A 115,738-nucleotide genomic window follows, 5' to 3' on the forward strand; every position below is an offset into this window, starting at 1 on the left:
CATCTGTCATAACATCAGAGATACATTCAGGTAGAAGGAAACATAACAACTATTAAACAAGTCTTAGTTACCAGGTGATACTGTCAATGTTTGACTTGAACGAATAGCTCACACAACGCTTCCCAATGGCAGAGATCGACACTTATTTCTTACATTTCTTTGCAGGGGGATGGGGTTACTGACGGTGACATAACTGACCTACTGTCATATATGTGTCCAGTCCACTGTGCATTAGCTAGATAGATAAAGGCTTCTGGGGGAAAGAGCAAAGGGTCATTGAGTGGTATTTACCTAATATTCAATGACATACAATCTGCAAACGGTACAATATCTGCTGGAAGTAATGTGAGTAAGCGAATCTACTGTTGTGGACCTGTGCACTGATCCATAGCGTACATAACCTATATAGCTACTCCGAAGTGGTAGACTAGTCAGCTTTCAAATAGCTAGAAGTATTATTTTCAAGTTAACATGAACTCCCTTATTGACTTGTGATGAAGGCCAACAATGTAGCCTACTTCGCCAATACCGCAAGTGTGAACACATTCGTAACAGGGGGAGTGAAAGTGAAAAGTACAGCATTACTTAAAACGTAAACACGCTTTTGCTGAAGTTAGAGTAGACCTAAAGGCAGCGTTCGAGCCGTGCATCCTAGCAGCACTGGACCGTAACATACCGTAAAAAGCTCGGGTCGTGAACAGCTAGACAAGCGGTTCAAACCATATATCTATGGTTCAAACTACTTGAATATTCCACGACTAGTATTCTACATATAAGGCCGGTTAGCGGTAGCGTACGACTGGATCTAAAGTGCCGTTATATTTCAACGGGCTTCATTGAGATGATTCTAGTGAACTGAACTAGGTTCGATCTTGTCGATAACGTTAGCACTAGCTAGCACTATGGAGTTGCCAGACTAGAACGGGACCTTGCTAGTCAAGTCAGTTTTAATTTTAACATAGTAAAACAAGATTCACAAGCTAGCGAGCTAGTTTCGAGGCTAACTGGCTATCTAGCTAGCGAGTCGGCTTGCATGTGGGCAAAAATGTCCGAGACCCAGACTTAATTGTACAGTTTTAACACGCCGATTGACTAGTAAGCACTAAGCATGTGGAATACGAACTCCTAACTTGATATTATTAGCTAGTACTGTACTAGTAGCTACAGAAGCGCGTAGTTTGGTCATTTAGCTGGCCGGTGTTGTTCCATGTTTCCTGACTGACATGGTCCTGTGTCTGACAATTCTGTCAACGACACCTGATAAGAATGATTGCGAGCGGAATCTCACCCAAGAACATTTCCAGCAGACCACTTTCTAATTGGTCATCTGTGTCTAAGCAAACAATTAAATGTTCAAATAATACGTCTGGTCAACATACCTGGGTGGGAAAATAGGAAACAGAATTTTCGAGGACTGTCAGCAGTCAACTGAAGCTAACTTCTGACGTTGACGAGACTCCTTCCGTCTCTAGCTGCAGGGACCGATCAAGGCCTCTTCTCGTTTTCATGGAATGTTTTGTTTGACGATAAACTGATGTTTAACCTCAAGACTGCGACCGTATCTATGCAACACAAACCGATTGGCTCGCCCACCCACCCCTTGCTACAGGACCGCCCCTAGAAGTGGAGGGGCCATGATCGCTAGCCTGAGCCAGCCTTTCCCACTTTGCCCACTTATAGCTCTAATATTTTTGCGGACGCACATCCCATAAATTCAATTAATTTGCGTTTATCACACATGTTTAACAACACCACGGGAGCCAAACAGTTCGCTTTCACGGCTTGAGCAAAGAAAAAGTCAGCGCCACAGTAAGCACACATTGTACAGAGGTAACCTGCGTAACTACCACGGCCAAATCTAGAACTCACGGTAAAGTTAGAAACGTGACTTTTAGTAACTAGAACAGGTTATGTTAAAGGTCCCATGACATGAAAATGTCACTTTAGAAGGTTATTTAACATTAATATGAGTTCCCCTAGCCTGCCTTTGGTCTAGCCTGGTCTTAACCAGACTCCTACATTTAATTTGTACAGGGTAGTGATGTGTCGTTCGTGAACGATTCGTTCATTTTGAACGAATCCTTATAAGGACTCGGGAGTAACGAGTCCTCTCAACGAGTGATTCGTTCATTTCCCGACTCGGTCTTTCTACGAGTCTTTGGATCATGTTTCACGTGACCTGCATAGGCTCTGTAGCTAGAGGAAACGAACGATTCGTTCCTTTCCCGACTCGGTCTTTCTACGAGTCTTTGGATCATTTTTCACGTGACCTGTATAGGCTGTAGCAAGAGGAAACGAACGATTCGTTCCTTTCCCGACTCGGTCTTTCTACGAGTCTTTGGATCATTTTTCACGTGACCTGCATAGGCTCTGTAGCCAGAGGAAACGAATGATTAGTTCCTTCCCCGACTCGGTCTTTCTACGAGTCTTTGGATCCTTTTTTCACGTGACCCGCATTGTATTTTTTAGTAGAGGAAACAGTTTCCTTATTCCCTTTCGCGTGGCCGCTGTTTTAGTAAGACGTGAATGAATGATATTCGCTCAAGTCATCATACTGACTGGTTTTGTTATTTTCACTTTACATTTACACTTACAGTTTAGTGCAGTGTAATTGTTTGACGTGATAATTAAATGCTAGTGTGATAATACATGACCAAATCATACAAACTCATGATACATTTTAATGCAGGAATTTATTTTGAAATAGTATTTGCTGGTGCACATGTCATGCACTAACCTACAGTGGACGTATAGGGGCTATACGTCCTTTGCAGTGGACGTATAGCCCCCAACCCCCCCCCCCCCCCCCCCCCCCCCCCCCCCTGAAATGAACAAATGACTCGAAAAAAGATTCGTTCATTTTACTGAACGAGATTCAAAGAACCGAATCAGTAAAAAGAACCGAACTTCCCATCACTAGTACAAGGAGTCTGGGCTTGCTTCATTGACAAGCATTGACTCCCTTGTAGGCGGGTACTCTGTTGAAGTTTAAAAGTATTGGATCTGCCTAAAGCTACTCTGATCTGCCATAACCAATCGCTAGCGTTCGCCTTAGCCAATTCCTTCACCACTACTGTAACAGAGCTAGCTGCCATAGCTGGAAAATCAAACTGTTCCCGAACCCCGTGGGGAGGAGGGCCACAACATCATTGCCACCAACAAAACTCAGCAAAACTTGTTCTTGCTCCAGCTTTAGCTTATGGATATTCGGCAGCGTTGCCACAACGGACAACTTTCTCCTCCGCCATCACGGAACTACAACTCAAACTAGCTCATGACATCAACGTCATCGTTCTCAGCCACTCACTCTGTTCGCTGATTGGACAGGTAGAAAGTTAACCTGAGACATCTGACTTACTTCATTCCCAGACAGAGTACAGAAGCAAAATCAAAACTGAGCAGAAGTACGTTGTAGGACAGAGCTAGGCTACCTTGGTCCCCCAGTGGCTAGATATGTTGATAGGTGTAAACCAAGCCCTGGGTATTCTTCTCGGCCTTTGAGAAAATGAAAGCTCAAATGCTCGGTTTGGAAAATCCTCTCCTCAGTTTTCATTGGCCTAAGCGATATTCCCCGGGTATGGAAGCAAATCAGTGACATCATGTTTTAAATTGTAAAAGGCATTTTAAACACCACCAAAATTGTTGGTCTTGAATCCTCAAAATGAACATTTTGGGTGAATAATTTGGAGATGAAAAACTTTGAGGCAAAAAACTTAGAAGTGATAACAAAATAATAATAATCCTGGATGCACATATTTTCAGAGTTTATTATAATCATAACAATAAGGTGGATGCCTCTTTATTTTGACCATCAATTCAACCATAATAGTTATTTTTTAATCACAGGCAATAGTTATAATAGTGCACTTTTTAAATTATGATACAGACATTTCTTTTTCTTTTTTTACACCTTATTCTACTGACCCTTAGGAATGGAGAATAGTTTACAATCTTAGCTAGAGTAAAGTTGATGAAGATGATGGTGGTAGTGTTGAGGATGATGGTGGTGGTGACATTGATGATAATGATGATGATGAAGGTGAACAATCATAAAGTGAATACAGTGAAGCCACAGACGACGGGCCTTTTGCCCTTACAGCAGAGAGGTGGGGGCAGATAGGGGTGTCTCTTGCCCTGACAGCAGAGAGGTGGGGGCAGATAGGGGTGTCTCTTGCCCTGACAGCAGAGAGGTGGGGGCAGATAGGGGTGTCTCTTGCCCTGACCGCAGAGAGGTGGGGGCAGATAGGGGTGTCTCTTGCCCTTATAGCAGAGAGGTGGGGGCAGATAGGGGTGTCTCTTGCCCTTATAGCAGAGAGGTGGGGGCAGATAGGGGTGTCTCTTGCCCTTATAGCAGAGAGGTGGGGGCAGATAGGGGTGTCTCTTGCCCTTATAGCAGAGAGGTGGGGGCAGATAGGGGTGTCTCTTGCCCTGACCGCAGAGAGGTGGGGGCAGATAGGGGTGTCTCTTGCCCTGACCGCAGAGAGGTGGGGGCAGATAGGGGTGTCTCTTGCCCTGACCGCAGAGGTGGGGGCACATAGGGGTGTCTCTTGCCCTTATAGCAGAGAGGTGGGGGCAGATACGGGTGTAGGACTAAGCAATAAACAAGACAGGTAGAATTAGCGAGCGTGTGATGTTAGTGAGACAGTGTGTGCAGGTAAGGGGGATGGTGGGGATGGGGGTTTCAACATATATAGTCTGTTTTGGATCGGTAATGTTGCATGGTCATGTCTTCATTTCCCTCGCCATCCAGCCTGTTGATGCATGACCTTCTTGCTTCGGTCTACAGTGTGTCAACAGTACACAAAAACACTGTTCTAGTGCATGTCATATGTACACACAAACACACACACACACACAAAGTATCTTTCTAGTATGTGAAATATGTACACACAAACATCCGTTGTCTATGTATAATGATGTCCCCGCAGTCATACACCCGAGATCCACTGTGACTCTTTTCCATGTTCAGAAGAAGCACGAGAGAGGAGGTTACTAAGAAACACTGGTAACCACGGCAGCTGTGCCGGGAGGAAAACAGATAGAAGTGTCTCGGAATGTCGTGTTGGAGCCATGAAGGGAAAACAACATGACGATGCTCATGAGAAACAACGAAAAGAGGAAGAATTATCGCTTGTGATAGTTCCTGATATATTTCTCTTGGTGTAAGATACATGCCTGTGAAATAAATAAATACAATAAATTAACACATGTTAAGGATCTAATCACCTCAAACAAATGATGTAATATCCTGCTGGAGACATTCGGCTGATGTAATATCCTGCTGGAGACATTCGGCTGCATCCATTGCATATTGAGCAGTATGGAAGACTGGTTATGATGAGTAACATCTGTATCTTATAATACTACAGTAGGACATGAACATCAGAAAACACTGCGTTGTCTTCCAGCATGGTGATATTTAGTGATGTGGGTGGTAAAGTAATCGGTTACTTGTCTCGTTGCTGAGGACTGGGAAAATACTCTTTCCCTAGCTTCAAAGTCCAGGTTTAACAAGGAATCAGTCAGTGTCTGCTTGTTGAGTCCTGCGTGACGGGGATGACCATTGATCAATGTTCAAGTTCTGAGTCACAGCATGAATCCTGGAGCTCAGAGAGAACCTGGTAGCCTTTTCTCTGTTAGCCGACTCACACACCAGCGGGAGACGGAATTGTTTGCTCGCTCACAATGTAATTTTTTTCTTTTGTTTTAGTTCGTTTTTTTATATATATTTTCATATTTATTTTTCAAATCAAAAAATACTTTGAATTTTCTTCAGAGCAAGCTTGTCCAACGCACAAACCTTGTATTGTCTCTGAGTTTCCCAAAAAATATTAAAAACACGTTGCTTGTTTCTTTGCAGTTCCTTTTCACGAGGCGTGAGCTCGGCTCAACACCAAACACTCTCTTCTTCATCTCAGCTGACAGCCTCAACACCGTTGAAAACGAATAAATAAATAAATAATCTTAAGTAAAACAAAATAAAAAAATATTTTTTTCACATTCACTTAGTTAGCTTAACTGTTGTATTTCTTTACAGCGAGAGGCCGATGTGTAGCTAGGCTACGCTCGACCCTGGAGAGCTGTCGCCTTTCTGAGCAGGATCTTTTGGTGTTTGTCGACTCATTCATTAGTGTCAGCAGGTTCCAACGTCCAGAGCTGATGTGGATGGTGATCGGCAATTCTTTTGTTTGTTTGTTATATTCGTTTTGTTTGTCCTCTTACACTCAATGGCTTAAAGGTAGTCTACTTACAGTGGGCTGGATCATGTTTCCTGTGGGAGGGGCGCTGTGGGGTGGGATTGGGGGGTTAGAAATGGTTTTATTTCTAAAATCTACCCCAGGATTATAAGCCTGTTCTTAGTTTTGGTTTTAGATGCGATATTGCGAATGAAATGTCACCCAAGTCAACCAGAAACAATGTGGCCTGCTGTATCTTCATGACCTGCTAACGAGCTAGCATGCAGCTAAGCGTTCTGGAGCTCCTGACCTGGGACCCAACCCTCTTGCAGTCGCAGAAAAGATTCATATCCATTTTTTTTTTCCAGAGCACGATTCCTACTGGATCTGGTGGGTCAACTTAGTTGTCCGTTTGAACGGATGTGTGAGTTGTGCAAAAGCAATTTTCTATCATAATATTTGTTCCTTAAGGAGGACGAGGCTTTAAAATGGACGTTGTGAGAAAAGCTTCTTCCTGGAAGCAGGACAGATCAGATCGCTGACAGCTGACAAGTTTGTGTTTTGGTTTTTCGTCCCTGGTGATGTTTTCTGCTGATTCCTGTTTTGTGGCCCTGCTTCCTGTTTGCTCCGTGGGCCGGGTCCTAGGGCTGGGACTGGGTCCTAGGGCTTGGTCCTAGGACTGGGTCCTAGGGCTGGGTCCTAGGGCTGGGATTGGGTCCCGTTGGAGGACAGAAGGCGTGTCCTCTCCTTCCCGGAGCCCCGGCGCTGGAGGACACCACCGCTGCCTCCGATCCCCGCTCCGTCCGCTCGCTCACCCCACTCACATCGGTCGCCCCCACCCTCGGAACGGCGGGAGTTCTGGCGGGTGGGGGTCCCGTGGGGACGGCCGTTCTTCTCGTCTGGGAAGGGGTCAGAGGAGAGAGAGAGGGAGCGGGAGGTCAAGTGACTCTGTCGTACATGACGGTGTGTGTGTGTGGTGTGTGTAGGGGTGTGTGTGGGGGGGGAGGGGCTCACCGGAGAGGGCCTGCGCCATTGGCTGATCGTGAGAGCTCAGAAGCTGGGCCTGGATCGTCTCCACCACTCGTTTAAACCTGCGACTAGGACCTGGACACGCACAGACACGCAGTCAAAAGCACCATACCAAATCTGCCCTGCTTCCTCACCGAACAGCATCAATTCAATCCTCTGGGCATAACGTGTGTCTGTTTCCTCAGCACTGCCCTGGAGCCCCACTGACCTGATATGAGGGTGAAGGTCACGCTGTAGATACCCGACTCTCTCTTGCCCTCCCTCTCCCGCTCCCTCTCCCGCTCGCCCTCAGAGAAGGCGATGTCCACCTGGAACTTGACCGGCTTCTGGAAGACCGACGGGCCGCCAGAGGTCTTGTACTCTGCCCGGAAACTGGTCTGGGAGATGACACTGTGACTGAGAGAGGGGATCTGGGGGCGGGAGGTGGGGGGTAGAGAGAGACTCAGTCTCGCCACCTGCACTGGCTTAGTTCTAAGCCTAGGAACGGAGAGAGGACGAGGGGAGAGAAGAAAAGAGAGGGAGGAAGGGAGAGAAGAGAAGGAGGAGAGAGGAGAGGGAGGAAAGAAGAGAGGAGAGAAGGAGGAGCGGGGGGAGGAGAGGAGGAGAGGAGAGAGGGAGGAGAGAGGAGAGGGGAGAGGAGAGAAGGAGGAGAGAAGGAGGAAAGAGGGGAGGAGAGAGGAGAGGAGAGGAGGAGAGAAGGAGGAGAGAAGGAGGAGAGAGGGAGGGAGGAGAAGAGGAGAGGCTCACTCACAGACAGGAAGGCGTGGACGATGTCAGCTTTGACGGAGCTCAGAGGTTTGTCTCTGATCATAACGAAGATCTGCTCCTCCTTCTCCAGGCTGATGAAGTTCCCGAACCACGACTTCTTAGCCAGCCTGAAGGAAGGCACACAGTAACATGGATTTGAAATGAACGAGCATGTATATAAGCAAGGGTGTGTGTGGTGGTGTGTGTGTGGAGGTGTGTGTGTGATCATACTCAGGACTAGACTCCGGGGTCAGACTGGACATGTCTTCAGAAGTAGGAACTGTGGAGCAGAGACACAGACTCAGGCCTCGAGGAGGGTACGGCTGTCTACCTTAAGCCGTGTCCCTGTACTCAACCTGTCTGGAGCCAGGAAGGGCTCAATGAGAGCTCAAAGAGAGCTTTTTATCGAGAACATCGTGGCCGTGACAAACAGCATCAAGTCACCCCCCCCCCCCATGACAGACAACATCAACAATTATCAGTAGTTTAGTTAAAAAGAAAAACACTGAAATTGTCCTTAACCTGTCCTAACCCTTGCTGTGGATGACATCCAGCATGTGTGTTTACACTGTAAGAGTCTAACCTGTTCTCCTTCACATCACAGTCAGCATCATCGCAACACAACTTCAACAGGAAACCCCCTGGAGACCGTTTCGTCATGACCTTTGACCTCTCACCCTGCAGCTTGCGCCGGTGGAACCTCGGCGACCCCAGCAGGTTGTTCTTGAAGGAGTTGAGGCGTGTCCTCCAGTGGGCGGAGCTACTGGCGGCCATGCCGCCGCCCCCTCCTGGGCTGGAGGGCGGGGTGAGGGAGAGAGAGCCCACGCCCCCTCCCTCTGCCCGCGAGGAAGAGGAGGAGGAGGAGGAGGAGGGCGGGGTGGAGGAGGGGTGGTGGGGATGGTGGACGGGGGTGCCCAGGGGCGTGGGCAGGGGGGAACCCTGCGGGGTGACCTGTGACACAGAGTGACCAGAGTTGGAATAGAAGCTCTTAGTGACAGACTTGAGGACGGACGGAGAAGGGAAGAAAAACAGGCGAGGGATGGGGGAGAGGAGGGGCGAGGGGGAGCGGGAGGGGGAGTTGTGGAGGGGGAGGGACTTGATGGGCTGGAGGTGGGGGCGTTCGGAGGGGCCCTTGGTGGGCAGGGTCTGGGTTTTGGGGTTCTGGGGGTGCTTGAGCTTCTCCGTGGCGCGGGCGGGGCGGGGCGCGGTGGAACTCCCTGGTCTGGGCGTGTCCTTGGGGTGGGAGGTGGCGGAGGTGACGTCTGATTGGCTGAAGGTGAAGACAGGGCTCTGATAGGACTGGGGTTGGGGAGGTGGAGTTGAGGGGATGGAAAATGGAGAGAGAAGGATGGAGATGAGCGTCATGGGTGACTGGAGAGTGAAGCAGAGTGATTCCTGAAAGTGATCATGTGACAGGAAGTGATTCCTGAAAGTGATCATGTGACAGGAAGTGATTCCTGAAAGTGATCATGTGACAGGAAGCGACTGCAGTGCATCGTTAACCTTGTCATTCACTACAACTAAATCATGCTCTTTCCTGTACCATAAACTCGTTTAATGGAATGTTGACAGTATTAAGAAACAGCAGAAGGCTTCATGAACGAGCAGGAGCCATGCAGTGGATTGGTTTCTAGTTGCGTTTCAGAATCCTGTTGCTCTTTCATAATTCCTCCCTGAGTGGTATCAAGCTCGGTTCTCTTTTACTTCTGTCTGATCTGGGCTGTTCCACAGTGTTGCAATAGTGAATGCTGGGGAGACCAGTGAAATCTTATGCAATGAGGTGAGAGCTGTCATGGAGTCAGAGAGCCAGGCTGACGAGTGGAGCTGGAGAGAAATGATCGATGCAGTGTACGAAATGTTGTGTCCTACGTTTAAATGATTTGGAAGCCAGGTCCATGACAGAGAGTCGGACACACCCAGCTGACCTGGAGCCTGTGTGAGAGCAGGCTGAGGAGGGAGACGGGGGAGGAGGGGGAGAGGCGCTGGCCTGAAGGCCCTTACCCTGGGGCTGGTGAGCGGGCTGGAGGACAGGCCGGTGGAGGCCCCGCTGACCGACCGAGACCTGGGAGACACACACACACAGACACACACAGACACACACACACACAGACACACACACACAGCAGAGGAAACACAGACGATCAGAATGTGTTCGTTTTGTGTGTGTGCGTGTAGCTGAGTGTGTAGCTGAGTGTGTGTGTGTGAGAGTATGTTTCTGTGTGTGTGTGTGTGTACCTCTGGCTGTGTGCGGTGTCCAGGGCCCTGCGAGGCGGGGTGGGAGACCCCTGCTCCGTGACGCTCAGCACCTCCAGGCTCTTCCTCTCCGGCCGGCAGCGACCATGACGCGTCAGCATGGGGGAGTCCACACGCTTCCGGGGGGGGTCAGCTGTGGGCCGCACACACACACACATCAGCAGGGTGAGGGAGCAGGGAGACGCCACCCCCTTTAAACACAGTACTGTCCCCACTTACTGAGACACGGTCTCACACATGCATACACACACATACCCCCAAGACACACACACACGTACCCCACACACACCCCCAGAAACCCACCTCACACACAGACAGACAGACCCAGACCCAGACAGACCCAGACAGACAGACAGGCAGACAAACAGACCCAGACAGACAGGCAGACAGACAGACAGACAGGTCTGGTCTGGAGAGGAAGAGAGGGGCGGCTCACTCCTGCCCCCTGCTGACTGACCCACGTCATTACGTGGAGGCAGATCCTCGTCCTCGTAGCTGGGGTAACGCTCCTTCCTGTCAAGCAGCAGGTAGTAGATCATCTTCTCTTGGTTGTCCCTGAGGAGAGGGGGGGGGGGGGGAATAGGAAGAGAAGAAGTAAAGAAAACAAGACGATAAGGACATAACTGATGTGACATAAGGAACCTTGACCCCCCGGTAGGTACTCGTCACTCTGCAGGTCTCTGGTCAGCTTGCTGCGGTCCCTGAAGCAGCCCAGGGAGTGCATACTGTCCAGCACGTCAGGGTCCAGCTCAGCCAGGGACAGGACGCGGCCCACACACACGCGCCGGGGAGGGGGCTGCTCCGGACACGGCTCGTTACGGCCCCCCCTGGAGACAAACACACACACGGGACAACACGGACACACACACACACACACAGGTACACACAGACACAGAAAGTATATTCATTAACAACAAAACACACGAGTATCCCTTTCTCTATACTGTCTATGGGAGGTTAAAATCCACCGTCATCTACATCTGAGAGTCAGACCAAACTAATGAATACTCACTGATACCAGGTGTGCTTCTGAATGGCCTCTAGCTGTAAGAGGCAGAAAGATCGATTAGTACTGTCTGCCCAGGGCAGATGGTGCAGCCTGCAGTGTAAACAACCCTCCCAGGGCTGGCTTCCCAGCAGGAGCACACTCACACACATACACACACAGACAGATACACACACATACACACACAGATACACACATACACACACAGACAGATACACACACATACACACACAGATACACACATACACACACAGACAGATACACACACATACACACACAGATACACACATACACACACACACAGATACACACACATACACACACAGATACACACATACACACACACACAGATACACACACATACACACACAGATACACACATACACACACACACAGATCACATGGCAGGGTGCGAGATGGGAAAGTATGTTTACCATTTATGTTGTCTTTCTGTCTTTCTGTTAGTGTATGGTTTCCAATACAGCATTACATGACTAGATACATGTTAAATGTTGGTTTTATTACACGGCTGTTTTTCACGCTGTAGAATGCTCCATTAACTTGAATGTGGCTCCCCTCGTTCTGAGGTGAACAATGTTTTCATATTTGACTGTTGCTATGCATATTTGACCGCTGTCAAGAGAAGTGGCCTTTATCGGGAAAATAAGCCCCTTGAGAGCGAAGCTACTGCTGTTCGCCCTGTCGGGGCTTATCTTCCCGATAATGACAACGGCGTTCTATACATGATCCCTTACGTATACTATATACTTAAACACAACAAGTGATCCAGTATCAAGTGAGTCCATGCATCTGGTCCTGGTTCTGGACTGGTTCTGGTCTGAGTCTGAGTCTGGGTCTGGGTCTGGGTCTGGGTCTGGTCTAGGTCTGGGTCTGGTCTAGGTCTGGGTCTGGGTCTGGGTCTGGGTCTGGGTCTGGGTCTGGTCTAGGTCTGGTCTGGGTCTGGGTCTGGGTCTGGGTCTGGGTCTGGTCTAGGTCTGGGTCTGGGTCTGGGTCTGGGTCTGGGTCTGGGTCTGGGTCTGGGTCTGGGTCTGGGTCTGGTCTAGGTCTGGGTCTGGTTGTGTTCCACCCCTAGTTGTGGTTGTGGTCCGTACCGTGAGTCTCTTGTCCGGGCAGACCTCAATCATGCCCCTGAGCAGCGCTTGGCAGTCGGGGGGGATGAAGTGGGGCATGTGGAACACCCCACTCTTCACCTTCTCCAGCAGCTGGCGCAGGTTGTCATGGTCAAACGGCAGCGCCCCCTACAGGAGGGGAAGAGGGAAGGAGAGAGAGAGAGAGACAGAGAGAGAGAGAGAGAGAGAGATGGAAAGAGAGAGAGACAGAGAGAGAGATGGAAAAAGAGAGAGGAGGGATGTCAAAAGTTGTATTTGATTCTTACTGATACGGAATAGCACCCACACTGTCCTTTATGAGAATGTACTGATGTATGTGTGTGGGGGGGGGGGGGCACGCTCACCACCAGCAGAGCGAAGAGAATGACTCCACAACTCCACACGTCTGCTCTCCGTCCATCGTACTTTTCACCCTGAGAGAGGGAGGGAGGGAGAGAGAGGGAGGGGGAGAGAAAGAGAGAGAGAGAAGGAGGGAGGGGGGAGAGAGGGAGGGGGAGAGAGAGGGAGGGAGAGAGAGAGAGAGGGAGGGGAAGAGGGAGGGAGGGGGGAGAGGGGGGGGAGAGAGGGAGGGAGGGGGAGAGAGAGGGAGGGGTAGAGAGAGGGAGGGGGAGAGAGAGGGAGAGGAAGGGAGGGGAAGAGGGAGGGAGGGGAAGAGAGAGGGATGGGGGGAGAGAGGGAGAGAAAGAAACACTGAATTAATCCTACAATTCTTTTACATGTAAGGTTATTGTAATGACAGCTTCTCAGTGAATGATACTTAGTGAGTCTAAGTGTCCAGCTGTTAGCAGGCGGCGTGAGGACAACCCACCCGGATCACCTCTGGACACGCGTAGTGTGGGGATCTGAAAACAACATGGCATCAGAGACAGACAAGTACCAAAGACCTGACACACACACACACCTGTGTGTCCAGGTGTGTGTAAGCAGGTGTGTGTAAGCAGGTGTGTGTAAGCAGGTGTGTGTGTGTGTGTGTGTGTCTCAGAGAGAGAGGACTCACCCACAGTGTGTGTAAGCAGGTGTGTGTAAGCAGGTGTCTCAGAGAGAGAGGACTCACCCACAGTGTGTGTAAGCAGGTGTGTGTAGCAGGTGTGTGTCTCAGAGAGAGAGGACTCACCCACAGTGTGTGTAGCAGGTGTGTGTCTCAGAGAGAGAGGACTCACCCACAGTGTGTGTAGCAGGTGTGTGTCTCAGAGAGAGAGGACTCACCCACAGTGTGTGTAGCAGGTGTCTGAGAGAGAGAGGACTCACCCACAGTGTGTGTGTGTGCATGTGTGTGTGTGTGCATGTGTGTGTGTGTGTGTGTGTGTGTGTGTGTGTGTGTGTGTGTGTGTGAGAGACTCACCCACAGCTGGTCTCCAGCAGACTGTCTCCCACCTGTAGGGAGGCCATGCCGAAGTCTGCGATCCTGATGTTGCTCTTCTCATCCAGCAGCAGGTTCTCTGGCTTCAGGTCTCTGTGGCTGCGGGCCGGGGGACCGTCAGCAGTAACACTCACTGGTACCAATACACACTAATACTAATACACACTAATACCAATACACACAGGGTCATGTGACAGGTTCATGTGACAGGGTCATGTGACAGGGTCCCTACCAGATGGAGTGACTGTGGCAGAAGTCCAGAGCAGAGATGATCTGTCTGAAAAACTTCCGGGCCTCCTTCGGAGTCAGCCTGCCTTTCTTCACAAGGTAGTCAAACAGCTCTCCTCCAGACACGTGCTCCAGCACCAGGTACCTGGTGGGGAGAGAGAGAGAGAGAGAGAGAGAGAGAGAGAGAGAGAGAGAGAGAGAGGGGAGAGGGAGAGGGACAGAGACAGAGAGACAGAGACAGAGAGAAAGAGAGACAGCAGATGAATCGAGTCCTTGGAGTCATGTACACATCTCAGCGTGGGGTCTGGTGTCTAGGGCAGAGCAGAGTCCTGCTCCTGAATGACTCACAGGTATTTGTTATTCTCATAAACATCATGTAGCTTCAACACATGAGGATGCTCAATCAGTTTAAGAATGGCAATCTCCCTCTCCACCTACACAACAGAGAAAGACAGAGAGAGAGAGAGAGAGAGAGAGAGAGAGAGAGAGAGAGAGAGAGAGAGAGAGACAGAGAGAGAGACAGAGAGAGAGACAGAGAGAGAGACAGAGAGAGAGAGAGAAAGAGACAGAGAGAGAGAGAGAGGGGGGGAAGAAGAAAGAGATGGGGGAATAAAAGGACGAAAGAGACAAGATTGAAATTTGTTTGGAATTTAAATGCAATCACATAACACCTATCTCATCTGGTCTGATGGAATTGAATTGAATGTTGTTGAAATGACCCAGTTTTTTTGGGAGCTGGTACTGCCTGCATGCGTCTACAGAACACGGTAAACAAAAACAGGACAGCAAAAAACAAGCAGAAAATCCTAGTTGCAGTACAGTTACAGTTCTAATCATGCATATGAAAACAGTGGTGATGTTGTCCTTGGTCCTGTCCCTACCTTCATCAGAACAGACTCAGACAGCTTCTCTCGGTTCACTATCTTGATGGCCACCTTCTGGCCTGTGATGCAGTGCACCCCAAGCTTGACCAGACCTGAAGCACAGGAAGGTGGTCTGTCACACACACACACAGCCGGGGACAACACACACATCCACTCTGCACACCACACACACACACTGGCAAGCATACACACACACGCACACACTGTGCATCCCACACACAGACTGACAAGTCTGGCAACTATCCATTAGAGACACACACATGCCTGTACACACACACACACACATGCCTGTACACACATACATCACACATGCCTGTACACACATACAAACGCACGCACACACATACAAACACACGAACACAAACGCACGCACACACAAACACATGCACACACCATAATAATCTTTACAGGTAATAAGGAAGCCTCACCTGTCTGTCCCTTGCCGAGTGTCTTCTCCAGTCGGTATGGCCCAACATATTGAGCTGACTGACTCAATGACAGTTCCTTACTCATACTGCTCTAACTATCCACTAATACACTACTACTACTACTACTACACACTACTACACTAATACTAGTACTAACGTACTGGACGCAACGTATGTGATTACTATGCAATAAATATACAAGATATCATGAAATACGAATACACGCCTCTAAACAACGACTGAAATGACAGCTGAAATGCAGGATTCTCTGAGACAGGTAGGAGTTGTACATACATGTACTCTAGAGGTAAAGGTGAAATTTGTTCCGAAATACAACTTGTGGGTACCGGAACATTGTTAACCAATGGCTAAATTGATGTCAATATAATAGTTTTCTCTACGTTTGGGATCGCTTCTAAGTAAAGCGGACATCTATAACGACATTTAAATTGACGAAGGAGAGGTAGAATATCAGGAGGAGCACAGTCACAAACATAAGAAAAAAATGGTGACACCTATTGAGAATAGAAATACGACAGGACCTATAAAACAGTTCGACCTTCCTGTCAGAATCTACGTGCTGAGTTACTATTGTATTGTAAGTATTGGTCCATAACGTTACGATCATCTAAATAGGATTTAGTGTGATAGACACATTATCACTATTACAATTATACCAATATCAATATAATCTGTTAAATAGATGCAATATCACTAAATTGCTCAATCGATGCATTTAAATGGCATATTAGTCAGGTAGGCGCTGTTCTCGCCCAGAGTAGCTATTACAGATGGTATTTACTGGGTAAGGCCTGCATCACAGGTGGAACTGCATGTATTCAAATAGCTTCGAATGCTCCTGATCCGGGTTAGCCTAGCCCACGTCTATCCAGTCTATCAGCGTCTGTCAAAATCTAATCATTTTAAAGTTTCTTTGTAACACGAAATGATACGTTTCGTCCTGTAGCCACAACGTAGCACATTTCTTAGAGGAAAGATGTGTTCCTTGCAAAACAAGCATCTTTACCGTGGCGCCCTCGCCCCCTCCCTCTCTTCTCTCCCTGCAAGTAGCGTATCACAGCATCTTCTGTGTGTTTGGCGTGTCCTCCCTCGCCGGCACCAATTTCAGTCACCGTTTTACTGGTCAGAAACAGACAGCTGCATGTATGTTCACGCAACACTCTACACACGCTAATTTTCCCTATCGTAAACACAGACTGCGCATATAGAGGCCTCTTCCTTTATAATCCTCTGCTTTTCTTGCCGTAAATCGATATTTTCTCTCTCCTCTTCCTTCGTCTCATTCGCATCAGCATCCGGGTCCCACCCCCCTCCATCCCCTCTTCCCCGCCCTCTCATCTCCCTGAAATGCACGTCTCTGCATTCCCCTCGCAGGGTCGTGCCAGCTGCACTTGGTTACTTCTCACTGATAGTGATCACTTCTTCTATCAACACCACATAAAGCAACCATTAACACAGCTGTTTACGGCCTTTAATTCTGACGATTCTTCAGGTAGGCAGGGGCTGTTCTACATGGGGGCCTACAGGGGCCAGAGCCCCCTGTAAAAATGTCCCTGGCCCCCCTGAGCTGACTGTTTTTTTAATGTAGTTTTTCTTCTTAGTCATCATGAAACGAGGAATGGACATTGCAGCCTTTTTTGCCCCAGTAAATCAAAAAGTTCGAGAAACATATCAAGGTATTGAGAGAGCTGAGGAGCTGGAAGAGGGAGAGCCAGAGCAGTTTGTATGATTTTAATGTACAGCCAAATGAAAATATTTAATTTTTTAATATAATTTGTTTCCGTTTTTTAATGTGGCCCTCTGATTAAACACTGGCACCCCCTTGGCCCACCCAGTAAAATGTGTCTAGAACCGCCACTGCAGGTAGGCTATGCTTTATGACCTGCCCTGCAATATTTTATCATATATATCCTATCACAGATAGCCTATAATTTCTATTAATAATGATCTAAATATAACTGAATTTAAACATGTTATCATGTAAAATGGTAAATGGACTGCATTTATATGGTGCGCTTTCTACCTGCACTCAAAGCGCTTTACACTTTTGCCTCTCATTCACACTCACACATACCGACGGCGGCGGAGCTGGGCCTGCCCATCAGGAGCAACTTCAGAGTCTTACTCTAGGATACTTCAGCACATGGCCTGGGAGGAGTCGGGGATCGACCGACAACCTTGCGATTAACAGAGAAAATCCTAAACCAACATCTTCCAGTGGAATGCATGAAAGCTTCTGACACCCTCTCATGTTAAGTGTTTACGTTAACAGTTATTAAGATTTTAAACCTAATAAAAGGATTGTGTAGCTATTCCATGGAAGAAATTAACAATGTCTGAAAGATTTTTGACTGTTATTGAAATTAAGATCTCAAAGGCATAGCGTCACCCAAGGCGCCTGTGATTCTTTGAGCAGTGTGTCATCTCAGTCATTGATATTATGCAAACTTATTGAATTCCCATAAAACAATTAGGTTCTAAAATTAAGCCTACACTGGTTCACAATGCACATAGTGATCATATCAGCAGTAAGGAACACATAAAATTTCCAAACTTTATTCAAAAACTGTCTTTATTGTAAAATATATATGCTTCTCTTAGCATTGACAAGTCACAGTATGAAAGCCAGGCTCATCACAATGAGTGGATGAGTTTGTCTCAGGTATTCTGGCGTTGCTGCTAACTCCCGCCCGCAAGGACCAGATGGTTCAGTCCACAACCACAGGCGAGGAGGGGAATGCTGGGATAGTAGAGGCAAAATCAGAATCAGAATGGGATTTATTATCCAGTTTGCGCAGACAAGGAATTTACTTTGGCAGGAAGGTGCATACAATAAACATATAGGAACCTATCTATACTAAGGGTACATAGGGTACAAAAACGACAAAAAAAAGAAAATGTCAAGTTGAGAGATGGGGAGAATGCACACCAGCACCCAATGGATATTTGGGGGGATCATCTCAGTGGTAGCTGACCACTGTGGTGACCACCACTTTGTGCTGCTAAAGGTGTTTTGTGCTGGTGGTGTTTTGTGCTGGTGGTGTTTTGTGCTGGTGCTGGTGGTGGTGGAGGTGTGGGTACAGACCAAGGGGCCGGCCCAGGTCAGGAGCTCTCTGACAGGGTCTTCACGCACGTCTGGAAGGCCTCCATCAGATCCCTGCAGCTCTCCTCACCCTTCTGCTTCACACTGACACACACACACCATGCTGAGGTCAACAATACTGCTCAGCGCACTGACACACACACACACAGACAACATACACACACGTTTACAGATACACACACACACACAGCATACAGACACACATTTACAGGTCTACACATGGTCACAGAAACACACACACTTTAGGAGAAGTCCGGATGAAACATATTTAGAAGCAAAGCTCCTAACAGGGAGATCATCAGAGGACATAGACAGACTCCTAGAGAGCGACCATGTCCTCTCCAAGATCATCGAGGCTCCTGGAGCCTGGGAGCCTGGGGGGCTGGGGGCCTGGGGGGCTGGGGGGCTGGGGGCCTGGGGGCATGGGGGCCAGGGGGCCTGGGAGCCTGGGGGCTGGGGGCCAGGGGGCCTGGGGGGCTGGGGGCCAGGGGGCCTGGGAGCCTGGGGGCTGGGGGCCAGGGGGCCTGGGGGCCAGGGGGGCTGGGGGCCAGGGGGCCTGGGGGCCAGGGGGGCTGGGGGCCAGGGGGCCAGGGGGCCTGGGGGCCTGGGGGCCAGAGGGGCTGGGGGTCAGGGGGCCTGGGAGCCTGGGGGGCTGGGGGACCCGAGCCAGGACCCGAGCCAGGTCTGCCTCTGTGAGTCTGGAGCGTAACATGAACCAGCACAGGGAGTGCGTCAGTCTTCTCTATAGGTCACCCACGGCTGGGCTATTTTAGGCTCAGTCCCACACAGCCCACAGGCAAAAGGCCACATATACATTACAGAGGACTGTCAGCTGGGCCCTGTGCCGTCCAGAGGAGCCAATCAGCGGAGTTTCAGAATGAGCAGCTGCCTCCAAGGTTTTGTGTAGTCTCTCACAGTCTGTGTGTATGTGTTTTTACTTATGTTTGTATATGTGTGCTCGAATGTGTGTGTTTGTTTGTGGTGTGTATTTGTGTGTGTGGTGTGTGTTTGTATGTGTGTATATGCGTGTATGTGTTTATGGTGTACGTGTGTATGTGTGTGGTATGTCTGTTTGTGCGTATGGCGTGTGTTTGTTTGTTTTTGTGTGTGCGTCTGTGTGTGTGTGTGTGTGTGCATGATCAGATGGTAGTAATCCTCTCACATGAAGATAAGCCTGGGACATGTTGAGCCCTGATGCATTCAAACCCAGCACACACATTGCATGTGACTACTGAATGACAGGACACACAGTACCACGTGCAACAAAGTTACTATCAAAACACTATCACACAACGTTCCACATCAACAAAGAGGAAAACACAAACTACAACAGGATAGAATATTCTTACAAGATACAAGAGAGATCAAAATCAAATCAAATGTATTTGTATAGCCCTTTTTACAAGCAATGTCACAGAGGGCTTCACATACGCCCATAGAACTGCCCTTCAACCAGGCATAGGAGATAGTTCCTCAGTAATAAAGGAGAACATTAAACATTTTAAACTGTCCCTTGTCATATCCCTCTTAAAGTGGGGTAACTCTTAAAGGTTAGGTAACCCTTAAAGGTGGGGTAACTCTGACTCACCACTTGTTGGCGTCGTCCAGGATGACCTGGCATGGAGCAGGAACGACAAGCTCTGAGTCTGGCATGCTGCTGGCTGCTGGCTGACTGGCTGCTGGCTGCTGGCTGTCTGGCTGTCTGACTGCTGGCTGCTAGCTGCTGACTGCTGGCTGTCTGGCTGCTGGAGCTCTACTGTGGGACTGGAGACTGGAGCTGCTAGGGTTAGGGCTGTCAGGTGGGAGATCAGCGACAGACGGGGGGAGAGAGAGGGGAGAGAAGAGGAGGATAGGAATGGGAGTCAGGTGGCTGAGCGGTTAGAGCTATGGGCTAGTAATCTGAAGGTTGGCTGTTCGATTCCCGGCCGGTGCACATGACTTGTGTCCTTGGGCAAGGCACTTCACCCTACTTGCCTCGGGGAGAATGTCCCTGTACTTACTGTAAGTCGCTCTGGATAAGAGCGTCTGCTAAATGACTAAATGTAAATGTAGGAAGGCAAAGGGTACTGGGGTGAGAATGGGGTGAGAGGGAGAGGGAGAGAGAGACCAGGCAGGACAGAGCGAAGGATAATGAATGTTTCAGTGCAGGGTTGCCGGCCAGCTAGAGTCGGTGTCTGTAGAGAGGTCAGGATGCAGCCAGGAGACACGACACCAGAGCTGGGACAGAGCCAGAAGGACAGAGCTACCAGAGGGGTAGGGCTACCAGAGGGGTAGGGCTGCCAGAAGGACAGAGCTACCAGAGGGGTAGGCATACCAGAGGGGTAGGGCTACCAGAATGACAGAGCTACCAGAACGACAGAGCTACCAGAAGAACAGAGCTACCAGAGGGACAGAGCTACCAGAACAACAGAGCTACCAGAATGACAGAGCTACCAGAAGGACAGAGCTACCAGAGGGACAGAGCTACCAGAAGGACAGAGTTACCAGAGGGGTTTCCATCCCTGATGTCAGAGACTGAACTGCAGTTTGAATTCAGAGAAAAAAATTGCTTCCTATCTCCTCCCATCTCTGCTAACAACAACAAACTGCTGAAAGTGGAGGAGAGAGAGCGATTGAAAGTAAGCAGGAACGCGGTAGAAGAGGTGAAAGAGCGAACGAGAAAAAGGTGTGAAAAAAATGTTTTTCTAAAAACCTTTGAGAAAGGTTTTGGGGGAAAAAAAACTATGTCAAAAAATATAATCAAATGGTTGAAAAAAACAAATATCAATATGGAAGCAAATCGTGACCAAAATTCAAATGAAAATGCATTTCCAGAAATGCATTTTCATTTTAAGAATGTGGCTGCATTATTTGACTCATAAATCAAATTAGTATTCAATCATCCTATTTGCATTTTCATTTTCTTCTTTAAGACTGCTCATTCTTTCCCTTAATTAAAATGAAAACGAAAAAGACATTTGAAATTTAATTTTCAAAATATGCCCCAGCAAATAGATACCAAAATTCAATTTGAAATGTAAAATTTGAAAATGAAAATGCATTTCCAGAAATGCATTTTAATTTTAAGAACGTGGCTGCAAAATCGTGACCACAATTCAAATTCAAATGCATTTCCAGAAATGCATTTTCATTTTCAAGAACGTGGCTGCAAAATCGTGACCACAATTCAAATTCAAATGCATTTTCAGAAATGCATTTTCATTTTAAGAACGTGGCTGCAAAATCGTGACCACAATTCAAATTCAAATGTATTTCCAGAAATGCATTTTCATTTTAAGAATGTGGCTGCATTATTTGACTCATAAATCAAATTAGTTCTGATAAGTACTGAGAGGACATTGCATTTTCATTTTCATGTTCTGCCCGCAAAGAACTGCCCATAATTCGAAAACGAAAATGCATTCTGAGCGGCGCAGTTGAGTGACGTCAGTAGCCGCTCTTCTTCAGCTCCCTGCTGACCGAGCTACCCATCTTGTTCGGTAGGGGGCGGTGTGCACATACGCATTGCATTACATGGCAAATGTGCCGGGAAATTGATTGAATTACCGGGTCTTTAGAGGACGCATCACAGATCATGGCACTCCCTCAAATTGTGCAGACACTGATAGAATTAGCTGAGCTGGTAGAAACTAATAATATATCTGAGTCTGATGCCCGTGACCGAGTAGAACAAGTCACAGAGAGCTTGGCTGCATACTCTGCCGTCACAGACGTACACATTAATGAGGTTGCCATAGTAAACCTCTCTTCAGTCCTGGAACGGCTGGATGCTGTGGAGCCTCAAATGGGACGGGGACGACCAACCATCCACATCCCGTTCGAGTCCATCGAAAACTATTTATTAAATGGTTTAAAAATAAAGGACATAGCGGAGCTGTTGTCGGCCACCAGACCATCCGTCGGAGGATGCAAAGCAACGGATTTATGGAGCTAGAAAGCTGACAAAAGTATCTGAATTTGAATATGAAAGATCTGAAATATTTGTGTGTCGAATTTCATAAAACTGAAATATATTGCTGTTGAATATATAATATCTGAATTATTTGTATGCCAAATTTAATACAACTGAATTATTTTGATCCAAAAATAAAACATTCTAAAATTCAGATTGCAGGAATTCAGATTCTTGAAATTCAGATTGCGGAAATTCAAATTCAGATTGCGGAAATTCAGATTTTGTCTGAACCAGGCCAAAGGTGAAACAGCTTGCTTTCACAGGAAAAAGTAGACCATTTAATAAATAGTTCTCGATGGACTCGAACGGGATGTGGATGGTTGGTCGTCCCCGTCCCATTTGAGGCTCCACAGCATCCAGCCGTTCCAGGACTGAAGAGAGGTTTACTATGGCAACCTCATTAATGTGTACGTCTGTGACGGCAGAGTATGCAGCCAAGCTCTCTGTGACTTGTTCTACTCGGTCACGGGCATCAGACTCAGATATATTATTAGTTTCTACCAGCTCAGCTAATTCTATCAGTGTCTGCACAATTTGAGGGAGCGCCATGATCTGTGATGCGTCCTCTAAAGACCCGGCAATTCAATCAATTTCCCGGCACATTTGCCATGTAATGCAATGCGTATGTGCACACCGCCCCCTACCGAACAAGATGGGTAGCTCGGTCAGCAGGGAGCTGAAGAAGAGCGGCTACTGACGACACTCTACTGCGCCGCTCAGAATGCATTTTCGTTTTCGAATTATGGGCAGTTCTTTGCGGGCAGAACATGAAAATGAAAATGCAATGTCCGCTCAGTACTAATCAGTACTAATTTGATTTATAAGTCAAATAATGCAGCCACATTCTTAAAATGAAAATGCATTTCTGGAAATACATTTGAATTTGAATTGTGGTCACGATTTTGCAGCCACGTTCTTAAAATGAAAATGCATTTCTGGAAATGCATTTGAATTTGAATTGTGGTCACGATTTTGCAGCCACGTTCTTGAAAATGAAAATGCAATTCTGGAAATGCATTGAATTTGAATTGTGGTCACGATTTTGCAGCCACGTTTTTAAAATGAAAATGCATTTCTGGAAATGCATTTTCATTTTCAAATTTTACATTTCAAATTGAATTTTGGTATCTATTTGCTGGGGCATATTTTGAAAATTAAATTTCAAATGTCTTTTTCGTTTTCATTTTAAATAAGGGAAATAATGAGCAGTCTTAAAGAAGAAAATGAAAATGCAAATAGGATGATTGAATACTAATTTGATTTATGAGTCAAATAATGCAGCCACATTCTTAAAATGAAAATGCATTTCTGGAAATGCATTTTCATTTGAATTTTGGTCACGATTTGCTTCCATATATCAAGGCCCAGAATAATCCAGTTTTGACAGTTACAGTGGGTACTGCCACATCGTCAACCATAAAGACAGCATCTCATGTAGCCTACAAGAGCTTTGGCAGGTCAACATACCACTCTCTTGTTTAAAAGGAAGACCGCAGCAGTACGTCTAGTATCCATTCTTAACCCTCTCCCTTATTTCAAACATTAGAAGTGGATATTTCAAACATGCTTTAGTAAAAAAGCCACAGGTCTGAAACTGTTGAGGTGGTAGTATCGTCCAAACAACGTGTAGCTAAAACCTTGGATTTATTGTGACAGATTATGGAGTACCGATGCTGTCACGGACCGGTAAATCAGAGCTCCAAGGATGAAAGAGGACAGTAACCAACTATCGCCACTAGAGGGCATGTGTGTTCATTATGACGTATTTACTCAACCTCAGTAGCCAATGAGCAAACAGCACAATTCCGTCACGACCTGTACTGTACACACATTGTGTTCGTCGTATGAAGTGAACTAGTAACCACAACAGTAGCTAAATATTAAAATACATCTAAACTAACTTGTTAAATGGAAGTGGTTTGATACACTGTTTTCATTTTTATTCAAACCGAGTCGTTCTAAGACCACGTTTTTAAATTGAAATGTGTTTAACTACATGCTCTTATTGTTCTTCCCTTTGGCACTTATTTGCTTTTCACAATGTATGTTTCATGTTTTGGCTACCCACAATGTTTGGGGCTATCGTGTTGTTTATAATCATTGACCTACGCACTTTTTGTAAAGCTCTCTCTTGTAAGTCGCTTTGGATAAAAGCGTCTGCTAAATGGCTAAATGTAAAAATGTAAATATCTTTATCGCAGATGCTCGCTGCGTTACACATATGCTGGAAAAGCTAAATAAATATACACATAAATGAAAGTTAAACAAAATAGAGACAAAACACAATCACAGCACTGAAGTTTTAAGCACACTGGGCATGAAGAATCTAGAACATCACTTGAGACATTTAAAAAGGAATGTGGCAATTGAGCTATGGAATGTCCAAGTGATAGTCATAATAGACCCCGAACTGTAGATTTGGTTCAAATCAGGTTTCCTAAAAACATGGCTGACTCATGACGGCTGGATCGCCATCTGTCGGTCATATATCAGAATGCGTGAAAGCAAAAGAAAGAAAAACATTGTGTCAAAAATCCATCATAAGGAGGAATCTGTCTGATTCACAAAGTAACAATGATGTTAAATGATGACCACCAACCAGGAGTTATTAAATTCATTCTATGATGCAAAATCGCGCCCTTAACGATAGAAAACTGTTTCCAAAGTCATGTAAACATGAGTGAGAAATGATTATATTTGACCAAGGATAAAGCAATATATGTGGGGGTTTATGTATTTTATTAATTCACGTATACTTCATTAAAAAATTCCCATCGAATGTGAGCATGTAAAATATCTACGTATTACGTTCGTTTTTGTTATTCAAATATTTTTTCTTCCACAGGTAGTATTTCTTGTATTTTACAGTGAACATAAAGTATTACTGGCGTTTCACAGCGCTGTCTGTAGCCAAGCTATTGAGGGTCGGTGAATGGAGGTCAGCACAGACAGATTGCGCGTGTGTTTGAACGATGTAAGTGAGGGGAGAGGGAGTACAGAGAGCGAGCAAGCCGCCTTCAAAAATGGCGTCTTCAGGGGAAAATGACTAAAAATATAAAAACGAGGCCTACTCTCTTTTGACCGTCTTTGTTGATTTTGATCACGGTTAACGTTTACTTAGATCGCGGTATATCGTCGTTGAAATTCATTTTCTAATGCTAAAAGAGCTGGAACGAGGGAAGCAAGCTTTAAAAATAGCAACCCAGTTTTATTTTGATGCGTCGACAGGGCTAGCTAGCATCTGCTAGCCCAGAACAATTTTGGGGTGGGAAGGCTTTTGCATGGCAGAAAAATCACGATTTTTGGTTTCCGAGATTACTCTTGTTTCAACGCCAAGATTATTTGCAACAAACGCATCCTATCGAAACCAATCTTTCCGATCGTGGTAATTGCTCCGTAGCAAAAGTAAAGAAAGGGGAGGAGAGAGAGGCGGCAGGGAAGGACGCGTTTGATCAGATGTTTATTATCAATTTATCGATCACCGGTAAAAACGTTATCATGTTCGTGCATGGTTTCGTTTGGAATTTACATTCGTGGAAATGATAATTGGAGGAATTCTACCCAAGGAGAAAGAGTAATTTTGGAGGTGTTTGGAGTACACCCCTATACCCCCCTCTTTCTCATCCAGCTTTCTCCTCCTCCATTTCTCTTTCAACATGCTGTTTTCCACTCTCGGGGACTTGCTTATGAAACAGGGAAAATAGTCTTAAATCTATAACGGGGAAGACGGATTCCCCGACAGTCTGTTACAAATCCGGCTCCTCGTCGCTTCGGTCAGTGTCACACATAGCTCATCAATGGATAGAAATTACCCGGGAACAGGGTTCGGTGATTTGGGTGCAGGAGCAGGATGGAGTTACGAGCGATCGGCTAAAGCAAGGTAAGCATCCTATTCAACATGCTCTCTAATATATGTATTTCTGTTCAATTCTATAGTATGATCTATATGCGCATATGTTAACGTTAGATAATTTGGACAGCTATTCTTCCTATTGACAGCGTCACGTTGTCACCCAGATTACTGGATGGTAGTATTATTATGAACACTGATCAAGTGGTGTGCGTGTCGTGGGGGGTGGGCGGGGGTGGGGGATAGTCTCTTGAAAATGCATGGAATTCGATTGACAGTCTCAATGCGCGGTTTTATGTAGGAAGGGAGGGAGCCGGAGAGGGAGGAGAGAGGGGGAGGGGAACACGAATGTGGTCCATTTAGAGGAGTTATCATTAGTGTCTCTCATATTGCCTTTGTCATTTCGACTGGCCTTTTCCCAATACAGGTAGATTAACAGGTTGATTGGGTGAAATATATTTTAATGTCCCAACATGTTCACGCAACTTTGGTCATGACAGCACGATTGGGAAAAAATCGAATTAAACCCGTTTATTTAGTTACAAAGTAACAGCCTTATATGGGTAATAGGTCTGCTGTTTAAATGTTACATTGTGGAACGACCAGGGCCGGATGCTATCGCGATGTCTGCCTGCAAGACCATTCATTCATCAACAAATGCACTGGCTACCATGACATAACCTATTTTGCATGATTAAAATGCTTTGCATCTGCATTTTCCCGAATGCAAATTCATCATCATCATCATTATGCCAAGCCAGCTAGAAGGAAAAAAATGCCACTTGAATCATTTTATGAGTTGACTCACGAATACAGAAATTCAGTCTGGAAGCTAATAGCTAGCACTAGCGAGCTAGTTAACCACTAGCTACATGGTTTAAACCAATAATGGTACTTCACTTGTACCAATGTCCGCAGGAAATTAGGATGGTATAAACCCACGTGTATTAGGATTGATTTTCTTTTGCCAAAAAAAATTAAAACAACAGCTTCTAACTGTGGCTGTGCGAAAACGCAAGCCAAGGCCTTTGATTGTTCATGCTACACCGTAGTACGGTCCGTACCCTACTAGCTGTCTTGTTCTAGCTAAGTAACGAGTCGTATTGACTGGGCTTTCTTTATGAGCCAACAAGCTAGCTTAACAATATTCATATACAAATTGTTGTTCTAGTGATTGCTTATTGATTAGGTACATATTAAGTCATATGCGACCGTGCGATAGCCTATAAAAGCATTCTGCGTCTTTGCAAGGCCTTGCTAGTTAGCATGGTTAGCTATCTCTTGCAATGCTCAACAGTACAGGACTGGTGCCTGCAACCCGGAGCTAGTCTGAGCAATTCACCTCCCTTGCCAGCTGAAATGTACAAGTTGTACCCGAGAAGCCAATGCATTTTTCCTTGGGCCAAACGAAGCCAAATAAATCCAACACACATCTCGCAATTATTTCATGAATCAATGGTGCAATCATTCTGAAAGTCCCGAATTTTCCAACAAACTCGTGCACATTTTTTATTATCTAGATGCGTGAAGTTAAATTAAATTGTCCACGCAATCATAATGATCCCAGTGGAGGATTTAATAGAGACGTGTCTGTTCTGGGTGTATCAGGCAATGTGGCAATCAGACGTTGATACTGGTTGAGTGGATTTAATCCTTAATTATAATGAAACAATGAGTTGGAATCTTAACAATAACGGTACTTCATGTCACCAACTGTGTCCACAGTTGCAATTTGAGGCGCTCGTCAGTATTCAGTAAAACACAAAGTCAGGTTAGTTTCAAGATATCCATGTAACCCAAAATAAGCCCAATAATTTGCATCTTTTAATGTCTATGCCAGGCCTTTTTTCAAGGAGTCACTGTTTTTTGGAGGAAAAACAATTATGCAAATCGTTAAGTGAAATGAATTAATCAATGATGAATTGCCCTCCATTTGTCTCCAGTCTGGTGTATGGGAGTTCCAGGTCCTCACATCCAGACTCCGAACTCCTCCATCGCCAAGCCTACGGCACACCACACCCTCTGCAGGGCTATGCCACCAATCACCACCCCGGGAGCTCTGGCCAGGGCGGGGCTTGGGGAGCAGCTGGACGGAGTTTGGGTGAGAGAAATGTCACTCACATTATGCAGGTGCCACTACCTGCGCCTGTGATAGGTTGTCACGATGAAGGATGACTGAGGTTGTTGTAACTGTCAACATACATCATAGTTTATAGATTTATTTTTCCAACCTGTGCTGGGATGCCGTTCAGTGTTTGGAAACCTGCATTTTCTTCTAAAATCATTGGCCTATTTTTCTAGGAACATCTCTCTCTCGGTCTTTCTCTCTCTCTCTCTCTCTCTCTCTCTCTCTCTCTCTCTCTCTCTCTGTCTTTCTGTCTCTCTCTCTCTTTCTCTTTCTTCTCTGTGTGTCTCTTTCTCTGTCTTTCCTCTCTCTTTCCTCTCTCTCTCTCTCTCTCTCTGTCTCTCTGTCTCTCTCTCTTTCTCTTTCTCTCTGTCTCTCTCTCTTTCTCTTTCTCTCTGTCTCTCTCTCTTTCTCTCTGTGTGTCTCTTTCTCTGTCTTTCCTCTCTCTTTCCTCTCTCTCTCTCTCTCTCCCTCTCTCTCTCTGTCTTTCTCTCTTTCCTCTCTCTCTCTCTGTCTTTCTCTTTCTTCTCTGTGTGTCTCTTTCTCTGTCTTTCCTCTCTCTCACTCTCTCTCTCTCTCTCTCTCTCTCTCTCTCTCTCTCTCTCTCTCTCTCTCTCTGTCTCTCTCTTTCTCTCTGTCTCTCTCTCTCAAGGTCTATGTGTAGGAGTTCATCATACTCTGTCCTCTGATGCCCAGTTCACTAGTCTCATCAAAGTGTGATGATTCAGCTCTAGCTACAAATCCCAAATCCTCTTCCACCTAAATCATAAAAGTAAGAATGTCGGGACCGTAACCTAAGCCCCCGTCAGAGTGACGAGGAGTGAGAAGGTAGTTGAGTTCAGCTCTAAAGCTTTTGACTGCACATCAAGAGCAGATTCAAATCCCTCCCCTGTACGTCCCTTTGGATCAAAGCGTCTGGTAAAGCAGCACATTTATTACTCTTATCGGGAATGAGTTCTAAATCCCATGTTGTGTTTGACTCCCAGGTCTGTCCGGGCTGTTTGACACCGGGCTGCATCATGCCAGCCCCTCCGGTCCGGACGCCTCTGTAATGAACCTGATCTCTGCTCTGGAGTCCCGTGGCCCCCAGCCCCCGCCCTCCGCCTCCTCCCTGCTCTCCCAGTTCCGCACGCCATCCTGGCAGACAGGTGGGGTTGGTGCAGATCTACGTTAGAACGTGTTGACATTTAAACAGGGACATAAGTCAATATGACATTTGCTGTTTGTGCGTGTGTGTGTGTGTTGGGGGTCCATGTCTGTTGGTTGCAGATGTAGATGTAGACAGCTGTGGCTTATTCTTGAGTTATTGTATTATTATTATCCTTTAGTTAGTTGGTCTTCTGGGTGTCTTTTGTGTGCTCTGAAACCCTCTGATTACCAGGGAGAAAAATCAGCACAGTTATTGTCATGTTTGTCAGTTCCTCTGTTGAGTTTGACAGATTGCATAGATTTTTAATTGATTATTGTCTTATCTCTCTTCTCGCTCGCTCGTTTTATTCCCTCTCTCTCCGCCCCCCCCTCTCTCTCTCTCTCTCTCTCTCTCTCTCTCTCTCTCTCTCTCTCTCTCTCTCTCTCTCTCTCTCTCTCTCTCTCTCTCTCTCTCTCTCTTCGTCTCTCCCTCTCTCTCCGCCCCCCCTCTCTCTCTCTCTCTCTCTCTCTCTCTCTCTCTCTCTCTCTCTCTCTCCGCCCCTCTCTCTCTCTCTCTCTCTCTCTCTCCTCTCTTTGTCTTTGTCCCCCCTCCTCTCTCCCCTCTCTCTCCTCCTCAGCGATGCATACTCCGGCTCCAGCAGAGCTCTTCATCTCCGGGGCACTTCCTGGATCCGGCTCCTTCCCCTCCTCCTCGGCCCTCTCGGCCTATCAGCACCCAGCCTCCTTCTCCAGCCGCTCCTTCCCCACGGTGACCCCCTCCCTCTCCCTCCAAGACTCGCCCACCTTCAGCCCCACTTCCAACGGCCTCCTGTCCCCCCACGACCCCCTGCTCCACATCAAGCCCCCCTCCCAGGCCAGCCTGGGGTTTGACCGGCTACTGTCCTCCCAGGGCCCCGCCGGAGCTTACCGGGGTGGCCAGGACCCCACCGGAGCCTCCTCCGCCCAGGCGTCCTCCGCCCGCCACCTCCAGTCGCACCAGTTCAACCTGCTCTCGTCTCAGCTGCAGGACCAGTCCTCCCAGTTGTACAATGCGTCCGTGTTCTCCTCAGCACAGGCTCAGGCTCAGGCTCAGGCTCAGGCTCAGGCTCAGTCCAACTCAGCCCAGGAGCGAGCGGTTCCTCGACAGGACAGCGTTATCAAGCACTACCAGCGGCCCACGCCGTCCCAGTCCCAGCTGTCCTCGTCTGCAGCCCACTCCCTGCAGCACTACCTGAGCTGCGCCGGAGCCAGTTATCAGCAGCTGTCCCAGCACCGACACGCCGGCCTGGCCTGCAGCCCGCTGGGAGAACCGAGCCCTTCCTCCGACCACAAGGCCTCCTCTCGCACCGAGCAGTACCGCCCCATCATCCAGCCCCCCTACTCCTCCTCCTCCTCCGGTGGGGCGGGGAAGGCCTCCAAGAGTAGCTCTAGCAGCGGCTACTCCTCGGCCAACTCTGCCTCGTCCTCCCGGACCCCCCACACCCCCCCCTCTCAGCCTCCTCCACCTCTTCCACTTCCTCTTCCTCCTCGTCCGCATCGGGGGCCCATCCCTCCAACTCCATCTCCAGCTCGACTTCGGCCCCCTCCAGACAGCAGCCTCCGCCTCAGCCGGCGCCCCCTCCCCCGGCCCCCCAGCAGCAGCAACAACCCCCCCCTGCCTCGTCCACATCCGCCCCCCAGTCCCTCCCCAAGTCTTGCCTCTCTGGCTACGGGTCCCCAGTGGCTCCCGTCAAGACCCCCTCCGCAGCACTCACCGGCCAAACCCCCCCCCCAGCAGCAAGCCCAGTCCTACTCCCCCAACCAGCCCCCCACGTCCCACCTCCCTCAGTCCTATGGGGGCTTCAGCTCCCCTCAAGCCCAGGATCTGAGCTCCGGGACTGGGGGGAAAGGCTACGGAGGTCTGGGGGGACGAAGCCAGTCGTACTCGTCTGACGTTTACGCCTCTGACTCCGCCTATGGCTCCCTCCCGTCCTCGCTGGGCGGGGCGGGCAGCCCGTCGCTAGGATACGGCGCCCCGGGCCACTCCCCCGCCCTTTTAAGGTCGGGGGGATCGTCAGGGGGCGGGGCATCCGGAGGCGGAAGTGGTAATGCAGGAAGTGGGAACTCCAGTTCAGGAGGAGGAGGAGGAGGAGCCGGGGGTAGTATGGCCAATGAGAGAGGAGGAGGAAGTGGAGGAGGATCGTACCACATCCCAGACTCCAGCCCCTCTCCCTCTGGTAACTCTGGGACCATCCGTCCAGGGTTGCACTCCCCGGCCCCCTCCTGCCCCACCCAGTCCCCAGGCGGTGGGGCCTCCAACAAATACATCTCCTCGGTCCTGTCCCCCCCCTTCATGGCCTCCCCCCAGGGGTACCCCGACTCGAGGGCCCCCCGCTCCCAGTCTCAGTCCTACCACCCCTCCTCCTCCTCCAAGGCCAAGTCCGAGGCCATGCTGGGGGTGGGCTCCCAGCGGTCCCAGGAGGAAGTGGACGATGAAGACGACTTCCTGATCCAGCACCTCCTCCAGGCCCAGGCGAGCCCCACCCCCCAGGCCCCGCCCTCCCACCACCACTCCCAGCAACCCCAGCAGTCGTCCCAGCAGCAGGGGGTGCCACAGGCCCAGTCCGTCCCCTCCGCCAGCGATCCGGGCAAGGGGCTGTCGTACGAGATGAGCAAGAGCTCCGAGGAGAGGTACCACCTGCAGAGCGTGATCCGCACCCACAGCGCCACCTCTAGCGCCGGGGCCGGTACTGCAGGCTTGGACAACCAGTTGGAGATGTCGCTGAAAAAGCAACACCAACAACAACAACATCAACAACAACAGCAGCATCAACAACAACAGCAGCAGCAACAACAGCAACAACATCAACAGCAGCAGCAGCAACAACAACAGAGGAACGATCGGAACAGCAGGAACAGTGGAGGGAGGGGCGGATCTGAGCAGGGCCACCTCCATCACCACGACAACCTGGGTTCTGTGGTGCACTACGGGCGGGGAGACATGTACTCCCAGCATGCACTGCAGCACGTGTCATCGCACGGCCACCTGCGGTCCCACGGCCAGATGGAGCTGCAGAAGAAGGAGCGTCCGGAGCTGGCCTACCCACGGAAGACCCCTGAGGCCGGGCAGCAGCAGCACTCCCAGGCCCAGGCTTCGGCCTCCATGATGGACTCTCCCACCGACCAGTCCCGCCAGCCCCCGCACCTGCTCCAGTCCGTGCTATCTCACACCACCCGCAACAAGATGGAGGGCCACCAACAGCAGCACCCTGTGAGCCAGCAAGGAATGATGGAGGGAGCCGGAGGGAGGATGAGCAGCTCTGGCAAACACGGGGCCCAGCCTCAGAGCCAGGCGTCCCAGCCTCAGAGCCAGGCGTCCCAGCTGCAGCTGCAACTCCAGTCCCAGGCTCTGGAGGCCGCGGCGGCCCACTACAGCCACGGGCAGCAGGACCAGGTCCAGGCCAAGCAGGGCTCGGTGGCGTCGTCCCTGGACATGCTGGAGCGCTCCCTGTCTCAGACCTCTAGCACTGACGGAGGAGTGGAGGAGAGGAGAGGGGGAGGAGGAGGAGGAGGAGGAGGGAGTGGAGGAAGAGGGAGAGGCGGTGGAGGTGGAGAGCGTCACAGACAGCAGGAGCAGAGACACCCCGCTCACCACCACCCCCAGCAACACTCCGCTTCGGAGCTCCACTCCTTCCTGTCTGAGCCCGACATGGGCCTCGCCACGCCTTCGCACATGCACCACCTCTCCCAGCACCACCCACAACAACAGCAACAACAACAACAACAGCACCCCAACTCCCACCACCAACAATCCCACTCCCACCACTCGCACGGCCACCACATGGGCCCCTCCTCCGCCTCCTCGCATGCCCAGCAGCAGAACGAGCCCCACTCCTCCCAGCAGGGCCCCATGGACCAGCAGCAGGGGGGGGACCAGCACCAGTACAGCCCCGGGGAGAAGAGCGTCCCCGGCCAGCAGAGTAACCGCTTCGTCCCCCTGACCTCCATCTGCTTCCCAGACTCCCTCCTCCAGGATGAGGACCGGTCTTTCTTTCCGGGGATGGAGGACATGTTCTGCTCCGACGACTACAAGTCCAGTTGTGCGGGGGGGGGCCGGGCCGGGCCAGGAGGAGATGAGCGAGGGCCAGGGAGGACAGGAGGGCCTGGAGGGGATGAAAGGAGCACAGGGCGGAGGAGGAGGAGGAGGAGCAGGAGGAGGGTATGACCTGATGGGGCATCACGGAGGTGATCAAGGGTACGGGCAATACTGCCATGGCATGTCTGAACCTGGGAACAACCCCATGCACCTGGATCTGGATTCCCTGAAGAGCCACGAGCTGCCCTCCACCGTCAACACCGAGCAGCTGGGTCTGATCCAGTCGCAGGGCCCCGGTATGGGCATGGGCGGGACTGGGCCCAACAGCACCGGAGGGAAGCTGTCGTCCGGCCCCGGAGGCGGTGGTGGTGCAGGGTCCGGGGGACTCACCTCTCCCATCTTCTGCTCCTCCCGGCCCAAGAAGCTTCTCAAGTCTAGCTCCTTCCACCTGCTGAAGGAGCGGCGCGACCCCAACACCATGCCCAAGAAGAGCTACGCTCAGGAGTACGAGTTTGAGGACGATGAGGACAAGGCCGACCAGCCGGCCGACATCCGCCTGAACAGCCGCCGCCTACCGGACTTGCTGCCCGACCTCGTGTCCAGCTGCAGGAAGCCGGGGGGAGGGGGGGCCCTCAGCCCGCTGATGGGAGACTTAGACTTCTACCACTCGTCTGGTTACCAGTCTCTGGGCCCCCCACCCCTCCTGCCCCAGGACGGGCCCAGGAAGAGGGGCAGGAAGCCCACCAAGCCCAAGAGAGAGGGACCCCCGAGGCCCCGGGGCCGGCCTCGCATTCGGCCCATGCCGGAGCCTCACACGGCCCACCGGATGATGGGAGAGATGGGGGGAGCAGGTGGGGGAGCTGGAGGGGAAGCAGGAGGGGGAGCAGGAGGGGCGGTAGTGGGGGTGGGGGTAGCAGGGGCGGGAGGGTTTGGTGGTGTAGACGGGCGGAGGGGGAGGGGCAGGGGAGGCAGGGGGAGAGGGGGGAGGAGAGAAGATATGTTTATGGAGATGGGAGGGAAGGAGCAGGAGCCACTCCATCACCTCAATCAACAACAACAACATCAACAACAACAACAACATCAGCTCCACCAAGGCCAGCAGCAGCATGAGCCTATACCACCTCTGAAGGTAAGCTTCGCTTGGCATTCTGGGATAGGCCGGTCCAGTGTCTGGAGGACCATCCCATACAGAGATCATTGACAGAGATGTGTAGCATGTTATGTACATACAGTGTATATAATTCATGATGTGATATATGTGATACTTGGTATATCCCCAGTGTAGTGTTGACAGCAGTAGCATAGCTACAGTCATGTAAAGAGGATTGTCACCAGAGAGTTGCTGTGAGTGACCCTGTGTGTGTCTGTCCCAGATCAAGCTCCCGGTTGGCACCCTGTCTGGGACCGACGCCCTTCTGAGGTCCGACTCCCTGTCCGGGACCGACCCTGCGCTGTCGGACGGCTCTGTGGGCTCGGCCCCCTCTTTGGGCCTCAGCCCCGGGGCCCCCTGCGGAGGGGATGCCCCTGCCAGGAACCAGGACAAGAACAAGCAGAAGAACCAGATGATGAACGACGGAACGGACGGGGAGGCAATGGATGGAAGGGTGAGAGGGAGGGAGAGAAGGAGGGAGGGAGGGAGGGTGAGATGGAGGGAGGGAGGGTGGTTGATCTGGTCATGGACAATTGCAATGTCACTTTATTCCAGACAGACATGGATACATGTTCTCTTTATTTAAACCTTTCCTGCCCCCTTCCTCCCTCTCTCCCTCCCTCTCTCCCTCTCTCCCAGGGGGATGAGAAGGACTCAGAGAGCCGGGGTGCGTTCATGGCCTCATTCCTGGACTTCCTCAAGTCAGGCAAGAGACCTCCTGGACTGGATATGCCCCCCGGAATGGATCCTGGCAACGGCCAATCCTCACCTTGCAAACCCGGAGGCCTCCGCCCCCTGTCTCCAGCCCCGCCTCCGCCCCCGCCGCCGTTTGGCGATGGCGAGGGGAACGGGGGCCTGGCCCTGGGGGGCTGCCCCAGCCCCTGCAAGCGTCTGGACGACGAGCTGAAGAGGAACCTGGAGACCCTGCCCTCCTTCTCGTCAGACGAGGAGGACTCTGTGGGGAAGAACCAGGACCTCCAGAAGAGCATCTCATCCGCCATCTCTGCCCTCTACGACACCCCTCAGATCCCTTCCACCCTGCCGCCCCCTCCCCCGCCACCCCTGGCCCCCCAGCAGCTGACCCCCACCCTGCCCACCCCGCCCCCGGCCCCCCAGCAGCAAGAGCCACTGACCCCCACCCTGCAGCCCCCCACTCTCAGCCCCCAGCCCCCCTCACACACGCCCCACACCCAGCCCCCCTCTGCCGAGCCGGCCGTTCTGCAGAGAGAAGACAGGAGGCAGGAGGAGGAGGAGGAGGAGGAGGAGGAGGAGGAAGAGGAGAGGCAAATGGCAGGCAGGGAGGAGGATGAAGATGAAGATGAAGGGAAGGAGATGGAGGAAGAGGAGCCGGACATGGAAACGCTCGAAGCTCCCGAGCTGGAAGGTTTGGCCCAGAGACCTTGTTTCAGATCTGCTCCACACAGCGTTAATGTCACAACCCACTTCATGGTTCCATTTATTGTAGCATTTTTGCTTAGTTTATTACCCCAAAAAAACAAATCTGTGTTCTGAAATGTTTAATACCTTACAGACATTAATGTTGGTGATGCTTTCATCCAAAGCAAAGTATAAATGGTGATGTATCCTAATGCTTCTTCAAAAAGACTAGTTAACAGATTTTGTTTTATATTTCTTTTTTTTCCAGCGTCCCAACCAGAGCCCCCCTTGTCTCCCTCCTCCCCCACCCCGTCCTCCTCCCCCCCAGCACCCCCCTCCCCCGCCCCGTCTTCCTCCCCCTCCCACTCCCCCCTCCCCCCCCTCTCCCTCCCCTCGCCTCTCCCACCTCAAGAGGAACCACAACAGGAGCAGAGGTCTCCAGCCCCCAGCCCCCTCCTCCCCTCCATCCCCTCTCCTCCACCTCCTGCCACCCTCCCACCCTCCTCCTCCACTCCTCCCCCTGCTCCCTCCCCCCCTCGTGCCCTCACTCCCCCGCCCCCGGCCCAGGAGTCCCCCCAGCCCTCCCCGGAGCCCCCCGCCTCCCCCGAGGAGGCCCCGCCCCCTCAGGTGACCTCCCTACACCTGGCCAAGAAGCAAGAGGATGCTGCCATCGTGGGTGAGAGTGAGGAGGACGAGAGCGAGAGTGGAGGGGAGGGCATCTTCCGGGAGAGAGACGAGTTTGTCGTTCGCGTGGAAGACATCCGGACTCTGAAGGTGCGTGTGTCTTGTGTGTTTTTGGAAATACCAAAAATGTACGTCACTAGCCAAATCTTCCACCATTCCTCCACAGTGTAGCACCATACTCTATCAGAAATGATAGTGAACCCACTAAACTGTCTAAAGGTTTTATTTAAGCATACAAGTTCTTATAAGACAGTATGTTTTCCCCCTCTCCTTTTCTCCTCCTCTCCCTCTATTCTTCCTCTCCTCTCCTCCCCTCATCTGGGTCCAGATGGCGCTGCAGACCGGACGAGAGCCCCCCCCCATCTGGAGGGTCCAGAAGGCTCTGCTGCAGAAGTTCAGCCCAGAGATCAAGGACGGCCAGAGGCAGTTCTGTGCCACCAGCAACGTGAGTCTGTCTGTCTGTCTGTTTGTCTGTCTGTCTACACATCTGTCTGTTGGTCATAGACGGCTCACAGAGTTTCTCCGTCTCATTCAGTCTGATTTGACAGCTTTAACTTGAAACTGTCAGCGATTCTACATATCATGTCTGTCTGGGTATGAAAGTGTGTCAACATGGCTGTTCTTCCTTCCTCAGCATCTGGGCTAACATGGCTGTTCTTCCTTCCTCAGTATCTGGGCTACTTCGGAGACGCTAAGCGCCGGTACCAGCGTCTCTACGTGAAGTTCCTGGAGAACGTCAACAAAAAGGACTATGTGAGAGTGTGCTCACGAAGACCCTGGCATCGCGTCGCTCCGACCCTGAGGTACCCACCTGTCACCGGTTCAACCTTAGGGTTAGGGCTTGCCAGCCCAGCTGCCTCTCTAAACATCTTCCCCCTCTTCCTCCAGAAGACAAGCTCCCCCCAGGATGGCGTCCCCCCCCAGCTCCCAGGCCCCGACCCGAGTGGAGGCGGAGGACAGCGTCCCGGCCAGGGATCCGGTCCCCAGGGAGGCGGAGGACAGCGTCCCGGCCAGGGATCCAGTCCCCAGGGAGGCCCGGGACAGGACCAGAGCCAGGGAGCAGAGGGAGAAGGCAGCGGCTGCCGTGAAAGCCAAGGAGAAGAAGATTCAGCCAGACCCGGAGCCGATGGAGGAGAGGGGGGCGGCGGAGCGAGGAAAGGCCAGGGAGGAGAGGGGGGCGGCGGAGCGAGGAAAGGCCAGGGAGGAGAGGAGGGTGGTGGAGAAGAAACCTGAAAGGCCCCCCAAGGCCAAGCCGGCTAAGGTGAAGGCAGAACCGCCGCCAAAGAAGAGGAAGAGGTGGCTGAATGAGAGGCCGTCATCGTCAGAGTCGGACTCGTCAGAGGAGGCAGCCAGCGAGGACGAAAGTGAGTCGCCATTTTGTGTCAGTCGTGTTTCCCTCCCGCCTGGGGGTAGATAAAGGGTTATTTAATCTGATTGCGAGCGACAAGCCATTTTTGTTTCATAGCTCATTCGCACTTTTCAGCGAGAGGGAATTTCATGCTTTTGTTTTTGTGTGTTACACTCAATCTAACTGCTTAGTCGGTGCTGAAACTAACAAGCTGTCTGGATCCTAATGTCCTGGAGACATCAGGTTCAGCCAGACTCCCTTTAGTCTCTGGTTACCATAGCGAGTAGGAGAGAGACGTGAAGGCCTTCTGAAACATTGGTCTTAGGTGGCTGTGAATACGTGTTTTGAGGGAGATCAGTCAGTATGTATCTGTGTTTAGCTACTACGTTTTCGGTCAACTTGTACACAAACAACTATAGTTTTTCCTTCAGAGATCTATTTTTTTATTTTATTTATGTGAAGTTTGATGAAAGTTAGGGTTTACATACACTGACCCCAATAGGGATGTGTTTTTAAGAATCTCTTTGTGTGGGGTGTGTATCTATGTGTATATATATCTGTGTGTGGGGTGTGTATCTATGTGTATATATATCTGTGTGTGGGGTGTGTATCTGTGTATATATCTGTGTGTTGTACATGTGTTTAATGTATATATATGTGTGTGTGTGTGTAACCCCTCCTCCACCCCTCCAGTGCCTGTGTCTGGGGGTGTGAACAACCGGGCGATGAGGGAGATGTTCCGGAGCTACGTGGAGATGCTGGTCAGCACCGCCCTGGACCCCGACATGATCCAGGCCCTGGAAGACACGGACGGTGAGGACAAACACACACTCACACACACACTGTCACACTCACTCACTCACTCACTCACACACTCTCACTCACACACTCTCACACTCACTCACACACACACACACTCACACACTCTCACACACTGAGTGTTATGAGAGAAGCGCGTGTTTTGATTTTAACCAATGAATCCCGGTACTTCATGTTGCTTCATCTCTATTGGTTCAGATGAGCTGTACCTCCCCCCGATGAGGAAGATTGACAGCATAATCAGCGAACAGAAGAGGAGGCTGATGAAAAGAGTCAACATGAGCACTCAACACCAGGTAACCCTGTCTCTCTCTCTTCCTGTCTCTCTCTCTTCCTGTGTCTCTTTATCTCTCTCTTTTCCTCTCGTTTCCTCTCTCTTCTTTTGACTGTATGGATTCAGGCATGTCAGCAGGGTTTCCAGTAAGCTGATGTCCCTGAGGATGGTTTGGTGTTCTCAGTGACCAGCTGTACGTAGGGAAACACCATTGTGGTTTTGGCAGTTACATTTTTTATGCTGTAGTTCAGCCCCAACTATGTCACTTTGCTGACAGCCTCCTCTCTCTCCCTCCTCTCCCTCTCCCTTCACCCTCCACTCTCTCCCTCCCCTCCCTCTCCCTTCACCCTCCACTCTCTCCCTCCCCTCCCTCTCCCTTCACCCTCCACTCTCTCCCTCCTCTCCCTCTCCCTTCACCCTCCACTCTCTCCCTCCCCTCCCTCTCCCTTCACCCTCCACTCTCTCCCTCCCCTCCCTCTCCCTTCACCCTCCACTCTCTCCCTCCTCTCCCTCTCCCTTCACCCTCCACTCTCTCCCTCCCCTCCCTCTCCCTTCACCCTCCACTCTCTCCCTCCTCTCCCTCTCCCTTCACCCTCCACTCTCTCCCTCCTCTCCCTCTCCCTTCACCCTCCCCTCCCTCTCCCTTCACCCTCCACTCTCTCCCTCTCCCTTCACCCTCCACTCTCTCCCTCCTCTCCCTCTCCCTTCACCCTCCACTCTCTCCCTCCTCTCCCTCTCCCTTCACCCTCCCTCCTCTCCCTCTCCCTTCTCCCTCCCTCCTCTAGGAGGCGCTGCATGCGTACCCCCAGATGGCAGCGGATCCCCTGGACTCCAGCACAGTCAGGTTACGCCTCAGCGGAGACGCCTACAACCGCAAGACCCTCAACAGAGTCAAGAAGACCCTGCCCAAACTACAGGTGTGTGTGTGTGTTTGTGGTGGATGGGCTCATTACCACATGAGCATTGTGCATTGCAGAGTTGTCAAATATAATAAATCTAAATAATGTGTATTTGATTTATTTAACTGAATTCTGGATATAATTATATTTCCTGTCTCTCTTTTTCAGGACCTTAAACTGTCAACCGCGTCATGCAGACTGTACAGCCTGTACCACTCCCTGCATCACTATAAATACCACACCTTCCTGCACTGCAAGAAGGAGGTGAGTGTCACTGAGCTCGGGGGCTCCTCTCCAGCGTGCTCTCAGCCACACATACCCTCACTGTGTCGTTCACCTCCTCATCACTGTCTGTCCGTCCCTCACCTCCTCATCACTGCCTGGTGTTCACCTCCTCATCACTGCCTGGTGTTCACCTCCTCATCACTGCCTGTCCCTCACCTCCTCATCACTGTCGTGTCCCGCGTATGACTCCAGTCTGTTACACCACCCTAGACTTTGTGTGTATCATGTGTGTCTTAACGTGTGTGTGTGTGTGTGCGTGTGCTGCAGACCCACAGCATTGAGCAGGCAGCAGAGGATCCTGGCCAGGAGGAGGTGGTTCAGCGCTGCATGGCCAACCAGAGCTGGCTGGACACGCTGTTCAACTCCTTCATGGAGCTGCTCTCTCTCAGCACCCAGCCCTGATGCCCCCAGGGGAGGGGGAGGAGAGGGAGGGAGGGAGGGGGACGGAGGGCCCCAGGACCTCTCCCTGCTGTTGGAGGAAGAGGACTGGTGGAGGCCTTCTCTGTTAAGGGGTGTGACCCATGACCTCTAGGGACCTTGGCTTCGTTCAGGGGCCACAATAATAGAATCACAACGTCTTGATTGGTGAGATGACCTCACCGGACCTGGAGGTCGCCGCCATTGGCTGGTCAAGAAGGAAACTGACCAATCATGATAGGAGGTGAAAGGTCACAGAAGGAAGACGAGAGATTGCACCAAGTCCCCCTAGCAGTTGCTGACATCATATAACCGTTGTCCCGACGATGGGGGAGGAAAAAAAACTGTTACTGTTTAGTTTTTACATAAATTATTTTTTTGAAAAGACTTTTAGCGTTAGCGAGCGGCTTTTAAAGAGGACAAGGGGTGAGAATGCTTTTTAAAACCGAATGAAAAGTGAGCGTTGTGTGTACAAGGACTGGTCCCTGTGTTGGGGTAGCATCAGAACTGGTCATGAACTGGCTTGTTCTACACTAGGGGCAGCACCAGTGGACTGGGGTAATATATGAACACATTTTTATTATTTATATGAGGTTTTTAACATAAACTCTCACATGCGCTGGGATGCTGCCCTAGCATTTTAAATAACATTTTTCGCAGGTTATAAATACAATCTCACATCCACATATCGGAACTGTCTTCCTCTTCTGTAAAAACAAAATTATAAAAACAAGAAAAGAAAAGAGTCGAGCATTTTGAGGAAATAATGTAACTATGACTGTAAAATGAGAAATGGGAAAAGTATATTTGAAACTAAAACATTGTAGTGCTTTAGTTCATTCATCAGAAACACGCAGGTGCAAAGAAAACATAAAGGCATAACAATATCCAGTTCCCCTTAAGTGGGAAAGGTTATAAATAAGTAATATTTAAAGAGGAAATAGTCACTTCATTTTTATCAGTTCGATGTTTGTGCATACTATTACTTATTTTGGAAACAATCTAGTTTTCCTGCTAAAAGTCTTTGTGTAAATACTGTACAGTTCTTGAGAAAGTCTTTGTTCTTCTGTACATTAACTCTCCCTGTATTTGAGAAACAAAATAAAACCTGCAAAGAACAAAAACTCTATCGTTTAAAATGTTTTTTATCGTTTGATAAAGTTTTGATATGACGTCGTTGTTTCCAACCCAAACTGTGGCGCTGCCTACAACTCCCAGCGTACACTGTACACGTCACGGATAGTGACCCTACCCACCTCGCGTGGAAGCCTCTTGGAAACCGTAACCGAGAATGGGAATTCCCACGAAAGCCTGAAAACGGCACATCGGACCCGGTATTTTCGTGATAATCCACACCGCAGGTCTTGTTGGTAGCTGGCGCAAACAGTATTGCATATGCGCGTTGTTGCATCATTCCGTGACAGGCGGAAACGTATAAAAGGCACATAAACATAGGCACCAAGGTAATTTCCGAGGTAAGACATGATTCTTTATTAGCGCTTATTTTGACTTCAAAGTTAGTAAGAATGTTTATTCTCTGTCGTGTGTTACGTTAATATGGAACTTGCAGAAAGAACAACATTATCTTGCCATTCTAATACCCTGACAAATGCCTGAATATAGTAAATATAGATAGGCTACGTATGATAGGTTAGCCTACAGGCTCCGGTTAGGGTTATCGTCAGATGAGAGTAATGTTAACCTATGACATTTTGATGGAATACGGTAATGTTGGGACAAAGTGGATCGAGGTTTATGTCACTGAAGTGATTGATTCTTATATGGTGTAGCCTAGCATACAACTGTTGAAAGTTGATATGGAATGCAGACACGTCTTGAAATCGTCGAGGTTTCAAGTGGGTGAAACGTCGTCACCCCTCACCTGTCACTCGATATTCCCGTCACCTTTAACGCCAAACATGGACAAATTGCGATCCAAGTGTGATCTGTATGAAATAATTGAGATTACTCAAACATCGCTTTCGTTTCGATAGAGATAGTCTACCACTTCCACTTTGAAGTTTCGCTTCCATCCTCCTTGACTGCTCAATTAAAACTGTGCCGTATAGCTTACTGTTTAAAACAGATTTCTTGCTTGTGATAGCCTCTCTTCGCTTATTTCCTCTTCACGACAGACGCTCAAATATAGACTATACGTGTTTATAGCTGCTAACAAAATACGTTGTCACGTTTTATTTATTTATCCGAATTTAACAGTTTTTCCAGCCATGTCTCAGTCGAAACCTCTGCTCATCCCGTGGCTGAGAAAGCAGATCGACAGTGGGCAGTACCCAGGTGTTGGCTGGACAAATCAGGAGCGGACGGAGTTCTGCATCCCGTGGAAGCACGCGCTTAGACAGGACTCCTCGAGCGCCGACGTTCTCATATTCAAGGTAGGGTCACCTTCCTCACATGCCCCTCACTCCCCCCTCCTCACAAATCCACCGCACCTCACTTGACTCACCCACCCTCGTCACCCTCCTCCACCTCCTCCCCCTCACCCCTTCCTCCTCCCTCCTCCCTCCCCCCTCATCCCTTCCTCCTCCCTCCTTCCTCCTCACCCCTTCCTCCTCCCTCCCCCCTCACCCCTTCCTCACCCCTCACCCCTCCTCCCTCCCCCCTCACCCCTTCCTCCTCCCTCCCCCCTCCCCCTTCCCCCCTCCTCCCTCCCCCCTCACCCCTTCCTCCTCCCTCCCCCCTCCCCCCTCACCCCTTCCTCCTCCCTCCCCCCTCCCCCTTCCTCCCCCCTCCCTCCTCCCCCCTCCTCCCCCCACCCCCCCAGGCGTGGGCGGAGGTCAGTAATGGCAAGGCTCAGGGAGACTCCTCCATCTGGAAGAGGAACTTCCGTGCCGCGCTGCGAGCCAAGGGCTTCCGGAACGTCTGCGACAAAAAGAACGACGCAGCCAACCCCCACAGAGTGTTCCACTGGCCGGAGAACGCCCCGGCAGGGGGTGAGGAGAGGGAGGGGTTGGGGGGGGGGGTGAGGAGGGGGAGGGTGTGGTGAGGAGGGTGGGGTGAGGAGGGGGAGGTTTTGGTGAGGAGGGGAGGGTGTGGTCAGGAGGGTGGGGTGAGGAGGGGGAGGTTGTGGTGAGGAGGGTGGGGTGAGGAGAGGAGGGTGGGGTGAGGAGAGGTAGGGGTTGGTGGGGAACGAGCGACAGGCGAGGAGGAGGAAGAGGAGGGGTTTAGGGGTGAGGAAGAGAGGTGAGGGTGAGAAGGAGATGGAGGAAGAGGAGGGGTTTAGGGGTGAGGAAGAGAGGTGAGGATGAGAAGGAGATGGAGGAAGAGGAGGGGTTGAGGGGTGAGGAAGAGAGGTGAGGATGAGAAGGAGATGGAGGAAGAGGAGGGGTTTAGGGGTGAGGAAGAGAGGTGAGGATGAGAAGGAGATGGAGGAAGAGGAGGGGTTTAGGGGTGAGGAAGAGAGGTGAGGGTGAGAAGGAGATGGAGGAAGGGTTGAGAGGTGAGGGGGGGGTGAGTAATAAACCATGTTTTAAGTGGAGGTGATTCCCCTGAGACAACCTCTCTGTTTCCGTCAGCGATGCCTTGAGTCTTCTGGTCTTCCTTGAGGGTTTAGCTGCAGTTCTCTTGGCGTATGTGAAGCCCTCGGTGACACTGCTTGTAAAATGAGCTGTAGAAAGAAATCTGATTTGTGTTGGATGTCTTCCTTCTGAAGGTTCTCAGGAGCCTGTGGAAGCAGACCTCTACCAGGAGCCCCCTCTAATGGATGGAGTGAGTACTACGTGTTGGTCATGAACATGAGTGTGATCTGAGTGTGAAACACGCCTACTGCATGGTCCAAAAACCAGACGCCACTACTTACACACGTCTATCTTGCATCCGTTCAGGAAAGAACATTTTAAAGAAGTGCAATATAAATGCAAAATAAGCTCAAACTATTTGAGTGAAAAGTTACGTTTTTAAGTCTTAAATTAAGAGGACATTTGAGAATATCCCTATACAGTATACTGTACGAACTGTATATGAAGCTCCACATCATTAGGCTCAGGAAGTGTGACTGTGTTCCTCAGGGTCCAGAGGGCCCGCATGTCCGGGACGTTTACCTAGCCCAGGAGACCGTGGGGTTTAAAGGTAACTGAACCTCTCTCACTAACGGCCAACTGGAGATTCTAAAACTGACTGTAACTGACGATACTCTAAAGATGACTGATGTTTACAATCACGTTTGTTGTTTGTAGTTTATATCATATTAACGCCTTTTTGGAGAATATGGTGAACACAGTGTTAGATGATGGTGCTGTGTGTCTCCCAGGGAGAGACCTAACCAATGAGGAGCCAGACATCCTGGAGCGGTGCCTGAATGGGTTAAACATTGTAGAACCCCGAGAAGGTACGTGCTTTTCTGATCTTCCTGACTTTAATTCAGAACAACATGACTTTAAACTTAAAGAACTTACATTTACATTTATTCATTTAGCGGATCCTTTTATCCAAAGCGACTTCCATGAGAGAGCTTTACAAAAGTGCATAGGTCAATGATCATAAACAACAAGATAGCCCCAAAACATTGTGGGTAGCCAAAACAGGAAACATTCATTGTGAAAAGCAAATAAGTGCCAAAGGGAAGAACAATAAGAGCATGTAGTTAAACAAGTTACAAATAAACAACAGGAACCTCAAAAAATTCGAAAGGGAGTAACAAATAAATGAATAATTATTAAAAAAAAACATTCAGCGTTTGATCTTCCAGTGTCTTTTATCTTCCATCCACAGATGGACAAAATGATCAGATGTTTGAAGAGTTTCCAGGGCAACAGCTGTATACAGAAACAATGGGAGCTGAGGGAGCAGTTGGGTTGCTGGGACAACCTGCTTACCCAATGGGTGAAGTGGTGGGCGTGGCCAGTGAGGAAGCGCTGGTGACTCAGCTGGTCAGCAGCATGTCCAGCACCATGGAAGATCATTTCAGTGAGTTACCTAGGCTACCGCATCTATCCCCTAGATAAGCAAATCCATCACCTACGCTACCACAACACCTAGACCACTAAATCCATCACCTAGGCTACCACATCCCTCCAGGAAGGATCAGCCAATCAGAGCTACGTCAGAGCAAACATTTCACAACATGTTTATTGAAATTGAAAGACAAATAGATACGAATAGGAATATACACCCCCGTCTCTCCCTCCACCCCTGTCTCCCCCTCCACCCCTGTCTCCCCCTCCACCCGTCTCCCCCCTCCACCCTTGTCTCCCCCTCCACCCATCTACCCCTCCACCCCTGTCTCCCCCTCCACCCGTCTCCCCCTCCACCCCTGTCTCCCCCTCCACCCGTCTCCCCCTCCACCCGTCTCCCCCTCCCCTCCGGCTGCAGAGACCCACTTCAAGGTGTCTGTGTACTTCAGAGGGCAGAAGGTGTCTGAGCAGCTGGTGGACAACGATGCCGGCTTCAGACTGGTCTACCGGTGAGCTTACCAGACACATCACAGACCCACAACAAACACCATGGCAGCCGTCCCACCCTGACCTTGTCTGTGTGTGTTTCTGCCAGGCCTGACCTGACCCTGTCTGTGTGTGTTTCTGCCAGTCCTGACCTGACCCTGTCTGGGTGTTTCTGCCAGGCCAGGCCTGACCCTGTCTGTGTGTGTTTCTGCCAGGCCTGACCTGACCAAGCCTGTGCTGGACCCCCAGTCGGGGCTGCACCTGGTGTCCCTGCCTCCGGTCGGGGCCATGATGGACCATAACCAGGCCCGGCTGACCCAGACCATCCTGGACAGCATGGGGGACGGCCTGGAGATGGGGGCTACAGGCTACGTCATATACGGCTGGCGGAGGGGGGAGAGCAGGGCGTTCTGGAGCCTGTGTAAGTTCGACCACAGCCGGACGCCACAAGAGGTGTCCAAGAGGGAGCCCCAGCAACTGTACCTGGCCCAGGACTTCTTACGGGGTGAGGAGAAGGGCGGATGGGAGGAAAGAGAAGGAGAATGAAAACATATGATATGAATAGATATATTATGAATAGACGTAGGATGACTAGATAGATCATGAATAGATAGATCATGAGTAGATGTATCATTCCTAGTGTTGACCCCTCCATCCCAGGACTGCATCAGTTCATCAGCCACGGTGGAGGGGATTCCCCCCCCATCTCTGTGTTCCTGTGTCTGGGAGAGAAGTGGCCTGACCCAGACGCCAGGCCCTGGGAGAAGAAGCTGGTGACTGTGGAGGTAAGGGGGCTGCCAGAACTAAACACCAACACTTTGTTGATATTATATATTGATATATATTGTTTGAACCTTCAAGCCGAGGAGCGAGGGGTGGGGGCTTTTGTTAACCCAGCAGGTGTTCCCCTTCCGGTCTCTCAGGTGGTGTTCACGTCTCTGGAGATGCTGAAGGAGTTGGCCATCCAAGGTGGCGCCTCCTCTCTGCAGTCGGTGGAACTTCAGCTCTCCCTGCAGGAGTCTCTGCAGGAGCTTATGGAGATGTGTTGAAGATGAAATGAAACTCTCCAACAATGAGCCATCGCTGTTTATTCCTCACCCTTCCTGACCCCCTGAACCCCCTATACACTCCTACCCCCCCTTATACTCCTAAATGCCCCCTCTTGCCCCTCTTCTCCCCCCTCAAACCCTCCCTGACCCCCCCACCCCCACCCACGCACACACACTCCCCTGACCCTCAGCCATTCCAGTCACAATGTTTGCCTTTCTGAAAACCACATCAGCCCTCAAAGATAAACAAAATCCCCATGGCAACACAGAAAACAACAAATCACAATGAAACAACACAGCTCGGTTGCCTGGCAACATAACCAACTGAACTTTGTTTCATTTTTAGAGTTTAAAATGTGAAAAAGAGTTGTGTGTTTTTTATACAAGACTTGTAACAGTAATATTTGTAAAAACAAATAAAACGACATGCAGCAAAGAGAATTCAAGCGCCAACTGGTAGCTTTCAACAACTTTATTTTCGAGGGCTATCTTTCTAGTGTCAACTATGCGAGACGTAACATTGTGCATTTCATCTTAACATCTGAACTCTTAATTAATTATATCAAGGGTGTTCTGTAATCTTCATTCATAATTAAGCATTAAGGAAATAAAACAGAAGTAAATGTAAAACAACATCACAAAACGTAAATTTGGAACTGACATTTTTTCATTCCGTAATCTAACATTGTCACCAAAGCTGTTCTCCTCCGACTCAAAAAGCCAATAAACCAAACATTTTAAAGTGTAGAAATATATATACACTAGACTAGATGGAGCTCTATGTGTATCATGTAGACAAACAGCGTGTCCTACAGACGCTACTCCTCTACGTTGTCTAGGTCGTCGCTCTCTGCACCAGACTCTCTCTCCTCTGATAGGCTATCTCCCGGACACGCCATCGGCACCAGCTTACCCTCAGCATCCACTCCCATTGGCTGGAAGATGTTGTCCCTGGAAACCAGAAGGAAATGACAAGACATTTCTTCATTTTATTAATTTAGTCGATCATTTTATCCAGAGCGACATGAACAGTGCACAAGGAAAGCAATCAATCATCAATAATGCAAACTTTTTTTAAATCAGTTTTTAATCTATTTTTTTGATATGTTTGTTTCCCCCAAAAAAAATTGAAAACCTTTTTCAATATTTTTAACTTTTCAACTGTAAAAGACCTGACAGTGTCTCACCTGGTCAGCTTGTTGAACAGAGACTCACCTGGTCAGCTTGTTGAACAGCATCACCAGCCTTTGCGCCTCCTCCTCTTTCTCCTCCTCCGTCATCCCCTCCATGGGATCTGGCAGCTCCTCCTCCACGCGCCCTGTCACCGGGTTGACCCGACCTTTGACCTGGCGGTACTCCTCGGTGTCTGAGTCTGAGTCGCTGGAGTACTGGCCTCCTGTGCACTTTGACCTCTGACCTCCCAGGAGCCCCCTGGTGGCCAGGAGCCCCGCCGCGTTGCCGTATCCCGTGTACTTGACGAAGCGGCTCACTGCGGAAACACGGATGAGAAGTGGGAAGGAACAGTGATGGCATGATGTGAAGGGTTAGAGAGGAGAGGTGTGTTAGGAACATGATGATGATGTGAAGGGTTAGAGAGGAGAGGTGTGTTAGGAACATGATGATGTGAATAGAAGGAATATTTTTAAAAGCGTCTGCTAAAATGATTACCGTTCTCCTTGCACAGTACGAAGATGAGATCGGCAGCACAGTGCTTCAGGTCGGTGTCCATGTGGGTCATCAGCCTGATCAACTTGCTCTTCACAGTGGACCCCTCTTCTGGCCGGAGGCTGGCATCGCGCAGGGGAGGCAGGATCTGGTGTGTGGGGGGTGAGAAGAGTCATCCTCACACCTGCTACGTAGATTATGCTGTCACCTGATGATCATCCAGTGTGTGTGTGTAGTGTATGTGTGGCCAGGTGTGTGTGTGGCCAGGTGTGTGTGTGTAGTGTGTGTGTGGCCAGGTGTGTGTGTGCTGTCTCACGTGGGTGCGGAGGTAGAGACGAGTCTCCCTGTGGGCCCTGCAGCTCTCAGTCAGCAGGTTCAGTATAGGGGTCAGCTTCTCCTTGACCTTCTCACCCTGGGGGGAAACACAGGATTATCACCTTGGGGAGATCCACACAGAACTATCGCAGCACTCTATACTCTCCTCTCCATCTCTGTCCCCCCTCTCCATCTCTCTCCCCCCTCTCCATCTCTCTCCCCCCTCTCCATCTCTCTCCCCCCTCTCCATCTCTCTCCCCCCTCTCCATCTCTCTCCCCCCTCTCCATATCTGTCCCCCATCTCACACTGTCCAGGCGTCTCTCCATGACAAGCATCAGTGCGTGGACACAGTCCATGTTGACCCCCTGGCTCTGCAGGGAGTGGGGCTCCAGAGGCACGGCCAGCAGCACATCCAGACACGGGAGGGGCAGCGCAGAGAGCAGGTTCACCGTGTGGCTGTGAGAGGGGGAGGAGAGGGGGAGGAAGGGGAGGAAGGGGGAGAGAGAGAGGGGGAGGAAGGGGGAGAGAGAGGGGAGGAGAGGGGGAGGTGAGGGGGGTGTCAAGGAGTGAGAATGTGACAGATGGTGATGGTAACCAGGACTCCCCCTCTCTCTCCTCCAGGTGCCACATCATCCCCACTCCTCCCCCTCTCTTTCCTCCAGTCCTCCCCCCTTCCCTCTCCTCTCACCCCTGCAGGTTGTTCGTGTCCTCCTGCTCTTCGCAGGGCTGCATCAGACAGAAGCGCAGCACAGCCACCAGGTGGCGATATAGAGCTGCATCTTCCTGTCAGAGGGACGAGGAGAGCAAGAGTTATAACTGTGTTAAAGAGTAACTACACTCACACCCAAACAACAAGTGTTGGTGGTTAGTAACACTTCAAAGCACAAAACTCAGGTCTACTTCATAGCTACGTCCTTGTGTACCTGAGTCTCGGAGAGCCACACCCATACCCGGACTAGCCAGCTAGCCCCACTAGACAGCTACAACCACTAGTCAGCTACAACCACTAATCAGCTAGCCCCACTAGACAGCTACAACCACTAGACAGCTACAACCACTAGTCAGCTAGCCCTACTAGACAGCTACAACCACTAGACAGCTACAACCACTAGTCAGCTAGCCCTACTAGACAGCTCCAACCACTAGACAGCTACAACCACTAGTCAGCTAGCCCTACTAGACAGCTACAACCACTAGACAGCTACAACCACTAGTCAGCTAGCCCTACTGGACAGCTAACCCTACTGGACAGCTAGCCCTACTGGACAGCTAACCCTACTGGACAGCTAGCCCTACTGGACAGCTAACCCTACTGGACAGCTAACCCTACTGGACAGCTAGCCCTACTGAGACAGCTAGCCCAGCTAGACAGCTAACCCTACTGGACAGCTAGCCCTACTGGACAGCTAGCCCTACTGGACAGCTAACCCTACTGGACAGCTAGCCCTACTGGACAGCTAACCCTACTGGACAGCTAACCCTACTGGACAGCTAGCCCTACTGGACAGCTAACCCTACTGGACAGCTAGCCCTACTGGACAGCTAGCCCTGCTGGACAGCTAACCCTACTGGACAGCTAACCCTACTGTATAGCTAGTCCTACTGAGACACCACCATCCCAGGCCAGGTAAAGACCCACCTGGTCGGGCTCCAGTCTGTGGGTGCAGTAAGTGATGTTGAAGAGGACCTTGAGTATCTCCACTGCCCGCTGGTACGCCTCCTGGGGGACAGGGGGCGCTGTGGGATCCAGCAGCACCTCGTACTGAGTCTTCCACTGCACACACAGACAGTGCTCCAGGGCTGTGGTCAGCACCGACACCCCCGCCCTCCTGTGGGGTTCAGCCCAGGGGTCGAGGATGAGGAACACGGAGACTGTTGTTAGTTGAGCCTGTTCGTGTTTGCGTGTTGAGTCTAAAGGTGTGTGTTAAAGTTGTGGTGTGTGGTTTGAGTTGTGGTTGGTGTGTGTAGTTTCACCCTTCTCTGCTTTCTACATGCTCAGTCTATGTGTAGCTTTGGATACAAGCAAAATACACATAAGATTGAATAATAAAAAAAGTACAATTCCTCCGTACCTGAAGCAGCTGAGCTCTCAGCTCTGGTCTCAGAGCCGTGAGCAGAAACAGCAGTCGTAGTTCATAGAACTGTCCACTGGGGGGCGCTGGCATGTTGGTGCCCTTGGCCACTCTGTCTAAAACACCTGATAAGATCCTGTACAAGACAGAGGAACTGTATGAAATGCAGACGGCTGCACACGTGTGTGTATGCGTGTGTGTTAGTGATGCTCATCTTCATCATCCACTAATTAAACCTGTTGCATTGCGTGTTAAGCTAAAGGTGCTAACTATGGAAACTAGCAAAGTATCACAAGGGCGTGTGTACCTGAGACTGCTAAACCTCTCCTGTGCCCAGATGCTGTTGTAAACCACGTTACACAGAATCTTCAGCGCCTCTTTCCTCTGCGCCACCTCCTCCCCTTCCTCCTCCCCCTCCTCCCCCTCCTCCTCCTCCCCCTCCCTTATCTTCTTCTCTACTCTGCTCTGTCTGCGGTCCTTCTTTCCCCTGGCGAGTGCTGCGTGGACCCCGGAGCGTCGGCTGCTGTGGGGGCTGCCGCTCCGGCTATCGTGCTCCCCGCTGCCGTCCCGTTCACCGCTGTTAGTGTTGCTCACGTTGCTCTCTGCATCGTCTGCCCCGCCCTCAGCGCAGCACCCCTCCTCCCCCTCCTCCTCCCCCTCCTCCTGCTCCTCCTTGCCGTCGCATCCCTGGCCACTCTCCAGCCATGCCGCTTTGGCCTCCATGAGCGTTGCCATGACGTCCTCGTATAGGTCGGAGTCGAGGTCGTTGTTGCCGTCCTCGGGCGCCGTGTTTGTCGTCACACCGGCAAGTTTGGCCAGGGTGAGGATGGCAGAGTCGCTGAGCAGGGGGGTCAAAACCTTTTTGTCCCTGGAGAGGATCCGTAGGGTGCGTAGACAGACTCTGAGGCCCCCAGGTTGGGTCTCTGCTTGGATGTACCGCATCAGGACAGTAGTCAAACTCTGACAACAACAAAACACAGAGAAGAAGACATCAGTCGCTGAACATAACTGCTTTCATCCATCGTTATGTTTTGTGGGTTCACTGCCGCCTCAGGGTCCTGTATTTCTAAAAAGACCCAGACAACACTGGGTTTTCTAAATGGTGGTTCTGACCAACAGGAAGTGACATACAGGAAGTGACATACAGGAAGTGACAAACAGGAAGGGATGTCGTTGGATACCTGTCGGAGGACGATGTTATGGTCCTCCATACTGTCGTCACAGTCGGAGTCGGAGTCGTCCTCGTAATCACGGACTTTGTTCTTTCTGAACTGGAGGGGAGACAGACACAGGTGTGAACGTGGAGCTCAGTAACCCAAACCAGACCAGCTGAGCTTTTTACTGGCAACCACGTGTGTAGGGTGGCCTATACAACACACAGGACACAAAGACTTGTGTCTTAAACGAATGAATCTCCATCAGAAATGAGATCCCTTGTCTCTTTGTTGTTTTACTGTGACAGCATGCAAACATATACCATACCTCCTCAAGTTCTCTTTGCTGCGATTCGACCAATCACATTTGGAGGGGGTGGGGTGAGCAAATGAGCAGAGAGAGATAATCAATATGAATATGTGGAACACAGTGTGCCTAATCAAACCCACACTGTGACTGTAAGGATCATTCTGGCGCTCTGCAGGCATGGGGACAGCTGAATAAGCCATGGGGATGTTGGAAGCAGCGCGAGGCTTTAGGCTCATTATTGAATTACTCTGGTCTGGCTCAATCCCCTGAGCAGGCAAGAGAGGGGATCAGGGACAACTGAGACAGCACAACCTCTAATCACAGCTCTCCTGCTGGGGGGAGAGGTGGAGAGGTGAGAGAGGGAGGAGGAAAGGAGAGGGGAAAGGGCAAGGGGAAAGGTAAGGTGGAGCGATAAAGAGGGGCAGGAGTGAGTAGAGGGGAGGCGATTTGCAGAGGATGAGAGGAGGAGGGCCAAGGAAAGGTAAGGGTAAAAAGGAAGTGGAGGGGGAGGGAGGGGAGAGAAGGGGTAGCAGTGGGTGAGACAGGGTCAGATGATGTTCTGTGTGGTGGCGTGAGAGGGAGAAAGCCAGGCAGGCAGCTGGATTTACCAACATGCATGATACCTACTTTTCTCCTGTTCCTCTCCTCTGCATCGTAGAAGAAACACTGAGCATACTGGGAGAGAGAAAGGGGGGAGAGAGAGGGATGAGGAGAGAGACAGAGATAGAGAGAGGGGGAGGGTGAGGGAGGGATGGTCAGTAAGAAAGAAAACTGGGTGAGTTAAATCCATCAGACTCTAACGACAGTGTTGAGGCTGGGTCTCGGTGACAGCTGGTTTTACCTCTCTGTTGAAGGCCTGGAGTATGGTCTCAACACCACCCTCATCCCCCTGTCTGATACACCGGATAATCCCCTCTACATCAAGGTCCATGCTTCACAAACACACACACACAAACACACACATGTACACACACACACGCCATAAACAAATTACAGTTATACAAGGGTACAAAACTATGGTAGGATTGAGCTACACCATTAGTATAACAACACAACATCTACACACAGGTGTATCAGCCGCCACAGTGACAACTTTGAAAATGGAACATGGCGAGTAGAACTCAGAACGTAGAACACGGAATATGATTGTAAAGTATAAGCTGATAGGGATTTTCTGTCACATTCCAATGAATCGAATTACAAATAACATGTAATTACACATCCGTTTGGCCGAGTATTATGTACAGAATGTCATAACCACCTTCTTACCTTCTTTATCGCAAGTTAACAGTCCAGTCAGTAACTGTCGTCAGCCAAGGAGTCTTGAGCGTTCTCGTCGTGGTTCAGCTTGGTCACCCTGTTCCACCACGCTCCCTTCAGATCACATCCACCAAATATAATTTTTTCTCTTTTCGTTCTCTCAATCCTCCCTCTATCTCTCTCGACCTCTGTCTATCATCGCTCTCTCTCTCCCTCCCTCACTTTCTCTCTCTCCCTCTTTCTAATCCTGGAGAGATGGAGCCATGGTGCATTTATTGTTATAATCCACTAATGGACTTTCAGTCTCTCTCAGTACTGACCTCTATAACCTCATACAGATTTACAGATCTGAGCAGGTCTCTCTCCTCTCCTCAACCTCTCCCTTCATTTCTTTCTCGTCTCCTTCGTGTCTTCATTTACACATCTGTCACTTTGATCAGTTCTTCACAGTTCATATGATAATGAATGACAAACTTTTTTCTACATTTCCTTTTAGAGGCTTTAAAAAAATCAATGAATTAATCTAATTAATCTAATTAATCTATTGTGTGAGTTTCCCCCAACCTAATCCCTCCGATGGACACAGACAGAGTGAACCTATCTTGAAAGCATTGAATGGACGAGTTTGTACCCGCTGTTCTGACGTTGTCCACCAGAGAGAGCTATTACCCATGATGCACCTCTGTCAGATGTATGACGTTGGGTATGTTCAACGGTCAGTATAAAAGAATACTTATGAAACCAGTCTCTACCTGGAAATAACAGTCGACAACGTCAACAGGAAAAATGAAACGTTTATTTGTAGTCAAGGTTCTTGTATTTCCTTCAATAAACAACAGTTTCCCCAATAAATCCATCATAAACCCTACTCAGCCTACTCTCTGAGAGAAGCTAAGTGGTGTAAGGCGAGGGCTGAGAAGCGTTTGGGCGCATGCATGTGCGTGTCTCAACTACTTAGTGTTTCTATGTTTGTGTATGTACATTTGCTACATGTGTATGTAGCATTTAACTGTATGTGTGTATGTAGCATGTGTGTGTGAGTGTATGTAGGATGTGTATATGTAACGTATGTGTGTGTGAGTACGTGCGATTGTGTGCGTGTAGCATGTGTAAATGTAGTGTGTGTGTGTGAGAGTCCCCCTCAGAGCAGCCTTGAGTGCAACCCTGGTTCCCACTGGTCCACAGGTCGGCGTGGTGGAGGACAGAGCGCCAGAGGAAGTGAGGCGCACAGGAATGACAGCACTTCCTGTCAGGATGCTTCCTCTAAGGCCCAGTGGGCACAGGAAACGCAGGCTGGTGGCCGCGGCGACCCGGGGTAAACAGGAAGCACCCTGCGTCACCGGGGGTGACGGGCAGAGGACAGATCGTTGAAGTCTGCAGCTCGTTCCCCGTCTTCTCTAGGACACCTCCACACAGGTAGGGACACACCTGTCCTCCCAGACAGACAGGAAGTGAGGTTAAGGAAGCAGCCGCCCTAGTTGGTGAGGACACCGGTGTGGAAACACATGTATGTTGCTGATGACTAAAAGAGCTATTTTGGCAAAACAAAAGCAGATGTTTTCACAGGAAAACTATACAATAGAAAAGCAGAGAGAGAGGGAGGGGGGAGGGAGAAAGAGAACGAGATTGAGGGAGAGACGAATAGATGTGGGAAGAGAGGGAGGAGGGGGGAGAAGAAGAGGGAAAAAGAGAGAGGGACAGTGGGGGGGAGGAGGAGCAGAGAAAGGGAGAGGGAGACGGGGAGAGAGAGAGGGATGGGGGGGCAGAGAGAGAGAGAGAGAGAGAGAGAGAGAGAGAGAGAGGAGAGAGAGAGAGAGGTAGAGATAGAGAGGGGGGTAGAGAGAGAGAGAGAGAGAGAGAGAGAGAGAGAGAGAGAGAGAGAGAGAGAGAGAGAGAGAGAGAGAGAGAGAGAGAGAGAGAGAGAGAGAGAGAGAGAGAGAGAGAGAGAGAGAGAGAGAGAGAGAGAGAGAGAGAGAGTAGGTGTTCTGGGAAACTAACTGATGTCTCTCTTTCATCAGACACCAGAGTGAGGATATGAATCAACAGGTACAGAAACCCTTGACATCATCTCCCTGATCCAGATACTGATGGTAACTGGAACTTTTCATCACTATACCGAGGAATAATGTTCAGGGGAAACAACTGCATTTTCTCTGTCTAGGGGGCGGGGTGAAGGACAATTCCAAAATAAACACAATGACAGCAAACTTGACTCAAAGGGAGAGAGAGCAGGAAAGAATTAAACATGATAGTATAGAGAAAGGTCTGGGAGAGAGAGGGGGGTTATTTTGGGATGGAGGTTGGGGGGGGGTTTCCTGCAGGTGGAAATGAAAGCATCTTTGGAACAATTGCTCAAAGGCGAATGGTGGAGCGAGGGAGGAGAGGGTGAAAGAGGAGAGGAGGTGAAGAGGAGAAGAGAGGGTGAGGTAGGAGTGGAGGAGGAGAGGTGAGTGGAAGAGGTGAGGGAGGAGAGGAGGTGAGGGGTGCAGAAGGAGATGGAGGGGGCCGAGGGGAGAGGAAGTGAGAGGGTAGGAAAGATAACAGGAATACTGTACGTCAACAACACAAATCATCTTCAGAGCACAAGGTCATCTCCAAGATGACTGTTAATATTTACATTGTGGAAAGCGACAATCTTTTATGTTTATCCACTGTGAATGTGAATGTTCGGATCATCTGTCAAAGAAAGAAACTGATGGTGGGAGAGCATACTGAGGGGGAGGGGCCTAGCTAGGGCCACGCCCACCTGCCCCAGCCAGCCATCAGTTTATAAAAGGACAGCAAGACTGACAATCTAGAACTCTAGCACCAACACAGGAACCAACACAGGAATCAAACTACTGCCTGAATCTGAGGATTGATGTTCCGCTTTACACGACAGCGTACGGCGTTCCATGTCGTCTTTGGTGAGTCGTGACTGTGTGCTTGTTTGATTGTTTTTTGATTTTTTCAAAATGCATATTTGAGAGTTATTGTTTAATTCTAACATTAATCGCAAACATGAGACAAAAACCGGTATGACACTGCAGTGCATTAGTGTAGTTACTATTGTTAGTAGTATTTCCTATTGTTAGTTGATTTTAGTACTATTTTGTATTTATTTTGGTATTTAATATAATTAGTAGTATTAGTTTAATATTGTTAGTGGATTTCAGTTGTAATTAGTATTGTTAGAAGTAGTGTTAGTGTGTAGTACTGTTGGTGTGGTCAGTAGTGTTAGTGTGTAGTACTGTTGGTGTGGTCAGTAGTGTTTCAGATGAATAATCCAGTCTGTCTCCCAGGACACCTCAGCGTGATGAGAACTCTCCTCCTGCTCCTCAGCCTGCACATGACCCTGGCCTCCCCCCTCCAGCCAGCACACAGGTACCGACCCCTGACCCTAATGACCCCTGACCCTAATGACCCTGGCCCTAATGACCCTGGCCCTAATGACCCTGGCCCTAATGACCCTGACCCTAATGACCCTGGCCCTAATGACCCTGACCCTAATGACCCTGGCCCTAATGACCCTGACCCTAATGACCCTGGCCCTAATGACCCTGGCCCTAATGACCCTGGCCCTAATGGTCCCTGACCCTAATGACCCTGGCCCTAATGACCCACAATACTAACTCTACCCTTGACCCTTAACAAAAACCTTTCACCCTAACCCTCAATTCTGACCCCTAACCCTTATGACCCCTGACCCAGGCCCTAACCCTGCCACCAAAATCCACTAGCGCACACAAAAACATATAACAGTAGTCTAGACACACAGTAGTCTATACACACATAACAGTAGTCTAGACACACAGTAGTCTATACACACATAACAGTAGTCTAGACACACAGTAGTCTATACACACATAACAGTAGTCTAGACACACAGTAGTCTATACACACATAACAGTAGTCTAGACACACAGTAATCTATACACACATAACAGTAGTCTAGACACACAGTAATCTATACACACATAACAGTAGTCTAGACACACAGTAATCTATACACACATAACAGTAATCTAGACACACAGTAATCTATACACACATAACAGTAGTCTAGACACACAGTAGTCTATACACACATAACAGTAGTCTAGACACACAGTAGTCTATACACACATAACAGTAGTCTAGACACACAGTAGTCTATACACACATAACAGTAGTCTAGACACACAGTAATCTATACACACATAACAGTAGTCTAGACACACAGTAATCTATACACACATAACACTAGTCTAGACACACAGTAATCTATACACACATAACAGTAGTCTATACACACAGTAATCTATACACACATAACAGTAGTCTAGACACACAGTAATCTATACACACATAACAGTAGTCTAGACACACAGTAATCTATACACACATAACAGTAGTCTAGACACACAGTAATCTATACACACATAACAGTAGTCTAGACACACAGTAATCTATACACACATAACAGTAGTCTAGACACACAGTAGTCTATACACACATAACAGTAGTCTAGACACACAGTAATCTATACACACATAACAGTAGTCTAGACACACAGTAATCTATACACACATAACAGTAGTCTATACACTCTTCTGTTGCCCCCCAGGAGGCAGGAAGACGTCTGGGCCGCTGACCAGCCGCTGACCAGGGCAGGAGAACCAGGCCTGAGCGTGCCTGGCCCGGACGTGGTGCCCTTCATAAACATGGAGGCTGCTCCTGAACGGTAAGGAAGGTGCTAGGTCTGGTGACACGAGAGCTGATGTTCTGGGTGAGGGTGCTGTGTTTTGATATGGATGATAGCAGAGATTATATCTAAGCACATGAGAGTTCTGGACTGTAGTAGCATACACTGTAAGTGTACGCTTTGTGTGTTTTACTACTTCAAAGTGTCATTCTACAAAAAAAAGCGTAGGATAAAAATAAAATAACTTTCTGTGTTTCCTTTTCCAAACTTCTCCGTCGCTCACAGCATGGGACTCAAGACTCGAGCTAAGCGCGCGCCGCAGCGAGGCTGCCAGCTTGGCACGTGTCAACTGCACAACCTGGCGGACACCTTGTACCAGATGGGCAAAACGAACGGGAAAGACCAGTCTCAGAAAGCCCACGACCCGCAGGGTTACGGAAGATAGTGGCAAGACTGACAGAGAACAATTCAGGACTGATGGGATAGGAATGGGGGGGTTAGAATATATGATGTTACGTTCCCTTTACCGCTCACCGTTTGTTGTATTCACGGGACTGGTACTCATTCCGCAACAGTGCAGAGCGCGGGTAGTGAATGCATATTTTATGATCCATGACGTTTTATACCGTTCTGTATAAAAGAGAGATGCTTATATTTAAATGTGTTTCCAAATAAATATATATATAATATAAATTCAGTTATTTGTCCTCTTGTGTTGCTGTTCAATGTTTATTGTCCGTGTAGGTCTACAAACCCTATGGAATGGCAATCATCTCCACCGATCATGTCCAGATCTAAATAGTTTGTCATAAGATATTTCCTCTTTCTACCGGCATTCTGGCAACTGTGCCATTTATTTCACCACTCCCCCACTTTTACCTGATCAGCAAATCCACACACAGCTGTAGCTAACCACACCCGACGGTAATTACCTGTTGCGTAGCCTACCTTAACCTGAACGCACCGCTTCGAGCATGAAGTGGTAACCTGCAACAACACATGTTTGTCTTTATTTGACCTCTCCCAAATCCGAAGATTTTAAATATGAACATCAACGACGCGGGCGGAGGAGGAGATATCGTGGGAATGTCAGCCTCCGAGAAAGATCAGGTAAGGACGTGAAATCACCTCTGCGAGTCACATTTAAAGAGATCTGGTCTTGGGCTAGTCAAAGTTCAGGCATACGAAACCACTTCCTTGCGTCGCTACGTGCCTTAGCTGCCCTGAAATTTATGCCCACATGTAGCCTATTAAAAGACTATTGTCTAATTTACACACAAAAATAATTCAGTGGCCGCAATAGCAAGTTCGTCATAGCAAGTTCACATTTTGAAATGTGCGTATCGTTAAGATCTGATTAACTGTCAGACTACCCACGCATTGTTCGCGTTGCAGAACCGATCAAGATGACAGTTTTGAAAAGTAAACATTTGAAAAATAGGTAATTTAGGTTAGGGTTTAGACTCGTGTTGACCTCAGCCTGAGTTATTACCTGTGACCGTGGTCAAAGGGGAACGTTTGGTATAATTAAAATATATTCGACACAGTGGGTGTTGAATTACTACATAGTTTTGGATTCCACAAGAACGTGTTTTTCTAGGAACTTGTTTGAATAGAAAGCAAAGCGGTTTAGATTTCAAGGAACGGCTTGGGCAAAGGTTGGGCGTTCTCGGTTATAAAGACTAGTTTTTGCACTTGCACTAGTTGTAGCATAAACGCTACAGGCCTTTGTAAAGTCGTAGGCAATGTACTTGAATGTATTATATTATTGCATTTAATTGTGAATGTCTTGAACATTTTCAACATGTATGCCACATGACCATTCAATCGTTTATTCATTTCAGAACTGGATTCCCAAAATAATAAAGAAAAGAGTTTGCACCACTTTTGTAGAAGACACTGATAGGTAATGTTGCTGAAGAGCTTCTCATGTTATAATGTAACTTTACCTTCAACTATAGAGAGTTCAATATCTGGGGAGATTGTGAGGTGTGCTTGCCTCTGTTGCAGCTGGGGAAGTTTGTATTTTATTTTTCTATTTTTAAAGGAAGAGGGATAAACTGAAGTAAAATATATTGGAATTGTGTTGTTTGACTCTGTGGGTTAAATCACACACATACACAAGCAACGCTTTTGTGAACAAGACACATTTAGTCACTGACTCTGTTGGGACCTCTGACTCACAAGCATGACTACTGACCAGCTACAGACACAGGTGGACTGTAGCTCTACTTGAGGAGTAACCAGTTCACATCGGCAACAGGACCCTGGTACTGATGGTGTCTGTGTCCCCCCCAGTGATGCCAGGGGGTGCCAGTGCGGGGGGCCCAGGGACTCCCATGCCTCGGCCGCGCTGGGTGACTACTTCAGCACCGCCATCGTCAGCCGCTGGGACAGCGCCCAGCACTCCTCTGAACAGCCCACTGACGGCTTCGGGGAGGTGGAGTTTGCAGGAGCCAGCAAGAGACACAGCTATGTGGGTGTCTGTCTGACTGTCTGTGTGTCTGTCTGGCTGTCTGTCTGTCTGACGGTCTGATTGACTGTCTGTATCCTAGAATTTAGTATAGATTGATAGTTTTGTTCTCTGTAATTACTTCACCATTTTGTCTGTTTGTAGTACAGACTCTTCTAAGCAGCTGAATCAAAGGCACAAGGAGCTGCAGTGTCTTACTAAGCAACAGAAGTGTGTTGCAGTTAGCCAAACGGCCCATCGAGTTTGAACTTTCCACAGCTAAGAACGTCTCTGCAACTGCAGAAATCTCAGGATCATGAGTGGCATACCTTACCTCCCCTTTCTCACGCCTCCCTCTCTCTCCTCCCCTCTCTCCCTCTCTCTCCATAGTTCCTGCGTCTGTCCTGCGACACCCCCCCCGCTTCTGTGTACCACATGATGACGGCCCACTGGCGCCTGCCCCCCCCCAACCTGGTGGTGTCGGTGGTGGGCGGGGAGGGCAGGTCGAAGGTCAAGACCTGGGTTCGAGAGGTTCTGCGGCAGGGACTGGTGAAAGCTTCTCAGAGCACAGGTACCTATACACACACACACCTGTACACACACACCAGAACACAGGTATCTGCACACACACACACACACACCAGAACATAGGTACCTGTACACACACACCTGTACACACACACCAGAACACAGGTGCCTGCATACACACACACACAAGAACACAGGTACCTGCACACACACACACACCAGAACACAGGTACCATACCGGAAACAGCCAGTTTAATCACCTCTCGTTATCTCGTCTTATCTCCATGAGGTCAGGATCAGGACCAGTCACAAGGGTCCTCTTCCTGGGAACAGTATGTCCCTGAACGTAGTGAGACTGTCAGCCTGTCCTGCTGCCCCCTGGCCCCCTGCCTGGCCCCCCCACCCACGGAGGGAACACTCAGTAGGCAGGACACTCTGGCTTATATAAGCATTGTTATACACACTCAAGTACTGTAGGGTCCCCATAGGACCCAAAGTGACTGAGTGTCAGCACAGCTGTAAATACTGCTGGAACTCACATCCCCTGGTGTGTTTCGAGACGCAACAACAACACGAGTACTAGATATAGAAACACAGAGAGAGAGAGAGAGAGTCTGCTTGGTCTCAGGTCTGTAAGCAGCAGTGAACAGTAGCTGCTCTGTGTCCTCTGAGAACCGTCTAATTTATGACCACAGTGGCCTCTTCCTGTGCCCTGCCTGGTCTAGGCCAGGGCCCTGGATCAGGCCTGGAGCCAAGCCAAGTACCTGCTGCCCCCACCGAGGGAGGGAGGGAGGGAGTCAGGGGGTGAGGGAAGTGAGAGGGATTCATGACTGTTTTGACTAGCAAAGGATGTACAGTAGTGTGAGAAACAGTCTCTCTGCTTTTCCTATATTTACTGCGTGTGTGTGAGCGTGTGTGAGCTTGTGTGTGTGCAAAGGCACACTCAAAACACTATCTATTACTATCTATCTCTACTATCAAATTAGCATTTTTTCGTATTAAAATGTGCTTGTACAGTTGAAATTCTGCAAGTAAACAAAACTGGGTGCCAAGTGGCTCATGTGCCAGACAGTCCTTCAGCCTGTAGGTAAACATCGCCTTTGGCCAGGGACATCATGAAGAGCAGTCTACAGGCTTAGCTCATGAGTCAACTTTGTCTGGAAACAAGCTACCAGTAACAAGACCGTCTGCTAACCCAGTCCCCTGCCGTAAGGGGCACTGCACACGCATAGGCGCTCCAGCGTTGTTAGCCACATTGGTGGCTGTTAGATGTGTTATTTACAGGGCAGGATGATGTCATGGCCAATATTTTTCTGGTGCTTCTTTGGTGTGGGTTGATTGTTCTGCCCTTCCTCCTCCTCTCTCTCGCTCTCTCTCCCCGCTTCTTGTCTCTCTCTCTCACACTTTTTTTTCTTTCCTTTGATGTTGGATAATCATTCTTCTGGAGAACATGGAAAACTTGACTAAATATCTCCTCTTACTTCCCCTATTCATCTCTCTCTCTCTTTGTCTCTCCATCTCTCTCCCCCTTTCCCTCTTTGCATCTCTCTCTCTCTCTCTTTTTCTCTGTCTCTCCATCTCTCTCCCCCTTTCCCTCTTTGCATCTCTCCCTCTTCCCCCCCCCCCCCCCCCCCCCCCCCCCAGGAGCGTGGATCCTGACAGGAGGCCTGAGGGAGGGGGTGGGGCGGTGCGTGGGGGAGGCAGTGAGGGACCATGCCACAGCTGCCTCCTCCATGTCCATTAACAAGGTGGTGGCTCTGGGCATCGCCCCCTGGGGCATGGTGCACAACCGCCAGCAGCTGGTCAACCCTGAGGTGCACACACACACGTATAAATACACACACATAAACACATACACGTGTATACATACACACACACACACACACACGCACAAACTTTGTACAACAAGAAGGCATGTGAATTCTCAAATCTTCAGCAAAAATTTAAATAGTCTTTCTCTCCTCCTCTCTCTTGACCTCTTTCTCTCCTCCTCTCTCTTGACCTCTTTCTCTCCTCCTCTCTCTTGACCTCTTTCTCTCCTCCTCTCTCTTGACCTCTTTCTCTCCTCCTCTCTCTTGACCTCTTTCTCTCCTCCTCTCTCTTGACCTCTTTCTCTCCTCCTCTCTCTTGACCTCTTTCTCTCCTCCTCTCTCTTGACCTCTTTCTCTCCTCCTCTCTCTTGACCTCTTTCTCTCCCCACCTCTCTCCCCCTCAGGGTAGCTTCCCTGCTAAGTACTATGTCCACAACAAGTCGAGGGACTCCTGTTGTCTGGACAACAACTACCAGGCCTTCCTGCTGGTGGATGATGGGAGTGTGAAGCGCAGAGGAGTAGAGACGGCCTTCAGGGCCCGCCTGGAAGACTACATATCCAATCAGCGTACAGGCATCTGTGGTGAGTCAGCCTGCCTCCCAATACTACCATATTATTTACTATCTAGTATGACCCCATACTACTTAGTATGTAACCAAATACCTATACTACCTATTTAGTAGGCCTGACAAGATTTCGTATGTCCCAATATGTAGTATGCCGTAAACAGTATGTCATCAACTCCAGGATGTCTCGCTACCTCTGGTAGCTCTTAGCAGCATGATGTCCTGGCTGCCTGTAGGCTAGTGTCTGTGGTCAAACTGGATCTGGTAGCTCTTAGCAGCATGATGTCCTGGCTGCCTGTAGGCTAGTGTCTGTGGTCAAACTGGCTCTGGTAGCTCTTAGCAGCATGATGTCCTGGCTGCCTGTAATAGTGTCTGTGGTCAAACTGGATCTGGTAGCTCTTAGCAGCATGATGTCCTGGCTGCCTGTAGGCTAGTGTCTGTGGTCAAACTGGCTCTGGTAGCTCTTAGCAGCATGATGTCCTGGCTGCCTGTAGGCTAGTGTCTGTGGTCAAACTGGCTCTGGTAGCTCTTAGCAGCATGATGTCCTGGCTGCCTGTAGGCTAGTGTCTGTGGTCAAACTGGCTCTGGTAGCTCTTAGCAGCATGATGTCCTGGCTGCCTGTAGGCTAGTGTCTGTGGTCAAACTGGCTCTGGTAGCTCTTAGCAGCATGATGTCCTGGCTGCCTGTAGGCTAGTGTCTGTGGTCAAACTGGATCTGGTAGCTCTTAGCAGCATGATGTCCTGGCTGCCTGTAGGCTAGTGTCTGTGGTCAAACTGGATCTGGTAGCTCTTAGCAGCATGATGTCCTGGCTGCCTGTAGGCTAGTGTCTGGTCAAACTGGATCTGGTAGCTCTTAGCAGCATGATGTCCTGGCTGCCTGTAGGCTAGTGTCTGTGGTCAAACTGGCTCTGTCACTTCATCACATCCCAGGCCCATTGTATTGTAAGCTATTACAAACACACCCTTCTTGTGTATTTGACAATGCTTCTGGGAACACAAGCGATCCTGTTATGACACGACACAAGATGACAGTAGGAGTCGTCTGTATTTTAGAGGGTGCAGTACTGTTTGCTGTTGTGTGACCATGGTGAAAGGCTGTTTGATTCATTACAGACATCTAAAATAATTGTCGGCCTCATAAAAAATAAAAAAAACAGTAGTCACCAAAAGGAGGAGTGGAGCTCTCTGTCTCTCCCTAGATCTTGATATCTTTCTCTCTCTACCCCCCCTCTATCCATGTGTGTGTGAGTTAACATGTCTCTCTCTCCTTAGGCAGTGGAAGCATCAACATCCCTGTGCTGTGTATGCTGATCTCAGGGGAGGCAGCCATGTTGAAGGTTCCCTTACCAGAGCTAACCCTCACCACAGCTAACCCTTACCATAGCTAACCCTCACCAGAGCTAACCCTCACCATAGCTAACCCTCACCACAGCTAACCCTCACCATAGCTAACCCTCACCACAGCTAACCCTCACCACAGCTAACCCTCACCATAGCTAACCCTCACCATAGCTAACCCTCACCATAGCTAACCCTCACCATAGCTAACCCTCACCATAGCTAACCCTCACCATAGCTAACCCTCACCACAGCTAACCCTCACCAGAGCTAACCCTCACCACAGCTAACCCTAACCCTCACCACAGCTAACCCTAACCCTCACCACAGCTAACCCTCACCATAGCTAACCCTCACCACAGCTAACCCTCACCACTGCGAACTTTAACCCTCACCACAGCTAACCCTCACCACAGCTAACCCTAACACTGACCAAACACCTGCACTGGCTAGCAACAAAAAATGCCCCCACTGTTTATAATGCAACACCTACTGTATTGATTACGACTAGGTCATAAATTTAGTCTGCTGTTATCTCTTACTGTCTCTCTCTCTCATCCTCCTCCAACTCCTCCATAGCGGTTAGACCTCTCTCTCAACAACTGCATGCCCTGGTTGGTTCTGGCTGGGTCAGGGGGTGTGTCCGACCTGGTGAGTGACATCCTGGAGAACTTATCAACCGGGCCGTCTGTCATGTCGTCCAATGAGGCAGAGGCGGAGGAGGGCCCGAGTGATAACCTGAGAGAACGGGTGGCAGAGCTGGTGAAGAAACACTTTCCTGGGGAATTTGACATGGACAAGCTGGTGGAACAGGTTAGTCAAGACCTGCACTCAAGCTCGAATAATACAAAGGCCATTAACAAAGTTTGAATTGAACTTTGACCTGATTATTATATACAGTACAGTGTTTCCTACAGATTAGAAAGCAATTTGTGGTGGTGGTGGTGGTGGGGGGGGGGGGGGGGGGGGGGGTGGGAGGGGTCACCCTGTGTCTGCCCGTGGGGGGGGGGGGGGGGGGGGGGGGCAGTATGATTCGGTGGTGCACCGCCACAAATTAGTCTGTGTGTGGGAAACACTGCAGTATATATTCTCCCGCTCTCTCAATGAAAAACTATGTAATGAATGACAAATTACCAATCATGAATGAGATATTATCAATTATTACAGAATTCGCTTCTGGTATTCTGTCACTCACTGCTCTCCCCCCTGCCCTCTCCCCCCCCTCCCCCAGGCTCTGAGCGTGTACCAGAACAGGGACCTGATCACCGTCCACCACGGGGAGCAGGAGGGGGCAGATGACTTTGACACGGTCCTGCTGAAAGCGCTGGTCGGAGGTGAGCGAGTCTGAGGTCTCCACCAGGGGGCGCTAACAGCAGGCTGGGGATACTTATGTCATGTTACATGTGTCATCATTCTAAGTGATATGTGTGTGTGTGTGTGTGTCCTTCCTCCGAGCCAGCCAGTAAGCGTGCCTCCCCTGACTCTGCCTCCAACACGGAGGAGCTGAAGCTAGCCGTGACCTGGAACCGGGTGGACATCGCCAAGAGTGAGCTCTTCAATGGGGACATCCAGTGGAGGGTGTGTGTTGGGTAGAGTGAGCTCTTCAATGGGGACATCCAGTGGAGGGTGAGTGTTAGGTAGGGCGAGCTCTTCAATGGGGACATCCAGTGGAGGGTGAGTGTTAGGTAGGGCGAGCTCTTCAATGAGGACATCCAGTGGAGGGTGAGTGTTAGGTAAAGCGAGCTCTTCAATGAGGACATCCAGTGGAGGGTGAGTGTTAGGTAAAGCGAGCTCTTCAATGAGGACATCCAGTGGAGGGTGAGTGTTACGTAAAGCGAGCTCTTCAATGGGGACATCCAGTGGAGGGTGTGTGTTGGGTAGAGTGAGCTCTTCAATGGGGACATCCAGTGGAGGGTGAGTGTTAGGTAGGGCGAGCTCTTCAATGGGGACATCCAGTGGAGGGTGAGTGTTAGGTAGGGCGAGCTCTTCAATGGGGACATCCAGTGGAGGGTGAGTGTTAGGTAGAGCGAGCTCTTCAATGGGGACATCCAGTGGAGGGTGTGTGTTGGGTAGAGTGAGCTCTTCAATGGGGACATCCAGTGGAGGGTGAGTGTTAGGTAGGGCGAGCTCTTCAATGGGGACATCCAGTGGAGGGTGAGTGTTAGGTAGGGCGAGCTCTTCAATGAGGACATCCAGTGGAGGGTGAGTGTTAGGTAAAGCGAGCTCTTCAATGAGGACATCCAGTGGAGGGTGAGTGTTAGGTAAAGCGAGCTCTTCAATGAGGACATCCAGTGGAGGGTGAGTGTTACGTAAAGCGAGCTCTTCAATGGGGACATCCAGTGGAGGGTGTGTGTTGGGTAGAGTGAGCTCTTCAATGGGGACATCCAGTGGAGGGTGAGTGTTAGGTAGGGCGAGCTCTTCAATGGGGACATCCAGTGGAGGGTGAGTGTTAGGTAGGGCGAGCTCTTCAATGGGGACATCCAGTGGAGGGTGAGTGTTAGGTAGAGCGAGCTCTTCAATGGGGACATCCAGTGGAGGGTGTGTGTTGGGTAGAGTGAGCTCTTCAATGGGGACATCCAGTGGAGGGTGAGTGTTAGGTAGGGCGAGCTCTTCAATGGGGACATCCAGTGGAGGGTGAGTGTTAGGTAGGGCGAGCTCTTCAATGGGGACATCCAGTGGAGGGTGAGTGTTAGGTAGAGCGAGCTCTTCAATGGGGACATCCAGTGAGGGTGAGTGTTAGGTAGTTGGGCCACCACAAGTAACCCAGCAGTCACCGAGAGAAGGAGAAGAACTCTCTCTTTCTCTGTGTCTCTGAGTTAGCAGTTCTGTCCTCTCTCTCTCTCTCTCTCTCTCTCTCTCTCTCTCTCTCTCTCTCTCTCTCTCTCTCTCTCTCTCTCTCTCTCTCTCTCTCTCTCTCTCTCTCTCTTGCTTCTGTCTCTCTCTCCCCCCTTTTCCTGCCTGTCTGACATCAGTGTCTGAATGACGATGCCTACCCTCCCCCCCTCCCAGTACGAGGACCTAGAGGACTCCATGACTGACGCTCTGGTCAACGACAAGCCCCAGTTTGTGCGCCTGTTCACGGAGAATGGCCTGAACATCCTGGACTACCTGACGTACGGCCGGCTGGAGCAGCTGTACTCGTCCATGGCCGACAGCACGCTGGGCTGCTCGCTGCTGCAGCAGCACCTGGAGGATCGGAGGGGAAGTGCAGGCTCCGTTCCGTCCGTGGCCAACCTGCTGGACGGCCCGGCGGGGGCGGAGTCCCAGGAAGGCGGGGTGGCACGTGAGGAGCGCTTCTGCCTCCTAGAGGTGAGGGGTCAGGGGTTAGGCCCTGAGCAGTAACGTTAGCTAGGCTGGCTAGTAGCTACTTTAGCTACATTATAATGTACTCAATCATCGATAGCCAAGGGTTAGCATAACGTATTCTAGTTATTAAAACGTTTCTAGCTTGAAAGTTCTCACTATCTCTTTCATGTAAATCAGGCTACTAGACACATTACGTAACATACATTACACAGGGACTCTGAAAACAGGGCGAAAGCTAGAATTAGTATGTCATCTGACTAACGATCAAGCAATAAAACCTCTGAAAACAATATATTTTATACTTTAAAGCCTGTAGCCTAATTAACTAACAAAAATGAACGTTATTCTGATGGACAGTAGGTACATTAACTCAGAGTGAGAGCAGAAACACTTGGTGTAGCTCAACCTTTATGGTTACAAAACCAAGACGTTTAAAAATCACGATTAATTGTAAAGTCGGTTAATTGCTGCATCAGTACATGAACTCTCTCTCCCCTCTTCCCCTCTCCTCCCTCCTCCTCTCTTCATCCCCCTCTCCCCCAGGTGTCCAGGGTTTTGGAGGACTTATTGGGGAGCGTGTGTCAGCCGTTCTACCTGGCTCCTCTGGGGCTGGAGGGCGTGGCTCAGCGAAGGGCCTCCAAGGTACTGATCCTCCCTCGGGGGCCAGGCAGGGTAAAGGTTTAATACCCTCTGACAAACTAACCCTGATGCCCCTCTCGCCTTGCCTCTACTCCTCTCCACCCCTCTCTCCATTCCTCCTCTCCTCCCCTACCTCTCCTCCTCCAGAGAATGAGCAGGTTGTTGCGTGGGGAATGCCTCTACAAGGCCGAGCGCTGTGTCTTCCCTTGGGCCTCTCTCTTCCTCTGGGCTGTCCTGCAGAACCGCAGCGACATGGCTGTCTACTTCTGGGAGATGGTGAATAAATTCCGGGTTACTTAGGGGTCACAGGAAGTGAATGAGTTCTGAGCATAGGCTTTATCTGATGCATAGGTTTCATCTGAATAAACCTTTTGACCTATCCTATCTGTCTTTTGATTCACCATAACTATAACCTTCTCTTCATCTTCCTCTTTCTCTCCTCTCGTCCTCTCTCTCTCTCTTTCTCTCTCTCTCTCTCTCTCTGTGAGGCTGGGGAGTCTGTTCTGTGTGCTCTGAGTGGCTGTAAGGTGCTGAGGGAGATGTCCAAGCTGGAGACCGAGGCTGAGTCCAAGCAGGCCATGAAGGACCTGGCCCAGAGATTTGAAAACCTGGCTTATGGTGAGACCTGATCACAGGACTCAGACATGGTCACTTGACACAGACCTGGTCACATGACACAGACCTGGTCACATGATACGTGTTGTTGTGGTGTTTCCTCTTCCTCTCACTGGAAACGTCGGACTCTGTAGGAGACTGTAGAAGTTTCCTCCTGATAATAGTTGACTTATCTTTCTGTCAAATAACTGACACACCATTCATCTCCATTAAGTGTATAATGTGCGCCTGTGTGTGTGCCTGTGTGTGTGTGTAGACGTGTTCAGTAAGTGCTACCAGAGCAATGAGAGTCGGTCCTTCACGCTGCTGATCAGGCAGTCCCCGGTGTGGGGCCAGACCACCTGTCTGCAGATGGGCGTGGTGGCCGACGCCCGCTACTTTTTCAGCCACGGCGGAGTCCAGGTGAGTCTGGCTCAGACAGCAGACTGAGGTCCAGGTGAGTCTGGGCTCAGACAGCAGACTGAGGTCCAGGTGAGTCTGGGCTCAGACAGCAGACTGAGGTCCAGGTGAGTCTGGGCTCAGACAGCAGACTGAGGTCCAGGTGAGTCTGGGCTCAGACGGCAGACTGAGGTCCAGGTGAGTCTGGGCTCAGACGGCAGACTAAGGTCCAGGTGAGTCTGGGCTCAGACAGCAGACTGAGGTCCAGGTGAGTCTGGGCTCAGACAGCAGACTGAGGTCCAGGTGAGTCTGGGCTCAGACAGCAGACTGAGGTCCAGGTGAGTCTGGGCTCAGACAGCAGACTGAGGTCCAGGTGAGTCTGGGCTCAGACAGCAGACTTGACTCTGAGCTTTGTAATAAGTATATATAATACGAGAAGCAGTATAGTAATAAGATACACAACATTTTTCATTTGGCAGATCAAACGCTTTTAACCAAGCGACTGATTTGAAACTGCCACCTCCTCACCCGCTCCAGTGTGCTTTGGATGAAGTTTTTGCTGAATGAATACATTTGTGCTATCTGTTTTGTTGATAGTGCGTTGATAATGCGTGGTAGTGCGTTGATAATGCGTTAACCTCCCTAGGCCCTGCTGTCTCAGATCTGGTGGGGAGACATGAAGAGGAGCACAGAGGTGTGGAAGCTCCTCCTCACCCTCTTCTGCCCCCCCCTCATGTACACACACTTCCTGCCCTTCAGGTAGTCATCTACACACACTTCCTGCCCTTCAGGTAGTCATCTACACACACTTCCTGCCCTTCAGGTAGTCATCTACACACACTTCCTGCCCTTCAGGTAGTCATCTACACACACTTCCTGCCCTTCAGGTAGTCATCTACACACACTTCCTGCCCTTCAAGTAGTCATCTACACACACTTCCTGCCCTTCAAGTAGTCATCTACACACACTTCCTGCCCTTCAGGTAGTCATCTACACACACTTCCTGCCCTTCAGGTAGTCATCTACACACACTTCCTGCCCTTCAAGTAGTCATCTACACACACTTCCTGCCCTTCAGGTAGTCATGTACACACACTTCCTGCCCTTCAAGTAGTCATCTACACACACTTCCTGCCCTTCAAGTAGTCATCTACACACACTTCCTGCCCTTCAGGTAGTCATCTACACACACTTCCTGCCCTTCAAGTAGTCATCTACACACACTTCCTGCCCTTCAGGTAGTCATCTACACACACTTCCTGCCCATCAGGTAGTCCTCCATCAAAGAGTTAATTCCTAGTTTCTTCCCAGGAAGGTGGAAGAGGAGGAGCAGAGGAGCTCCAGCGTGGCTCCAACTGGAGACACCAACAGCCTCTATGGAGAGACCATCTTCTCCTTCTCTGACATCAAACAACAGTACAGCCCTCAAACTATCTTGCTCCTCTCTTTCTCTCTCTCTCGCTCTCTCGCTCTCTTGCTCTCTCGCTCTCTCGCTCTCTCCCTCCTAGCCTCTCCCTCTCTCTTCTGTCATACTGTAACAGAACATGTATTGTTACTGTGAAGGCCCCTGATCAGCCCTCCCCTCTCTGTCTCCATGCAGCGATGTTGAACCTGGGTCCAGCAGCCCTCCACCCATGATTAAAGGTTCCTCTCCACACGAGAGATCATTTTACTAATGGAGTGTTTAAATATGTCCACTCTTATCTTCATTAACACTCCTGGTGTTAATCATGTAAACTTTGAAATGAAATGTTTGTCTCCTCCTCCCCTCTTCACACTGTTTACCAGAGATAAACAGTGTGCAATTGTGTTTGTTTCTCAGGCAGACCCAGCCCTCCTCCAAGGCCGCAGTATCCCTTTGTGATCTCTAGGTGGCGCCAGTTCTGGACCGCGCCTGTCACTTGCTTCCTGGGCAATGTGATCATGTACTTCCTCTTCCTCTTCCTGTTCGCCTATGTGCTATTGGTGGACTTTAAGCCCCCGCCCCCACAGGGCCCCTCCCCGCTAGAGTACGTGTTATACTTCTGGGTGTTCAGCCTGGTGTGTGAGGAGATACGAGAGGTGAGAGGTGTCTTCAGGGGTCAGGGTTCAGAGTTAGGGTTCAGGGGTCACCCCCAGCCCTGATCCTGCATCCTGATGTCCCCTGTGAGGTCCCCTAGAAGCAGGGGACCGCTGGCTTGACCTGGTGTCTCCCCTCCACCAGACTCTGTTTGTGGGGAACAAGATGTGGAGGCAGAGGATGAGGCAGTACATCGACGACATGTGGAACAAGTGTGACCTGGTCGCCATCTCTCTCTTCACCATCGGAATGATCCTCAGGTGGGCCAATGGATAACTCTTACCTGTCATAACAGCTCCATCAAATATCACCTACCTGTTACATGGTAATATATCTCCTCCTTACCTAGCTGTCTTAACCGCGTGGTTAGGTATCTGACTAGGGAACAGGAGGAAGTGTCAAAGTTTTTTTGTCCATCTCAACATCATGCAACAAGCCACAGAGTTGTTTTCAGCCACCAGGGGGAGATGTTGCCACAGGAGATGGTTTTGTGGTGAACTGAACTGCACTTTTTGTGTTCCCTTGAAAGGAGCACTAACTAAATTGTGTGTGTGTGTGTGTGTGTGTGTCAGGATGTTTGAGTGGTCCTTCATGTGTGGCAGGGCGTTCCTCAGTGTAGACTACATGGTCTTCACGCTGCGCCTCATCCACATCTTCGCCGTCCACAAGCAGCTTGGACCCAAGATCGTCATCGTGGGCAAGATGGTGGGACCTTTACATGACATACACTGTACTCTGCCATCTGGCTCCATGACCTGTACACTGAAACAGGACTAGCAGCACATCTGAAACCGTTTCTTGGTAGATGCAAAGTATGCTTCTACAATTTCAAATGGATATACAGGTTAACAAAATGTGTTTAATCTCAAACTAATTTAAAAGTCCGTACAGTACAGTCACTAATTCAGGCTGTCCTTGTTTTTATCTTCGCTCAGATAAAGGATATCATCATCTTCTTCTTCTCTGGTTTTGACTGGATATCTTCTTCTTCTGTCTCATCTCCCCACAGATAAAGGATATCATCATCTTCTTCTTCTCCTGTCTCATCTCCCCACAGATAAAGGATATCATCATCATCTTCTTCTTCTCTGGTTTTGACTGGATATCTTCTTCTTCTGCCTCGTCTCCCCACAGATGAAGGACGTGTTCTTCTTCTTGTTCTTCCTGGCCGTGTGGCTGATGGCGTACGGCGTGGCCCACCAGGCGCTGCTCTACACCTACGACCCTCGTCCTGCCTGGATCTTCAGACGCATCTTCTACAGACCATACCTGCACATATTTGGACAGATCCCTGTGGAGGAAGTAGATGGTAATGTCTGTGCGTGTGTGTGTGTGTGTTTGCAAATGTGTGTGAGTGTTTATAAATGTTTATGTGGGTGTGTGTTTGCATATGTTTGTATGTGTTTGCATAATTGTGTGTGTGTGTGTGTGTGCTGTGTGTGTGTGCTGGGTGACCAAACTCTGCCGTCTCGCTGCAGTGGGGTACGACTGGGATAAGGACTGCACTGACAACGTGACGCTGATCGACGCGGGCATGGAGCCCTGCAGGAACATGTACGCAAACTGGCTGGTGGTCATCCTGCTGGTGGTCTTCCTGCTGGTCACCAACATCCTGCTCATCAACCTGCTCATCGCCATGTTCAGGTAGAGGCCCCGTCTGTCTGTCTCTGTCTCTCTCTGTCTGTCTCGCTCTGTCTGTCTGTCTGTCTCTCTCTGTCTCTCTCTCTGTGTCTCTCTCTGTTTCCCTGTGTTTGTTTGTCTTGGGTTTTCACCCTCACCATGTACCCTACAGACACTCCACAGGATCCAGTGTATCTGAAACCTCTCCTAAACACCATCCTCTCCTCCACCCCTTCCTCCATCCTCTCCTCCTCCATCTCCCCCCTCCGTCTATGCAGCTTCACCTTCTCCAAGGTTCAGGAACACAGTGACACCTACTGGAAGTTCCAGCGCTACAATCTGATTGTGGAGTACCACTCCCGGCCCTCCCTGGCCCCGCCCTTCATCCTGCTGTCCCACCTGCACCTGTTCATCAAGAGATACATCCGCAAGATCCCCTCTGCCAAGGCCCGCCATTTTGGTGAGAGCTGGAAGCCTTTACTGAGGGGAAGTGGACGGGTCATTCATTTATACTTTAGTGTGTTGTTCTGGTGCTTGATTGTGTAGCTAGCATGCTAACTGGTGCCTGGGGATGTTAGCTACAAGTTAATGAAGTGTCTGCTAAATGAATAAATGTAATGTAAATGTTAATGAAGAGTAACGTAGCCAGCATGCTAACGTTTTTTTCGGCCCTCCAGTACTGGAGTTGAAAGGCAAAGCGGCTAACAGGCTAATGACGTGGGAGGCGATCCAGAAGGAGATGTTCCTGACCGCCCAGAGCAAGATCCAGCGAGGGACGGACTCTGAGAGACTCAAACGGATGTCAGCCAAGTCAGTAGAGCTCTCTCTCCCTCTCTCCCCTGTCTCTCTCTCCCTCCCCCTCTCTCTCTCTCTCGCTCTCTTCCTCCCTCTCTCTCCTTTTCTCGCTCTCTCTCGCTCTCTCCCCCCCCCCCTCTTCCTCTCTCTCTCTCTCCCCCCCCCCTCTCTCTCTCTCGATCTGATGTTGAATCTAGTGTTGGATTCGCACAGCAGCGACAGGCCTGAGATGGTGAAGGTGCCTGTGTTCCTCAGGCCTGAGATGGTGAAGGTTCCTGTGTTCCTCAGGCCTGAGATGGTGAAGGTTCCTGTGTTTGTTCCTCTGTGGCAGGGTGGATGGGATCATGAAGCAGATGGCGGAGACCAGAGGTTACGACCACAGACTGAGATCTCTGGAGGGCAATGTGAGACTTGCATATCACATTCTCTTCATTGAGCTTTAACCCTTGTGTTGTCTTCGGGTCATTCTGACCCATCAGTCGTTGTGAGCCACCGTCGTATTGCGACAACTTTACCGCATACAAAAACAAAGTGAAGCATTTTCCGTTGGGCTGTCTCAGACCCCCCACATTGAAGGTTAAAATAAAATTGTTTTTATTTGTTTTTGTATTGGGTAAAATTGGGTAAACACAACGATGGTTGGTTATGAACTTTTGGGTCATGTGACCCGAAGGCAGCACAAGGGTAAAAAAATAAATATTCACAAGCGACATACATAAAAGATTGCATGCAAAATTCTACAGATTTCAAACGTTAAGACTGTGAAAAGTATTTTCTATCATATATTGTCTGTCTTCAGTAGTCAAGCCCTGTGAATGGATGTTGGTCTTGAGGGATCGAATATGGCTGCAAGCTGGCAGTCAGCATTTATTCAGTTCAGTAAAAAAAAAGTTTTTTTCACTCCCAAACGGGATCCTCCCTACAGTTGTTAAGCTCTCAGGCACGTTTGGAAAGAGCATTGACCCTATGGAGGGTGAAAAGCTGCTTGATCAATTCACTTTAATAGGGGTTATGCGGAGCGCTCAGCATTCGAACCGGAAAACAGATGTAATCGTTTCCGCTTCTCACTTCTGTACACATCTGCAGCGCTAGGTGATCCAAATAACTTATATTGACAGGGAAGTTCAAGGATTTTATAAGTTGTATTACTTTCTACATTAGGCTAAGTGTGACAGGAATAAAGTGATGAGTTCATATAACGTTATAATAGCCTTACGTTAGAGCGTTTCCAGGAGGTAGCACTAACACTAGCTCTACACATTAACTACAACGTTACAGTAGGCTACATAGCTACACAACTAGTGCTAAGTTATCAATGAAATATATGAATTCAGCAAATGAATTTAAGAAGCTCATTTTAATTTAGTGTCATATCCATATCATTATTCTGGTTTCTATAGATAGGACCTATCGTTCCTAGAAGGAATTACGTTTACTAGCCTACTACTAGGCCCCAAAAAAACGTTAAAGTTAGCAGGTGTATAAGATTACGCTACCGACAAAATTGACCTGTAAATAAATACTGTCACACTGGTAGTTGTTGCAGTTGATTGCCAAACACTGCATTCTTTGAGTCCACTTGGACTTCTGCAGGTACAGTCTTCGTTTGACTGTTTTAATCGTCCGTGAGCAAAAAAAAGGCTACTCCCCAGGTTACTCGGGGCTCTGGAAGTCCGTTTGGCAATCCTGAGTACATGGGAAATTGTAATTAAGGGTAGCTCCTTTAAACACCGGCTATAGTAGGTGGCCTTTACTACGCTGTGTTTACCTCAAAAGCGGCCGGCCGGAAGTAGTTACATCTGTTTTGTAGAACCCGGAAGAATGTTGCGCATAACCCCTATTGGCAGCACTGTTCCTGCATGTGATTTCCTCACAAACTGTACCTCCCCCTTGTGGCCAGATGGAGTACTGCTCCAGCGCGCTCAGTTGGATTGTGGAGGCTCTCTCGCAAAGCAGCTCCGTCAAAACCACCCAGCCCGCCCCGGTGCCACGAGGTAACTCCTTTACATAGTATATGCTGTACTCTACTCATTATGTGTATATATAGTACTCTATACTGTGCTTAGTAGTATGTACTATACTTTGTAGTTTACATTGAATTCTGTGCCAAGTAGTTTAGTCTGTATATAGTAATTTAGGATGCAGAGTAGTTTACATAGTAAGTGTGCAATTTCCTCTTTCAATTGCTAAAGTACAACATTTGCACCCAAACACTGCATCCTCAGGTGCTGGTGTGTGTGTGTGTGTGTGTGTGTGTGTGTGTGTGTGTGTGTGTGTGTGTGGGCTCAAGTTACACTCAGTGGCCCAGTCCAGTTAGCCTGCTGATAACACAGGTCAATGAACTCATGTTCTCTCTCTCTTCCCCCACCAGAGGCGTTCCCTTCCTCCTCCACCTGATCCTCTGATTGTTTACAGCAGTCAGGGCTGAATAGGAAGAGCACAGCAAGGCTACAGTACTCATCTCTCTCTTTATCTCTCTCTCTTTGTGTCTCTCTTTATCTCTCTCTCTTTGTGTCTCTCTTTATCTCTCTCTATCTCTCTCTCTTTATCTCTCCCTTTATCTCTCCCTCTTTGTGTCTGTGTCTCTCTTGTGTTGAGGTGCTCTTGCCTTTACCAGCTGTCATTCTTTCGCGCCCTAGTTCTGCATTCCTGGTCTAGTCCAACAGAAGAAGCTTATCTGTATATTTCTGTACTGACAGTGAAGAACCACTTGTTTATGTTATGTTTTTTGTTTTGTTTATTATGTTATGGAATAATTGTATACAATTGTATGTTGCTGGGGTTTTAATAGGTTGTTTTAAATATAAAAGTAAATATATATGTATTTAAAAACAATAACACTTCAACTGAATTCTTACTTGCACTATTTACATTTTTTTTGCTGTTAGTGTCATTAATCTTGCTAATCGGTGCCTGCTTATTTAAACAGTGTAGATAGTTACTGTGTGTCTTAGTGTCTGTCTACCTCCTGGATGCACGTCCATGATGAATAAACATGATTATTATATCATATATATATACTTGTATAACCTATTATACAAGTAGAAAGTGCAACTCACAAGCACAGAAGGGTGAAAGTCACCCTGTGATGGATGACCTTTAGGTAATGAGAGGACTGGAAAAAGAGGGAGGGAGAGGGAGAGGGAGAGAGGACAAGGGTGTGTGGAGGTGGGTGGGGCGTGTGGAGGTGGGTGAGGCGTGTGGAGGTGGGAGGGGCGCGTGTGGAGGTGGGAGGGGCGCGTGTGGAGGTGGGAGGGGCGCGTGTGGAGGTGGGAGGGGCGCGTGTGGAGGTGGGAGGGGTGTGCATGCAGTGATTGAGTGACTGTGTAGATTGGAACATGGCTGAGGAGGGAGCAGAGAAGGAGTCCCTGCAGAGAGGGTGAGCTAAAGAGAAAAGTCCGAAGGAGAACCAGGAGGCACTGGGTGCAGGGTTTCAGGAACACAGCCCTGCAGAAGGTCACAGTGTACCAGGGCAACACACTTTTAATAGATGGCCACACCACCTGTCAATCCCAGCAGTCACTTCCCCTGCCGGTCTGAGGCCACACCCTCCAGCAGAGCTGTGTGTACATGTGTCAGGGCACATGCTACTGGGAGGGAGGGACACATGTTCCTGACTTCTCCCCCCCCCCCCCCCCCCCCCCCCCTCTCTCTGTCACTCTCTCTCAATGTCTTTCCCTCCCCCTCCACTTGAGCCCTTTCTCTCCCCCCCCTCTCTCTCTCCCCTCCGCCCTCTCCCCACCTGTCTCCTTACGCTGCCCTGCCCTGTCTCCTCATGCTGCCCTGTCTCCTCATGCTGCCCTGTCTCCTCATGCTGCCCTGCCCTGTCTCCTCATGCTGCCCTGTCTCCTCATGCTGCCCTGTCTCCTCATGCTGCCCTGTCTCCTCATGCTGCCCTGTCTCCTCATGCTGCCCTGTCTCCTCATGCTGCCCTGTCTCCTCACGCTGTCCTGTCTCCTCATGCTGCCCTGCCTCCTCATGCTGCCCTGTCTCCTCACGCTGTCCTGTCTCCTCATACTGTCCTGTCTCCTCATGCTGTCCTGTCTCCTCATGCTGCCCTGTCTCCTTACGCTGCCCTGCCCTGTCTCCTCATGCTGCCCTGTCTCCTCATGCTGCCCTGTCTCCTCATGCTGCCCTGTCTCCTCATGCTGCCCTGTCTCCTCATGCTGCCCTGTCTCCTCATGCTGCCCTGTCTCCTCACGCTGTCCTGTCTCCTCATGCTGCCCTGCCTCCTCATGCTGCCCTGTCTCCTCACGCTGTCCTGTCTCCTCATACTGTCCTGTCTCCTCATGCTGTCCTGTCTCCTCATGCTGCCCTGTCTCCTTACGCTGCCCTGCCCTGTCTCCTCATGCTGCCCTGTCTCCTCATGCTGCCCTGTCTCCTCATGCTGCCCTGTCTCCTCATGCTGCCCTGTCTCCTCATGCTGTCCTGTCTCCTCATGTTGCCCTGTCTCCTCATGCTGCCCTGTCTCCTTACGCTGCCCTGCCCTGTCTCCTCATGCTGCCCTGTCTCCTCATGCTGCCCTGTCTCCTCATGCTGCCCTGTCTCCTCATGCTGCCCTGCCCTGTCTCCTCATGCTGCCCTGCCCTGTCTCCTCATGCTGCCCTGTCTCCTCATGCTGCCCTGCCCTGTCTCCTCATGCTGCCCTGTCTCCTCATGCTGCCCTGCCCTGTCTCCTCATGCTGCCCTGTCTCCTCATGCTGCCCTGTCTCCTCATGCTGCCCAGTCTCCTCATGCTGCCCTGTCTCCTCATGCTGCCCTGCCCTGTCTCCTCATGCTGCCCTGCCCTGTCTCCTCATGCTGCCCTGCCCTGTCTCCTCGCCCTGCCCTGTCTCCTCATGCTGCCCTGCCCTGTCTCCTCATGCTGTCCTGTCTCCTCATGCTGTCCTGTCTCCTCATGCTGCCCTGTCTCCTCATGCTGCCCTGTCTCCTCATGCTGCCCTGCCCTGTCTCGTCACGCTGCCCTGTCTCCTCACGCTGTCCTGTCTCCTCACGCTGTCCTGTCTCCTCATGCTGTCCTGTCTCATCATGCTGCCCTGTCTCCTCATGCTGCCCTGCCCTGTCTCCTCATGCTGCCCTGCCCTGTCTCCTCATGCTGCCCTGTCTCCTCATGCTGCCCTGTCTCCTCATGCTGCCCAGTCTCCTCATGCTGCCCTGTCTCCTCATGCTGCCCTGTCTCCTCATGCTGCCCTGTCTCCTCATACTGCCCTGTCTCCTCATGCTGCCCTGCCCTGTCTCCTCATGCTGCCCTGTCCTGTCTCCTCATGTTGCCCTGTCTCCTCACGCCTGCTTTCTGATGTGTTTGTGAATTTACTGATGTGTGTGTCTTCCTCCCCCCCCTCACAGTTCACTGTTGTCTCTCGTCCCCTCCTCTCTCTCTCTTTCTGTAGTCCATCACATACTCTCCATACTCGTCCTTCTCCCCCCCATCTCTCTCACTCTCTAGTTGTCTATAGGTCTCTCTCTTTTCCTCTCTCTCTCTAGGTCTCTTAGTCTCTCCCTCTTTCTCCCTCTCTAGGTCTCTCTCTCTCCCTCTCTACTGGGTAAAGGGGATCAGAGGCATTCTCCATGACATGTGCCTCTGTCAGTCAGCCCCAGCACACACACACATACACACACACATGCTCTCTACCACACACACACATTATCTCTTCTCCGCACACACCCCTTTTCCCTGTGTCCTCTGTGCGACCACCACAAGGCTGGTGTACGGTTGTGTTTCTGCAGTCTCTTCCTGCCTCCAGCCTCCACTGCCTGGCAGCACGACTTCACCCAGACCTGAGTTTCCAACCCCACCTGGTCACACACTTCCTCTGGAGTGCTCAGCTTGGATTTAAAGGTGGTTTTAGATACAGACAAAGCCAAAGGGCAAGGCTCTCTGTGGATTTAGGAGTTTTGTTTAGAACTTTCTTCTCTTTCTCTGCTCACTGAGTCTTACAAGATGGCTGCCTTGAATGGCTGGTTTTTGGGGCTGCTGCTAGTGCTCCTGTGCCCATTCCAGAGCCCCCTCTCTGGAGCAGCGGGAGCCCAGGAGCTGGGGGAGGCCGTGGGGGAGGAGGTGAGGATGGAGGAGGCCCACCTGGAGGAGGCGGTCGCAGACAAAGATGGAGAAGGTGGAGAGGAGGTGGCAGGCGGAGAAGATGATGATGATGATGCTGGTGAGGAGGAGGAGGGTGAGGAGGAAGAGGTGGAGGCCGCAGAGGAGGAGGAAGAGGAAGAGGTGGAGGCCGAAGAGGAGGTGGAGGCCGCAGAGGAGGAGGAAGAGGTGGAGGCCGAAGAAGAGGTGGAGGCCGCAGAGGAGGAGGAAGAGGAAGAGGTGGAGGCCGAAGAGGAGGAAGAGGTGGAGGCCGCAGAGGAGGAGGAAGAGGAAGAGGTGGAGGCCGAAGAGGAGGAAGAGGTGGAGGCCGCAGAGGAGGAGGAAGAGGTGGAGGCCGAAGAGGAGGAAGAGGTGGAGGCCGCAGAGGAGGAAGAGGTGGAGGCCGAAGAGGAGGAGGAGGTGGAGGCCGCAGAGGAGGAGGAAGAGGTGGAGGCCGAAGAGGAGGAGGAGGTGGAGGCTGCAGAGGAGGAGGAAGAGGTGGAGGCCGAAGAAGAGGAAGAGGTGGAGGCCGCAGAGGAGGAGGAAGAGGTGGAGGCCGAAGAGGAGGAGGAAGAGGTGGAGGCCGAAGAGGAGGAGGAAGAGGTGGAGGCCGCAGAGGAGGAGGCAGAGGAGGAAGAAGAGGTGGAGGAGGAAGAGGAGGTTGCAAGCGAAGAGGAAGACGCAGTTGAGGAGGAGGGAGAGGATGCTGCAGGTAAGGTCTACAGACGGCACAACAGCAACACTGCACTCTACATCCCAGCTCCATGTTTCCCCTTGTTCATTAACACCAGGGCCGTACACGTATCACTGCTTGACTTACTGGTTGTGAACCGCATACAGAACGCAACATGACTGAAACGTTTATAGTACACTCAAGTAAAATTGAAGGGCTTATTACAGTTTTTTGTAAATGTTTGCTGCTGTCTGCAGACCCCTGACTTGTGTGGGGTTGACGAGGAATGTTGCCCCACTTGAACAGGCTTTTAATAGCCTGCTATATCTGTGCTGTGGACATCAGCATCTCAACTGCTCCAGCCTTCTGTTGGCTTATTGTGATCTGAGACTATTACAACTATATGCGCTCTTCAGTTAGTTAGTTTGTGTGAAAAGCAATATGTTCACCGACTTCTTTGTGAGGGTCTTAACACTTATGACTGCTAATGCTGTTGGCCTGTAACCAATCAACCACTCAAAATAGACTAATCACAACCATTAGTTACCGATGTGGAAATGACCCCTTTGCTCACCAGCTAGTGAGACTGCGTCTCGTAATTCCCTGGCTGTTATACAGATCTTCGTCACGTATGTGTGATCATGATTGGCCCCTAGATAGGTGCGTCTTTCATGAACAGTTGGGAGGAAACCAGCTTGAACTTGAGCAAGAATTTCTAGTCACTGATTTGTATCAAGTTTAGTGAGTCCCCGCAGTAAACAACAACTAAAGCAGGGTCTGAACAAGATAACAATGGGTTAGTAAATGGTTCATGTTCTAAGTTCTTAACTCATCTCTAAAGAATTGTTTGTATGATTTCACCCCCCCTTTTAATGATCAGCAAACTAGTCAAACTCATTTTCCGCTGAAATTCCTTCTGGTTTAAAATCAGAAGTCCGAAACTCTTTGCTTTGTCATCATTTCATAACAAGTAGCATATTAGCATGTAGCGTTGTTACCATGAACAGAAACCCATCTCGTAAGCTGCAAATGACAGCTTCCTAATATGAAGACCAGGACATCGTCCTGTTCCATGCTTAGCTTGCACAAGGCTGCAGCCGTGACCAACATGTGACTGACATGTCCAGTCCTGTCGCCTGTCTTGGAACAGATACCAGAAACCAGGCGTGTGCGTTACCCGATCTGACACATGGCACTTTGGGGTCTTGTATTAGCTCTGTATGTGGCCCAGTAATGAACACGGTTTCTCTGGCTTGTCTTACCAGATGATGAGGGTGGTGATGACACGGAGGACGAGCTCCCAGAGCTGAGCGCTGATGTTGGAGACCTGCCTTTCTTCCAGACAGGCTCTGTGTGCAGCATCTGCTCCGTGTGCGAGGTATGAGGTCCACCCACCCTCCCTCCACCCTCCACCCACCCTCCCTCCACCCTCCACCCACCCTCCCTCCTCCCTCACTCCACCCTCCCTCCACCCTCACTGCACCCTCCCTCCACCCTCACTCCACCCTCCCTCCACCCTCCCTCCACCCTCCCTCCACCCTCACTCCACCCACCCTCCCTCCACCCTCACTCCACCCTCCCTCTACCCTCCCTCCACCCTCCCTCCACCCTCACTCCCTCCACCCTCCCTTCACCCTCACTCCACCCTCACTCCACCCTCCCTTCACCCTCACTCCACCCACCCTCCCTCCACACTCACTCCACCCTCCCTCCACCCTCCCTCCACCCTCACTCCACCCTCACTCCACCCTCCCTCCACCCTCCTTCCACCCTCCCTCCACCCTCACTCCACCCTCCTTCCACCCTCACTCCACCCACCCTCCCTCCACCCTCACTCCACCCTCACTCCACCCTCACTCCACCCTCACTCCACCCTCCCTTCACCCTCACTCCACCCTCACTCCACCCTCACTCCACCCTCACTCGACCCTCCCTCCACCCTCACTCCCTCCACCCTCCCTCCACCCTCACTCCACAATCCCTCGATTCACTCTACACATCTATATCTCTCTTCTATCTCTGCTTCATCCCTCCTACATCTCTCCTCCATATGTCCCCCCATCTCTGCTTCACATCACCTCCACATCATCTAATTTATTTTCTCCATATAGTCCTGTGTACCTGAGTGTCATACAGCATGTGCTTTTCTCTCCTCAGCATTGCAGCAGCTGTGATCAGTGCCCATGTGCAGAAGGAGACGAGGCTGAACCCTGTGGACACTGCCAGGTGAGGGGGGGAGTGTTCGGGTGAGGGTTATGGTAAGGGTTCAGGTGAGGGTTAAGAGTTCAGGTGAGTTTTATGGTAGGGATTCAGGTGAAGGTTAAGAGTTCAGGTGAGTTTTATGGTAGGGATTCAGGTGAAGGTTAAGAGTTCAGGTGAGTTTTATGGTAGGGGTTCAGGTGAAGGTTAAGGGTTCAGGTGAGGGTTAATGTCTGTGTTCAGTGTTTTCCTTCTGTGTCTCAACAGGAATGTTCTTACTGCTACGTTTGCCCTGTACTGTGCGACACCATCTGCAAACCAGGTATGCGTCTCTCACTGTGGGTAATTATAATAATAAAGGCAGCTTGTTTATCTTGACGTCTGTTGATGAGTCTGCGTTCTGGTTTCAGGTGGATTTGTGGACGCCCTGTCTGGAACCCTCTTTCAGTAAGAACGCAGACTGTCGACAGAGCTGAATATTTTGGATCTTGCTATCAAACACAAATCAAGCTCAAACTACAAAAAAGTCCCCAGTCAGACATTTTGTTTCTCTCTGTCTCCCTGCAGGACGATTTCCTCCTTCCTCTGAGTCTCCTGGGTCATGTGACCGCGAGGCCGCGTCCAGAACCGGGAAGTGGAGATGCTCTTAGCAGCCCTGATGTTTACGATTTGAAGTCCCCAATCCCTGAGGCCCTCTGAGTGTCATGACATCATAGCAACGCTCCGTGATTAACGATACGGAGCATTTGGAAATGAAGTGGTCTTTATTTATTGTTTAGGTAACTAGTGCAAATAGGACTTTACAGTGAGCGCAGATATGGAAGGGTATTGAGGGAATACATTTTGTTAATAGGATATACATTTATAATAATTGATTTCTGCATTTCATCCCAACTTTAATTTAAAGAAATAAAATTGATAATAAATTGTTATTAATTTATAAAAAGCCTTTGACTCTTCGACTTTGTACAGACATGTAAAACTTAGGCTGTATACGTAGGAACATTTTGGTGAAGACTGCTGTAGATTAGCTTTTAACATTATGAAGTGTTCACTTTAGGAGGTTATGTAACATTAATATGAGTTCCCCTAGCCAGGGCAGGATTAACCATGTTCTGTGTCCTGGGCAACAAGGCTCAAGCCTCCCCCCCCCCATTTTAACAGTAAAATCTCAATTTAGCTTGCACTTACGTAAACATATTTAAGTGTGCTAACATTAGCAATAACTTCAGCTAGTTTGAGGTGCATGCACGATTAAATTAGCAGCACATTTCCCGTATTTGACAATGATTAAACATGGACTTACCTGAAAGTGATGCACGGGCACCATCTCGCTGGCTCTTTCTTTCTTTTTTTCTTCCCCTAACTCCTGTTATCTTTTTAAGCCCATTTTAGAAAAGTTGACCTAGCCTACTGTCAAAGTTTGTCGGCCCACTGAGATAGGGAAGAGCTCCCACAGCGAGCTTGGGAAGTTGTGTGTGTATTTGTTTTTTTGTTTTGGGGGGGGGGGGGGCACCATCGTAACTTTTTTGATCATTTAAATACATCTCTTGTTCTGCCTGTTTTGTAATATACGTGCCTAATATTTCTATAAAAAAATAATATCGGCGTTATAAGTATTATAACTATGATGATTTTTCAGTTGGCTGTTTTTTGGTGCCGCCTTAGGAGTTGGTGTCCCCCAATGGCTAGAAATGTTTATAGGTGTAAACCAAGCACTGGATCCGCCTTAGAGAAAATGAAAGCTGAAACGCTCAGTTTTGAAAATGTCCCTGTTGTTACGTTACAGTAGGAAAAGTTACCTCCCCTTTCACTGCTTTGACCGCACAGAGAATTTGGCCCACCAATGAGAAAATGAGCTACGACCGTGCCAGCGGGATATTGGTTTTTCCTCGAGACATCGTGGCTTACAAACGACCGAAGCATGGTAGTTAGCCCCGCCTCTTTCTTCCTCATAGCATTTAAAGCTACAGACACAGAAACGGTACGTCCTGAGGAAAGCTCATTGTGGGACTGCTCTTAGTGGCTGTAATTCTGCACCAAGGCTGAATTTCTGGAAAGAGACTTCAGATACAGTATTAGCAGACCAGTGTTGTGCACGTTCATACCTCTCATGAACTCGTTCAAAGTTCAGTTCATACAAGTAGCCTAAACATGAATAGTTCACGTGTATAGTTCATTATGTAAATTCTGAACTTGTTCATAGTTCAATACATTTCATTGTTGTAAGGTGTGTGTTTTACTGGTTTATTGTGTGTAAAAAAAAATGTAAAAAAAAATTGCATCAGATGGAGGGGAGAGCGGGGGCGAAAGTAGCCGAACACGGGACGAAAGTAGCCGAACACGGGACGAAAGTAGCCGAACACGGGACGAAAGTAGCCTAACACGGGACGAAAGTAGCCGAACACGGGACGAAAGTAGCCTAACACGGGACGAAAGTGACAAAGCGATTTTCTCAGAACCCTGACTTCATTTGCATTCCAAGTTATGACAGCACCTTCAGCATGCAACTTTTGATGGAACTGCCAAATTTCTTGTGATTTCGTCATCGTTTGCCGCGGTTAGGTGCGAAAAGCACTTTTCGAGTGCACAAAGTAAATTACTGAGGCGGTCCTTTTTTGCTAATTACAAGTTGTGTTTCCCGTTTCATGTGTCATGTGTCACAGTCACAGATCAATCTACAGGTTATTTAGTGCTGTAACATATTCTGAAGGTTGCCTTGTCAAGAGTTTTTCAGTATGAAAGAAAATCTGGTTTAAATGTCAGGAGTTCCTGTCGGGACGAAAGTAACACTTGTTACCTTTGTCCCACCGCTAATGCAATAGTATGTGGTGACTTTCTGTTTGTGGAAAGCATTTATTAAAACATGTTTATGTCATATTATATCATCAGAATATGCCAAGAGTGAGGGTCAGAAAGACAGACAAAGGTCTGATTCAGTAAAAATGAAAATATTCGATGAAAGTGAAATGTAAAATTCATAGTTTTTTAAAAAAACTAATGGACAAAATATGTTTGCAGTTAGGACTACATATTAACAAGGTCAGGTATATTTAATAAAAACCAGAGTAACACAAAAAAATCTAGCTTGTATCGTTGTTACTTTTGACCCACCCCTGTGTTACTTTCGTCCCAACTGATGGGGTCGAAAGTAGGCTAACAATGTGCAACTTGTGTTCAAAATGAAATTATACTGAAATTGTTCGACATTTGTACAAAATACCACCTGGTATTGATAGACCACACTCAAAAGTTATGGACCCAAGCTAAAATATATCTATGTCTAAAACATTGTATTGTAAAAGTAAGTTTTTCTGATAAATGTTACTTTCGCCCCCGCTCTCCCCTAGTCGCTGAGTCTGCGTCTTTGCTTTCACTTGCCATTTTCATGAGACCCGAGAGCTGTTGTCTTGAAATAGCCTAATTGGCTTGTTTGGTTACGTGTGTGGGGAAAAATCCTGGGTAACGTAGTGCGAAGTCGAGTAAGTTGGTTTAGGTTAGGCTACATGGCGAACATTTTAGCATTCGATTTAGACAGCGTCTCTCCTCAGGAGAAGGAAAACATGCCGTAAAGGTTTAGCTAGACCTGAAATAATATGAATGTGTTCACCATTAAAATTCAGTATTTGTCATTAAGTTGCGTTCAGTTCATCGTTCTCATAAAAATAAACCTGTTCAATGAACGCGTTATTTTCAAGGCGTTCCTGCATAACACAGGGGACCACTAAGGCCTATCTAAAAGAATCCCAAAACAGCATGCCATGGGGTCTTTAAGGCAAACAGCTTGCCATGGGGTCTTTAAGGCAAACAGTTCAAAACGTTGCAACAATGTGCATGAACTTTCACTTCAAACAGACATATGGCGAAACTAAGGGCGAAACTAAAGCAGGGGCTTACACCAGCATTCCTCAACATCAATATCATTTGAATCCACTCTGCGTGCTACCGACACGCATTCAGACTTTGTTGTCCGCACTTGCCTCCCATTAGGTGGCCCAATTATGACTTAGCACACATTACATTCCTGTCTTCCCTACACACCTTACATGTTCCCCCCAGGCTTCATCTGTTAACAGATAATCAGAGAAATGATTCATATCAAGCATTTTAGTGTCACTACAATATCATCAGGCTATAAACAAACTATTACCAGAGAATACAGTTTTGCATGTTGAGAGAACATGTTATATGGTAAAAAAAAAAAAAACTTAAGCTTTTTTATCAAAGATTAAACGATTTTGAAAAGACCATGTAGGCCTTTGTTCTTGGCACTCAATGCCCTGTCTCTTGACTGCTGGCTGTTGTGAGGGACCCGCTTGGTGGTGTGTCTCTGTTGAAGGTGTCAACGTGGTTAAGAAATGATGGCTACCGGTCGGAGCAGTGTTTTTGTTTTGGAAAACGCTTGTTGCCTTTGAGCATCGGTGACACACTCGGTAATGAGGGGTGGAGGAGGAGGGAGTGAAAAGGGGAAAGGTCACAAAAATGTTGTGTGTTGGAAGAGTGATACAGACTTCCTGAGATCCTAAAACGACCTTTCAACATGTTCACATCTTAGATTACATCAAATACCCGTTCGGGTTCGGCTGATAAACGTGTCGGAAGTCCTTGAGTTTGTACGTTTGTGACATCTTTACAAAGCCCAGGATGTCCTCTCAACGGGAGAAAATAAATCAATACAAAGGACAGTATGGTTGCTAAGTTACTAGACCAAAACCAACTGTGGATTTAGATACATTTCTGGATATCTGGAGGCATCATCAGACCATGAGGAAGTCAGGATCAGACTTCCCCAACAGTGCACACAAAATAACAAAATATCTCTATATCTGAACAATTTACATCATAGTGTAAAACAGGCTATAGGCAGGTGGAGAGTATGAATGGATTAAATATAACAAAGCAGGCCATGCTCTGTGGTTGCCGAATCTCTTTATACTTAAACTGTTTATTACGTTCTCCTTCAGCACTCACTTAAACCTAATCCTTGAACTCCTACAAACACTTTCTTAAATCTAGTCCACCAACAAACACTTTCTTAAACCTAGTCCTTCAACATCTCCAACTTTCCTCTTAACCCCCTCAACTGTGTAATGTTGGACAGAAAAAACGTTTCTAAGTATTAAGACGTTGTTGTTTACAGGAATAAATTTGCCAAAGGCCTGTTCCATTAACCACATTAGTTGCGGTATGCAAGGTGACAAAGGTTTTCAATTGGTTAATGTCTGATACCGTGTGACAACTCAATTACAACAACACAAGTGGAGTTTATTAGGTTGCCATCAGTTATTTACAAACTGTATTCCAACGTGTAGGCGGAGGGGTGTGACATCATCACGGTTCAGGAAGGCAGAGGAGGCCAACATTACACTTCATTACCTCTTGCCCATGTTAGTATTTTGCCATCAAGTTCAACCGAACATCTGTGTCAGCCGTCCCGCTCCCTGTTCACCTGTATTGATTCTGTGTTGTATATACATTCTACGCCCTCCATACCTCCGTCATCCCTCACTTTTAAAAACTGTGTAACAGTCCTCCATCCCAACATCTCCACATGCTACCTTTCTTCATCATCCAGAGGAACATCAGTTATCTGTTCGAGGATAGAGACTTTCTTCTGACCGGACAGCATCACTGCTCACTGGTGCACACTGAACACAAACCCACATTCCAAGGTTGGTGTGTCTTTCATAGTTACAGGGTTGTTGGTTTATTTATTTGGCAGAGAATTATGTCTGAAGAAAAAAATAATTGAAGTAAATGTTCAAATAATCTCTTCCTAAATTTAACACATTAAATCGTGTCCCTCTGCTTAACTGTGTTTCTTCATTACGTAATTACTCATGTAATGTTTTTACTTTGTGTATTAATGTATTTCTGTCCGTTTGTGTCCCAAAGATGCGTGTTGCCTGTCTGCTGTGTGAGTATGGTTGTCTGGGTGTTGGCAAAGGCATCCTTAGGTGAATAAGTGGATATACATATTCTCAATTAGGTATCAGTTGTTGAACTATGCACTTCTGATCTTTGATTTTTGTGTATATATATATATGTATGTACAGTATATCATACTGTATGTACAAGCATACACAAATCTATATCCATAACTTGTACGTTGCTTTGGATAAAAGCGTCTGCTGAAAGAGTAAATTGGTAAATGCAAATGTGTGTTGTAAAATAAATCAAGAATGCTTCTCTGTCTATATTGCCAGATGTATTGGAATGCCTTTAGGCTAGTACTACCTGGTACTTCAAACAATCTCATCTTGTTTTCAGACAGTGTTGACTGGTGCCATCATGGATGTGGTGAGAATATATCGTGTAGCATAAGTTTCACAACAGCTTTAAACAAATGCTATATTGTGTAAAATATCACTTACAAAGTCATGATAAACCTTCCTGTGAGTGTTGATGACCCCCCCCTCTCTCTCTCTCTCTCCCCTCTCTCTCTCTCTCTCTCCTCTCTCTCTCTCTCTCTCCCCCCTCTCTCTCTCTCTCTCTCTCTCTCTCTCTGTTTCTCTCTCTCTCTCCCCCTCTCTCTCTCTCTCTCCTTTCTCTCTCTCTCTCCCTCTCTCTCTCTCCTCTTTCCCCCCCTCTCTCTCTCTCTCTCTCTCTCTCTCTCTCTCTCTCTCTCTCACTCTCTCTCCCTCTTCTCTCTCTCTCTCTCCCCCCCCCCTCTCTCTCTCTCTCTCTCTCTCTCTCTCTCTCTCTCTCTCTCTCTCTCTCTCCTCTCTCTCCCCCTCTATCTCTCTCTCTCTCCCTCTCTCTCTCCTCTCTCTCTCTCTCTCTCTCTCTCTCTCTCTCTCTCCTTTCTCTCTCTCTCCCTCTCTCTCTCTCTCTCCTCTCTCTCTCTCTCTCAGATAACAGCCCCTCCCATTGGTTGTAGCATGCATGGTTCTTCCTGTGGTGGAGGGAGGCAGTCTCCTGTTGACATTGTCAGTAGTCATGTCGTGACCGACCCAAACCTCCAGACATTCCAGCTCGACAATTTCTCCCACCCCGGGTGATGGACTACCTCACCAACACCGGACACTCAGGTTTGGCTGGGGCGTGTCCGCCAGCAGTCATCTTGTTTGGCTTGGCACAGCAAGACCTCATCTTCACGTCACGTTCTGAGATAGAATCTGAATAATATAGAGATAGAAAGAGAGATATTGTCCACAAAGGGAAATTATTATTTGCTCAAGTCAGGACAGACAAGACAGTAAATAACACACACAGTACAAAAAAAAGAGTTATGATTCTTAAAGCAAAAATAAATAAATGCTAACTTTGATCCTCCATGGCTTGTTTGCCAGTGATGTGCGTGTTGAAGGAGGGCCTGGTGGAGGTGAGGGGGGGTGGCCTCAGCGGGACCTACCTCCCCCTGCAGATCAAGTTCCACTGGGGGGATACAGACCTCCAGCCTGGCTCAGAACACACCGTCGATGGACACAGATATCCCATGGAGGTGTGTGTGTGTGACTCTGTTCATGTGGAGGTGTGTGTGTGTGTGACTGACTCTGTACATGTGGAGGTGTGTGTGTGTGTGTGTGACGGACTCTGTACATGTGGAGGTGTGTGTGTGTGTGACTGACTCTGTACATGTGGAGGTGTGTGTGTGTGTGTGTGACTGACTCTGTACATGTGGAGGTGTGTGTGTGTGTGTGACAGACTCTGTACATGTGGAGGTGTGTGTGTGTGTGACTGACTCTGTACATGTGGAGGTGTGTGTGTGTGTGACTGACTCTGTACATGTGGAGGTGTGTGTGTGTGTGACTGACTCTGTACATGTGGAGGTGTGTGTGTGTGTGACTGATTCTGTACATGTGGAGGTGTGTGTGACTGACTCTGTACATGTGGAGGTGTGTGTGTGTGTGACTGACTCTGTACATGTGGAGGTGTGTGTGTGTGTGACTGACTCTGTACATGTGGAGGTGTGTGTGTGTGTGTGACTCTGTTCATGTGGAGGTGTGTGTGTGTGTGACTCTGTACATGTGGAGGTGTGTGTGTGTGTGACTGACTCTGTACATGTGGAGGTGTGTGTGTGTGTGACTGACTCTGTACATGTGGAGGTGTGTGTGTGTGTGTGACTGACTCTGTACATGTGGAGGTGTGTGTGTGTGTGTGACTGACTCTGTACATGTGGAGGTGTGTGTGTGTGTGACTGACTCTGTACATGTGGAGGTGTGTGTGTGACTCTGTACATGTGGAGGTGTGTGTGTGTGTGTGTGTGACTCTGTACATGTGGAGGTGTGTGTGTGACTGACTCTGTACATGTGGAGGTGTGTGTGTGTGTGACTGACTCTGTACATGTGGAAGTGTGTGTGTGTGTGACTGACTCTGTACATGTGGAGGTGTGTGTGTGACTGAATCTGTACATGTGGAGGTGTGTGTGTGTGTGACTGACTCTGTACATGTGGAGGTGTGTGTGTGACTGACTCTGTACATGTGGAGGTGTGTGTGTGTGTGACTGACTCTGTACATGTGGAGGTGTGTGTGTGTGTGACTGACTCTGTACATGTGGAGGTGTGTGTGTGCGCATGGATTAATGTGTATGTGTGTGGGGATGTCACCGTGCATGTGTGTGTGTTACTGTACGTGTGTGTGTGTTACTGTACGTGTGTGTGTGTGTAGAGGAAAGATGTACAGTAGGGCTGGGCGATATGGGTAAAAAATTATCCCGATAGATATTTATATTTCCATTCAATAACGATAATTAAGACGATAGACCACAGATCCGTAGCAGTAGCCAAATAAGTCTCTTCCTCAACTTTTTCCTACACTCGGCATAAGGTTTAGGCAGCGCCGTGTGAGAGAAGTGTTTGCGTCCAGGGAGCACGTAGGCCTACCTGGGATCAAGTAACTTACGCTTTTTAAAAACGTGCTTTTTGTCAATACCTTGGCGCAAACTCACACTTTCTGCAGGTTCCAACGAGTGATTTAGCTTCAGGTGGTAAAAAAGGTTTGTCGTATTACAAGACTTGGTAGCCACCTGTTTGTTTACTACACAATTTGCACCGAACATTGCTCTGCTCTTTGTCGGATTTCAAAAAGCCAAACCACTTCCAAATAACTGAAGAAGACCAACCCTTTTATCAATAATTTCTTCATTTGAAGTTGCTCCCTTGTCATGTCTATCGCTGCCACGTCACTGCCATGTTTTCGTCAATAAGACTCATTTTACGCAGTTAACATTAGCTACTCCACTCGAGGTGCATAGTCAGTATATTTTAGTGAGCATACGTAGGCTACCATTTCTCTGCAACTTCCTACTGCATCACAGAAATTAAATGGACTGCTGTTCCTAATTATTCTCTGTCGACATTATCGATATTATTGAAAGTGAATTAATGTTACGATATTTTTATTGAGGGAAGTCATTACTTTGATAAATCGATAAAAAAAATGTTGCCCAGCCCTAATGTACAGCAACCTTTCCTTCCACCTACAAACTGGTGGTTGTCGTGGAGACCTGGTCTGTGTGTGCACTGCTCAGAATCCCTCCCCCTCCCCCCTCCTCCCCCTCCCCCTCACCTCCCCTCCCCCCCCTCCCCCCTCCCCTCCCCGCCCCTCCACCCTCCCTCCTCCCCCCTCCCCCTCCCCCTCCCCCTCCCCCTCCCCCTCCCCCCCTCCCCCCTCCCCCTCCCCCTCCCCCTCCCCCTCCTCCATCCCCCCTCTTCATCCTCATCCTGCTCATCCTCCCTAGATGCACATTGTGAGTGTGAAGAAAGAGCTGTCGATGGATGAAGTCCTGGGACATCCAGAGGGTCTGGCTGTGTTTGGGTTCTTCATCAATGTAAGCCAGCAGGCCAGCGCTCAGCTGACCTCAGCTGAACTGATCACGCTGGGAAACAAGGTTTGGAGGAAACCCAGCATACTTTAGATGGAGCTGCACTGAAGACTCACACTGCCATGTACAGTATAAGGAAATACATTTAGCTGACAATATTTTAAATATATATACATAGTTTGGGGCATTTTTCATGATTTGTTGGACGTTTTTAAATAATGTGACAGGAAAGGCTGGGAAATAGAGAGGGAAAGACATGCAGTAAAGGGTCAAGGTGGGATTTGAACCCAGGCCACTGCAGTAAAGGGTCAAGGTGGGATTTGAACCCAGGCCACTGCAGTAAAGGGTCAAGGTGGGATTTGAACCCAGGCCACTGCAGTAAAGGGTCAAGGTGGGATTTGAACCCAGGCCACTGCAGTAAAGGGTCAAGGTGGGATTTGAACCCAGGCCACTGCAGTAAAGGGTCAAGGTGGGATTTGAACCCAGGCCACTGCAGTAAAGGGTCAAGGTGGGATTTGAACCCAGGCCACTGGAGTAAAGGGTCATGGTGGGATTTGAACCGAGGCCACTGCAGTAAAGGGTCATGGTGGGATTTGAACCCAGGCTACTGGAGTAAAGCCTTAGCCTACATGGTTGCACACTAATCCGGTGAGCCCCATAGTAGATGTTCTTATCTAATGAGAGCTACAGGGGGGATTTGAACCTCCGACTTCTTAATCGGCAGTCAAATGTCTGCAGGGGGGGTGTTTCTCTCCAGTGTAAATGTGTCTCTCCTCAGCTGGGTCTCCTCTCTCCTCAGCTGGGTCTCCTCTCCTCAGCTGGGTCTCCTCTCCTCAGCTGGGTCTCCTCTGCTCAGCTGGGTCTCCTCTCTCCTCAGCTGGGTCTCCTCTGCTCAGCTGGGTCTCCTCTGCTCAGCTGGGTCTCCTCTCCTCAGCTGGGTCTCCTCTCCTCAGCTGGGTCTCCTCTGCTCAGCTGGGTCTCCTCTCCTCAGCTGGGTCTCCTCTCCTCAGCTGGGTCTCCTCTCCTCAGCTGGGTCTCCTCTCCTCAGCCTGGTCTCCTCTCCTCAGGTGACCGAGGACTGGGCTTCCTCGTCTGCCTGGGAGAACTTCACGTCCTACTTCAGCAACCTCACAGAGACAGGCAGGTTCTTCATCATCGGCTGTAGCATCCAGACTAAGAGAGAGGGGAGGATGAGGGGAGGGAGGGAAAGGGGGGAGGGAGGGATGGAGGGGCCTGCCTGTGTGTGTGTGTGTGTCTGCTACAACTTAATTAATTTGCTGTTCTTTTTGTTTCTGTTTGATTGCTCTCTCAGACAGCGTTGTTGAGCTGCACCACAACATGTCTATCAATGATTTACTGGCAGGAGTGGATCTCACAAGGTTTTACCGATATCTGGGTTCCCTGACCACGCCCACCTGCGACGAGGCAGTGGTGTGGACCGTCTTTCAAGAGCCAATCAGGATCAGCAGGGAGCTGGTGAGTCATCAGAAAGAAAAAAAAGTTGTTTGCTATCTTTAAAACGCCACACTGACAAACCAGTTTCTGGAGGTTAAGGACTTAAACTTATCTTATATCACTGAGATGCCTATTTTACAATTACCAAATGATTTACACGGCTAATGTTTATGATGACAGACCTTGATCTTGAGTCGTGCAACATTCCGTTCTGTCTTCAGCGTAGCTGGCAGGTGGCTGCTGATGGTATGCACCCAGACAGTTTTGTGACATTAAAATCATGTGAGTCAGGTGATTTGGGGAATTGAATGAATGCCAATAGAGAGCTTGGTGAAACTTGAAGAAGTAAGGGGGTGAGGCTGGGGTGAAGGGCCAAAACGAACAGTTGTTACCCAACCCTCCATCATGTATTACGTAAAGTCAATTATGAAATGAGTATGCTTATTATTTAAGAGTGAGTTACTCCGATAGGAATCTGTAGATCCTTCACAAGGACTAGCATCATTATCAGTCTTCAACAACGTCACAATGCTTCTGTCAGACAGGGAGATCCCATCAGCTCAGCTTGTCTCTTAGATTGACTGTTTAATCTGTTGCATCGCAAATCCTCATCAATCTCACAGCTCCGTTTCACGTGTTGTCGGATAATCCTTCATCTGTACACGCGTGTGCTCCGCCCTATCATGACAATGATGCATCACCCAAACATTCCCCAGTTCCTATGCAGTCTTTTATTGCAGCACTTGGCATACGCCTACGGCCCCTGTTCAGCCTCATTTACTGTCCCTTCTTCCACTTCCTCATCAATACCTGCTTGTTTTGAAACGTCAATGACCTTGAGGAAGGAGAGAGAGAAAGGGAAAGACAAAGAATAGTAGAGATTAGTAGAGATTGTGTTTTAGTACAAACCCGCTGGTCGTGTCTGTCTACATAAGTCTCTGTTTGCAATGCACCCAACTGAATCTTTCTGTGTCATGGAGATATGACATTTATGAAAAGTATCAAGTTTAATTCCAAATATATCAAACCAGTTCCAAATCAGTCAAACTGTGTTTAACTGAAAGTGATTGTTTACAAACTGTTCGGACCAGTGTAAGAGGTGACAACCGTATCCAAGGAAGGACTGTCTTTTTTAGTTGTTGTCATTTGATGTGACATAGGCCTACAACGTTTTTGTTCGTGACTCAGCAGTTTCTCTGTGCTTCTTTTTCAGATGGTGAAGTTCCCAAAGAACATCAATCTGACGAACATCTATCGGCCCACACAGCCTCTCAACCAGCGCGTAGTCTCTGCCTCCCCCGCTGTTACGCCAACCCCTGGTGGGTTGAGGGAATGGCATGCTAGCTTTATTGTGTGTCATGGTTTTATTGAACTACGTAGGAGGAAGATCGTCATGTCATCATGTCATTGATTTAGATATGTATATTTTTTTTTATCAGCTTCATTACATTCAGACTGGTGCTACGATGACAAGTGCTGTAAGATACTCTTTTTTCTCCTTCTAAATTGTAAACACATTCCTTCCTTGCATATTGTCGTCATCTCTTTGCACTGGTCCGAACAATTCGTAAACAACCAATTCAGTTAAACACAAAGCTTGACCAGTTTGATAGATTTGGAATTGAACCCATGAGACATTTTAAGTTATTTTCAAAAAGTTTCTAACCCCACGGCTCTGCAGCCTTCTCTCCGTCTCTGTGGAGCCAGATCCCTGACTCCCACTGCGGGGGGGACAACCAGTCTCCTGTCAACATTGTAGAAGACCAGGTTATGGTGGACAGAATGCTGCAGGACTTCATCTTCGACCATTTTGACGACCAGCGTGCCATCAAGCACCTCGTTAACACAGGACACTCAGGTAGGGGGAAGTCTTGTTCAGGTTACACCAGATATATACTCTTGTATTTTTTATAATCTGTATTTTTTCAGTCTAGTTATGCTGCACTGTTAAGGAAGTATTTCCATAACTCTTTTTTCCCAAAAACAGTCAATGTGCATTTTACAATTTGACCTTAAACACGTATGGTACAGAAATATCTCTCTATTGTACAGCTAAGTACACCATCCTGTACAATTAATACCATACTGTAGCTACAAAAGAAAAAGTTTGGTGCAATGCAAACACACTGTCAGACTTTTGGAGACCGACATGACCAACTCGTTTTACTAATCACAATCTCTACTACTTCTATCTCCTCCTCTCTCATTCTCCTCCTCATTTATCTCCTCCTTCTCTCACTATCTTCCCCTCTTCTCTATCACCTCCTCTCTCTATCTCCCCCTCCTCTCTCTATCTCCCCCTCCTCTCTCTATCTCCTCCTCTCTCTATCTCCTCCTCTCTCTATCTCCCCCTCATCTCTCTATCTCCCCTTCCTCTCTCTATCTCCCCCTTCTCACTCTATCTCCCCCTCCTCTCTCTATCTCCCCCTCCTCTCTCTATCTCCCCCTCCTCACTCTATTCCCCCCTCCCCGCTCTCTCTTTTGCTCCCTCCCTCCCCACAATTTACCCTCCCTCTCTCTCTTCCCCACCCTCTCTCCACCCATCCCACCCACTGTCCTCCCTCCCTCCTTAGTGAAATGTGTTTTGCATGATGACTTGGTGTCATTGTCTGGAGGTGGTCTAGGCTACAAGTACACCACCCTCCAGTTCCACTTCCACTGGGGCACCACTGACCAGCAGACGCTTGGCTCAGAACACACCCTCAATTCCAAGAGGTTCCCCATGGTGGTAGGAACCAGTCCCACTACAATCAGGGGGGTATGAATTAGTGGTTAGAGCAATTGATGGTTAGGTCAGCAGGTCGGGAATGATTATTTATTTTATGATGCTCACATTTCTTCCGTAACTTAAATCCATTTTAAAGTAAAAACATTTTTACAACAGTTTTCTCATTTGTCAATAGTTGCACCTATAACTAACTATAATTACACGGCTGTTGCTGAGGTAATTTACGTTTGTGACATAGTTTGAAAGCCCAAGATGTCATCTCGGTTGGAGGAAAGAAAGACAGGACACAGGAGGGAGTAACTAACCATCGTCCAGCGGAGGGTCTTGGTTTCAGTACGTTCCTCATGAGCTGGTGCTGGCCTGACTTCCTTTCCCCCTCCCAGATGCACGTGGTGTCTCAGAGGAGTGACCTGACCTTGGAGGAAGCTAAACAGACGTTCAACGGTTTTGCTGTGCTGGGGTTCTTTCTTGAGGTACACAGTGTCCAGATCCACGGATGTCAGTTAAACTAAACTGCCTTGCTGAATACATGCATTGTGTGTTGGGTTATAATTCCATATGAATGCATAGACTGAATGACCCTCTTCACCCCAACCCCTACCCACCACTACTACTAACCCCCCCCCCACACACACAACCCTCCCCACTCCATAACCTCCACCACCCCATCACCTCCACCACCCCATCACCTCCACCACCCCATCACCTCCACCACCCCATAAACTCCACCACCCCATCACCTCCACCACCCCATCACCTCCACCACTCCATCACCTCCACCACCCCATCACCTCCACCACCCCATCACCTCCACCACCCCATCACCTCCACCACCCCATAAACTCCACCACCCCACCACCTCCACCACCCCATCACCTCCACCACTCCATCACCTCCACCACCCCATCACCTCCACCACCCCATCACCTCCACCACCCCATAAACTCCACCACCCCATCACCTCCAGGGCAGGGAGGAAGCTGTCCCAAGCCCAGGAACCCCTAATAGTCACAAGGTGAGCAGAAATGGTTTCTTTAAACATTGTTTAGACTTCACCAAAAGGCAGAAAAACTTGTGAGATGTAAAGAGGAGACACTGGCCTCTCCTGGGGCTTGTCCTGTTCTTTAACTGCTTTGGTTTTTTATGTTTTGAAGATTTCTAACGACAACTCTGATGCTTGGATGAAACTGACGTCGTACCTGTCAGCAGTTTCAAACATAAGTGAGTACGTGCAAGACAGATTACCAGCAGCAACCAATCATCTGACTGAGATTTACTTTGACAGGAAGTGTATGATAGACAACCTGAAAGTTTAAATTGTAGGAACACGGCCACAGGAAGGAAACTATAGAACTGTGATGTTCAGATGTCATTTTCTAGGCACCACTGTTGAAGTTACCCACAACATCTCTCTGGATGACCTGCTTGGAGATGTGGATCGCAAGACTTTCTACCGCTACAATGGCTCCTTAACCACCCCCCCCTGCAATGAGGCAGTGGTTTGGACCATCTTCAAACACCCAGTCAAGGTGGACAAGGACCTGGTGAGTGGAATAGACCATATGGAGAGCGGTGTAGCTGGAAATGCTTCATTTTTATCCCTCAAAAACCAGTAGGCCCTGATAATCGTTTGGACTGAGTGTGAAACTGAATTCTAGACCCGGGCTTGCCATTTTTACATTGAATTGCCAATTGCACAATGCATTTATATGTGAATATAGAGTCCAAAAGAGATCCATGTTTTTGACATTTTTGAAGAGAGCAAAGACCTGCTGTGCAGTCACAGCAGATCTTGCTCTCTTCAAAAATGTCGGCAAACAACTGTAGCACCTGTCAGAGTTTCTGTTTGGTGCAACAAGTCAGAGGATGCCAGCGATCACACTGTACAGTTGGTAATATTCATCAGAATGGCATTTGGTGAGTTTTTGTCAAAGATGAATTCTTAACATTATTGCCATTAAAAACTACCGGCTCAGGAATTTGAAGAAAGGTTAAATTAGTTTAGAATACCAGAGCCATGTGTTACTTCCTTTCAATATCTGAAATGTCTGAAGAAATTGGCGAGGTGTTCAGCCTGAATGTGGATGCCTGGGAAATGTAAATCATCAGTCTCCAAAATGAGTTTAAATTACGTCACTCTGGCCCTAACTTTCGGAACCTTGTTGACTAGAAAGATTCCAGCAGCACACATCATGAGAATGAACCTTTAACACCCAGGATGGACTGTTAAGCAATATAATTGTTGAGGAAAAGAAATAGCTTGCAACATGTTAAAAAAAATTATTAATAGCTCTTGTGCCAAAAAAACTGGACACTCCCGTGCTAGACAGAAGCAGATGTCCTTGTCAGGCCAGATCTATTAACTGAGAATTTCTTTGAAATACCTCAAATCTCGATGCAAATCTCACTCACAGGTGCAAGCAGTCCCTGAGGCGTCCAATGGGCACTCAGTGAGGAGCTGAAAGCCTTCTCCATTTGAGGCCAAAGCATTGTGTCGGTTCCACTTAGAGTGCAATAAAGATGAACTCCATCTAACTCTTTTAGAAAAAGAATATTACAGAAAAAGTTTACAAATTAATATGACACACAGACCAGGATTAGCATATCACATCACAGAGATCTAAGCATCTACGAAAAGGCCTAGTCATGTAACTGATGACTTTGCAATTAGGATTCTTCTCGGGAGCCCTCTGCCAACTGTACAAGAATAAGGTTGGGGATCATATCTGAGCGAGGCTGCAATCCAGAATTGCTCACTACATCTGATAAGGGATAGGCATGCTGCCTGATCTCACTTCAAACAATCAAGTATGAAATGACCGCCTGTTAGGCAAGTCACTCCCATACCAGCCAGTCAAACAGGAAGGTAAACTGAACAGGCCACATGACACTGACAGGACCGGTTTACGTGATTTCAATGGAAAATATAAGATGAACCCTCCCTCCCTCCCCCTCTCTCTCCCTCTACCTCTTCCTTCCCCTCTCCCTCCCCCTCTCCCTCCTACAGATGAAGAGGTTTCCTACCTATGCCGGATTCACCAACGTCTTCCGTCCTCAACAACCGCTCCGCAGCAGAACCATCTACACCAAAGCAGCCGCCCCCAACCTCCGCCCTCCAGCCACCCCCCTCCTCCTCCTCCTGCTCCTGGCCTGGCCAGGCACACTGCTTGGCTAGGCTCTGGGTCACTGTTTGGCTAGGCTCTGGGTCACTGCTTGGCTAGGCTCTGGGTCACTGCTTGGCTAGGATCTGGGTCACTGCTTGGCTAGGCTCTGGGTCACTGCTTGGCTAGGCTCTGGGTCACTGTTTGGCTAGGCTCTGGGTCACTGCTTGGCTAGGCTCTGGGTCACTGTTTGGCTAGGCTCTGGGTCACTGCTTGGCTAGGCTCTGGGTCACTGTTTGGCTAGGCTCTGGGTCACTGCTTGGCTAGGCTCTGGGTCACTGCTTGTCTAGGCTCTGGGTCACTGTTTGGCTAGGCTCTGGGTCACTGCTTGGCTAGGCTCTGGGTCACTGCTTGGCTAGGCTCTGGGTCACTGCTTGGCTAGGCTCTGGGTCACTGTGCTGTCTGTCATTCAGTGAGGCCCTCAGTGAGGGACAGCTGTGTATTTGTGGCCCTCATGCATTGAAAGTCCTATAACAGATTTAACATACAATGTACGTTACTGAATGATGTCTAACGTCATTAAATGTGTCATCAGTAGATGTATAATATATATATTTGTTCCTGCATGCTGTTTTTGTTATCTTGGCTTATTTAATTATTATTGATTATTGATAATTTTTTGAATGGTTATGTATTCATAAGAAATCAGTAATATGAGGCATATTTTTTTATCCCTATTTTATTTTGATATTTACAGATTGGGTTAAAGTGTACACTTGTTTAGATACAATGGCTGAAATAGTATTTAGTATTTCTTCACACACACATACACACTGAGATTAGATAAATGAGAGGTTGAGACGCAGTGATGAAGAATTCTGCGAGCAGGAAGGAAGTGAAACTTTCCCCAAATTCCTTCACGTCGGGCGAAAGACACTACTCATTAACTGGAATTTAATGACCGTTTATCACCGACTGAAGTGATTCATTGCTTTCATAAAACGGTCACTAAGTATGGCAATATGTAAGCAATGGACACAAATTTATATCATTTTTAATAAATAAATAATGTTCAAAATGAAATCCCGCCTGCCTACCTTCACATAGTTAGTCGTAGCTACTGCTAGCTCTAGACTACACACTGGCAGCTAGTGTATTTTATTTTTTCCCTATACTAGCGTTATATTGACTTAGTTATTAGAATTGTTTTTTGTTTGATAACTTTGTTTGTTAGCAAACTATTTTATGTTGAAGTTAACCTGCAATCTACCAGCTAGCTATTAGCTAGCTACATAGTTTTTTGGGGGGATAACTGAAGCGGAGTGATATGTAATTGTGCAAAGGAATTAGACGTCATAGCCGTGGTACATGGAATATCGTTACCACGGCTAAAACTACAGCCTGATTTGATCATAGAGTTAATATAACTAGAGTAAGCTACTTTTGTCTTCCAAGATGGTGTCCCCATTCATTTCTATGAAAAGTGCTCAATGGCGCAGTGAGGCAAGCGAGAGCGCGAGACTGGACGCGGCCATCTTTCCACTTCCGTGTCTTCCTGTCTAGCTTTAAACAGTGGCTTTTTTTTTCCATAGCTCCGACAGCTCATGTAAATCGGTTATCGGCCAATGTGAACTTTTGTGCGCGTGCCCTGTTAGTATCCGCGAGCACATTTGCAGGCAACTTTCATTGACTAAGCAAATAAATGGGTTGCTAGTTTACCCATTTCGGATTGGTTTCCAACTCAGCAAAAATCGGGAAAAATTATTCTATAAAAAAGCTAGTAGTATGAGCCAGGTTCAAGAATCAAACAAAAATTATTGGGGGAGATAGTTTTGTAAATGTTGAATGGAGTTAATAGAATAAAAACGACCGGAAGAGTCGGAAACCTAACCGTACATGCAATACCACCTACATCCACCGGGGCCGTTGCTTCAAGCCGAGGGGCGAGGGGTGGGGGCTTGGATTTTATCTACCCGTTATTTTTTTTAGTAGGCCCTATCTATATTCAGGACTCAAGTTTCACGCTTTGGTGAAAGAGACCAAGAGACTCACGAATTTCAACCATTTCTCACGCAACACCTTACATTACAGTTACAGTAATGCATTTAGCAGACGCTTTTATCCAAAGCGACTTCCAAGAGAGTTTTACAAAAGTGCACAGATCACTGATCATAACAACGAGAAAGCCCCAAACATTGCAGGTAGCCAAACATGAATCAGAATCAGAAGGGATTTTATTCGCCATGAATGTTTGCACAAACAAGGAATTTACTTTGGCAGGGAGGTGCATACATTAAACATATAGGAATATTGAAACTTAAATATGTGGACTAACTATACAAAAGGAGCAAAGTCTAGCTAATACTAAGGGGGGTCTAGCTAATACTAAGGGGAATAGGATACAAAATATAAGTAGCCATAATTTACAATCTAACCTAAAAATACAGATAGTGCAAGAGAACGATACAGTAGTGCAAATTTCAATGTGCAGGGTGTCATTGTGCAGATTGTGATTTAAAGTCAGTGTGAGTCCTTGGCCTTGTTAAAAAGGCCAACAGTGGATGGGAAGAAACTTATCTTGTGGCGTGAGGTTTTGGTCTTGATGGACCGCAGCCTTCTGCCAGAGGGGAGTAGCTGGAACAGGGAGTGTCTAGGGTGGGAGGGGTCGGCCACAATCTTCCTTGCTCGCCTCAAGGACCTCGAGGTGTGCAGGTCCTCGAGGGAAGGCAGATTGCAGCCGATCACCTTCTCAGCAGTGCGGATGATACGCTGCAGTCTGCTCTTGTCCTTGGCAGTGGCAGCAGTGTACCAGATGGTGATAGAAGAAATGAGGATGGACTCAATGATGGCTGTGTAGAAGTGCACCATCATTGTCTTTGGCAGGTTGAATTTTCTCAGCTGCCGTAGGAAGTACATCCTCTGTTGTGCTTTTTTGGTCAGGGAGCTGATGTTCAGTTCCCACTTGAGGTCCTGGGAGAGGATAGTGCCCAGGAAGCGGAAGGACTCCACAGTGTTGACTGGGGAGTCACACAGGGTGATGGGGGGGAGTGGGGCTGTGTTCTTCCTGAAGTCCACAACCATCTCCACTGTCTTAAGAGCATTGAGCTCTAAGTTGTTCTGGCTACACCAGGTCACCAGCTTCCCACCTGTAGTCAGACTCGTCCCCGTCAGAGATGAGCCCAATAAGGGTGGTGTCGTCCGCAAACTTCAAAAGTTTGACAGACGGATGACTCGAGGTGCAGCTGTTGGTGTACAGGGAGAAGAGCAGAGGAGAAAGGACGCAGCCCTGAGGAGATCCAGTGCTGATGGACCGGGAGTCAGAGACTTGTGTTCCCAGCTTAACGCACTGCTTCCTGTCAGACAGGAAGTCTGTGATACACCTGCAGGTGGAGTCGGGCACGTTCAGGTTGGAGAGCTTGTCCTGGAGCAGAGCGGGGATGATGGTGTTGAAGGCAGAGCTGACGTCCACAAACAGGATCGTGGCGTAGGATGCTGGGGAGTCCAGATGCTGTAGGGTGAAGTGGAGGGCCATGTTAACGGCATCATCCACCGACCTGTTGGCTCTGTAGGCAAACTGCAGTGGGTCCAGGAAGGGGTCTGTGATGGATGAAGCGTACATTGTGAAACCAAATAAGTCCCAAAGAGAAAAACAATAAGAGCAGTTAGAAACAGAACAGAACTGTAAGAAACAGTTAGAACCTCAAAAGTGCAAGTGTGTACCTGTGGAAAAAGCAAGCAATCATAATATATTTTACAGCGAGTACAATGCTTTTAAGACAGTTACAACAAACCAACAATAGAAAAAAGTCTCATGTAAAATGTCTGAAGGAATTTAATTTAATTTAAAGCAACATACCACTGGCACACTATGAGAGAGTGTGTATTCACATCGCTCTTTCTGAAATAACTTACTTTCCTTCCCTTCCCTTCCTTCCTTTCTTAAACTCCCCCTCTCTCTCCCTCTTCCTCCCCCTCTCCCTCCCTCCCTCCTTCCCTCCCTCCCTCCCTCCCTCCCTCCCCCTCTCCCTCCCCCCATTTTGAATGGATATGCATTCATAAGCAATCAGTAATATGACGCATGTTTTTTTAATCCATATTTTATTTTGATATTTACAGATTGGGTTAAAGTCTACACTTGTCTAGATACAATGGCTGAAATAGTATTTAGTATTTCTTCACACAAACACACTGAGATTAGATAAATGAGAGGGTGAGACGCAGTGATGAAGAATTCTGCGAGCAGGAAGGAAGTGAAACTTTCCCCAAATTCCTTCACGTCGGGCGAAAGACACTCATTAACTGGAATTTAATGACCGTATATCACCGACTGAAGTGAGTTATTGCTTTCATAAAACGGTCACTAAGTATGGCAAAATATGATAGCAATGGACACTAATTTAAATCGTTTTTAATACATAAATAATAATGTTTCAAATGAAATCTTGCCTGCCAGAGCGTTATGTCTCCCAAGGCCCCTGAGGAGGTAGGGACCTATGAGTGGAACAGGAACAATATGGAGTTTAGTCAATCTTCACTCTCAGAATTAATGACTCAAATCCCAATTAACAGAAGTGGTATTTATACTGCAGGGCAGTGGCGATTTTAGACCCTTTTAAAGGGGCAATTGACTGTTTTTTGGGGGTATTTCACACTGTTCCTTAAGGTCTCCGAATAGGGTAACATTGGTTGGGTTGAAAATGGCCTGGGTGCTGTTCTATGGCCTCTGACAGATCCTCTGAAATGTTCCCGGGAAAAAACACTATCTTTTCTCCTTTTATGCAGAGCCATATGGCTCTGCTTTTATGGTATGCTCATTAATATTTAGATAAGCTGCGCGCTGATTGGTTGGTTATCAACGAGTGAAGCTGGGAGCAAAAACGCAACACGGCCAACAGCAGCCCTCGCTGAAACACCGAAGTTGGAGACTTGAAATAAAAACGCGCAAATAAATCTATTGTGTCTACACAACACTGTTTTCAAAAGATTGACTATATATCATTTGAAATTATAACATTACTTGTTTCCACTTCTGTTGTTGAAGCAAACTGGATTGACTTAGGTGGGTAGAACGTTAGGCTACAGCTTAGCAACCAAACCATATCGTGATTCTACTCAGCTTCAGTTAGCTAGCTAAGCTAGCTCTAGATATCTTGCTGTAAAATAACATGACAAAGATCTGGACAAACATGCATCGTGAATTGTAGATTTTCATTACACAGGTTATTTATTTGAATGAAACACAGTCAGGAACATGAATCAACGTTAGCCCCATTGCCAAAAACTAGGCTAAATTATCACACATTCTATGCTCTTGCGTTAACTAGCAAGCCAAACTTGTTTACATGCCTACAGTCTAGCGCAAACTGCATTTAGAATCTAACAAGCTATAATCTAACAAGCCATAATCTTACAATACATTTTCTCTACAGCTGGCTATATGAAATACTACTAATAACAATTGATATGTGGTGGTTGAAATATGAAAAAATGCAGGATTTTCATCAATTTACCAGCTCACTTGCGTCGGACCCCATAAGCCATATATGGCTCTAACAGCTCTAACTGCATTTAGAATCTAACAAGCTATAATCTTACGAAAATGTTTATCTTAAGTTGGCCATATGAAATACTACTCATAACAATTGATATGTGGTGGTTGAAATATGAAAAAATGCATGATTTTCATCCATTTACCAGCTAACTTACTTCGTAGACACTGAAAATGAATGGGGTTCAACGGTGGAAAATACAATGTTTGGAACTATAGGTTGCATGAGACACGCTTAACTTCCGCATTCCTCGATAACAATGGGAGTCTATGGAAGTGTCGCAACTCTCTTTTTCTATGGCTCTGATCCAGACCAGCCCGAGGTAGCGTCTATCTCCGATACTAGTTTAGCTGCGCGCTGCTCTGTGTAGGCTACTTATAAGGAATTACAAAGAAGAACGTTTTGAATTATAACAAGGATATTGAAAATGGACCACGGTCGTAAATGCTGTGTTCCAGGCTGTACAGGGAAGGCTAACACTCACAGTCTTCCCAAAGAGCCAAACATTCAACAGGCATGGCTGCTGTTGTCTATGAGAAGATCGAGAAGCGGTTAGAACCGAAACTGTACTGTCCTGTAGCTGAGAAGCGGTTAGAACCGAAACTGTACTGTCCTGTAGCTAGTGGTCTAGGACAGTGTAGCTAGTGGTCCGGACCAGCGCCTCCAGTGGTCCAGGACAGTGCCTCCGCTGGTACATGACAGTAGCTAGTGGTCCAGGACAGCGCCTCCGCTGGCACAGGACAGTAGCTAGTGGTCCAGGACAGCGCCTCCACTGGTACATGACAGTAGCTAGTGGTCCAGGACAGCGCCTCCGCTGGCACAGGACAGTAGCTAGTGGTCCAGGACAGCGCCTCCGCTGGCACAGGACAGTGGTAGTGACAGCGCCTTCACTGGTACATGACAGTTACTGTTCTGTTGATAGTGGTACGCAACTGTCTCGTAACAGTTGCATTGGTTGTCTTGCAGCATTTTTGTTGACTGTCGCATAACATTTTAGAATGGGAGTACAGGCTATAAACTTTTATTTTCAAAATATAAGTTAAACTGTCTCTAAACCATACTTGACGTGTCGCTACAAGCTTACCATACAAAGTAGTCAATTTTTACATTGTGTGTAATGTAAAGCAGACTGTTACGTATTGACTTAGTAAAAACGTATTTTACTCAAAGTAACTGAATGCACATGAGCCACCGCCGGAGACGTTATTATTGCATTATTGTTATCAGCGCCTCCTAGTGACGGCGTGTATATCATTAATTTTAATAATTAAAGTCAACATAGGCTATAGGTTACCTACATTTTGCAGTCAAGGGGTGTCATTTATTGACATTGTTCTTCATATGGAAATAATGAATTATGTTTTCTTTATTATTTTAAAGACAAAATGAAATATTAATGTGTTTATAATAACAAGGTTTGAGTATTTTCATTTTCCAATACACTGTTAAATTGCAGTTCCCTGTCAGTCAACACAGCCAGGTTACATTAGTTTTCTTTGTTTACAAGCATTTCTCTCAATAAAATAAAAATCAACACATACCATTAATATTTTCAATAAAAATAGATGTATTTGAAAACATAAATAATACAATTCAAAACACTTTTTGTACATGTACAAAACACTGTAGGACACTATATGTTCACTCAAACACAGTTCCTGAGGCAAGGCACATCTCAGCCATGTACCGGCAAACGCTGTCGTTCTTTCTGATGATGTGGATGGTGACCTTAACAAAGACATCAACAATTGAAATGCTCATCAAAAACAACGGTAACAGGACAGCGGGGATTTGTGCTCTTACAAATCGCCACACTTCTATGGACTAATATACCATTTGTGTTAAAACGGTATCATACAGTCAAATAGCCTATCTAATTTGCCTATCTTTTGACCTTATTTCAAAACCAAATTGATTGTTAAAATCTGAAATCAGAATCAGAAAATGTCGCCTTACCCGCCATTGATTGCACCAACACTAAAATAAAATGTTCTAGAACTAAGGGCCAACTCTGGTTGAAACCAGCTCTGGTTTAAACCAATTAACTTAGAGACACACTGTCACAAGACAACAGGATACGCTATGTGAGTGTTGCGAGACAGTTAAAATAGCCTTCTTTAACATTATAGCCATAGGCTTGAACTTTTTAAACAAAACAGTTCCTAAGATATAAGACGGATCTTTCTGAATCCTGTGTGTTTTGTTAAGTGGATACTGAAACAATTGTAGCCTACTTTTTTATATTTACATAAACAGATTTATGTGTAATATACAATTAATAGACGTTTGGACCACTAGCTACACTGTCCTGGACCACTAGCTACAGGACAGTACAGTTTCGGTTCTAACCGCTACTGCGGTCCTACGTAGGACCGGTGGCTTTGTTGAAAAGCTAGCGTTTTACAGCCAAATGTTTTCTTTTTGAGATTTGAATAGGAAAGAGGTGTCAATGGACTTTGATATTCACGGTATGTTCAGTTTACCCTCCGAACTGTCGTTTTTCAACAATGACGAGGTAAAATCGGTTTTGCAGTCAATTGCCCCTTTAAGGGCTGCTCAAGCACCCCTAAATTTCATCTCAGCACCCCTAAAAATTATTATACAATTTTTATGCTGGTAGTTCATGAATAAAGGGACATCCTTAGTTTTTTCATTCATTCAATATTTTGCATAATAATACATAAATCTATTAATTGTTATCCAGTGAAGTTAGGGATTTATATTAGCAAGGGGGTTTAGCACTTTTGCAAGGCACTGTATTCATTTCACATTCTCATTGGGGGCTGAGCCCCCCGAAAGGTCTGATCCTTGAATCGCCCCTGCTGCAGGCCCATAAAAATGTGAATAACTTTTGATTGAATTCAATGTTTTGTGTTTAGTTGGCTATGTAAACAAACAGCACACAAATCAGAGGGAAAATGTGATGGTTTTAAGGGTTTTGTTCCTTGCATTAAACGCAGTAAAGCTTTGGTGGATTTGTGTATGGAACTGTGTGAGGCACTGTGAGACTGTGGATAACTGTGACGCACATGTCTCCTTGAAGTGGAGGAACCTGATTACCACATTACCACAGCAGTAGAATGTGTATCGCACAGCCTGAAAGATGCTAAACTCGGTTTGGCAGATACAATATATGGACAAAAGTTTTGGGACACCTGACCATCACACATTTATGAGGTCCTGTGCGTCCTCGTCCGTTCGTCCCGTCCCCCCACATTTATCCTCCTTTGGACGCACGGGTGTCCAGGTGTTGAACTCGAAACACAAATCAGAATTAAGGTAGGCTATGAAAGCTTCTAAATGATAGTGCTACCGATCATCATATTTTGACTTTAACATAAAAACAATATTACATGAAGCTCCAAAAATAGTATTTGCGCTCAAAGGAATGCGGAAAAAAATTGCACGCTTAACTGTTAATGTCCCTGTGGTACCTTGGTAGTGGTGATCACACCCCAAAGAGGCGTGTTACGATGTCTTCACAGATGTGCCTGCTAATAAATTGGGCTCTTGGAGAGCATAAGTGCTGTGAAGAACAGGTGCCCTGCAAAGGTAAGGTACTGAGGACTGGGCGCGCTGGAGAAGTTTATACTTCAGCGGTAGATTTATTTGTATTTATCTTAGTGTTTTTTATTATTTATGTTTTGTTTTATTTTGCTTCGTATGAGTAGGCTTATACAGTAAAATCCGTTTATCGATTCAAATTCTTTTTTTAAGTATGCCGAATACTTTGGTAAAGTTTTCTTAATTGTATTTGGTATTGTGTTTGTCATATATTGAATTTCATAAACTAGTTGACGGTGTATTAGTGTACCTTGTCACGATGCTCTTGACTCTTACCTCCACCAAGTTATACATATTTATTTCCTGTGTCAAATACCTTTTCAGATGGATTCTTGTCAAATTATTGTCGTTTTAATCGCATCCACCTTGCTACCCACTGTGTACGGTGCTGCCAGCTCTGTTGGTAGGTGTTTCAATGGACCGGTGCAAAAGTCAGTTTCCATCTAGATTTTATGCTGTACTTTTGAGATGCACGATTGGTAGGCTGTGTTACTTTCTGCTATATTATTCAAAGGAATGCATTTTTGTCATGATTTTAACGTTTTGTTACTTGTGCATTGGTTCAGTTGACAGCTAGCCTATAGATTTAATAAATACAATTTGTTCATGTCCGCAGCTTGGTGTTATCATGATTCAAACTGTAGTAAGTAACCAACTCTAATTATTGTAAAGTAAATGGTTTCGTTTCAAATGATAGCCTACAAAATATTTTTTTTCCATTATAGTTATGTCTTTGTCTATGCATAACAGATTCCTTTTCAAATGTTCAGGTTACACTACTTGGCCCACCATTGCCACTAAATATTGCAATGGATCCAGTCAGTCCCCAATTGACATTGTCTCCGCGTCGGCAAAGGGTGACTCCAAACTGACTTCTTTCACCTTCACCAAATTTGGAGACAACTCCTCCATGACGCATATAAAGAACAAAGGCAAAACGGGTGAGACCGCTCTTCCACAACTGGTTAAATCAGCTAGGTAGGACTATTATGGTGATTTCCCTACAATAGGCTATCCGTTTTTTTTATCATGGTAACAACTACCTATCTATTATTTAACTATTATCTGCCTCTCAAGACATACATCTGCAACTACTCTTCAAATACAATTCAAAACATCCAATACAATACAAATAGGATATAGCATAGCAAGTATCAATGCTGTACAGAAATAAAATATGATAGGAAAAATCAATTCATTAATCATATTCAATACCAAAGATCAAGAGTATTATACGTAACTACAAAGAGATACCAAGTTCCCTGGGTGTGACTGTGCTGTGGTCTTTAGCTGTAAGGGGTGAGCTACCATAACACGCCTCCATGTGACCAAAACATAATCCAGTTCCACAGTGCTCAGCTGTGCCTGAAGCATTGTTGCACTCTGGATATGTACTGTGGTCGAGTACACTGCATCAGGATGGAGAGAGAGAGAGATAGAGCGAGAGAGATAGAGCGAGAGAGAGAGAGAGAGAGAGGTAGAGAGAGGGGTAGAGAGAGAGAGAAACATTCGCTCTAAGAAGTAAAGTATTCAAAACAAGCAATAAACAACTTACCTACAATATCAAATAGTAAAGTGCAGGAAAAAAAACGTATTATCTTCAGTGCAACATCAAATAATGAGTTTTGATCTTCTATTTTCAAAAGTATATTATAAAAAGTATTTTTCCTCCACTAATCCTTTTTCTGTGAACCATGTCCCACCACCTTAACCTCACTTCCACCCTACAGTGCAGGTGGAGCTGGCAAGTGGTGTTCAGGTGTCTGGGGGAGGCCTGACGGAAACCTACGACAGCCTGCAGTTCCACCTGCACTGGGGGAACGGCAGCTCCTCCCTAGGGTCCGAACACACCGTGGACGGGAAACGCTTCCCCATGGAGGTCAGAGGCGCTTCCTGTTGTTTTGCCAATAACGAGACTGAAGAGTCAGCTACATGCATGTTTTGTTTTATTCATCTACAGTAGACTTTTACATTTTAATTTTAAATGACTTGGATGATATTCTACATCTGACAAGATGGACCCTGCCTCCTCCAGTTATTCTGTTGTTTAGACGTAACGGAAAGAGACGAGCTGAGCTTAGACACTTATTCAATGTAATGACGTTCGTAATGACTTCTGAGTGAAGTTCTCTGAAGACTTTGAATAGAATCACTATTTTATTTCCTTCTCTGCTTTATTCTTTTCCAGCTCCACATCGTAAACGTCAAGTCTTCTCTGAATAAAAACACGACCCTGGCAGTCCAGGACCCGGCCGGCCTCGCTGCTCTGGGCTTCTTCATCGAGGTGAGTCCAGACAGCTGGCAGTTCTGGACAGACATACAGCTTCAGACATGATGATTATATTGTCAGTAGGTGGACCCAGTTTGTCCTGAATATTTGGCAGTAAGATAACAAGATATATTTCTTGTGATTCTGAATGAAAGAGGGCTATAATATTTACACTCTCAACAGGCAGCCTCCGGCAATGGAACTGGTACACCAGCAAGCTGGAAAACATTGACTTCCTACCTGACCACCATCACCAAAAATGGTTTGCAAGTCCACTTATCAGCACATTTTTATTATAAAAACAAAACAAACAAACATGTTTTAAAGTTGTTTTGGTTTCCTGCCTCTCTAGGGGACATTTCAAACATCACCAGTGGCATTTCTCTGGACGATCTGCTGACGGGTGTGGACCGTACCAAATACTACCGCTACCAAGGATCGCTGACCACCCCCAACTGCAATGAAGCGGTGGTGTGGACCGTTTTCAAAGACACAATTAAAATCAGCCAGGACCTGGTAAGTGTTCCTCACATCTCAAAATCAGACCTCATTCATATCCTTCATGTATATTTCACAAAATATACATACTTTTATTTGTATTTTTTTAATAAGACATTTTAATGCACAAGGCTTGATGGACTCCTCTCTGTCTAGATCAACCAATTCTACACGACAGTCCACATCGACAACACCTCCACCACCCTGATGGTCAACACCTTCCGGGGCATCCAGCCGACCAACGGCAGGGTGGTGACCACGCAAGCTGCCTCGGGCGCCGGCAGCACCTCTGGAAGCAGCTACCTTCTGGGGCTCATGTCTCTTCTGGCCTTTCTGCTGAGGCGATAGGGAAGAGTCTGTCCTCTCTCTCTGCCCCCCCCGCCTCTCTCTCTCAGGGAGCGCTGAAGTGTCGTGCCATACCCCCCCCCCACACACACACACACCCTAGGTGAGGACTAGTACTCACCTGGTGCTGCAGCTTAGCTGGCCATCGTCTGAGCACCAGTTACCTTCACCGTATTTGTAATTTGCACTGAAACAGTTTTCTGTTCGCTGTGTTGAGTCGGGGTATTCAATGAACTTCCTTCTGGGTGAATCTATCTCTTCTACTCTGGCCTAGTGGAGCCAAGTGGAGCCACCTCCCTTGGTGTAAACACATGAGAAGTGCTGATGAAGCGCAGGGTGTTAAAGTGACTACAGTGCTAATGATGATGAACCGCAAGGTTGTGTTAAAGTGATTGTATGTCGGATTTACTCCTTGAAATGAATGGTGCCACATTATAATTTTTGGTCACAATATCTGGAATATATGTTTGAGTATAAAAATGTCAATGTTCCATAACGTAATGACAATGAATAAATTACGGATTCTAGTGCTTGTCTCACATGACGTTTTACAGTAATATCACTCAATCTAAAATCTCTTAAAATGAAAACATATTTTCAGTTTTTTTTAACTGTGGTAGGGAAGGTGGATTAGTTTCTTACGTCCTACCATGAGAACGTTTAGAATATGGGAAGAGTTTCCACCTGGGACGTTTTGCTCTAGACAACAGAGAATGTACCCCCCCACCCCCCCCCCCCCCCCCCCACACACACACACACACTCACACACACTCACACACACACACACACACACTCACACACACTCACACACACACACACACACACACACACTCACACACACTCACACACACACACACACACACACACAGACTGAAATGCGAGCATGTTACGGGCAGGAATTGTAACTATGGAAACCGTGAGATCTGTTACACTTCCTCATTGTCCAAAACTCGTGTTCTACTTTTATTGTCATGTGCAGAAAAGGCTCAAGACGCACTTGTTCCGGGAATACAACGGTACCTAGGAATGATTTGCTGGACGTTAGTTTTCTCCAGGATCACAATGACTCTTACTTAGAGACTTGTTGCTCTTGTTGGTTGGCTGTAACTGATTTAAATCATTGTGCTCACTGTGAAATATTTTTATTATTGCTTGCTTTTCTACAGGTACACTCTTGCACTTTGAGGTTCATGTTGTTTAATTGTAACTTGTTTACATGCTCTTATGGTTCTTCCCCTTTGACACTTATTTTTTTCACAATGTATGCTTCATGTTTGGCTACCCGCAATGTTTGGGGATATCTCGGTGTTATGATCAGTGACCTATGTACTTTTGTAAAGCTCTCTCTTGGAAGTCGCTTTGGATAAAAGCGTCTGAATAGGACATGTAAATGTGCATCTGGACGGGTTGGCTCCGACACCACCTCCTTGGAGCAGGAACAGCGACTGACTGAACATTGCAACGTGAAAGTCACGGCAGAGAAACAGGATCATCAAAACATGACGTTTTAAATTTTGTTTTTTTTCACAGGACAGCTGGAACAGAAAACATGGGGTGTGCATTTGTACTAGTGCGCATCCGATTCCTGTCCATCCCAGTAGTTATGAAAACAATAGGTATGTTGGACGTCATGGCTGGCTACGCCGGCTGACTTGAAGCAGTCAATGGCCTCACTCATTCACTGCTTCAAGTCAGCCAGCTGCAGCCGGCTGTCGGCGCCTCCGGCACTGCATGAGCCAGGCCCGAGGACCGGGCCGGGGTGGGTAATCAGGAGCATCAGGAGAGTTCCCAGTGGGCCGCTTCACTTTTGAAAAACGACTGTTTATTTTACACAGAGCTCAAAAAACAATTTTGCGCTCAAATATTGGCAAAAAATCTTCGCTTTTTCTCACTGGTTGACCTGCATCTGCACATACCAAAAACAGTCACCTATTTCTCACCTACATCTTTGTGTAACAACATCAAAACAGCATACAGGATACACTGTGTACGTGGCCAACAGCAGTACGACGGAGGGTTTGAGGATTGAAGACGAGCCTTTTACAGGCCATGGCTTTGAGGCTTGCTGTTCATGTTAGGGTGTAAATCACCTGCATGCATGCACATCATGGTCGTTCCAATTAAAGAACCACAATGTCAATAATACGAATAATATGGTGTGTATCTGTGTGTGTGTGTGTGGATGGGTTATATTGTCTGGCACCAGGTGGTGCAGTGTGTGTGTGTGTGTGTGTGGATGGGTTATATTGTCTGGCACCAGGTGGTGCAGCTACATATTCCGATCAGTCTTCAATGCATCTTTCCTATCACATCCTGTTACATCAGCGCTTTAAGCTGTAACCAGTCAGGTGTCACCACATCCTCCCAAAGTCAACTACCTGTTCCTTAGCCAAGCTACCTGTCCCTTAGCCAAACTACCTGTTCCGTAGCCTAACTATCTGTTCTTTAGCTAACTACCTGTTCCGTAGCCTAACTATCTGTTCCTTAGCCAAGCTACCTGTTCCTTAGCTAACTACCTGTTCCGTAGCCTAACTACCTGTTCCTTAGCCTAACTACCTGTTCCTTAGCCTAACTACCTGTTCCGTAGCCTAACTACCTGTTCCTTAGCCTAACTACCTGTTCCTTAGCCTAACTACCTGTTCCGTAGCCTAACTACCTGTTCCTTAGCCTAACTACCTGTTCCTTAGCTAACTACCTGTTCCGTAGCCTAACTACCTGTTCCTTAGCCTAACTACCTGTTCCTTAGCCTAACTACCTGTTCTGTAGCCTAAC

At 48.3% G+C, this 115,738-nt stretch overlaps 9 protein-coding genes and 1 long non-coding RNA gene across 15 annotated transcripts in view; 6 read left to right on the top strand and 4 right to left on the bottom strand.

The window, feature by feature from the left end:
- The window catches only part of LOC124488181 (carnitine O-palmitoyltransferase 1, liver isoform-like), a 14,470-nt gene extending 12,870 nt beyond the window's left edge, over positions 1-1,600 (bottom strand). The window contains exon 1 of the mRNA XM_047050728.1: positions 1,380-1,600. The gene's annotated coding sequence lies outside the window, so the exon portion shown is untranslated. The remainder of the gene's footprint in view (positions 1-1,379) is intronic.
- A 5,266-nt stretch (positions 1,601-6,866) lies between these two features.
- LOC124488223 (serine/threonine-protein kinase BRSK2-like) lies at positions 6,867-16,533 on the bottom strand. Its single transcript, XM_047050792.1, has 19 exons — positions 15,242-16,533; positions 14,811-14,905; positions 14,278-14,363; positions 13,934-14,074; positions 13,684-13,800; positions 13,150-13,183; positions 12,686-12,754; positions 12,324-12,470; positions 11,218-11,249; positions 10,868-11,032; positions 10,663-10,760; positions 10,188-10,338; positions 9,954-10,014; positions 8,630-9,251; positions 8,184-8,232; positions 7,957-8,080; positions 7,414-7,615; positions 7,191-7,280; positions 6,867-7,075 (listed from the first exon to the last, which is right to left on the bottom strand). The coding sequence occupies exons 1-19, from the start codon at positions 15,324-15,326 to the stop codon at positions 6,876-6,878; spliced, it is 2,568 nt and encodes an 855-aa protein (XP_046906748.1). The 5' UTR covers positions 15,327-16,533; the 3' UTR covers positions 6,867-6,875.
- A 1,291-nt stretch (positions 16,534-17,824) lies between these two features.
- Positions 17,825-20,102, bottom strand: LOC124488215. Its single transcript, XR_006958608.1, has 3 exons — positions 19,954-20,102; positions 18,348-18,449; positions 17,825-18,002 (listed from the first exon to the last, which is right to left on the bottom strand). It is a non-coding gene; the product is annotated as an uncharacterized LOC124488215 (long non-coding RNA).
- A 5,158-nt stretch (positions 20,103-25,260) lies between these two features.
- LOC124488192 (proline-rich protein 12-like) lies at positions 25,261-41,682 on the top strand. The gene is given in 19 exon segments (XM_047050741.1): positions 25,261-26,200; positions 28,114-28,271; positions 29,282-29,443; positions 30,062-30,912; positions 30,915-31,187; positions 31,189-33,507; positions 33,509-34,349; positions 34,413-34,627; positions 34,872-35,102; positions 35,288-36,032; positions 36,294-36,799; positions 37,038-37,154; positions 37,379-37,512; positions 37,598-38,073; positions 38,751-38,870; positions 39,075-39,172; positions 39,936-40,067; positions 40,218-40,313; positions 40,602-41,682. Coding segments are annotated over 19 exon segments (7,692 nt in total). The 5' UTR covers positions 25,261-26,117; the 3' UTR covers positions 40,737-41,682.
- Positions 41,683-41,993: 311 nt separating this feature from the next.
- Positions 41,994-47,649, top strand: irf3 (interferon regulatory factor 3). The gene is made up of 11 exons (XM_047050784.1): positions 41,994-42,226; positions 42,969-43,144; positions 43,534-43,702; positions 44,422-44,477; positions 44,777-44,837; positions 45,019-45,096; positions 45,480-45,674; positions 46,080-46,170; positions 46,363-46,652; positions 46,808-46,932; positions 47,071-47,649. Exons 2-11 carry the CDS (start codon positions 42,980-42,982, stop codon positions 47,194-47,196), a joined length of 1,356 nt encoding a protein of 451 aa, XP_046906740.1. The 5' UTR covers positions 41,994-42,226; positions 42,969-42,979; the 3' UTR covers positions 47,197-47,649.
- Positions 47,650-47,736: 87 nt separating this feature from the next.
- Positions 47,737-54,163, bottom strand: si:dkey-94f20.4 (synembryn-A). The gene is made up of 14 exons (XM_047050785.1): positions 53,983-54,163; positions 53,555-53,645; positions 53,341-53,388; positions 52,732-52,749; positions 52,431-52,520; positions 51,557-52,209; positions 51,257-51,385; positions 50,817-51,012; positions 49,866-49,960; positions 49,483-49,633; positions 49,178-49,273; positions 48,865-49,009; positions 48,412-48,685; positions 47,737-48,147 (listed from the first exon to the last, which is right to left on the bottom strand). The coding sequence occupies exons 2-14, from the start codon at positions 53,642-53,644 to the stop codon at positions 48,015-48,017; spliced, it is 2,118 nt and encodes a 705-aa protein (XP_046906741.1). The 5' UTR covers position 53,645; positions 53,983-54,163; the 3' UTR covers positions 47,737-48,014.
- Positions 54,164-59,585: 5,422 nt separating this feature from the next.
- Positions 59,586-77,755, top strand: LOC124488190 (transient receptor potential cation channel subfamily M member 4-like). 2 transcript variants are annotated; one of them, XM_047050739.1, is made up of 28 exons: positions 59,587-59,746; positions 60,481-60,542; positions 60,935-61,112; positions 61,479-61,659; positions 63,261-63,430; positions 63,832-64,009; positions 65,265-65,329; positions 65,910-66,143; positions 66,562-66,664; positions 66,790-66,908; positions 68,340-68,639; positions 69,180-69,278; positions 69,423-69,551; positions 69,764-69,893; positions 70,147-70,292; positions 70,915-71,027; positions 71,581-71,685; positions 71,870-71,913; positions 72,092-72,330; positions 72,473-72,588; positions 72,901-73,033; positions 73,463-73,637; positions 73,807-73,972; positions 74,227-74,408; positions 74,626-74,758; positions 75,075-75,147; positions 76,644-76,737; positions 77,115-77,755. In XM_047050739.1, the coding sequence occupies exons 1-28, from the start codon at positions 59,681-59,683 to the stop codon at positions 77,138-77,140; spliced, it is 3,759 nt and encodes a 1,252-aa protein (XP_046906695.1). In that variant the 5' UTR covers positions 59,587-59,680; the 3' UTR covers positions 77,141-77,755. The 2 variants fall into 2 exon arrangements, with proteins under 2 accessions (XP_046906696.1, XP_046906695.1); XM_047050740.1 differs by lacking the exon at positions 69,423-69,551 and having other exon boundaries at positions 59,586-59,746.
- A 2,504-nt stretch (positions 77,756-80,259) lies between these two features.
- LOC124488194 (protein Ycf2) lies at positions 80,260-84,637 on the top strand. Its single transcript, XM_047050746.1, has 6 exons — positions 80,260-81,531; positions 82,758-82,870; positions 83,650-83,718; positions 83,959-84,013; positions 84,102-84,138; positions 84,259-84,637. Exons 1-6 carry the CDS (start codon positions 80,685-80,687, stop codon positions 84,278-84,280), a joined length of 1,143 nt encoding a protein of 380 aa, XP_046906702.1. The 5' UTR covers positions 80,260-80,684; the 3' UTR covers positions 84,281-84,637.
- A 4,480-nt stretch (positions 84,638-89,117) lies between these two features.
- On the top strand, positions 89,118-101,367 carry LOC124488193 (carbonic anhydrase 4-like). 3 transcript variants are annotated; one of them, XM_047050743.1, is made up of 17 exons: positions 89,118-89,363; positions 89,587-89,680; positions 89,962-89,991; positions 90,546-90,722; positions 90,984-91,135; positions 93,374-93,463; positions 94,525-94,597; positions 94,770-94,933; positions 96,126-96,231; positions 96,352-96,390; positions 96,594-96,770; positions 97,486-97,670; positions 98,024-98,113; positions 98,608-98,655; positions 98,795-98,861; positions 99,021-99,184; positions 100,648-101,367. In XM_047050743.1, the coding sequence occupies exons 4-17, from the start codon at positions 90,692-90,694 to the stop codon at positions 100,813-100,815; spliced, it is 1,554 nt and encodes a 517-aa protein (XP_046906699.1). In that variant the 5' UTR covers positions 89,118-89,363; positions 89,587-89,680; positions 89,962-89,991; positions 90,546-90,691; the 3' UTR covers positions 100,816-101,367. The 3 variants fall into 3 exon arrangements, with proteins under 3 accessions (XP_046906699.1, XP_046906698.1, XP_046906700.1); XM_047050742.1 differs by having other exon boundaries at positions 89,587-89,648; XM_047050744.1 differs by having other exon boundaries at positions 89,121-89,363; positions 89,587-89,648; positions 97,486-97,640.
- An 8,080-nt stretch (positions 101,368-109,447) lies between these two features.
- ca15b (carbonic anhydrase XVb) lies at positions 109,448-113,493 on the top strand. 3 transcript variants are annotated; one of them, XM_047050778.1, is made up of 10 exons: positions 109,448-109,569; positions 109,733-109,889; positions 110,179-110,257; positions 110,471-110,497; positions 110,625-110,795; positions 111,585-111,733; positions 112,043-112,138; positions 112,307-112,385; positions 112,476-112,639; positions 112,778-113,493. In XM_047050778.1, the coding sequence occupies exons 1-10, from the start codon at positions 109,463-109,465 to the stop codon at positions 112,967-112,969; spliced, it is 1,221 nt and encodes a 406-aa protein (XP_046906734.1). In that variant the 5' UTR covers positions 109,448-109,462; the 3' UTR covers positions 112,970-113,493. The 3 variants fall into 3 exon arrangements, with proteins under 3 accessions (XP_046906734.1, XP_046906736.1, XP_046906735.1); XM_047050780.1 differs by lacking the exon at positions 109,448-109,569 and having other exon boundaries at positions 109,761-109,842; XM_047050779.1 differs by lacking the exons at positions 109,448-109,569; positions 109,733-109,889 and adding an exon at positions 109,949-110,023.
- Positions 113,494-115,738: the final 2,245 nt, after the last annotated feature.

The sequence above is a fragment of the Hypomesus transpacificus genome, unplaced genomic scaffold (assembly GCF_021917145.1).
Source record: "Hypomesus transpacificus isolate Combined female unplaced genomic scaffold, fHypTra1 scaffold_127, whole genome shotgun sequence".
NCBI lineage: Eukaryota > Metazoa > Chordata > Actinopteri > Osmeriformes > Osmeridae > Hypomesus > Hypomesus transpacificus.

What these genes read in the sequence shown, in the direction of transcription:
- LOC124488190 (XM_047050739.1), top strand. Translation starts at nt 59,681, where the DNA reads ATGAACATCAACGACGCGGGCGGAGGAGGAGATATCGTGGGAATGTCA. An exon ending in ATGGGGACATCCAGTGGAGG is followed by an intron (nt 66,909 to 68,339) that starts GTGTGTGTTGGG and finishes CCCCCCTCCCAG; the next exon opens with TACGAGGACCTAGAGGACTC. An exon ending in TGCCAAGGCCCGCCATTTTG is followed by an intron (nt 74,409 to 74,625) that starts GTGAGAGCTGGA and finishes TCGGCCCTCCAG; the next exon opens with TACTGGAGTTGAAAGGCAAA.
- LOC124488223 (XM_047050792.1), bottom strand. Translation starts at nt 15,326, where the DNA reads ATGAGTAAGGAACTGTCATTGAGTCAGTCAGCTCAATATGTTGGGCCA. An exon ending in TATGAGAATAACAAATACCT is followed by an intron (nt 14,075 to 14,277) that starts GTGAGTCATTCA and finishes TCTCCCCACCAG; the next exon opens with GTACCTGGTGCTGGAGCACG. An exon ending in CCACCGGCGCAAGCTGCAGG is followed by an intron (nt 8,233 to 8,629) that starts GTGAGAGGTCAA and finishes TCTGCTCCACAG; the next exon opens with TTCCTACTTCTGAAGACATG.
- si:dkey-94f20.4 (XM_047050785.1), bottom strand. Translation starts at nt 53,644, where the DNA reads ATGGACCTTGATGTAGAGGGGATTATCCGGTGTATCAGACAGGGGGAT. An exon ending in GAGAGGTTTAGCAGTCTCAG is followed by an intron (nt 51,386 to 51,556) that starts GTACACACGCCC and finishes TGTCTTGTACAG; the next exon opens with GATCTTATCAGGTGTTTTAG. An exon ending in ACAGACTGGAGCCCGACCAG is followed by an intron (nt 49,961 to 50,816) that starts GTGGGTCTTTAC and finishes TCCCTCTGACAG; the next exon opens with GAAGATGCAGCTCTATATCG.
- ca15b (XM_047050778.1), top strand. Translation starts at nt 109,463, where the DNA reads ATGAGGTCCTGTGCGTCCTCGTCCGTTCGTCCCGTCCCCCCACATTTA. An exon ending in CTCTGGGCTTCTTCATCGAG is followed by an intron (nt 112,139 to 112,306) that starts GTGAGTCCAGAC and finishes CACTCTCAACAG; the next exon opens with GCAGCCTCCGGCAATGGAAC. An exon ending in TTAAAATCAGCCAGGACCTG is followed by an intron (nt 112,640 to 112,777) that starts GTAAGTGTTCCT and finishes CTCTCTGTCTAG; the next exon opens with ATCAACCAATTCTACACGAC.
- LOC124488193 (XM_047050743.1), top strand. Translation starts at nt 90,692, where the DNA reads ATGGACTACCTCACCAACACCGGACACTCAG. An exon ending in GACACAGATATCCCATGGAG is followed by an intron (nt 91,136 to 93,373) that starts GTGTGTGTGTGT and finishes CATCCTCCCTAG; the next exon opens with ATGCACATTGTGAGTGTGAA. An exon ending in CGTTAACACAGGACACTCAG is followed by an intron (nt 96,771 to 97,485) that starts GTAGGGGGAAGT and finishes CTCCCTCCTTAG; the next exon opens with TGAAATGTGTTTTGCATGAT.
- irf3 (XM_047050784.1), top strand. Translation starts at nt 42,980, where the DNA reads ATGTCTCAGTCGAAACCTCTGCTCATCCCGTGGCTGAGAAAGCAGATC. An exon ending in GGAGACCGTGGGGTTTAAAG is followed by an intron (nt 44,838 to 45,018) that starts GTAACTGAACCT and finishes TGTGTCTCCCAG; the next exon opens with GGAGAGACCTAACCAATGAG. An exon ending in CACCATGGAAGATCATTTCA is followed by an intron (nt 45,675 to 46,079) that starts GTGAGTTACCTA and finishes CTCCGGCTGCAG; the next exon opens with AGACCCACTTCAAGGTGTCT.
- LOC124488194 (XM_047050746.1), top strand. Translation starts at nt 80,685, where the DNA reads ATGGCTGCCTTGAATGGCTGGTTTTTGGGGCTGCTGCTAGTGCTCCTG. An exon ending in AACCCTGTGGACACTGCCAG is followed by an intron (nt 83,719 to 83,958) that starts GTGAGGGGGGGA and finishes GTGTCTCAACAG; the next exon opens with GAATGTTCTTACTGCTACGT. An exon ending in CGACACCATCTGCAAACCAG is followed by an intron (nt 84,014 to 84,101) that starts GTATGCGTCTCT and finishes TTCTGGTTTCAG; the next exon opens with GTGGATTTGTGGACGCCCTG.